This window comes from Haliotis cracherodii, unplaced genomic scaffold (genome assembly GCF_022045235.1).
Source record: "Haliotis cracherodii isolate W230 unplaced genomic scaffold, xgHalCrac1.p SCAF_5, whole genome shotgun sequence".
NCBI lineage: Eukaryota > Metazoa > Mollusca > Gastropoda > Lepetellida > Haliotidae > Haliotis > Haliotis cracherodii.
Window position 1 is genome coordinate 24,147,867 of NW_027266308.1, and position 144,179 is coordinate 24,292,045.

The window sequence follows — 144,179 nt, forward strand, 5'->3', positions numbered from 1 at the left end:
CTCCGTATCTGCGCAGGTGTGTCTTGGAGATCTGTTGTGCGAGAACCAAGGGTCCGAATTGGTGAAGTCCTTGAACTCCCGTTACTGTGATGTCTCGGAGGTAATGGGATGCGAACACGGTATCGGATTTCCAAAAACATCCCTCCATAACTACGGTCAAGGAGCAATTACTATGAAGTGCCATGGTGGAAGCGACAGCACGGGTTTCATGAGGATCAGATGCGACTTGAGCAGGTAGGACAGCGAAGGTGTAGGCTCAAAGGATCACTGAGCGTATCCAAAACGAGATTGTACTTCCATTGTTGGTTGGTTGGTTGGTTGGTTGTTTGTTGTTTAACGCCGCACTCAGCAATATTACAGCTATATGAAGGCGGTCTGTAAATAATCGAGTCTGGACCAGACAATCCAGTGATTGATATCATGAGCATCGATCCACGCAATTGGGATCGATGACATGCATCAACCAAGTCAGCGAGCCTGTCCACCCGATCCCGTTAGTCGCCTTTAACGACAAGCATAGTCACCTTACTTTTAACGTTACTTTTAACGAGTCAAACTATGACATTTAATATACGCAGTATATGTATTCATTCTCTGTCAACTAAAGTTTGTTTCAAGGCGTCAATAGCAGTAATTTTACTGTGTTTTTGCTGTAAATATCGGTCACTTAACACGATTTCGCAGAAAATAATGTAAACAAATATACTCAAGAAAATACGATACTTTTTAAAGAAGATGCTGCCTGGAATCGAATATCATTTTGAGAAATACGTCTATAAATTAATCTTAGACCGTACATTTATACTGTGATGCGCATCTTATACGTTTTCTAAATTATTCCCCACCGTATCGTGTATATTTTCATCCGTACATACACCGATATAGCCTATAACTAGAGCCCTGCGAACGTCTATGCATTTATTGTTTGCAATATCAATACACAGGGACTTAAGTCTCCATCCCATTGCACACATAGTTTCAGAACTGAATCAACTTTAACATGAGAAAGTACCACACTGATCTTTCCTGCACCGTGAGTATATATTAGCAATGAAATAATGTCTACTATATGTTAGAGAATCTATAAGTGTAATGAAAGTGTGTTTGCTCGGGAAATGTACAATTGTAATAAAATCATATACGAGTGACGAGAACAAATGTAAGCCGAAATAAAATTACCTATATTTTACGTGAAGGAATACGTTCCGAAATATGTAGCCTTAGATTTTTTGTTTGTTTGTTGTTTAAAACCGCACTCAGCAATATTCAAGCTATATGACGGCGGTCTGTAAAATAATCGTGTCTGGACCAGACAACCCAGTGATTGACATCATGAGCATCGATCAAAGCAATTGGTTGGTTTGTTTGTTTGTTTGTTTGATTGTTTAACGCCGCACTCAGCAATATTACAGTTATATGACGGCGGTCTGTAAATAATCGAGTCTGGACCAGACAACCCAGTGATTGACATCATGAGCATCGATCAGGCAATTGGTTGGTTTGTTTGTTTGTTTGATTGTTTAACGCCGCACTCAGCAATATTACAGTTATATGACGGCGGTCTGTAAATAATCGAGTCTGGACCAGACAATCCAGTGATCAATATCATGTGCATCGATCCACGCAATTGGGATCGATGACATGCATCAACCAAGTCAGCGAGCCTGACCACCCGATCCCGTTGGTCGCCTTTTACGACAAGCACGGTCGCCTTTTACGGCAAACATGGGTTGCTGAAGACCTATTCTACCCCGGAATCTTCACGGGTCCTAAGCAATTGGGATCGATGACATGTATCAACCAAGCCAACGAGCCTGACCACTCGATCCCGTCAGTCGCCTTTTACAACAAGCATAGTCGCCTTTTGCGGCAAGTATGGGTTGCTGAAAACCTATTCTACCCGGAATCTTCACGGGTCTGTAGCGTTAGAAAACTGAAAGAAACTCCACAAATATATAAGTATTCTAAATGCAAACTGGCAGTTTGTGTCTTCATAGGTATCGTGAACGGTTTAGTATTCTCAAAATAACTTGCAGTACTTACACCCATTGACTTACCTATGGTGTTCAAGGATGACTGAAAACTGTTGCATTTGTAGAAAATAGAAGGTGTGATAATTTCTGTAAATTATTTCTTTTATTTTTGTGAATTTCTAAATGTATTCATAGTTTTCGGCCATGGGTTCCGTGTTAATTTACACTTATCTGAGGGGTTCACAAAGTACGTGATCTGGACTACCAGTTGTCTTGACTTCCATTTTTGTGGTGACGAGTGGGTTAGATAGCTTTGTGTGCTGGCGATGAGGTGCCTCACTCTTGGTGCCTTCTATCTTTTAAAAGGCAGTAAGACCGGTGATGAGGTTTTACTTTTCCTTAGTAAGACCTCATTGGGATACGATGACATGCATCAACCAAGTTAGCAAACTTGACCATCGGATCCTGTTTGTTGCCTCCTACGACAGGCATGTCCACCATGTAGTATCTGCGTTGTGGTCCAGTGGATAGAATTTCTACCTTGACAATTGTCAGGAGAGTGGAAGCTGGTGGGTCGATACACGGCCGCATCATAACAAAGGCCGTTAAAAGATGGTACTTGCTTTTAAGATCATAAAACAAAGACTGGTCGGCCTGGAGTCACTTTACAGGGTCTGAGTGGGGTATCCATGCTCATCTTAGACCGGCAGCCCAGAGCTCTTTGGTCAAACGAACAAGGTACCAATATCCGAACACAGGAACATTTACTGTGTAACCCAACATATTCATATATGGATGTCTGCCGGGGAGCCCCTGCTGCGTCTGGCCCCTGGCCCCCCTAAAGAAGGGGCCATTTAAGGGCTGGATCAAACATTGGAGGTACCACATGAAAGTAAGTGTAAATGAACTGGTACATCTCGCAGAGTACAGAATGGGCCACGCCAGACAAATCTTCCTCTGCAAAAGGCCTGCCAGACACCCCCAAAGAGGGTCCCAAAATTTGGGCTGGGTTAAACATTGGAGGTACCACATGAAATCAACATAAAATGAACTATTTCACTCTACTAAGAATAAAAACCCCATTGCCAGACAAATCGTCCTCTGCATAAGGCCCGACAGACACCCCCAAATGTTGACCCTTAATGCACTCAGTGAACACTCTGGTAAAATTTGACTAGAGTATACATTCAAAGTACCAGATGAAAGTAAGTTTAGATGAACAGGTACATATTACTGAGTATAACACGGCCCATACCTGACAAATTGTCCTCTGCATAAGGTCCGCCAGACCCCCAGAGAGGGTCCAAAAATTTGGGCTGGGTTAAACGTTGGAGGTACCACATGAAACCAACATAAAATGAACAATTGCACTCTACTTATTGCACAATACCCATTGCCAGACAAATCATCTTCTGCATAAGGCCCGCCAGACACCCACAAAAAGTTGACCCTTCAGGTATACACGGGTAAAATTGGTGTGGAATATATATCGATTGTACCACATTAAGGTACGTTTGAATGAACAGGTTCATATCACAGAGTACAGAATGGGCCACACCAGACAAATCTTCCTCTGCATAAGGCTTAAACATTGGAGGTATCACATGGAACCAACATAAAATGAACTATTACACTCTACTTATTACAAAATACCCATTGCCAGACAAATCCTCTTGTGCATAAGGCCGGCTAAACAGACAAATGTTGACTATTATGCAAGCCCAATGCATTTCGTATGCGTTAATGGGATTCCATATGCATTGTTTAGCATCGTGCTGACAACAACCATTCAGAAAAACAACAAAATTACGCAATTATTCAACATTATGAAATGCCACGCTTGCCCGAAAACGGGCGTCTGTGAGCCATTGGTGTGCTTGAAGAAGGATCGAGTTAACGTGATGTTGCAAGACAATTTAACGTCCACAGAAACACCATTTGGTGTTTATGGCAACGTTGGCAACAGACGAATGCAGTCAGAGACCATCCTCGGAGTGGCAGGCCACTCGTAACCAATAATCGACAAGACAACTGGATTCGAACAACACACCTACGAAATCGATTCTATCCAGCAACAGTGACTGCAAGAAGCATCCCTGCCCTTCGACGATTATCTTCACAAACCGTACGTCTCCGCCTCAGATGTGCAGGGATTGTCTTCATTGTGTCATGGAAGAAGATCGGTTCTGGGGCGGCAGCGTTTTGGTATCGGGTGGGATTTCAGCAAGACAGAGGACCCGTTTGATAGTGGTAGAGGTAAATCTCAATGGACAGCGCTACCGCGACGAGATCATCGGACCAGTTGTTCTACCGTTTTTGAGTCGTCATGGCCCAGGCATTACCTTTCAACATGACAAAGCCCGGCCTCATATTGCTCGACTTGTTCTGGATCTCTTCAACAAAAACAACGTGAATGTCATCCCCTGGCCGGCTCGCTACCCTGATCTATCAGCAATCGAGCACATGTGGGATGAGATGGATCGGCGCCTTCGACGTCAACCACGTGTTCCACAGACACTCCAGGAACTTCGAAACATGCTCCAGCAGATATGAACAGGTATCCCACAGAACTTTGGGCGACGCCTGGTCCATTCCATGAGACGAAGATGTGTTGCTTGCATCGCAACCAGAGGTGGACACACACGCTATTGATTTGTAAATTGACATTTTGGCATGTTCATGTTTTTTTAATGAAATCACGCATTTTCCGAAGTCAGTATGACAAATTAAAACCATTTGAACACTTACAGGAGTCTTTTATCTGTTGCAAGCCGAAATTGTTTCAGATTTGGTAAAAACATAACTTTGCATTATTCAATGTCACAGGAACTTTTGTTGTTCAGTATATAAAAATCATGGCACATAGCATCATATGCCTATCTGGCTTGTAGGAATCCATAGCCAAGCTATCAGGCTGTAGCAGGCTTTGAGGACTTCATAGCTGATCAGATATATATTCACAAGATTCAGATTCATGCCATTAACATTACATTTCAACGATAGGCCTAATCTATGATAGCAATACTTGTATTCAGGGACCTGATTTTATAAATACGTGATTTTAATCTCAATAAAATCCTTCCATCTTTAAGAACAAAACATAAATTTGACCATCTGTTGACTCTCAGAGCTGATGTCCAATGTTTCATTATGCACACTGGGATTACAGAGGGTCAACTGTGTGGTGGGGTGGGGTGGGGTGGGGTGGGGTGGGGTGGGGGTCTGTTTAGCGGGCCTTATGCACAAGAGGATTTGTCTGGCAATGGGTATTTTGTAATAAGTAGAGTGTAATAGTTCATTTTATGTTGGTTCCATGTGATACCTCCAATGTTTAAGCCTTATGCAGAGGAAGATTTGTCTGGTGTGGCCCATTCTGTACTCTGTGATATGAACCTGTTCATTCAAACGTACCTTAATGTGGTACAATCGATATATATTCCACACCAATTTTACCCGTGTATACCTGAAGGGTCAACTTTTTGTGGGTGTCTGGCGGGCCTTATGCAGAAGATGATTTGTCTGGCAATGGGTATTGTGCAATAAGTAGAGTGCAATTGTTCATTTTATGTTGGTTTCATGTGGTACCTCCAATGTTTAACCCAGCCCAAATTTTTGGACCCTCTCTGGGGGTCTGGCGGACCTTATGCAGAGGACAATTTGTCAGGTATGGGCCGTGTTATACTCAGTAACATGTACCTGTTCATCTAAACTTACTTTCATCTGGTACTTTGAATGTATACTCTAGTCAAATTTTACCAGAGTGTTCACTGAGTGCATTAAGGGTCAACATTTGGGGGTGTCTGGCGGGCCTTATGCAGCAGACGATTTGTCTGGCAATGGGGTTTTTATTCTTAGTAGAGTGAAATAGTTCATTTTATGTTGATTTCATGTGGTACCTCCAATGTTTAACCCAGCCCAAATTTTGGGACCCTCTTTGGGGGTGTCTGGCAGGCCTTTTGCAGAGGAAGATTTGTCTGGCGTGGCCCATTCTGTACTCTGCGAGATGTACCAGTTCATTTACACTTACTTTCATGTGGTACCTCCAATGTTTGATCCAGCCCTTAAATGGCCCCTTCTTTTGGGGGGCCAGGGGCCACACGCAGCAGGGGCTCCCCGGCAGACATCCATATATGAATATGTTGGGTTACACAGTAAATGTTCCTGTGTTCGGATATTGGTACCTTGTTCGTTTGACCAAAGTGCTCTGGGCTGCTGGTCTATCTGCGTCATGTTATCTTGGTAGGCCTGCGCGGAAGTTCCCAGGAAGGACGACGGCACAAAGAAAGTTGCTAATATCTCGTACAGGTTGAAGGATATGTAATCGTGTCACAAACATAGAATACAATTGTGCATGGAAAGATAAGTATCTCAGTAAGCCCATTCGCATGTACGTACAGTGTCTCTTTAGCAGTATATTTTCGTTGTTCTCCAGTATTAGGAGACTCTTTAAAAGCTGATTGTTCATCCTAATGAACTCATTCTAATATGGCAAATAGCTTTCTTAAAGAATGGCGTCTGCTTCTCTCACAAATATATTAACTGAAGGCTAAATTAATGCTATCACATAAGCGATGATACATATCATAGAGAACAATATAGAGAGGCGGCAATACAGTTACTGTTACAAATGTGGTATTTGTATTTACACCAACGTTAAAAGGAATACAATAAACAATGAAGTCAACACTGCATCATGTTCACCGTTTAATATACAATGAATGCATATATATGACTGTCTTAGGCAACGATGCATAACATGTTTTTATTTATGCTTAAAAAAATTAACATTTAGAAAAATAGAAGAATATGCTGAGAGAGAGAGAGAGAGAGAGAGAGAGAGAGAGAGAGAGACGTCATTCAATACGTTTAATCGCGTCAGTGAAAACCTGACATATATACATTTGTATGTGATCAAAAAGATCCATGACAGGTTCAAAGTACTATTTCCTGCTGATAGTGAGCACTATAACCACATGGGTCAATTGCGGCCACGGCTGCAAATAGAGATTCTGGTTGCGAGTGGGACGAGATCAAGGTCAGCGCAATTTCAGAGTTTCTTGTGAGAACCTCCCCCAAAATATCTGCTCCTCCAACCACTGTTCCAATGTGAAGCTCATATTGGAGATCCTCCCAAGGAGAGACGAACAGCCTGTCCCAGTTCAGAAAGATTTGGTTTCCTTTCAGAGACACAGCTATCTCAGCAGATCCTACAAATATTGACTAGGTGTCATACTTTAGGATGAATGAATGAGTAAATGCGATGGGTTTACGTTGCATTTAACAATAGTACAGCTATACCATCGTGGGGAACACCACAAATTATCTCTCTACCAATGTGGGGAATGCGACTGGGTTCCATCTAAGCGAAAACGTGCATCGCTAAAAGAATTGTCAACTCGGTTGTGTAATGATTCACCTATATTTCCCCTATATATAATGTATATTCCTGATGTTACCGGAAACACATTGGGACTTACATTATAGTGGAATACATTTAACTGTATCTTGGGTATATTTTTAAATGCAAGACATATCTAAAATCAAAAATTATTCCTGATTGGTTTGTCGTATTTTCGCACTTAACATTCATCGATAGGGGCACGAGTGGTGACGAATGGGGGAATGATGAGTCTCAAAATATGAATACATCACGGTCAGTATGCTATCCTATGGGCCAGAAATACACATACATATATAGCTGATATGCCAGGTTGGATATTCGTTATCATTACTATAATGTATATCTTTCCACACAATAAGATTGTCATTGGATGTCAAATAAGCTGCCAAGTTTAGGATAAAACAATGTTACCTGTTATCATCGGTGGATTGCCTTGGGTGGTAAGGTTAAGAAGAGTTGTTTCCCCTTGTATCCCAATGATGCTGTCTTGAGAAACTGCAACTTGGTAGGGGGCCAGGTTCTTGAAGTGCAGCCCACACAATGTGGCAAACTCAAAACTGGAATCTACTCTGTTCAGATGTGTGCTAGACTCGTCTGTAACCTCAATCTAAGTATGAAATCAACAAGGACATGTCACTACTGACAACAATGGTTTGTCATTTAATCTATTTATATACAGGTCAGATACAGGTAATACACAAATAGATATACCACAAATAGACTTACCAAAGTTGTCTGGAGAAGATTCTTTGCCCAGTGCATCCGCACCCTGTTGTTTTTAAGGCATTGACCACGTTGACGGTAGTACCTGACATTGTCCTCCAGGAGGACTGCCGCTGCAGGCTTCAGCTGACCACGTGTCAGAGTTACGCCATCAGAGACGAGTGACGACATCAAACCCACCGTGTTGATACAGCGAACTGTTGAGAATATCTTCAGAGGAAGGCTAATATTGACGCTTGAGATGTCAAAGTTAGCTGTTGTTTGACTTGGGGGAGCCAATTCAAACATCTTGATGTCACCTTTGCCTGGAGTCGTGCCTAGAGAGAAAAGTTACTTGTCTTAAAAACAAGTTAAAAAATATATTTATTTTTCAATCCACAATCAAAATTATTGGCAGGAAAAACTCATTGTAGCATTCCAAGCTTTCCAACATCAACATAATCAAACAATAATTTGTAAAGTAATGAATGAAATAACCAATAAGGTAAAAGTCTGTTTTCAAGAAAGTCCGCAAACGTGGTTATTCTTTATCTAGATAAGCCACAAGCATGTTTGACTTGTAAAACATGAACACAAAGTTGTACTGTGAAGCATAGTGGTGTTGTGTGAGGTTATCAGTATCATATCACGCTCAGTGAATAACTGAACATGTTCTTATACTTTCACTGGTAAGAAAGCGACCCCGTGAAGATCTGTGTTAGGTTTCCATCTCATCTGTTTTAGAATTTGTCTCCATCAACCAATACTTGTAAGAGGTGACTATATGGTAGGCAGGCTCGATGACTTGGTTGACGCATGTCATCGTATCCCAATTGTGTAGATCAATGATTTGGTGTCAATCACTGAATTGTCCTGTCGAGACTCCATTGTTTACAGACCACCATCTTATAGTTCGAATATTGCACATGTTCTGTTTTGAATATATTGCATACCTATTGCCCAGCTACAGTGCAGAATACTCGACTCTGGGTCCTCGACTGCCCAGTTTAAGTATACATCGCCCATAGCCTGGTAGTCAATGTCCATTCCTGCAGGAATAATGAAACATTCTTAATGTGACATGTACATAATCAATGGATATAACTATTTAAATGCAAATATACGACTGTTGACTCGTTTTGTAAATCTGATATATTAAATCTAAATATGTGATTTGACAGAAACCACAAGTATTTCACTTTACCATCTCCATCATTGACGTGAAAGAACATTGGTGGAGTCATGTCGACAGTGATGGGTTCAGGGTGGGATACAGTGGTGAGGCCAGCAGCATTCCTGGCTGTGATGGTCAGGTATAGTTTCTGTTTGTGAGTCAGCCTCAGACCAGACACAGTTCCATGTGCATGTCTGCCAACACTCTTATACCTCAGCACCTGAGTTCCTCCGGGGACGGTACCTTTACAAGACAATAATTGTATTGGCATCACAGTGATTTGATCAATGTTTCTCTCATTATGTCTAAATTATGACACCAAAGGTATCTGGGTACCAATACGTCACATCAAAAATAGACGTGTTACTTGTGAATCTGACTGTATACTTGACTGATGCTAATGGTACAATGACGAACATGTCCTGCACATGAAATTACAAGTAACAGCACAGTAAAAAGTCAAAGTCATATTGAAAAGAGCAATTGCTATTGCAGCTGAACTCTCGAATGTTACAATGGAAGACATACAAATTAGATTTGTCACCCTGTAGCTGCCTCCACGCATTAAGAAATGTGACGTGAGTCATCTTCAAATACAGGTGATCAAAGGTGATCAAAGAACTTGCCTTTGCATGTGTTTGCGACGGGTGTCGCCGGTGGGGCAGGACACTACAGACATGAACGCTCTCTCACGCACAAGCACGCACAAGCACACACACACTCACACACTTTTCCACTCCCAAAAGATTAAGCGAACAAGATATAGGTTGATGAGACATAATCTTATCACACGTACCTGCAGCCATTGTATATTCTACAATTGGAGATTCTCGATCATCATAGTGCCATGATGCATGGACTGATGACCATTGCTTCCGGAAGACAGATTGAAACAGGGTGTTATTTTCTGTCACCATATTATCTGCATTCCCCACATAATCCACTCTCTGCAACAACACGTGATCCAGGGCCATTTCCATGTTGTTAGAGGACGTCCCGATCTTCAACAATGTTGTGGTGTTCTGTGCCAAGAGGGTGAAGCTATACTGGCTCCACAAGATAATCCGCCCTCCAGTATCATGACACGTATCTACACAAAGGTGAGGATCGAGGCTGAAAGTAAAGGTGTCATTTCCAAACGAGATGAAACCTTCTACTGCTTTGTGATTGACAGTTATGTCCAAAGGATACCCAACATGGATGGTTACTTTGTATTTGCCACCAACTTCAAGGTCCATGACATTCTGTTGTATGCTGCCTCGTACAGAAACTAGAGTCTTCCCGTGTTTTGCATGGGGAGCACCAGATGTCATGAGCTTGATGCAAGAGTGCCTCCCAGTCTCCCATGAGGGTGGTTCAGGATGACAGTCACTGGATGCTGATTCTCGGCTAATGCTTTCCTCAAAGGAAGGATTGGACAACAAATTGTTTCCCAGATACGCAATGTTCTGAACAACAGGTGGAGATGAATCAATGATGACGCCATCTGATACAACCACTTTAGATGTGTGGCCAACAATGTCTACTGCATACACTTTGGTCCATATTTGTATTCCTGTAAATAATATTCATAAAGCCTTTAAGGACTCTTATAATCAACAGTGATAGTGTCCTGAATTGATAATACCATTACCATAGTCAATATGTATCTGGCAACAAAAGAAACCAGAGAGACTGACATGTCTGTTTCATATTTAGATCTATTCATAACAATTCAGTGACAAGAAACTCTCCACAAGACCGCATGACAAGAGGGATGACTTCAACTTTCCAATAGTCAATTTTCCCTCCATGTTGAGAAATATTAATATTCCTGCAGCTCAAGCCCTTGCTGTCTACATTTCACAACTTTCGAGGTACAATCGAGCATGCTCTGTCCACAAATATTTCAAAGACCGCCAAACGACTCTTGCTCAAAAGTTGTTTGATCAATATAACAACATTCAAGGCCTCAGTCAAGCTTTCAAAAAGTTTTATGGTGGGCATACGGAGGACATTTCCAAATTTGACACATCAGTGACCAAAATCATGTCCCGAAGCAATTCTCTTGTTTGATTTATATTATGTGCTTTCTTTGAAGAACATGTTCATGTATGTTCGTCCATGTTTAAGAAAGTTATGGCCCTTCCTCCATGCTTTACAACTTAATTACTTCTAAGCATACTGCCTGAAATGGGGACAAGTTTTCTCAGAAACTACTGAAGTAACATGAGTGAAACTTTGCAAGCTGATCTAAGAAATACTTACAAGATGTTGAAAATTGGTGCACATTTTGTTACAGAGTTAAGACCATTGCTCCATGCTTTTTAACTTATTGCATAGTGTCTGCAATGGTGACACGTTTTCAAAGAAACTACTGAAGTTAGGTTATCTAAGAGATACAAGACTGAATTGGTGCCATAAATTATTGTTTCCATAGAAGGGTCTTTTTGTGCATATTAATTTCACATTTAATCAATTTTACTGATGAGATAAAGCTACCCCAGTGCCTTCTTAAGACTTTATAGGACTTTTTTACAGTTTCTATTCACTATACCATATGAACAAACAAAACTCTGTATTTATTTATTTTATAACTGCGAACCGTTATGTCTGACAAACAATCAATAATTAGGTATTAAGTTAGTCACATCTATCTGTTGGATGAATAAATTATGGTAATTGCTTTAAGTTATCCTTTATGGTGTAATTTCACTTCGTGGCTATGCATTAATGTGACAGTAATTGATACAAGGGCCTGGAACATTTTTGTCAGATAACCCTGACAAGTATATATTTTTGGTTCAGTCCCTTGATTTGCCACTTAATGCAAATGGTCCAAGGACCATCTCTGTGGGCATGGTGGTCTAATGTCACCACGTCGTTTGTCTCGAAGTATAATTATGTTCCAATAGTAACACTGTGTTTTCTTTTTAAAACAACTAGACGAATGATTGATGTTAATACCATTATCAAGTGGTGAATCCAGGCGTGTCTTGGCTGAGGTATGTAGCCCCACATCCTGCCAATCCAAGATGTCGCATCCAGATGTATCATTGGTTGTACCAACACACCAGACATATTTGCTGATTGTGGAATCTTTGTCAGCAAACCCAAACCAGGAGGCAGTTACACGTGTCTGGGAGGGTTGGTAGTCAATATCACCGAGCCCTGGAGAGTGAAAGTAATGATGAAACAATGTCACGCTCACCGAACTACTTAAATATATGTGACCCCACAGACAGTATACATAATACACCCTCTAATGATTGAATATTTAATGGTATTGAATTCTTGTTCATAACTTTGGTGAAATCCTATGCCTACCGTCGCCATCTTCTAATATCCCCGCTACTGGTGGCGTGACATCGATCTGTACCCCATCTGAGAACGCCCAAGCAACCAGTCCTGCTTTGTTATACGCTAATATGTTGGAGTAGTAGATTGTGTCTGATTCTAGAGACAACCCAGGCAGTGTGCAGTTAGTTGTAGTCATGCCAGACGACTCATGTGTGCTGTAACCTGAAACATACCGGCACAGGCAAAGTTTCCATTTAGTTCTAAGCATTCCGATTAATGCACACGCATAGTTGCAAATGTTTTTGTTGTCCAAAGGTTACATGTTGTGGGAACCTACCGCCGGGTGAAGTACTTGTATATGCCCCGTATTTCAGGAGTCCTGTCTGTGTGTCCATGAACACGTTGTTCCAGCTTAGGTATATCCTATCTACACGGCTCTGATAGTCAGTGTCTTTCCTGTCTCCAGATTCCAGGAGTTCCTTCACCTATCAAGAAAAACATTGAATTGTGACTTTGAAGTGAAAACGACTTTATCAAAAAGGCTCATTGTGATTATATTTGGACATTTGTAATACAAGTCCAATCATATCTTATGAAATATGTGATCATTATGTATTTGATACGCTTTGTAAGATTCAAAACTGATGGAATGAATTAACATCTATTCTGATAGTATATTATGCAAGTTTCCTACCGCTACTCCTTGTTGTGACGCTGTTCTTGGTCTTGTAATATCAATAAGGATACCATCAGATTTGTAGATTTTGTAGGTCTCCTCGTCATACCAAGCTCGCACAAATACACTGTAACTGACCCCTGATGTCAGCTCATGCCCTGGAATAAAAATATATACAGGCTCATGTGCGTTTAGAAATAGAGTCAACATAGCATTTAGGCAAATACAGAACAGAACAGAACAGAACACACTTATCCCTCCACCCCCTTACCTTTCGGAAGTGCTATGACTGTAGACATAAGACGTCCTGCATCAAACCACACTCGTTCCTTACTTTCCTCATAAATCCCAGTCGGATATGGCAGACTTGAATACCCAGCACTGAACTCATACCTGCAAATAACATCGTTAAAGGCCTGTATCTATCTCAGACATAAGTAAATGGAAGTAGTATAATTGAAATGGAAGTGGAAATGGTACCAATTACCTCACAGGGTGGGCAGTTTGCATGTTGGTTACCGTCCATGTTGCTGCAAGGAATGAGTCATAGGGGGAGAAGTCCATGTCATCGCCCAATACCGCAGATTTCAGGTCAACGATGTCAATGACAGTCAGTGAAGAATTTCCTACATCAAAAACTGTCACATACATTTGGGCATAACATGGAGACAGCAGGCAGTACGATGTTTAGCATAAAATGAAAATCGTTTATCTCTATAAACCATGTTCAGAATTGTAAATATTTTGACTATATTTTAACAAGGTCTTCAGTTACTTTATCATGACATTGTATTGGCCCCTCCGGGGTTCGATGTCCCACTTGGGTACAATGTGTGACGCCCATTTCTGGTGCCCCCCACCGTGATATCGCGCGAGTATTGATGAAAGCGGCGTTAAACAATACTCAATCATACCATTTGCAAACACTGTGCATCCTTGACTGGTGCCACACGTCTTGTCCTGGATGGCACAGACGCAGTGTCCCTCACAGCTGTAGGAGCTGCACCGTCTCACCAATTCCAGCTCCCCTCCCCCTCCCAAAACCAGCTCGGAATGGAGGGGGCGGCTCTGTAGTCCAACCTGCATCACGAAACGAAGTGAACAACAAAGAAAGGAAGAAAAACGAGAAAATGTACACAACAGCAACTTACAAGGAAAGTCAACTTTGACAAAGTACTTACACCATTTACTGCCCACATGGTGATGAAAACAGAGGATGTTGATGACATGTCAGTGGTGCTGATGTTGAATGTCTGCACTACTCCCTCATCTTCCAGGTCGACGCCACTGATGTTGTGGTATACCTTCACCAGCTGGTCCTGGACATACACGATGCATACATTCAGAACAGTATTACTTGTTGGTTGGTTTGTTGTTTAACGCCGCACTCAGCAATATTCCAGCTATATGGCTCCGGTCTGTAAATAATCGAGTCTGGACCAGACAATCCAGTGATTGACTTCATGAACATCGATCCACGCATTTAAGATCGATGACAGGCATCAACCAAGTCAGTGAGCCTGACCACCCGATCCAGCCAGTCGCCTTTTAGGGCAAGGATGGGTTGCTGAAGACCAATTATACACAGGATCTTCACGGGTCTATAACTTGTCAATGCAACAGACTAGCCAGAGTAAGTCATGTGCCAAAACAGATTCCATTTGGCTCAAGGGGCAAAATAGCCGCGCAAATTATATGAATGGAGCCCTGAAAATCAGTGATAAACCACACTACTTTTGTTCCTCTGAAACTTAACATTGCATGCAGATGTTACCTTAAATGCCTAAAATATAGCTTTTGACATAGGAATCGAAATCAGTTCAATTAACCTCTAGACTTGTGTTAATACAATGTCAATTATAAAGTGTTGTAACCTGTGCCAAGTCGTTGGCAAATGGTCGAGAGCCAACTGTAGTCATATAATGATCTATGCCAGAGTGTAGATCTGCAAAACCCAGCCATGCAAGACTCAGGCTGTTTGTTGTCCAAGTCATCCAGCCAGACTGATTCCTTGACAGTTTGGTAGCATGGTCCGTTTGCACAGCAAGTACCCCTGCAAAGATGAGATTGAATTAGATCTTCTTGTGCACATAATTTCATTATAAACACACTACAGTTCAATACTAGTAGATAAGATATTTTATATCAAACTCTGTATTTATGGTTGATATTGACCTACCTGTTGTTGGTTCAGAGCTGTCAACCAAAACGTCTCCAGTCTGAGTTTGTGTACAGAGACCAGCCATGTTGCATGCTACAACCTTCACCCTGTAGTGACTTCCGTCATGAAGGTTCAGCTGTGTGAAGGTAAATTCTCTCAACAGTCCTGGAATCTGAAGGGAAAACGTGTCTCCTGGTTAAGGTTGTTATATACAGTAGACGGATTGTATTACTTAATTACATACGTTTATCATGTTTGTTGAACAGATATTAATGCAAATCAAATCGAAGATTGGGAAGGTGAGCTAATTCTTTAGGACTTGTCCTGTTTCAGTAATTGGTATTGGAAAGTCCCTGTCAACAGCTGATTGTTTGCTCTTACCTCCATCAAGGAAGAATCAAACTCCCCCAACTGATGAGTGGAGATGGAGATGTACTGTCTCTCTATGAAAGACTCCTCGTCCTTCAGCTCCCAGCTGACACTCACAGTAGACCGACTTATCAGCGTCATGGCTACCAGCGATCCCTGCCCTCCGGCAATATATGGAGCCTTAACCACCTCAGGTGTGCTGTCGTCAATGATGAAACCATTCGATGTTGATGTGGTGAACATTCCTAGAGTCATTTCCAACTGGAGTCATTATCACATAAAATACCAAAGCCCCGAGTATTTGAATATTCATAGCTTAGAGAAACGAAAATGATTTGAACCTAACTGTGAAATGGTATAAATTAATATATACTTATAAATGCTTTCCGCATCACTTGACGCTTAACATAAGTAGAATTATGTCAAACTGTCATTCCTAAAGAATGTTCATTATCTAAAACGATCAACCTAATGTTTTCGAAAACATTTCTGACAGATATTCTGGATATTCATCACTGTGGTGATATGAAAGAAAGCTTGATTTCAAAGCAGAGCACGAGGTGTTTGTATCTTGAAATGACTATTACTTTATCCTGAATCTTTCAATTTCTCATACCTGCTTTGTTGAACGCTCTAACTGTTATATACATCCTTTTTCCGACTGGAAGCAGCTGGCTTTCATTCAGTGTATGGAATGCCACCTCTTCAAGGGCAGCATGTTGGGATGAGAGAATATCATTGCCTCCTGGTGTTGTCCCCACCTGCCATTCATAGAAGTCCAGACCTGACTCTGTGTCCTGGAACCCATGCCACTTGCAGCCCAGGAACGTTCTAGTGACAAGACATGTACATATGAAGTTTATTATATTAATCCATAAGTGCATACAATCGCATATAGTATAGTAATGATAACTGGGTGATACAAATGAGTATATATTGCGATGTATAGTGATTTTTGTATACATAATATAACCACGATGTATAGTGATTTTTGTATACATAATATAAGACCCGTGGAGATCCTGGGTAGAATAGGTCTAATGCGACCCATGCTTGCCATAAAAGGCGACTATGCTTGTCTTGAGAGGCGACCTATGGCATCGGATGGTCAGGCTCGCTGACTTGGTTGATGCATGTCATCCATCCCAATTGAGTGGATCGATGCTCATGATATTAATCACTGAATTGTCTGGTCCAGTCTCGATTATTTACAGAACGTCATGATATAGCTGGAATATTGCTGTGGCGTTCAACAACAAACCAACCGACATAATATAAAGTTAATATGAAAATAACTTAGCATAAATATGAGCAAACCTGGATGCCTGGTACTGGGAGTCTCGGTCGTGTGTGCCGTCCATGACGCTGCCAGGGACAGGTGGACTTTGATCCAGGATGACACCGTCAGATGTGGCGCTGCTGCACAGTCCCGCCTTGTTACACGCTGTCACTGTCACGTAGTACCTGACACCCTCAGCGAATATAATGTGATGGAACACAACATCTGGAAATAAGCACAAGGCTAGTTCAGTTTGCTGTCTCAATGTTGCATTCAGTATAACATTCAGTAATAAGTGGTAAATGCTAAAATCTATTTCAGACTATTGATGGACATGGGGACTAAACAGGGCAAAATGCAGAACAAAGCATTATAATGCTGTTTGAAAAGGAACGAAATCAAGACACATTGCCTAAATGGACTTCAGCTACGATCTTGGAGTGCCTATAATACGCAAATGCACAGGATATCGGTAAAGAAACTCAATGTACTTGAAGCTGGCCTCCAAAAATTCGAAAGATTATACAAGGGTGCTAAAGGTGAACAGTGTACATGTTGTATGGTGCCCATGTTGTGTAATGAGGATAGAGAATTAAGTCTAAGATTGATTTAAGTGATATACAAAAATATGCCTTTATACTTTCAGACCATTAGTTCTGTCGATGCCATTTGAAGTCATGAACAGGAAAACATCATGTAGGTTCATTGTTTTGCAGACCTGACCAGTTTGTATACCTCACATCTGGTACCTAATGAAACCCACCTGTTCTTGCACCAGCATCAAATTCTGCAACTGTGTCCTCACAACCAGGGCAAGTCCCAACCTTGACCAAAAAGTGTGAAATTGCAGAATGGAAATCGGAAAACCCGTCCCAGTGGGCTCCCATGTCCTCTGTTCTGGTAATATGATCTCTATCCTTCACCCCTTCAGCTAATGATCTCCCATCAAACACATGACCGACACTAGGGGCTGTTGTATCCACTTCCAGTGGATGTGACGTGATGAATGTGGTGAGACTCACTCTGTTGTAGGCCTGCAGAGCGGAGGGAAACAGATACATTAACTGTTCATTCACTGATAAATGAAGGACTTACATTGGCTTGAAATACATGTATGCTTTCATACTTTGACTACCGTATTTTCTTGAGTATAGTGCACACATTTTTTTCCAAAAAGACCCAGGTGTGTAGAAGGGGGTGTGCATTATACACGAATTAATGAGTTTTGATGTTTTTCCCCCCATGGAAAGACGTTACTGTGAGCACATCACACTGGAAATACCATGTCAACAAATCCATACTGAAGTACACAAATTAGTCATGTAATTACACGAAATACATGAAATTTTTTTTTCAAAAATAATGAATCCGCTAGAGGGGGGTGCGCATTATACATGGGTGCTCACTATACTCAAGAAAATACGGTATGTCGTCTTTGACGCTTAATGACTTATGGTAAATCATGGAATTGAGGACTTGTGCGATCATTTTATCACAACCACTCAGCCTCTTCAACTTCTATAATATTGTAAAAGTGTCGAGGTGCATTCTGCCGCAAGATTCAACATAATTGTTTCTGGACCTTAACTAAAAGCATGTTGGATATCCAAAGTTATATAACACTGACAAAATCACCTTTACTGTAACAAACAAACTGTGACCATCTTTCATAGTTTGGGAAATGTCAAGTTCTGCACAATGGTTCTCTACTCGTCTCAATCCCAAGATGTCCTGGTGACCTGGTCTACTTCCAACATAAACATCGAATTGTTTGATACCACTCTCATCGTCCATAAACACTCCCTCCCAGCTGAAATACAAAATAACAAGAAATACACTGCTTGTTATCGAACTATCATTGAGCCCTATCAATATCCAGAGTAGGAGTACACATAGCATGTGCAACTGTTTGATTGGCTGTTTGATTACGCTGTGGTCAGAAATATAGAACATGGTAATACAGAGCAAACCTACTTCATCAATGACTTTCATGGAGCAAACAAACTGTGAATGATGAAATCAATACATTTTAGTCCACTGTGCCTAACACAAGATATACAAGCACAGAATGTTAAGGTGTGTGAATAATAGTCAAACTTATGTTTCTGTGATTTAAACCTAATGAAGAACACAAATTTGTAAATTTTCTAATAAATTGTATATTTACATACTTATCTTATCTCACACTATGCATTTCTTCTTATTCTTCGATCTTGGTGTGGAAACGTCCTAGAACAAAGTTTCCAGCTTCAAAAAACACCACTGACCCAAACACATCCCTTACATCACCAATCACCACTGTGATAATGGTTCACGCACCACAAAAATCCAGTGCGACACAACCCCAGCGTCCTGATGACCTGACATATCCAGCACCCTCATTCTCAGTCTAGAGCGTACAGGCTGGTGTAACTGTGATGCTGGGATGGTTGGGTGGGCATTTAGCGTGTGAGAAAGGATAAGTATATAAATATACAATTTATCAGAAAATTTACAAATTTTTAAACTTATCCTATCTCACACTATGCAATAATCCCACGGTTGGAAGGTGGGGGCACAGAAACCCTAGCCTGTAAGGACCTCAAACGTGAGACGTACACGAGGAAGCTGGAACTAATCAGGAAAATTCAAGGATTTTACAAGGATTAGTGATAAACTCGTGTAAGGGTTGCTTAAAAAAACCCTCTTTGTGCTACCAAGAGATATACATCATGACATCGGGGAATCATGTGTTCCTTGGTTTCACACAGGACGCTATTCTAAGAAACGACTGCGTAACCATGAGTCAGGCGACACCCACTCGGTCACGACTTAACCTCACCCCGGATAGCAGGAGGTCCCCGGCGCAGGTTCTACAAGACAGACCTCACACATATGCACCCAATGACGTAAGGCGGACCAGCTTGGCGTCTCTTTTATCGCTTCGTCAACCTATCAAACTCACGTAGAGATTGAATAAGGTAAGAACAAGAAGAGGAACGATTGAGGACAACCGTTTATCACACAGGTTGTCAATCAACTACTGAGACATCACATGCTCAAAGGCAGAGGTGAGCAGGTAGAAGATCGGGACACCATTTAAACAAATGGCCGCACCAGATGGTGACTTCTGTTGGTGTTGACCCGTTTATCACACAGGTCTCCAATCAACTAGTGAGACATCACATGCTCAAGGACAGAGGTGAGCAGGTAGAAGATTGGGACACCATTTAACACATGGCCACACCAAATGGTGACTTCTATTGACGTAGACTGAAGTCCCAACAGACAGGCATATATACCCTCCCAATGGGAGCTTGTCTGTGAAACCCGATTAACATGAGCAATAAATGAAATTATCGCAGTATATACAGAAAACCAGACATAGGACTTGTAGTCCGCTCGGCTTCCTCATCTGCGCTGTGTGGCTTCTGTGACCTGGGAGTAGGAGGTAAAGACCATATCAGAACGCCATAATATCCCTCAATGATGGCTGAAAGTGTGCAATACTATGCAACGCCAAAGTGGAAGTCACTGCCCTCATCTCATGAGGATTGGAAGCAGCTGGGGTGGTAGTCCCTCAAAGGCGTAGACCCTGAGAATGATAGAACACAGCCAGTGGAGATGGTGGTTCAAGATACATCCAAAGTTGCAGCCGTCGACAAGTGAATGAAAACATGCTTGCGACAGCGACGGATGGTCTGAGATGCCTTCAAGTAGATCTTGTAGGCTCAGGCTGGACAAAGTGAGACGTCTTCCATGACATCAGCTCTCAATCAAAGAGAGTGGTGGAGGCTAAAAAGACGATCCGGTTCTCTTTGAATGCTATCTTATTAAAGACACTGGAACCGGACTCAACCGACGTCTAAGGCACGAGGCCTTCTAACATGAGCTGCAGGAGTCAACGCAAGCAGGAAAATCGTCATGAACGTAAAGTTCAAGGTTTTATGGTTTATAGTCAGCCAAGAGAAGTGACAGAGGAATACAGGGAGATCCCATGCTGGAGGGCCTATTCTGGAAGATTGGTCCATAAGGTGGTACGAGCGAATCAATGTCCGAAGGTCAGTGACAGCAGAAACCTTGGAACCTGAAGTCATGGTAACGCCTGATTTACTCGCAGTCTGAAAGATCTGTGTAGATCTATCGGTTCGGGAACTGTAGTAAGTTTTATCCCATTAGTGAGTTAGTTGGAACAAAACTGATCGCTGTCCAGTAAGTGCCCAGTGTCAAATCATAAGATGCCTTTTACTTCTTAAGTGACATAGGTAGTCTGCTACTGGTGGTATAGTAGCTTGGCTGCAGAAAATCCTGGATCTTGAAAACTGGTGAAACTTTCCCATTTATCATCACCTAGATTCTCGTTGATTGACAAAGTGCTAAGGAGGCTGCCTTAGCTGCTCTAATGGAAATCATCTTACGAGACTGCTCTTGATATACTCCATACGTGAAGTTCGTATAATTCTGGTCTTGGATGGACCTGATTGGAGTGAGGATGTAGCAGTGGATGTGACCAGTTTGTAAGTCTTAGTAGTGGAATCTCTGACAGTTTGACGATCTCTGGAACCCAAGTTCTTGTCGGTCAGAAGTGCTACCAACAGCAGTTGTAGGTAGCTCGTGTGTAGAATCTTGTAGAATCCTTGGTATCAAGGCTGGTGGGTGAAACGCATACGGGTTTAGGTCCTCCCATGATAATGTCAGAGCATCGATTGACCAGGCTAGTGGGCCTGGTGCTGGTGACACCATGTTATCTCATGCAAATAGGGTTATTAGTAGACAACCTTTTCTTTTATTGCCAGTTGGAATGCTTCGGCTGTAGCTTCTGGACAAGGTGTCTGCTAATCCACTTGCCGCTCCCGGTATATGTCTTGCCTTTATCGCTAAGTTGAGCTTGTCTACCAAAGGTGAAAAGTCAACTGCAGGAGTGTCTCTGATTTCATCGTGCCTTGAAGGCGCATGCCATAGTTGAAATGAGTGTCCTGATCCTCAGACATTGGTTTCTTGTCTGTGGGGTCCAAAGAAATATTGCCTGGATTACAGCCTCGTATTCCATATAATTGATGTGGTAGAGCTGTCTGCTTCTGACCATAGGCCTGATGTTACTTCAAAGTTGAAGTGAGCTCTCCGACCTTGAAGTGAGGCATCCATGAACAGGTGGTTGTTGTATTCCGGCTTGTGTAAACAAGTTCCTGCGTACATAATTGATTCCACTGTCCTTCACAAGAGGTGTTTCCTCAATGGTGCTCTGGTACTAGGATGTTAGTCTGGCTCATTAGACTTGATCCCAAGGAATGGAGATCCTGGAATGGTTGTCAGTCGGACATCTGAAAATTTATTAACCAACGAAGTTATGTTGATAATTTCCGGTTAATTGTTGTGGTCTGAGTAATTGTTGATATCCAGGCTTGAATCCCTTCATCCAGGTAAAATGTATTACGGATTCCTGTGTGATGAACAGCAATTGGTTTAGTCATAGTCATGGGTCGAAACAATTCCAAAGGGTAGTGTACTGCCAGTGACAAGAAGGGTGGTTCTCCTTCTGTTGTGTCAGTCCAAGCTGTCGTCTGTTGACTGGTGGCGGTTGGAATGGGGTAGCGGAGAGGTCATCTGAAGTGTAATAGCTATTACCATACGTAGGACGTTGAACTTCCGAGTTGTTGATGTGGAGATGAGTTTGTCTGCAGATCGACGTTCAAGCACACATAACACAAAAATTGTGTTCTAAAGCGATGGTAAAATCTTGACGGTCGTGTGTGTGATCTAGTTTCTAGTAGAAAAATGAGGCTGAAGATGCAGATCACCTCTTCTCACCAGGTGAGTAGTTGCTCTAAGCCAATCAACACTCACCTCTTGGATGTTTGGGAAGGCATATGTATATATGACTGTCATTCATTGGACTATTTGTGTTGTGCTAACAAAGTGACTGTCATGGCTACTGAAGATGTAGTTTACCGGTTGGCTGTTTGTACGAAGCAAGGTAATCTGGATCACGTTGAAGAGCAGAAACCGTGCCTTGAATAGACGTGGAGAACATAAGGATCATATACCGAAAATGAAATGTTGATATTCACCAGCTCTCGTCTTGAATAAGTGAGGAATGACTTGTCCTGCCAGGTTGATCGGCGACGCAGAGAACTAGTCAAGAGACGATGGATTCCATCGCCTAAGCACCAGAAAAAAGCGCTGTGCATTCTGGTATCGATGCGACGACAACAGACGTTGTGAAGATGTGACAGACCGTACATATAGTCATTGACTACTACTGTAAATTCTTCGCACGGCTTGCATGAGATCAGTCTGTACCAAAGTCAGCATGGTAGTTCTTGTTTACAAACAGCCATCTCGGCGTGATGTGTAATTCAGCCATGCGCAGAAAAAGGGAAATACAGATCTTTCCGATCACGTGGTCAGAAAATCTGCCATTTGTATTGATGAAATACTGATGAACCATGATAAAGCATGCCAACTAATATGAAATATCAGTCTGAATTCGAGGTCGTCGATGAGAAAGGTCGGCTGCGATGATATCGAGCCTCAGGATGATGTCGTCTGTCTGACGATTCAAATCTGAATAGGTGGAGCGCGTTGTCTCGAGTGTCATAACCTGTAATGGAATATCAGGCTGAAACGAGGGCGTCGATGATAAAGATCTGCTGCGATGATATCGAGCCTCAGGATGATGTTGATTGTGTGATGATTCAAGTCTGTCATAACCTTGTAATTGTGATTTCTCATAGCAGAGTATCGTAAGACGATTCATGACTGGCAGGCAAATGGACCGGATCCATGATCCGGTAGAGAAGAGACGTCAGTATCTCAAACTCGCCATACGCGGTGACTGTGCCTGTAAGATATCAACGAGACCGGTTGGTCAAGTTCGCTGATATGGTTGGTGCAGGTCATCGTATCCCAAGACATAGACGGATGCTCGTAATGACAATCACTGGATTGTCTGATCTAGACAACGGAATGCAGTGAAGGCGTATAGAAGTCTGATGCACGATGAGAGAGAGGTCTATTGATTCCGTGGAAGAATGACGATCTTAAGACTGAGGACGATCCGTCGTTCGTCTGTATTATATAACAAAGTTATATCAAGGATAACATCTTCTCAGTAAAGTACATGTTCGTACTTATGGGGTTGAGTCTCGTCCGGGATTCGCACCCACACTGCCAGAGTAAGGTACCTAATCGCCAGCACACAAAGTCATCACTCAGCCACCGAGGCTTCCTGCAGGGGGTAAAGTCGTACCAGCGGACGAGTTCTTAATCGGACGATGTGTCGATGTAACGATTTATCCATTTGCCGACGTATCGATGTGTCTATTTATCAATGTGTCGACGTATTGATGTATCCATGTGTCGATGTATCTATGTGTCGAGGTATCGATGTATCCATGTGTCGCCGTATCGATGTATCCATGTATCAATGAATCGATTTATCCATGTGTCGACGTATCGATGTATCGATTTATCCATGTATCGACGTGTCGATGTATCGATTTATCCATGTGTCGACGTATTGATGCGTTGTATCATAGAATGGGGATCCCTCGGTATCGATCTGTAGAAGAGGCGAAACTATCGATCCTCCGAGGTACGATCTGACGGACTGTCCATCCAACATCAGCATCTTGTCGATAATGGTGAAGTCCGGTGATCTGTCAATCTGTCGATCCCTTGGTCGTCTATGATCCCTTGATCACTCGGTCGTTACGATCCAGCGAAGGATGACGGTCCTGTAAGTGAAGATCCGTCGTCAGGTGGCTATCACTTCCTCGCCGACTATTGTAGTGTTTTCGGTATAAGGGTTGTCGCCATTAGAAAGCCGGAGAGGTGTAGCTGTATCCTCAGAGCGCTGTAGAAGTGATGACCCGAGTAAAACAAGCGTGTTGGGGGAAGAGGCAACCCTCAGTTTACGGCTTGACTTCCCAGGCTGAGTCAAGGGCCATAGTCCAACACGATGAACTGGCCATTTAAATGCGGGACCACTGTGGAAGCAAGGGAGCGGGCACGTGCACAGGGGCGTGGTCCGCACAGAGATCCGGGAATCTCAGCAGTCAAATGGGACGGAAAGCGATCCTCCTCTACGGATAGCGATGAAATCATCGCCAAATTAACTATAATATTTTGTTAAGCAAGAATACGAAGTTACAGCCACAGGGGATAACACAATCATTTGGGTTTCAAAGCGGAAGAAAAACAACATGCACGAAAACCGTAAACAACGCCTTGAACCGACAAACAGTCGCCTTTATTGAACACTAAGCTAAGTAAGTTGAGATCCAATGGCAAGATGGAACACAGTGGACATCGTTATTAATACCACTCTCTCTTTGTGGTAATGGTAAACTTTAGTAGTGATGTCGTGTATTTAAATTTTATATATATATAAAAAACAAAACAAAAAAAAACCAAACAAACAAAATTTCTCTGTTCAAGAATAATGTCTTAACACCATAGCAATAGAATTGAGAATGAGGGTGCTGGATATGTCAGGTCATCAGGACGCTGGGGTCGTGTTGCACAGGATTTTACTGGTGCGTGAACCATGATCACAGTGGTGATTGGTGATGTAAGGGATGTGTTTGGGTGAGTGGTGTTTTTTGAAGCTGGAAATTTTGTTCTAGTAAGTTTCCACACTCAGATCGAAGAATAAGAAGAAATGCATAGTGTGAGATAGGATAAGTTTAAAAATTCGTAAATTTACTAATATGTACCACACTGAAAGGATTGGCGCTGTGATGTATCTTTCTTCAAGTTGTATGTTTATGCCTGTGTGGTAGGGTGGAGTAGAGTCGATGACAAAACCTGCTGACGATATAGCTGTGTGGCTGTTGACAAAGTCGGTAGCTGTAAACACCAAAATCAAAATCATCTCAGGATAATATAGATTCATGTACAATTTACTACTTAGTTTCAATCTGCTGGAATCCACAAATACATATGAATACATGTCATGCTGTAAATGGTAGTATTATGAGGTCAATGACAACAGTGGTACATATAGTTTCTGTAAATGGTAGTATTATGAGGTCAATGACAACGGTGGTACATATAGTTTCTGTAAATGGTAGTATTATGAGGTCAATGACAACGGTGGTACATATAGTTTCTGTAAATGGTAGTATTATGAGGTCAATGACAACAGTGGTACATATAGTTTCTGTAAATGGTAGTATTATGAGGTCAATGACAACGGTGGTACATATAGTTTCTGTAAATGGTAGTATTATGAGGTCAATGACAACGGTGGTACATATAGTTTCTGTAAATGGTAGTATTATGAGGTCAATGACAACAGTGGTACATATAGTTTCTGTAAATGGTAGTATTATGAGGTCAATGACAACGGTGGTACATATAGTTTCTGTAAATGGTAGTATTATGAGGTCAATGACAACGGTGGTACATATAGTTTCTGTAAATGGTAGTATTATGAGGTCAATGACAACGGTGGTACATATAGTTTCTGTAAATGGTAGTATTATGAGGTCAATGACAACGGTGGTACATATAGTTTCTGTAAATGGTAGTATTATGAGGTCAATGACAACAGTGGTACATATAGTTTCTGTAAATAACATTACTGAATCATTATTAGAAGGCCTGTTTCATACACAGATATATACATGTACCTCTGACAGTAGCATAGATGACGTGTCCGTCTTGTAGTTGAAGACCTGATAGTATGGTGTGGTGGGCGTGTCCAACATTTGCGAACACCCTGATGTCTTCCTCTCCTGGCATTGACCCTGTTACATGAACACGTTTGTCATTTCAGCAATGTACATTACATTCTAATCTACTAATAGATTATTCAATACTCTTACAAAGTCCATGTTCCAAAACTTCCATAAACTCTTTTCGTTAGAAGAAAGAAACAGAAGAAAAAACCCTATACAAATTATGTACTTGACATACATCTCAACGTACAATATTGTCCTACCTAATGCAACATGATAGAAGGCAATGCCGCTCGCATGTGAACTTGTTCCTTCCTCCTCCACATCAGTAAAGCCAGACCAGTTAACACTCACTTCAGATGTGCTCATCTGTGAGAGATATACTTCGTTAATGGATTATTCATAATCATCTCTTGTTTCAGTAAAAGAAGATAATTACTGCATTTGAACTTTTGAACAGAATGTTTCATGTTTCTAACTCAGTGTGTAACAAAGCTATCACAACTTCCAGTTTGGATTATGTAAAAATTTCCGGGAAAAATGCTTACAACATAAGAGCGGAACGTCCAATATATCCCGATTAGTTGCAATGAACCGCCAATAGTCAACCCTCTCTGTTTGACTAACCCCATTCCGGTCTTACAGCTAGGTTAGTCAAATAAATAAAGTGAGGAAGTGTATTTAAATAATCAATGCGAGAGAACAACCAGTCTACATCATCCGCCGATACAGATTCCATTGGCGTAAAAGGGTGAAATAGGATTATATGAATGAACAACTGAAAATCAGTGATGACACCAGGTGTTTGTGGAAACACTTTCCATAATCATAAGAAATCTTGTCTGACCATTGTACTATTCCAACTATATCATAAGCATATGTTTTTGAATCACTATCAAATTGTGATGATACCAGGTATAAGTGAAAAGGTGAGCGTATCCAGTCTCGTCGGTATCACAAACACATGCAAAGGTAAGTCAACTGATCACTTGAAAAAAGACCATGGAAACATATGTCACTTTTGTCGCTGATGCCAAGAAATGAAATGTCACATACCTGATATATGTTTTCCTTTAGCCCCTGGATACTGACCGAGCCAGGAGATGGTGGAGTGAGGTCAACAGTGATACCGTCACTACAAGCATTCACCTCTTTCAGGACAGTCCCCCATTTCTCATTTGTCACCTCCGCCTCCTCGGCTTGAATACAGATGTGAAACCTCTGTCCATGGGAAAGTTCTTCCTTGTGGTCAAAGTGTATGTTGACAAATTCTTTTCCTGGAAGATGAACAAAACACACAATGCCATTCATATTAAAGTGTCAATTTTGATCAGTAAAGATAAAGTTCAATATACTCAGCAAATCGTCTTGTTCAAAGTACCTGAAATTCGTTCAGAAATTATTATAATGTTTTGTTAAATCTACGAGCAAACAGTTGTATTAACATGAAACATTTCAAAATATCAACAGTGAGCCACATACAACAGACTTAGAAGTTCGCGGAGAAATAGTATATCCTCAAAAGAATCACCCGTTTCTCCACATTTGACAACATCGGCCAATGCACATGGGTCAGTGAAAGTCATCAGACTCTCCCGCTTGTAGTGAGATGTGGGGTCCAACTTGTCACCGGCTACCACCGCCCACTTGTACTTCCTGTGACGTAAACTTGGCCACACAGCAGACAGGACGTTTTTGTAGGGAGTATAATCAACATCCAGCATAGGCCACAGGGCATTCTGTTCTAAGGTGATGCTGTTCCCAATGTCCTTTCCAATCATTATACCTGCCAGGAATATATGACATACAGGTATGCAACTGATATATGAGTGAGTGAGTAACTGAAGTGAGTGAATATGGTTTTACACCGGTTTTAGCACTATTCCAGCAATTTCGCGGCGGGGGACACCAGATATGGGCATCGCACATTGTAGACATATGTGTAATCAAACTCCGGTCTTCGACCTGACGAGCGAACGATTTAACCACTAGGCTTTCCCACCGCCCCCACTGAAGGAACTAAACAAAACGATGAACCGCACGTGGGGATAACTCCCCTTCATATTCAATTGTTTAAACGGTCAATTACTTGTTTTTCAATTTTTCATGATATTGACCAAACATTTCAGTGATTTCAAAATCTGTTAGAAAACCTCTGTCGCCAGCAGGGCCCAGACCTTCATTATGTGATTTAAAGTAATAACTGACCTCGGCTAGGCTACGGCGACATATGATAGAATGGTGTGAAATTATTTTTCAAATATTTCTATAAACCTTCAAGGCTCAAGAAATCATACAATGAAATCACGTGAAAAACTAAAAAAACCTGATAAAATAAAATAGGCCCACCGAAATAATATACATGCACAGTAAAGAGCAACTCGCGACCGAGCGAAAGCCGAGAACACATTCCGCATGCATCATATAAGGGTGACTCATACAGTATACAGACCCGTATACAGACCCGTGAAGATCCAGGGTAAAATAGGTCTTCAGCAACCCATGCTTGCCGTAAAAGGCGACTTATCCTTGTCATTAAAGGCGACTAACGGGATTGGGTGTTCAGGCTTGCTGACTTAGTTGATGCATGTCATCGATCCCAATTGTGTGGAACGATGCTCATGATATCAATCACTGAATTGTCTGGTCCAGACTCGATTATTTTGTAGAATTTTCCTATTCGGAATATTCTATAAGAAATATGTTACCACTGTTATACCGAGGCTGTTGTCTCCAACAACTTCTCTTATAGCAAAATCTTCCACAGAGATCTCAATCACCTCATGCAGCATGTGTGTAGCCACCTAGCTGCCATGTGACACCCTTCACTCTTGTCTCTTGCGAGAGCAAGTGCTTGGGGGACGGACGGGCGGGCAGCAGTGGTAACGTATTACTTATAGAATATTCCGAATAGGAAAATTCTACAAATTACATTAAATAATAGGTTACCACTGTTATACCGAGGCTGACTACCACAGTAGGTGGTGGGGAGCACCTACAACCCGAAACCTTGGACTTCCCGGCCGCAGCATCCTGAGGGGTAACGGGAGTCCCTGACCGGAGGCGGCCGCTAGGGCTTTCTCCAAAGACGGCTTGATCCCGTGCAACAAAGTTGACGCGGGAAAAGCCTTGTCGGCAGACTCGGCAAAAACCTCGGAGGAACCCACAGAGCTGTGGATTCCCCGGGTTCCCGCTGAGGCCGTGGCATGTCCTCAAAGAGGTCATACACCATGGCCACACAGTCCTTAGTCGATAATGGGAGTATCGGCTCGGGGGAAGGACTGGTGACTATGGTAGCCACCGCCGTACCTGTGGACCCCGCGTCCGAACCCGCAGCCATCGAAGGGGCTGGGGACGGAAAAACCAGGGCCTTATCCTGAGATAAGGCCACCAGTTTGGAGTCCACCAGTTGAGACAACAAAGCTGCGACGGAAACCCCGAACAACCCAAGGGCCGCCAAGGGATGCGCCGCCGTGGAGGTAGTGCCCGCAATGGGCGCCCGACCGGATGAACCGGCCACCTCAGGGGTGATAGCAGAGCGCATGTAGCGCCTGTATCTTGCAAAGTCCTCCGGCCCCAGACCCTCACACAGGGTGCACCGGTTGTCCTCGCAAAGGACCCTGCACCATGGGCAACGATCATGAGGATCCCAAGAAGACAAAAACTTCTGACAGGCGCCGCAGCGCATGTTAACAGGAGTAGCCAGGGTGCTGGACAAAAGATCCATTTCCATGTCAGACATTGTTCTTTGAACAAAAACAAAACATGGTTACAACACACACACCAAACATATTCACAAACGTAGATTTTCCGAAGAAAAACAAACAATAATAGCGAATACATAAAATACATATAATAGATATATATAAATATTAATAGGTGATGCAAAAAAAAACCACGATATACCACTAAAGGTGGACGGAAGACACAAAGTGCCGACGCCACACCCCGTTAGTAGCAAAAACAAAGGCGCGAAAATTTAGGCAGGAAAATTTTCTAAGCGCAGTATAACGAACGCCCCATAATTTACAGTTTACTTAGGACGAAGAAACAGTAATAAATATCACAAAAGATAGGCAGGAGGCGGAAAACCGTAGAACGCAAGTAGAGCAGTCGATACACGTCTTGCTATGGCAAGCGAAGAGACAAGAGTAAAGGGTGTCACATGGCAGCTAGGTGGCTACGCATGTGCTGCATGAGGTGATTGAGATCTCTGTGGAAGATTTCGCTATAAGAGCAGTTGTGGGGGACAACAGCTTCGGTATAACAGTGGTAACATATTACTTAATGTAATTACAGACCACCATCATATAGCTGGAATCTTGCTAAGTACAGCGTTAAACAACAAACCAACCAACCAACCATACAGTATAAATACTGAAAAAAACATTTCTGGCAAATTTCAACAATGTTACTCAACTTTTGTTAAGGACCTAACCTTTGACTATTTTGATCCTTGGCAAATGTTATTAGTGTATTTTTCACAATTAAGTGTTTTGTAAACATATTCTGGAAAGGGTTATGAAACGTCAAAGGAAATGAAAAATACTTTTGAAAAAAACTTATTACTTTTCATGTACCCTCATGTATGTAGGAAGTAAATATAATATATTATGATATTTTAATAGGACATCATACTGAGGCATACATACAGTTGTGCATCGATTTTGTGAACATTATACTATTATTTTACATTTCTTACCAACAGCATCAATGATGAGCGAAGGCTTCACCAGGAGTAGATCAAAGGCAGAGCAGTTTCTGACATCAGCAGACACTACAGTAGAGTGACCCACTTTGTTGTATCCTCTGACGGCTAGGCGGCGACACTTACTAAAGTCCAGAGGTCTGGAGAGGATGATCGTGAATAAAACCTGCCACTCAAAAATGAAATTCACGTTATCAACATCACTCGTGTTTGGCTGATATCAAGAATGTGTTTTGAATGGAATCGTTAGTTTAAGATGAAATGTATTTTATCATTTAGGTTACCTGAGTTTCCTGATTAGTAAGATTGTTCACAGGTGTCCAATGTGTCAGAAGGTTGCTGAAATGTCCACTATCTGTCAGACTCCACTCAAACCTGTCCATCACAGCATACGAGTTGGATGTAACAGGTATGTCGCCATCGCGGAAACGATCCAGGGCAACCTCGAGCTGTGCAAAGGTAAAGAAAACTTGCTATTTGTGTTTTTTAAGTGTTTGACTGAGTTCAACACAACATGTATTAGTCGTTCAATCATAGGACAACGATGGAAGATTATGTTGGCATTAAATGTTCAACACTGTGTATGGATATAGTGTTGTCAAATCTTGTATTCCGAACCTATCACACGCCAATTGCATTCTAAGTGCCACCATAAATACTGATGTCCAAAGGTGGCACCTTAGACCAGTATGTCATCTGTATATGGAATATATTGAACAGCCATCTTCTTTCAGAAAGTTATACGTCCAAGTATATTTCTGGATATTCTATGTTGATAATATGATTGGCTACCGTAGTGCTCACTTGTGACATCAACTCTGTCTCCGTGTATGTAATGTTGATGCTCCCTGCTACAGGAGGATGGGGTATTACTGTCACACCGTCACTATGCACGGGCCTGGTGCAGACTCTCACAGCACAGAACATGACAGCAGCCCTGTAGGTGTGTCCTGGGGCCAGGGAAAGTCCACTTAACACTGCATAGTCCGTGACTCCCAGGCTTGTGAACCCATCCACGGTGTGCCACAGATCATCTGGAAATGCATTATCGCTCTCTCAGGCATTTGTTGCTATGTGTATACAAAATATGGATATGTACGCACATTATACTTTATATCTCATCTTTGAACACTTTACTTGGCTATGTATGTTACAGCATTTTACAAATGATATCTTAATATTGAGTGCACACACATAGTTATCTTTGGTCGTTTGTATTACATTGTCCGATTCTGTCCAACTTGTGTGTATGTTGACTGATGCGTACCAGATACACCATTCACAAGGCTAATGATCACTTGACTAAGGGCAGAATGTACAATAATATCATTAACCCTATTGTTCCACTACTGCTAAGACAATTAGTTTTGATGCTTCAACCACGTAAGATGCTTTTCATTCCACATTCTTCAAATATGGACATTGGTGCCATGGTATGGAAGCCATGTTGGACTGAATGTTCTTGTAATGCAATTTATCCATTTCTTCAAAAAATATTTGACCATATGGTTTGCATTTCTACTATAGTAAGCCTATTTTTCTGAAACTTACCATGGGAGTGACTGTCTAACTCCAGATGTTTTATAGCCTTTGCTATTAGTAAGCCTTAAATATTTTGTTTTAGTGTTCTAGGCTTCTCTTTAACTAAACTTTTGACCATATGATTCGGAGAAGCCTTTTTAATACTTGCTGTTAAAAGTCATCTCTTCTTGCATTAATAAGTTTCATTAATAATGTCAGAAACAACATCTCAATTAGAGACTATGCCCCATCAGACGGTGCATATCAAAGTGAAAGATTGAGTATATTGTGGTACAAGAAACCACACGTCAGTGTATTGTGTTCTGATATATAAAACCGGTGATAATAAGATGATATACCTGACCCATGGAACTTTGTTTCAAGACGTATCTGGACATCAGTGTAGGGAATGTTGACACCAGTCGCTTCCCAGTTGGCGGTATACACGGACGTGGACACTTGGTAGATCAGATCAGGAACACACTGATGCCATAGTGTAAGTGCAAAATCAGTAAGTAAACATATACGAGAAATGTAAAAGTTGGACCAATATTTCATCGAGGTCTAACAACTTCATATTCATTGCTATTGTGGTGTTTACAAATGTTTGATGAATGAGTGTTCAGTGAGTTATCATGACGAGGTTTTGGTGTACTTACAGGTACATCTCGAATGTTAGTCTTGCTTGTGGTCCGATTGTGAGTCCCTGGATGGAAAGAAGTATTACACCTATATTCTCACTTATAACATTTAAGCTGCTTAGAAAAACATTTGTTTTAGTCATGCCCAAATAATGTCCACATCACACACTAATATATCCTATCAAGTCATACCATTGGGACATCTGTCTCCATCTCTAACTGTGACACGTCCACCTACATCTTCATTATGTTTGATGACCATGACCCCATCTGATGACTGACTGATTTCTCCAGCAGATGTCCTGGCCTGCACTGTCACATAGTACACCTGTGAGAGAAGAGGCCAACAACTGAAAGATTGTGCTCGACTACATACTTGATCGCTGTAGGAAAGGCAGATTAAAGGACAGGTCCTTTCTTCATATCAAACATATAATATATCATTATTGATTTTGTAACCTGAACTAACCCTATATTAAATCTGGTAACTCTGAACATATCTCACATATGTGTTGTTGTTTTTTTGTTTTGTTTTGTTTTATTCAATTCTGTATATGATATTACAGAGTAATACATTGAATAGCACGTCATGTGGAATACTTATTAGGTGGAGGTTACTTACCTATGCAGCAGACAGCAAAATCTAAGTTGGCTACAGGTGTACAACAATGTTTACAAATGGTGAAATGGGCAGGCTACATTTGCCATGTTTACTATCTCACATATGTGTTTGTGATATAGCTATAATGACAAAATGGCAGGTATGTACATGTTCACTTACAGTGTGCAAACTTAGTATCAAGTTGTTAAACTTGTGTGACATGGACTTTTCAACATCTTCATAGGCTCTGACGTTTTGCAGTCCAGGCAATGTACCAATACAGACACTATACTTGACCCCAATCAGGTCATCGTCAAACCCAGACCATTTTGTATGAAGCGTGGTGGTAGAGAGCTGGAGATCTGAGTCCACAAAGTCCTGAAATGAAACAAGAACCAAAACATTAAATGCAACTATGTGTGCACTATTGAATGTTCAATGTAGTGGTGTCTAAATGAACGATATCATGTGTTTTCTCTGTTAGCGTGAAATCTATTCTGTTGACATACAGATAGTTAACCTTATAGACACAGGTTGTTTTACCGTGATGTCAAAAAGTTCTTGTTCTTCCTGTGGACAGATATCAAGTACCACTCCCGGGGAAGGTAGTCTGACATCGTGGACGTATGGTTCTGATACACCAACAGTCCACAGTCCGACAATGTTGGTCACTTTGAGTGAAACATAGTACGTGTGGCCGTGATGCAGATCCCAGTGGAGGTTGCGGGTGGCTACAGCTGTGCATGATGGTGGCTTGGAGACAGAGCATCCTCCTCCTGACTGGAGAGGGAGGAAGGGGAGGATCCTAGATCCACCAGGAGACGAACCTGAATATGGTTAAAAATATGTGAAACCAGGAAAATGAGTTTCAATTTCATCTAAAATCCTGTATGTGTTGAAGGATCAATTATCAATGTAGAGTTTTAACGTTTACAGAGTATACAAGTGGATTCTACCTGAAATATTAATGTCAGATTACAGTCGTTACCTGAACTGTCATTCTTGTGTCATATAAAAAAATGTTTTTTTCAGATTAAAAACGATGTTTTATTTGTCTGTTTTCAGTCGTACAAATTCATACAAACCTGTAGAGGTTATGGATTCTCGGATGAAATCCTCCTTGGGAGCACTTATTGCATTTTCCTTGCTCAAGAAAATCTACATGACATACCGTATTCGACGTAATAAGCGCCCCGCTCTAATAAGCACCCATGGCGATATTTGCTAATACATTGTCACGTGAACAATCCCAATTAGCACCCCTTCCGATTGATCAATGTAAACAAGACTTATTCATTTGCGTATAATACGCACTCCTGTGTTATACGCACCATTAATTATGGGCAATTAAATTCTGGAAAAATATATCTGACGTACATAAACATTTCAGGCTGTCAGCATAAACACCAAAATAATATTTTAATAAGAGCCCCCTATTTTTATTTTTGAGAGCGCCCTGGGCGCTTATTACGTCGAATTAGGTAGTTGTAACCATTTTCCTTAATAAAAAATGTTACCACACAAAAAACAATGTTTTTGTATGATATATGACCACCCCAACGGGGCCTCACCCTTTACAGGCGACACATGCCAAGGGGAGCGACTCTCACCCATATCTTTTTTCCAATGTCTTATAGCAGACGGAATGTGGGGGGGGCGGGCGGCCGTTTCATCAGAGAATCCATAACCTCTACAGGTTTGTATGATTCTCTTTCAGATTAAATCCTCCTTGGGGCACTTATTGCATCAAGATATACTCCTAAAGATAATAAAGGAAGTGGCATCCGTCTGCAACAAGCGAAAATAAACACATCGTTTTACAAGACTATAGAGAATTAATAAAATGGAACCCACCTTATCGTGAGGCACCACCTTATCATGAGGCTTGAGACAGGGCTAGTCTGACCATACGCTATGTAAAAAGCCGCAGTTGTAAAGCGAGTGAAAACTCAAGAACTGATGAACTTACCCGGCTGGCTCTAAATTGCCGCGGAGCAGATCTCCTCAATGGGCAGAGCTGCGGCTTACACTTCTGACGCAGCCACTGCCCTAAACGAATGAGCCTTCAACCCCTCAGGGGGTCCCTCCCTTTGTTCGTATAGGCCGAACAGATAGCAGAATCAATCCACCGTGAAATAGATTGTTTGCTCGCAGGGGAGCCAGCCTTCCCACCGCCGTAACAGCAGCATAATTGGTTATCCTTACGGATATCCTTAGTCTTGCTGATATAGACCTTGAGAATCTTGCGGACATCAAAGACATGAGCATGTCTTGCAGAGGTCCCCAACGAGGAAGGCTGTGAAAGAGCAGGGAGCTCGATAGGAGCAGTCACGTGGAAAGCGTGTGTGACCTTGGGACGGTAAGAGTCCGGTAGGCAAATACTGACTCTGTCCCGGTGAAAGACGGTCAGCTCGGGATCGGTGGACATTGCGTGAATGTCGCCTACCTGTCTACCTGACGTCACCGCCACGAGGAACGCCGCCTTCCAGCTCAACAGCTGAAGGGAGAGAGACGACAGATCCCGAAAGGAAGGACCGGACAGCCAATCAAGAACGATTGACAAGTCCCAAGGAGGACTGATCCGCCGAACAGGCGGTCAGATCCTGTCCACGCCTGCCAAAAAGCGCTGCACTTAAGGGTGCGCACCCAGAAGTGCCCCGTCGATAGGGACGTGAAAGGCCACAATGGCTGGTGAGTACACCCTGACTGTCGATGCCGCCAGGCCAGCATCAAGTCGTGATTGGAGGAACTCTAACACCGCGACTAGATCTGCAGAAAAGGGATCTGCATGCCCTCTATCGACACACCAGCGCGCATAGCAGGCCCATCTATCCTCATACTGAACGTTTGTCGAATCCCTCCGCGAAGCCAGTATTGTGTCTGCAACCCGTGCAGGAATACCGCTCTTCTGGGGGCGATTCCTGACAGTGGCCAAGCCACCCATTGAATCCTGGGATTCGGGTGGAGGGCCCTGTTCTGGGATAGGAGGTCCGGTCATAAAGGTAATAGAACAGGAGGCTGAGCCAGAAACCTGAGAATTACTGGAAACCAACTCTGCGCCAACTAAAGAGGTGCCAGGAGCACAAGAAGCCTCGCAGGCTGAGTGGCTAGCTGAGACAGGACCCTGGGAATCAGAGGAACTCGTGGGAAGGCCCACAGAACTCTGTCCGTCCAATCTAGCTGGAAGGCGTCTGGTGCCACCGACCTCGGGTCAGGGACTCGGGAGCAGAACGTTGGTGTCTGGTGATTCACCCCAGACGCTAAATGATCCACCTGTAACGACCTGTATAACAGGGAGAAAATTCCGAATATCCTCAGATCGAGCCTCCACTCATGAGGAGCGAGGATCCGGTGAGACAGAGCGTTCGCACGGACGTTGTCCACCCCCGGGAGATAAACAGGTAGCACCCTGATATCGTGAGAGTCGCACCATAGTAGGAACTGCCACGTCTTATTTAGGTGAAACCCAGAAAGCACGGGTATGGTGCTGACAAACCTTGAAACATAATCGGGGCAAACCGGGATTCGAACCCGCAATCATAGGTTTCTGGCATGCTTAAGGGACGCAACTCTGTACAGCGAATCGCGGCGTGACCGCTCTCAATTCTAACACATTGATATGCAGTTTGTTCTCCTGCTGAGACCATAGTCCCAGGGCAGTGTGATCGTTCAGAACGCCTCCCCAGCCGGAGAGTCTGTTTGAACTGTGAGAGATGGAACAGGTGTGTCAAGAGGGATTCCCCAGGACAGATTCTCGACCTCGGTCCACCACTGAAGGTGTGTAATGAGCCACTGCGGAGTCTCGAGCACTGTCTCGAGATCTTCCGAGTTCGCCCAATGTCGACGGAGTGCTTTTTGAATGGGTCACATTTTCAAGCGCGCCCGCCAGACCACCCACTGTTGCCGCCATGTTGCCCAGTAACTGGAGCCATGTACGAGCAGTGTGACTTGCGGACAGAAGGAACTGGGAAGTAACCCTTCTGACCTTGGCAATGCGATCTTGTGACAGAGATACAAGTCCGCTCACCGGGTTGAAATTCGCCCCTAGGAAGACTAGATTCTGAGTAGGGCTCAGCTCTGACTTCTTGAGATTGACTATCCACCCTAGAGTGATCAGAATGTCTATCAATTCTTGTGTAGCTATCTGACTCAGGTATTGCGATAGAGCTCTTAGTAACCAGTCGGCGAGGTACGGATGGCAGAACCGACCTTTCGACCTGGCAGGAATCAACATCAACTTGGTGAACACCCTCTGGGCCGTGGCGATCCCGAATGGTAGTACCCTGAACTGATAACACCTCCCGTCGAAAGAAAACCTCAGGTATTTCTTGAACTCGGGGTGTATGGGTACGTGGAGATCTTTTAGGTCTATTGACGTTAGCCATTCTCCTGTCTCGACAGCTGAGATCACTGAACGCAGTGTCTCCCTCCTGAAGGACGGTACCTCTATAACTTTGTTCAGCCTTCTCAGATTGAGAATAGGCCTGAACCCTCTTTTTTAGTGACTAGGAAATATGTTGAGTAGAAGCCCTCAATTTCCTGTCCCTCGGGAAACCGGTTCGAACGCAGCTTTCATAAGAAGTGTGTTGACCTCGGCACGGAGGAATTCCGCCTTCTCTCGGGTAGTAGGCACCGGAGTGTGCTTTATCCCGGAGAAGGGGTGCAGATGATGTTTCCACCAAGGCAAATGGCCATCCCTTAGAGTGGACAGGGTCCAGGGATTGGATGTAACTGTCTCCCATTCCTTCAGGAATAGAGCCAGTCGGCCGCCTATGGGGACATCCGGCTTGAGGCAGTGGACCCCGGCTGTCGGCAGTTCGATAACTTGCAACTCTGGGTCCAACCGGGGGCCTTTGGGCGCTAATGGGAACCCAATGGATCCCCGGCCCCGCGAAAAACCTGCTGGCCTAGACCAGCTGCCTTGCCCCAGGCCCTGCCTCTCTTGCTCTTGTATTGGAAGCATACAATTGAGCGGCCTCTCGGACCACCTGTTGAGCCCCAGGGAAGAGGGTGGCACCCATCTTATACGGCAAAGCAAGGAGGTCTTGGCGTGTTGAAGTCGAGTATTTAGATACCGACATCCACAGCCTGCGCATGCCCATAACAGCGCACATCATCTGCGAGGCACAGCTACGAATAGCGTCCCGCGCAAGATGACTGTGAACTTCCGTTAGTTGCATGGCCAACTCCACAGAGTCGGCTGGCCCCTCCCCCGCTAACTCCCTCTGTACAGCCGACACATATGTGCAGTGTACAGACAGAAAGAGCTGTTGGTATGCATTACGATATTGCTCCTCGAAGCATATGTAAGCAGCCTTCAACTCAGCACCGCCTGCGGGAAAGGGGGGCAACCAAGTTGGGGGTCGAAGACCCACCCCCCACCCCCCCAAGGGTAACGGATTATTTTTTCCGAGTCGAAGTTAATCGACTCTTCCCCGAGAGATGAAGCAGACGAAGTTGGAAGGGGACGCCCGAAGGCCTGGGCCCTCGCATCCCCGGGCTGCACCCGGCCGGAAGCTGAGTCCCTGTCCCGAGGTGCCGGGGGTTCAAGGGAACCCTACTGGCTCTGGGCTAGGTATCCAGTAGTGGAAGCCTCGGCCTCGGAAGAGGCGTCTGTCTCTGCTAGGAAAAATTGTGCGTCGGTAGTGCACGGGCTGGCGCCCGCCACACCTCCACTGGAGAGCGACCTCGAGCTGGAGCTGAAGCCCGGTCTCGGCCAACACCGGGCATAACACAAGGTCTTAAAGCAGCATCTGGGGGTTGGTAGCAGAACAACCCGTACACAGTTTGAAGGTCTGTAAAAATGACCGTAATTTCTGAGGTTGGCGGGAAGGGTATTAAAGTGTATCAGTGCGATATAAAAATCAGAAAGATACATGCATAAATTGTGAAACTAGAAGCAAAGGCGTAATGTAGAATGCGATTTGTAACACCATACTAATGGCCAATGTCGTAGTATAATTATAACACCAAAGGGGGCGTGTTACTCGCGAAGGTTTAAAAACCCGTAAAAAAAAAAAAAGGTAAGTGTAGTTTATAACTTAACACACCAACTCAGCTTTATGTAAAGTAAAAAATTGTAGACCAATGCTGTATGATATAACAAAACCCCAAGCCGTTTCTAATGGCCTTGGTGTTGCATGTATCAGCCCGTGGAACTACAATATAGACTATTGAATTCAAAGGTACCGTACACATGGCTTATAATTACAACTCTATAACTTTACAATGCGAGGTATTACGCCTTTTCAATGAAAAAAATGTACCATACATACAGTTTGGTCAGCCATGGTTCTTGTCGAACGATAGATTCACTTATTTTGTCTTGTGTGAAAAATCAGTACGTCTGTCTCTTACAGATGACATAAGGAAAGTGATTTGGGTGAGAGTTGCTCCCCCTGGCATGACGTGCCGTGGGGGATGAGGCCCGGTAAGGGTGGTCGTATATCATACAAAAACGAAGTTTTTTGTGTGGTAACATTTTTTATTATGGAAAATGGTTACAACTATGTCATGTAGATTTTCTTGAGCAAGGAAAATGCAAAAGGTGCCTGTAGGAGGATTTAATCTGAAAGCTCTAGAGTCTTGACGTACGTCTGCACTGTCAGATGACATAAGGAAAAGTGATTTGGGTGAGAGTTGCTCCCCTTGGTGTGTGTCGCCTGTAGAGCGTGAGGCCCCGTTGGGGTGGTCATATATCATACGAAAACGTTGTTTTTTGTGTGGTAACATTTTTTATTAAGGATTTAATCTGAAAGAGAAGGGTATCTCTCATACCCTCACGTCTAGTCGCACGTTTAAAAGGAAGCCAGAAACTGGAATGTAAACATTAAACTTGTTTCCGTCCGGTTGTGCACGCACCTCCCTATGACATGTCACAAATCTTGAAGAATAAGATATCAAGCAGGACTGGACTGGATTACTTCCCTGTGGGGATGGCTGGGTGGGAACGTACAACTGAAAACAGACCAATAAAACATCGTTTTTAATCTACAGGCCCGTAGGCCTGACTAGACAGGTTGCGCAGAACGACATCGAGGTCCCAGGCCGGCAGTCGGAATTTACGTGACTGATCTTCAACCATGAAGGCACATAGAATCTTCTGCAACTACTGTACTTTAGTGAGCTTGTCGCCCGTAGGAGACGGCAGCACTGAAGCCAAAGCTGCCAGATTAGTCGAGATCGTAGACGCTTTCAGACGCCGAGATGACCGGAGATTAACTAGAAACTCCGCCACCTGTTGTGGGGTTGCTACCGCCGGGTTGAAGCCATGAGACCTGGCGAAAATGGAGAAAGTGGTCCACTTGTCATCGTACAGCTTACGAGTCGTAACTCGATGTGCCGACGAGACAAGCGCTGCTGCTTTAGCCGGTGGCTGATCGATGATCTGAAGAAGTTCTGGGAACCACGTTCTGGCCGGCCAATAAGGCGCGACCAAAAAGGGAGGCGGTTGTTGTACCGGGTTGCGAAGAGATCTACATGGGGCAACCAGAGTCGTTCTGTCAGCAGATGAAAGAGTGTTGGATGGATCATTCACTCCGCAGGAGACGGCCTCGATGGTCTCGACAGGGCGTCGGCTATCACATTCTTGGGATGTGACGGGCGTGTACGCCCATGTCCAAGTCGTCGACGAGGGCGAAGAACCTGAATGTCGAGTCGTTCCCTGTTTGTCGATGCAGTGGACGACTGTGGAGTTGTCCGACTGTATCATCAGACGTTTCCGACGAAGTCGAAGTTTCGAGAACTCGACCGCCTGAATCACTGCTTCCATCTCGAGGCAGTTGATTTGGAGGACCTTTTCTACTGGTGACCACAGCCTGGCCGCTTGGTCGTCCCCGAAGTGTGCTCCCCAGCCTTCCAATGACGCGTCTATGAATAGGTGTAGTATGAACGGAGGCTCGCTCATAAAGACGCCTTCGCAAACATTCGACAGCTGGAGCCACCACTCCAGATGACAACGTAGCTGCGCCGGAAGTGGAACCAGGAGATTGGGAAACTCCAGGTGGGGGTACAGCAATCTCTGCAGCGGATGAGGTTGAAGACGACCTCGGCGAGTCAGGTCTTGGGCCGATGTCAACAGACCGAGGACTTCCTGCCACGTGTGCACCGACGCCAGGGCATGTAGAAGTCTCGGAACACTGATGACTATCTTGTCCCAACGGTCTTGAAGTACCGTGACCAGATTGACCCCTGTCTGGAAGCGTATCCCGATGTACTGTAGATCCCGAGTTGGTACCAAGTCCGACTTTAGAAGGTTGACGATCCACCCGAGGTACCGTAGTAGACTCAGGGAGATGGAGACATTCTACAACCGGCTTCATGATCCGTGTGAAAATGCACGGGGCCGCCCACAGGACGAGGAAGTCGTTCGGTAATATCATCTGACGCAGAGAGCTGAGGGATATCATGGTGAATGTGTCGGGTTGTTGGGAGGTATGTTGCGTGGAACATTTTGAGATTGAAAATAAGCCGCATCTTTGTGGAGTCTTTCTTGGGTACTAGAAAGATGGGCGAGTAGTACGATGGTGCCTATGTCCCTAGGCGAAGTACAGCTGCCTTTTCCACCAACGAATTGACGCCCTCCATCAGCCTATCCGTTGGTGGAGTGTGGAATGTCGGGGATGACGTCAGTGGTGGCGTCGATCTCAGGCGTAGGGCGTAGCCTGTTGTCAAAATGTTCTGAACGTAAGGGTCGTTGAGGAAAGCCCACTTGTGGGCATAGTGATGAAGTCTCCCCCCTACCGGTTGTTTGTCTCCGACGGTGACGGCAGGGGAAGGGAACTCACTTCCTCCCCCGCTGGCTCTTTCCCCCTCTGAGGTACTTGGAAAAGGAGACCTGGCAACCTTTCCTGTACGAATCACTCTTGTGGGACAGCTGTCGAGGCATGTCCCTACGAAAGGCCAAAATGATGATGTCACGCTCGGCTTCCCTGGAGTACTTGTCCAGAACTTCGTTGGTACGACCGTCAAACAACTGTTGCGATGACCACCGGGCCAGTAAGAGTGACCTGACGATAAGGTAGTTCAGTGCAGTCGATGTAACCATGGCGACATGCCGTGGTAATCTGGCCCGATACATATGGTGGGGACCGATGGCACCGTCCTGTCGTCCTCGTCCTGGGGTTCTTTCTCCTCAAAGTACACTGAGAGGGCCTCAATCGCTGTCGACAGCATAGCAGGTGGTTGTAGCTGGTGATGAACAGCAGTGTCCATGGATTCCAAATGCCTGTCTTCTACTAGAATCTTGGAGGGCGCTGGTTTCTTGAAGAGTAGCCCCCAATCCAAATCCCTACTCATGGGTGACGAAAACGGTATGCCATAAATCGGGTAACGAGATTGACCAGGCGGCTTGCAGAAACTCTGCCCAGGCAGAGCAGAGGCAAAGTTCTGGTCCATATCTTGAGCCATGACTCTGAAGGCATCGGGAGGAGAAAACTGAAGAGACTGCAGTGTATCTCCGACCTTAAAGCCTGCACGCCTCGGTTTGTCATCATCTTGTGATAACTCAGGCAGAAAGTTAGATAGCCAAGCAAACAACTCAATGTCTTTGGGAGGCCTAGAAGGGCTGTCCTCACAATCCATTGTCGACGTCGATTGTGGAGGCTTAGATAAAGGAGCTGGTGTACTGGTTGACAGTCCATGGACCCTAAACGCAGTCGAATCCTTCTTGGTCGACGCTGTCGAGGCGAGGACCGCCGCCGTGATCTGGGCTATCAAAGCCGGGTCGATATGAAAGTGGGACGAAGATCAGTCTTGCGGGTAGTATCATCAGCAGGTGAACGGTCACGTGTCTTGTCGAAAACAGAAGTTGACTGAGGCGGGTCTTTATCAACTGATTTCTTGGGTATGGCCGACTCGCCACCCCCAGGGCCGGATGTGGAGGGTGCTGAGTCCAAGGATCCACCCGATGACCTTCTCTGCTTGTAGCGCTGGTCAGCAGCCCGCTTCGCCAACGCACGAAGATACAAGTTAAAGTTTATAGAAGACAAGTGCTCACACTCTTTACAACGTTTATCCCACGAACACATTGAAAACCCGTCCTTAATGATGCAGGAAGGACAATACTTGTGAGGGTCTACTTAAGACAGTTTTCTTTGACACGAGGCACAAATGCCCGACATGTTGCCACGTGTATAATCAAGTCGAACGGTGAAACACGTGTTGAACACAAACAATGGATTACCAAGGATTCCATTCCAGGAGTCTACAGGTAAGACATATTTATTATTATTATTACTTTATTAGAACAAAAACTGTAGACAAGCGATTAGTACTAGCAGAATAAAAACTAGCAGTCTACCGCGAAAGACTTTCTCAAGCTGAGAGATTTGTGACATGTCATAGGGAGGTTCGTGCACAACTGGACGGAAACAAGTTTTATGTTTACATTCCAGCTTCTGGCTTCTTTTTAAACGTGCGACTAGACGTGAGGGTATGAGAGATACCCATTTGTACGACTGAAAACAGACTGAAACATAGATATATCAATATGATAGCTCACTCGACAGATACGCACCAACAGCAAATGTGTAGGTCAGATAGTCTTGTTTGGCATCAAGGAAAGAACCATTTGTCCAGGTGGTGACAAGATGGTTCTGTTGTAGGCCAACAGTGATTGGTGGTGTGAACGCTGGTGCCTGGGTGTACACTGTTATAGGCCCCAAGACCTGCCATAATACAGAGCGTGTTGACTGGCGGCCGTTTCGTATCAAATTAAATGAACTTTCGTCCTTAAACTTAAAGCAAAGTCATGCAAAGCCTCCATTTCGTTTATATGGGCAAACCAATGTTGATATTTCTCAGACGTAGACTTGAAATGTGTGTCTATTTGAGAATGTCGTTATTTGGGACTTTCTTTCTTCCTGTTTAGTGTAATATCATTTTGTAGACATTTCATATTTATGCGTGTGTCTGACGTACCTCAGTGACAGATAATGCAGCTTTATTGATAGCTTTTACTGCTATATAGAACTGTTGCCCTTCACTCAGATGCGGATGGAAGCCTTCATAATGAGGGTGGTGGTGCGTGGATGTGTAAGGCAGAATATCTGGAGCTGCTTCACGAGATGAATCAGACATCAGTCCTAGCTCATAGTCATAAATACCACTCTCAGCATCACTGCTAGTCCAGTTGACATAGAGCTGGAAAAGAACATTTGCAATGTGATATGCACCAATTGTAATTATCATAAAATGTATGATTGAAAAGAACATTTGCAATGTGATATGCACCAATTGTAATTATCATAAAATGTATGATTGAAAATACTTGATGTCACAATGAAACTGTCATTTCAGACTAGGACTCACGTGATGTTTCTGGGACATGTAAAACTGATTGATAGAGCGGAGTCGGAAGGGTTGATGATGACTGCAGGAGGAAGCTTGGTGGATCACAGTTGAACCATTGAGGTGTTTGTGAAGGGGTAGGAGAGACAAGCTTTGATTGCTTGTTACTGCTGCTTGCATTCTGCAAATATAGACTGTCAAGATACACGAGTGCAGAAGCATTTGTTTGTGAGTACTAACATATTCATAAGCTAGTATATTATTAATACATTTCCTGACAAGTATTTTCTTCGATCACTGTGTTTTGGGTTTCAAGAGTGGTAATACTATACCTGCAATGAGTATCTGGTTCTTCAATCTGACTCCTCCTCCTGTCTGCAGTGACGAGCCACACTTCCTCGCCATTCGTCACCAGACCTTCAGTAGTGCGGGAGTTAAGGACAGCAATCTGTCTCAGTGACGGTTCTGTCTGGTCCACAGTAACTCCATCAGAGCAAACAGGAAGAGATGGCTCCAGAGCGCGGTTGAAGGCGACGACTGTGATATAGAACCTGCCTTCAGAAGGGGCTGTCCAAGAGCCGTGAGTGGAGGATGTTTCGGTCACCTGTGTGTAATCAGTGAACAGTCAGATTTTACACAATAGCCAGCAACCAGTAGACGGATGGTAATGATTTCATGAAAATAATAGTAATTACTCAGTTATATTTCATGGTTATCATAAATGTACTCCTATTTAGCATGGGACAAACAATTAGTTCCATACTTACATTGGGTGATGGCAAATCAAGCCCAAAATTCCTTATCTCAAGACAATGACCAGCGTATCCATACTGGTAAAACTTGACGCCACTTTCCCTATCAAAGAATCCCTCCCAGTGGGCATGGAGCTGCATACTGTCTTGGTAGTCAATTTCGGGATGGCCCCTTTGCCCATCTTCAACAGAACCAGGGTGAGGTGGACTGGAGTCAATGGTCACCTAGTCAAATATAACAGTTTAATAGCATAACACAACTTACCAAAATGCGTGCAATTGTCACTTCCATGTGTTAACAAACATACTTGTTTAATCTGAAAATGTTTACAAACCTTAAAATCTAGGGTTGTTCTGAGTTTTGCACGATTCATCACCGTGACTTCAAGATAGTAATCCCAGTCATGAACCCCCTTGTCCTTGTCATGAAAGATCCCTCCGTGTGTCAGGTTGGCTGATACAATCTTGGGCTTGACCTGGAAGTGCCTGTGGTAGCATCCAACTCCAGGAGTGCAGTAACAATTCGGACCTCTGGCTGCAGTTTGGTATTTAGTTTCACATTCCACCAAGTCCTGTATATAATTCGTTGGACATTATATTTTGGTGCTGTTAACATTTCACATTTATCATATCAATCAATTAATGTGCAAACCAAGAGTGCAAACCAACTATTTACCTGTGCCTCACCCTGCGCAGAAATGTGCTCCACACCATGGACCAAATCCTCACCTGTGTAGTTATCAAATAGTCGCCAGGTAACTGTCTCCAAACCACTGTGATCATCATAACTCACCCATTCGATACTGCAAGTTAAACAGAGGAATATATAATTCGTTGAATGGTGTTATGGATAACAGTGATTATCATATTTGAGGTAAACTCACAAATTGACAAAATTAACTTACAAAACATGTATGAAATGAATTGATAACATTAGTTTCAATGAACAAGAAACATGTTTCTTAATAAAATGTCAATTTCCTGGCACAACAAACACAACAAACACAACAAACATAAAGTCACCACCGTCTAAACGGACATATTGCATGGATACTACGGCTTCTCAAATGTAACTTAATGGTTCTCTTTGGTATTTGTGATGAATACGTTCTGAAAAGATGCTTCTAGAAGACTTCATATGTAAGGCATCAACTGTGACATCGATGATAGCCACTGTGTGTCAGTGCAAATAATTCAAGACAGGAAAATGCTTTCTGGAAAAGGCTCAAGGATCAGCTAAGTATCCTGATTCTGATATCCTGTTCCCACTGAACTTATCAATGTATCCCACTTTTCACTGTGAATATTACTTACACCATTTGATTAAATTCATCTATGTTGTGTACACTGACATTCAGCCTGTCGCCTCGTGTCAGCCACAGGTTCTCAATGATAGGAGGCGATGTGTCAATGTGGACCGTTACCGTCTCCTCCAGATACTCCCCCCGGACGTCATAAGCTCGGATCCAGTAGCGAAAAGTGTCCCCGTCAACCAGAGTGGGTGAGATTGTATGGGACTGGTTCAGGTAGAGGCTGCTGAAGTCTGGGTCATCTGGAACTGTTTCTATTAAAGTACCTCCCTTGTGATCAACTTTGTAAGCAGTTTTTATGGCAACAATTCCTGTAACAGATAAGTGTTAAAATAAATATTGTCAGCTTCGCTCCTTGAATTTGAAACCAGATTACTGATTTAACATTAAAAAACATATGTCAATTCTACATTGCAACGGGCATGGATATTCTCGAAAAAAGACGTAAATGAGACAATGTCTCGATATTAGCACCTTGTAAGCTGGGGATTTTATCCACACCTCTGCTGTACCCTTGGTCATCATACTCCTCGTCAACATTAGAAACTGGCAATACCCTTTCCAGCCACCTGTTTTGGTAGTGTAGCGTGTTGATGTAGCGGTGGTTCCAGTCGATGTTAACTGAGTCTGATGTCCACTGCCAGTCCCATGAAGATATCTCAGCAGCTGACGTCACACGTAAGACAGTGTTGGGAGTCGTCTCTACCTTGGATTCTCCATCATAGATGATGATTCTTCTGCCACTTTTGAAGTTTCCAGCTTTGTCAATAGTTGTAATTTCTATTGAGAATATCCCCTTTTCTTTGAGATGTATCCTGCCTGTGTTCTGACACCAGAAGTAACATAAGTCATGTTTAATCATATAAAGATTTTTTTTTTTAAACTATGGCAACTTACTACTAACTTCTATGTTATCCAGATGTTGGTAAAGGCTTGTTAAATATTAAAGATAATGTTAATTTAATAATTTTTAACATGCATCTTACCTGTGAGGAATTAAACGTTTGTATTTGTTCTATAGTTTTCATGCGAATTCCGTCTTCACTGACAATAAACTCCATTTCAAATACTTGTAATTCGAACTGTCGTATGCCAGATGTAGCGTCTCTCCATCCATTCCAGGAAACATTAAATGATGGCTGTAAAACATTAAGAAAACACATTTATACAGTTGAACTAATCATACCCCCAGTGCCAGGTACACTTAGCCCTGACATTAAGTTCAAACTACAATATGCATTGTGTCTCAGCAACGAATGTACTTGGGTATCGTACGTTTCCAACTTTGTGTTTTCAACTGCAAATGGTGTCTATGCTAAAAGCAGCTGTACAGCATGTAAATATTCAAAATGCCGTGATATTGTATTCAAAAGTGTGCAATGGGATATCTGACCTGCTTACTTGTCTTGGCAGCAATGAGCATATCAGCAGAACATTCCCGTGTTGCAATGCAGTGATATGGATTTATGTAGTCGATACCTATTCTCACTGCTGCTGTCTTTGTCTGGCCAGCGTAGAAGTGTGTCTGCACAGTGTTGTTTTCCATGTCCTTTACTTTCACAAACCCACCGTTTGAGGCCTCAAATTGAAATTGCAGCCTGCAATAAATCACAATCATTTAATACAGTGATTTTCAAAGTCAATTTTCTTGGGATTAAAAATGTAAGAACAACTGACATATAATCACACAGCAGATGTGAAATAAAGAACTGTCTGTCTGTCTGTCTGTCTGTCTATCTATCTATAAGTAAATCTACTTACATGGGCATTCTAAGCGATTTATTCGTAATAGGCAAGTTTGTCTTACACATTCCCTGTTGTTAGCTCTGATGACTTGAAGACATTACTGATTTTGACATCTCCATTGCATTTGAAGAGACCTTTATGGGGAGCTAGCTCAGAAACGTTCTCACAGTTGATGGACGTTGAGAACTTAGTCATCTGTGTGATATCTGTAATAATCAAATGCATTTCTAAGTAGCTACCCATTCAGTCTTATCGGTTGTATTCCTCCACATAGCACATAGCTAACATGACAAACAATATATGTTACATATGGTAAGGTTACATCATTATTAATTATGATGAGGCTATCTTACCTTTCTCCATAACAGGTAGCAGCACTTAAAAACAGTGACGAATACAATTTTTTCGCGAACACCTGGTGTCATCACTGATTTTCAGTGATCCACTCATATAATTTCCACTGCTTTTTTTCCTCTTTCGGTAGATAATCTATATTGAATAATCTTTCGCGATGACGATTTAATGTCAAAGGGGAAATTGGGTTTAACGTTTATTGTCAAGACATATGAATTATTAAATAAATTTTGAAGCATTGACGTTTCTGCTGAAAATCGGAAGTTGTTCTTGAACTTTATATCACAGTTTATTATATACCTTTGAAAAGGTTTAATGCAAGTTTGCCTTGCACAATTCCAACACTGTAACCATCTATGAACTTATGTCTGGTTGGCAGTAGTCCAGAAGGGATAAAGTTGGTGTGAAAATCATAGTTAATGTTGTGAATGTTCTTCAGGTTTGTCCATGAGTCCTCCTGACCCTCAGAGTTGTTAGGGTCGACTGGAGCTTCGGCTGTTTCATTTCCCTGGCCGTGCACAACTATCCTGTTCCATGGTATCAGGGGTGGTGTGGCAACTAAAGGGTTGAATAGTAAAATATCATAGTCAAATATATGGTACAAACGATGATGGTGTTCAATCAAAGGTATGGGTTAATGTTGGAGTGTTATAACAATCAATAAGTATTTGTGTATATTTATTGGATTTGGAAATTTTAGTATAAATTGTATATTTATATACTTATCCTATCTCACACTTTGCATTTCTCCCTTCTTCTTCGATCCTATGAGGGAACGTGCTTGAATCATGTTTCCAGCTTCTAAAACTAAAAATAGCCACCCAAGCCCCCCTGCATCTCCATGGTTACGTCCAAAGGTAGGTCAATTACATGCCTCTCATGCATGCTGTGCCTGCTTGAACTGACCACGTGTGCGCCTCTACCAATTCATTCTCTTTCGCAGAGCTTATTAGGCTAGAGTAAATGAGATGCGGGGATGGTCAGGTGGGCCTATCGCGTGTGAGATAGGATAAGTATATAAATATACAATTTATACTAAAATTTCAAAATTTTTAAACTTATGCTATCTCACACTTTGCATTTTATCCCACAGTTGGATGGTGGGCCGCAGATAACCTAGCCTGTATAGACTACAACTGTGAGATATGCATGAGGAAGCTGGTTCTAGACAGTGTAATTTTGAATTTGTTTCAGAACTTTGAAAAACTGTCTAGCGTCTAAAGACATGAACTCGTGAGCGGGAAAAAATACACACGATCAATCGGTGTTAATGATCCCGATAGGTTACTTAAACGAAACAGCATGAGATCGGGTGTACATGCCAAACGTTTTTTCCCGTATGTCATTGTACATATAGAATGACCGCGTAGCTATAAATCCATAAGTGATATGGCAGACGACTTGAAATCGATCCTGGAAGGGCATCGATTCTTCAAACAAAACACAGCAACTATCTCCCACGGACCATAGAGTGCGTTAGGTTTGGTAACTCTTTTAACGCTTTGTCATGGTTATCAAACACGTCCGAGTGTATGAAGCGAACCAAAAACTAAAAAGAGGAACAATCGACAATATTCCATAGCAATGGACCTTCGTACCAAAATCCTACATCACAGATACCTTAGGCACACGTGAGCGGAATAAAAGTTCGGGACACCGATCTTTTTAGTTGTTGTGTTTGTTTTGTTTTGTTTTGATCGGCCGCACCGAATGGTGACTTCGTAAATTAAGACTAAAAAGTCTCTACAGATGTGCTTATCCACCCTCCAAAAGGGACTCAATCTGGGAAACCCGAACAATCAAAAAACATGTACCGTATATGACCGCGGATAAGCCGACCCCGTAGATAAGCCGAGGTGCTAACTTGACCATTGAAATACGAGAGAAAATGATATGACCCGCAGATAAGTCGAACCAGGAATTGAAAGGCAAAAACCACTGCGAAGTCGGATTGCAAGACATGTGCCGGTACTCGCAGATATTCAAAAATATAAGTTGAAAAACGTAAATGTTTATTGATTTATTCTGTATATACAATTGTAACCTGCAAGGATTACGCAGTATAACAGTTTATGTTCTGCGTGAACTGGGGTGAGACAGTTGTTGTGCCAACATCAACGAACCGAACTTGTTGAGCCCTTGTACGATTGTGACAACTGAATGTACACGATTGGCTGCACCAACGGGTCACTTCGTAAATTTGAGCCAATACCAAAGGACCAAACTTGTGGAGCCCTTGTACGTCTGTGACTGAAATGTCATGCAGGTAGTGGGAAGCAAACACAGTATCCGACTTCCAAAAGCACCCTTCCATGATGGTTGAAAGGGTGCAGTTACTGTTGAGGGCCATGGTGGAAGCAACCGCACGAGTCTCGTTAGGATTGGACGTTGTAGGTGGAGGCAGCCCGGAGAAAGTATACGCTCACAGAATGATGGAGCGAAGCCAGAAGGATAGTGTCGTTCGAGAAATTTCCGATGTAGACGTGGTTGACAATCAGTCTCTTCCGGGAATGTCTGTGGAGGCACGACGCATCGAGATATATTCGAAGCGCCCAAACAGGGCACAGAGAGAGGTCTTCATGGTCCAGTTGTCAGGGAAGTTGGTTCTTGGCCACAAAATCCCAACCAAGCCCCAGGAACGCTTTGCCACTTCCGGATATGTCAAACTGGACCCTAGTGACATCCAAAGCATGAATTTCACTAACCCGTGCGGCAGTGGCCAAAGCCACCAAAAAAACGGTCTTCGGCGTAACTGTGTCGAAATCCTTCTCCGTCAGTGATTCGTAATCACCGGAAACCAGTTGTTGAAGAATAACGTTTAGGTCCCATGAAGGAGGCCGAAAACAAGCAGCTTGGTCAGGTAATTTGTAGGAACGGATGAACGATTGTAGTTCTGTAACCGTAGAAACCTTTGCACCGGAAGTGGTGGCAATGATGGAGTTAATAGCTGCGAGGTAGGTTGCCAATCTTTTGTTGGCGAGCCTAAGCAACATGGGGAACCAGTTGCAGGTTGGCCAATAGGACGGGACCAAAATCAGAGACAGGTGATTGGTGGCTGCTACCTTCTGTAGGGCCTGGGGAAGGAGCCCTGTCGGGGGAAAGGCAGAGACATTGAGACCTTTCCACAAGATCGCCAACGCGTCGTGCTCCCAAGCCCGAGGGTCGGGAATGGGAGATACGAATCAGGATAGTTGAGCGTTGAATCGGGTGGCAAAGAGGTCTACTTCCGGGGCCCGATAAAGTTGACATATCCATTGGAACAATTGTGGATGAAGAGACAACTCGGTTGGTGATGGTCTGTCCGGTCGGGACAGGGAGTCTGCTATGACGTTGGATATCCCCGGAATGTGCCGAGCGCGGACATGTATGTTGAGGGAGTCGATGAGACAAAAGAACTCGAGAGCAAGCGAGAGTAGGGACATCAACCTCGTGGATCCCATCCTGTTGATGAACCACACCACCGCCATGTTGTCGGACTGGATCATGAGGGATGAGGACCGGAGGAGGTCCGGCCAATGCGAAATCGCCAGAATTTTTGCCTTGAACTCTGCCCTGCTAGTTGCACATCTTGAAAATGTGCTCCCCAACCGACAGTTGAAGCGTCAACAAACAGATGGAGGGACGGGACGAATCGCATCAAGGAGACCCCATCACAAACGTTTGACGCGACCAGCCACCATTGAAGATGAGGGTGGAGATTGAGCGGTAGAGAAATCTGCGTGTGACAATTGTTGATCCTGATAAAGGGCGCGAGAAAACATTGGAGAGGTAGCAAATGAAGTCTACCTCGTACAGTGAGCGCCTGCGCCGATGTTAGGAGGCCCAGGAGTTGCTATTGACGCAGCTGAAGCGGCTGTTTGAGTGCTGACGGTACGAGGCGTTGAATCTTCACCCATCGGTCAAGGGGAATGAACATCCGACCTTGCCGAGTGTCAAACAGGGCTTGGAGTCGAGTGGGAATGAGTTCCCACTTTTGTACGTTGATTACCCAGCCGAGTTGTCGGAGAAGAAGCACTGTGAAGGCGAGTTGTAGATGGAGGAAAACGGCATCTGCATTAACGTGAATGCAGTCGTCTAGATAAGAATCGAACACGATCCCGCGAAAATGTAGGAACTTTGTGATGGGTCGGGTCAGGCGGGTAAAAAGCCAAGGGGCCGAAGAAATTCCAAACAGGAGCACCGTGGTCTTGAAAAATGAACCAGAGGAAGTGACGGTGCTCCCGATGGATGGGAATGTGCAGATAAGCGTCTTGTAGATCGAGACTGATCATATAATCGCCGGGATGAATGAGCGTATGAAGGAGCGCGATCGACGTCATGCGATGTGGTGGGGTTTCAAGGTACGTAGCGTTGAAAGTCTTCATGTTGAAAATTAGCAGTAGTTTTAAACTGTCCTTTTTGGAGACAAGAAAAATGGGGGAATAAAAAACCTGGGGGTCGCGGGAAGTGTGCCGAGACATTAGATGGCGTTTTTTGCTAGTAACGTACCTACTGTTTCGATCATTGTTGGTAGCTGCCTGGATGGATACGTTTTCTGATGGGGATGGAGTGTCGTAGGTGGTGGTGCGATCATCGGTAATCGTTACCCTTGTTGAAGCAGCTGTGTCACAAAGGGGTCTGCAAGCATGGTCCAAAAGTCTTCTGCCTACAGACGTTGCTATAACAGGAACAGCTGGGGGCGGAAGTTCCTAGTCGAGTTGATTTGCAAAGGAGTCAAGTTCCTGCTGACCCTCCCTCTTGGGAAGGTTCGCCGGCGCCTTTGGGTCCAGTAAAGGCGACCGATAGAGCCGAGGAGGGCTTCAAGCCCCGTTGACCTCTTCGACCTCTGCCGCGCCCTCGAAAGGGATTAGGCTGAGACGAAATAAGGTCACGTAATACGCCATCAGTCTCGGTTCAAAATTTTGGCCATCAGTATCCATTTAGGGGAATAATGCTCATAGCGATTTTTGGCAAGGTATGGACCCCTAGAGTTGGAAAATGTGTGATAGCATTGCAGCGGTGGCAGCTTTTTGGGTGTTATCACCTTTGTTTCAAAATGGCCGCCAAAATACGCGTTACCACATATAAGTGGCCATATATAAGTTCATAGAGCAGTTAGGACAGTCATTCTTGTGTCTATGACTAGGTTTGAGGGGTCAAAGATTTCATTTCTACCTTTCGGAGCATGTTTTTATATGAAAACCAAAATGGCCGCCAAAATGTTTATTACCACATACACTACTGCCTAGAAGTTCATTCCCCTTACACGCATGGGCAACGCGTTACGCAACCAGTGTGCATCGGGTTGGTCACTCGTGTGGAACCCGTCCTCCACGCGTGTGATACCCGTGTGCACCCCGTTCGCCACTCGTTTGCAACGCGTGACACACTCATTAGAGGGGGAACAAACTTTTGACCAAAGGAGGACCCATGTAAAGCTGAACTTGGAGGTGGTAACAAGGAGAGCAAATTTTGTTATCCTGACGAAAAATGATAATACACATGTATTTGCTAATGTCTCCTTTCTTTATGTGATTTTGTAGGAATAACATGAATACTGTTGTGATTAAATAGATCTGTCTTGTTTTATACGACCATTCCTTCTAAATCCGATGGTGTTAAGAGAATACATGGTCATGGAACATGTTATTGCCATTGAAATGCTTTTATTGTGATTTGACATTAACCGTCTGTAGTACGACTTTTCAGTGATAATATGTATGAGGTTTGGCGGCGCATTGTTTTTATTGGACTCTAATTACTTTATGATGACTTGGACTCTTTACGTCAGCTCCATAGCCGTGAGGCTGGAAAAGAACAGCATGTAATTAATGAGGGTGGGTTATATCATTGAGGATACACTTGAGGGAGAGAATACTAATTACCGTACTACAGGAAGAGACCTGTAGACGTAAGCGCGGGGTTGTGTTTTAGCTGGCCGTTCGATAATGGCCGCCAGGAGAAGTGAGCTTTGACTGCGTCATCTAAAATAAATAATAAGATACAGCAGTGTTATTTTCACGGGTCTGTTGAATAAACTCCCAGCGTTACTGTCAATGTATCCTCTACTTGATCCTTAATACATCATTTTGGCATTCACAATATATAATATTTCAACGTACAAAGGAGCACTGATCTAAAGCAATTCCGCGGGAGTAGTTGTTGCCTGTGCATTACTGTATTTTCCCAGTGAGTACCCGGATGATATAGCAGAAATCTAAACTTGTTCGCGACCTGTGCTCGCCATTCGTAAGCGCATTTTTATTGATAGTAGGACGTATGGTCACATTGATCAACAAAAATTAAATACACTTTTGGAAATGTAGGTATATTTGTGGGGAGCATCGGTTATGGTGATGAAGTTTTCATAAGTCACTTGCTTCGTAATTGTGCGATCTTCGTGTACATTATTTTGACTTGCAACACAAAGTAAATATTTCATCTGAACATTGCTTATTTTACCGTGTGTATATGTTAACACTCAAAATGTAAACAGATTTCACTAAGGAAATTTATTAAACGCCTAGATATTCAGTTATTTTACAAATTAACTGAAAAATATGTCCATCTTTATTAATATGATAACGAATTCCAAATATTTGCATATGTTTAATATCGTCACCAAGTACAGTTCTGTATTGTATGGCTTCTTTTCTTAGCATAATTAATATATTGTGATGTGTTTAAGCTCTTCTGATCGTCTTTATCATTTTTAGTCAGTCTGTTAAATAAATGGACAGATTATTCAGTCAATTTGTAAAATGATTGAAATATTTAGATACTTAATAAATTTCCTGAGTGAATCATATTTTACACATAGACTGTAACATATACACCCTTACAAAAGAAAACAACGTCTATCGCGCTTCAAAAAACTTCCCAACCAAACGGAAAGGAACAAGAATGATTCTGTTCAAAGCTGAAGCGAATGAATGAAAACAAAATGCAAATATCATTATTACAACCTACAAAAGTTATAATGTATCTGGGAATATCAACATAAAGGAACAATATCCATTGCGTATGCAGCTGTACAAAAATACTTATTCGATGTCAAATGTCTCTGTGAGAATCAAATACTTTAATAATGATTATTTGGAAACAATATTTGGAATATATATGAAATATATTAAAATATTTAAATATATCGTTTTTAAACGTTGTTTAAATGTATTGGATATTATAACCCGTGTTCGTTTCTTAACTGATCACTTAGTTTGTTTCAATTGTTTCACATAGGTGCCAAGTCAGCTGAGAAAGCCCACGTGCCAACTATATTTATAATGTCCACGGTTCTTAAAAACATCCATTGAGTTTGATAACAATGAAACAACCAGTCAGTGTATTATCGGTTACCCTTTGAACAAAGTATGTTTGTTTTTACATCTGTACTTCACGCCATGATATGAGTGTGTTCCCTAGGTTTAGTAAACCTACCGTCACATGTAAACACTTACTTTTGACATATCCACTGTGCAAGATAACAGTAATTAATCAATCAACATATTTCCTGTTGATCCTTTGATGTCTGGGAATGATCCGTTGATTTACAAAAAAAAGTAAAGCAACTGATCCTACATCTCTTGCTGTATGCCACGTGCATATTACATAACTCACATTTCACCTCACTTCAAACCTGGATTTAGATTGAATAATTACCCCAGGTACAAGAAAGACCAAATTGGAACCTTCATCGGGTAATCTGAGTGGTGCTACAACTAAGTATACATGATATAAATTCATTAACTGAGCAGCAAGTGAATTACGACAAATACACAAGTTTAGGGTTATACCAGAAAATGTGGATGACAACAAGGGAGTAGTAATTGTATCATTCACGCAATCCGAAATCTGCAAATGCTTTCACTCAGGGATACTTTTTCTATTATTAAACTGTAACCATCAGGGGTATTTCCAAATAACGACATCGGATGAGCTTTCGCCGTTATTTGTCTGTTTGTATAGGCTGAAGAAATTAATTACCATGCTCCCTTTGTCGAAATCTTCATAGATCACGGGTAACCAATCAGTTTTCAAAAATGCGTAAGTTTATTTAGCTGTCCTTGCAGACTGGTAGCCCAGTCTCTTGTCACGCTCGGTTGCGTTAGCGAGCAAATTGACTCACAGCAGCTAGTAAGCCCAAGCGGAAATCCAAAGGTCGTATTACCTGAAGATTCTCCCATAACAAGGCTTGATCTTCAATCGCCAGCAGTGGTTTATTCGCAGTGGTTTATTTTTTTTCACCTAATCTGATTGGCTGCCTGAGAGTGGAGAGTTGTGTCATCGTGTTTTGATTGGCTGGCTAAAAATAATTGACGGCACTATTTTCGGATCGGGGATACCCGAGGTCGTCTAGTACAGGAAATCCCCAGCAGGCAAAACATTACCGTAGTGACAATGTTTCCATTGCCGAAAGTTGATGACCGAAGGAAAGTTTGTGGGGGAAGAAGGGGTATGATATATGGAGATATATCAGAGAATTTTGGCTTCCCAATGTACCAGGTTCAGTTGCAGAATGAGAAGACAGTAACCGAAGCGAGATACCGCATCGATAGAACAGGAACAAAAAAAATTGTAAAAAAGATGACATGAAATATTCATCATTTTACACATTAAATTATTCACTGTAAAACTAGTTTTAAAGAGGTAAATTCGTCCAAAAAATGTACAATCCATTGAAGGATTTGAGAAGACGTAATCAGCTGATCAGTTGCCTGAGTTGGTAATATTATAAAATCTTGCCTGATCAATCCTGCTGACAGTTCCTTTGGGCACTTGTTTTTCGTTAACAATAGTTAACAATATATAAGACAATATTTAATTTCCTCTTAATTGGGTTTATAACATTTGTTTCTAGCGAACAAATAAACGAATAACGTATTTACATACACTAAAAAGGTGGGCCTATTTAGTGTTGCGCATTGAGAATGATAGTCACGGCGAGAGGAATGCAAATAAAGTTATGGGCCGAGAAATCCAAAACCATTAACAAATATCAAATCACATTACTAATTCTCAAAACGTTACCCCCATCAGCTTTTAATAGTTAACAAAAAACATAACACGAATGCTAACAAGTGACTTGCCTGTCACAGAAACTTCGTGTGAGTTGTCTTTGCTAGAACCTTTTAACCTGTACACCACTTTCGCCCCTTTCGGAAACACATTAAATGGCCTGGCCGGGCCCGTGTGCGAAATACGCATCAGTCGGAAAGCGCACGTTAAATCTCCAAAGTAAGTAAGTAAGTAAGTTATCCTAACGTAGTACTCCAACTTCTAAATGCCTCTCAAAGAAGGATTAAAATCCTAAAGATATCCTATCTACGTGGTATAGCTACTCACAACCTCTAATCATAAACAGTTACGTTTGGTATCCCCAGCAATACTCACTATGGTCATTGGGCAAATGTAAAAATCACAAACCCTAACGAGATTCTGTCTACATGGTCACATCCGGTGATTGTGAAGATCTCAAATTCTATCAACAGTCAGAAAGCATGGCTGTTCATAATCATTTCATACATCCTCTTATAATTAGTATAAAAGTGTCCCACACAAAACTTTCTTTTATTTATTCTTTCAAAATACAAAACAGAAAGTGGGGTGTGGGGAAATGGGACATATTCCTACGTGAAATAATGAGACATTAGTAGTGGTGACGGCTATATCATAATTGTACTGTCTAAAGCATAAATTTGGCGAACGAAAAACGTTATATTTGCAATCAAGTGGAATGACTCGTGGGCAAAATGAATATGTTCGCAATCCACAAACAATCATTTTATTAATGGCGAACATCTACCAACCCGCGACAATCGTGTCAACACTGGGGTTCCCCTAGCAATAAACTCGCATCTAAATTCACTACTGTTCTACTGTCGGCTAGCCACAATGGCTAAACTGGACCCTAGTGGAATGGTTCATGCCATAAAAGTCTAGCAACCGAACACTAATTAAGATGGGCCGACCTTGTATTTATGGTCTGGTGAACACAGCTCAATGGCCGCTCATTAACTCAAATTTAACATCTCACTGTCTTGTTTTATCTCACTATTCAATTTGTCAACTTCAACTGGAACCCGGGCCCGAGTTACAGGCGTGTACAACGAGTGACCCACGTGTGCAACCCGTTGAGCACCCGTGTCACATGCGTGTTACACACGTTCTCAACGCGTGTTAGGGGAATGAACATCTAGGCAGTAGTGTACAAGTGGCCATATCTAAGGTCATAGAGCAGTTAAGACAGTCATTTTGGTGTCTATGATTAGGTTTGAGGGATCAAAGATTGCATTTCTGTCTTTACCTAAAACATCGCAGCCTTGCTTTATATTGAAATCGAAGATGGCTGTCAAAATGTCAAGATGTCAGAGATAAGTTCATTGCCTTTAAGCTGTTTTGCAATGTCTAGAATAGGGGCATGGTTTCTCACTTTAGCTGCTTCAAGTAAAGTTAGCCAAGAGTTGTAGTTTTGAGGACTGGCTAAATGTTCATCTTCATTAGACACTCTTTGGTGTATGATACACTGGTCTTCAGAGGGTTTCTTTTCTATCTTGAAGGAAGGGTATTCTACTTATCTTCTTCTACTTCTAACTGCAATCTACTTCTACTTCTTTCTATAGTCTTGGTCTATATGCAGAAAATAAATTACATAAATAGTAATATTGAAATCATACCAAACGTCCCTTGAGTCATCTGTTCCATATGAGGAGAATAAAGCTCATAGTGATTTACGGCGAGGTATCCCCCTAGAGTTGGAAAGTATGGTAGTTTGGAGTAAAGGAAACTAAATACTTTATATTAGGAGTTGGGGCCCACAATGTTTTTCAAGGTGAAGGGGTCAAACTGTCTAAAATTTAATTGGTCAAATAAGAATGTAAATCTAAACTTTCGGATTTTTGTTCGGAACAAAAAAAAAAAAACAAAACAAAACAAAAAACAAACAAACAAAAAAACCAACCCAAAACAATACCACCTTTTTAAGGCAATTGCGTTTTCTATGCAAGAAGCCAAGGTCCATGTTTGATGGGTATTGCTATTTAGTTTTAGATTTGTTTTATTATCGGATTTATTCCTCATGATATACATCATCGGTTGTTAAACAGTTAAACATGGCTACTTAATGTATGCGGTGGCAGCCAGTTTGACTGCCATTTTGGATTCCAATATAATGCAAGGCTGCGAAATGCAATCTTTGACCCGCCGAACCTAGTTAAAGACACCAAAATGACTGTCCTAACTGCTCTATGAACTTAGATATGGCCACTTGTATGTGGTAATAAACATTTTGGCGGCCATTTTGGTTTTGATATAAAAACATGCTCTGATGTTTTTGGTAAAGGCAGAAATGAAATCTTTGACTTCTCAAACCTAGTCATAGACACAAGGATGACTGTCCTAACTGCTCTTTGAGCTTAGATATGGCAACTTATATGTGGTAATGCATATTTTGGCGGCCATTTTGAAACAAAGGTGGTAAAACCCTAAAAGCTGCCACCGCTGCAATGCTATCACACATTTTCCAACTCTAGGGGTTCATACCTTGCCAAAAATCGCTATGAGCATTATTCCTCTAACTTGATACCGGTGACCCTCTGGACCCATTGGACTATAAATCGCGCTGGGCAGGAACAAATTTGGGATATTGGCGACCTTTTTCTGTTGAACCTCCAACTGTCTTTTCTGGAGGCGTAGAAGGTCCACCGTGACCTGAAGGCTATAATATCTCTGCACGTCCTGTGCGACCTGTTGTATCACGTCAACAAACAAGGAGCGGGAAGACCAGGGTTGCTGATACAGTTTGGCCTTAAACTGCGACGAAGAGCCTTCATTGTGCCGGCGTGGTGAGTGAGGTCCAAAATCTGCGTAAGCTTGTCTTGTGTAAGGTTGAATAATCCCCGAGTAAAGGCATCTTCTTGGGAATGAGTGGAGAGAGAGACAGAGAGTGCGTCCATGGCTGACAAAATAGTAGACACAAGTGGGAGGGTACGTCCGACTGTTGTATCCAAGTGCGTTATGTCCCGATCTTCAACCACGTAGTAGACATGCCATGAGTGTCTGTGTCTTCAAGGATGAAGCGGGGGATATGGAGACGATCCGTTAGCCTCGATATTGGGATCGCCCAAAGTAGAAGCCGCACCACCCGAGCCGGGTAGGGTCAAACGGGAGGCAACCGGAAATGGAACAGGATCAGTAGGTTGAGGAGTCGATGAAGGATCTGAATGGTGAAGTGAGTACAGTGGATATTGCTTTCACAGGAGAATTAAACGATGATCCCTGTGATCCCAACTCGTGGGTAGGTTAGGTGGACAAAGGTCAGGAGGAGCCAACCTAGAAGGATTACACTCTGGCGATCTGTGCGCCGAATAAGAATGGCTCCGAGAATGACTTATCGTTCTTTATACGACGACGAACACCAATCCTGTGAACTGTGAGGTGGGCAGGCGTAGCTGGCAGAAGAGCGGTATCGCGGACGCTGGTAATAAGCGTCTTGGTAGATCGGGTAGGTATCCCATCTTCTATGGGCCGCGTAGGTATCCACCGCCACAGGGTCCCGTGAGGGTAGCCGCTATGCTGGTAGTCGACGATGGATGACCGGTCTCTATCGTTAGTCGAAGACAATCGGAAGCGTGATCGATGACGCTCATGGAAACTCAATCAAGAATGCCGATCCTGTGAGCGAGAATGCTGATCCTGTGAGCGAGAGCGCTTATCTCGGGAGCATGAACGCCGATCCTTGGAGCGGGAGCGCTGATCCTGTGAGCGAGAGCACCGATCGTGGGAAGGGGAATGCCGATCAGTCATCTTGGAGGGTGAATGTTGTACCGAAGTGTGACGATTTCAAACGACCCAAGATGAAGTCGTATCGACGACCGTATCTCTAGCCCCCAGGGGGGCTGCAGAGCTAGCCGAATCCAAGAGCGGGACTTTAAAAGGACTGGAGCAATCTGTCGCTGGTATAATGAGAGCCAGACCTGGGTTGATCAGACAGACAGAGCGCACCTGTATATCTTGCTTTGGAGTTGTAGACAGGTCGCGAGAGGACAAGTCGTCTGTAAGGAAGCTGTCTGAGAAGGTGTCGTCTGTGACAGAAATTACAGGTTCGACAGGATTGTCTTTAAGGCGTATTGAGCTGGTACTAGCTTTGGAATACCCTGCTTTGGAACGGCGATCGGCAATACGACAACAACATTGCAGGTAAACTTTAAAAGCCAAGTTAGTTAGAGAATGACATTCCGCACATCGCGAACCCAGGGTGCACTGTCCCCGACAGTCGCAACATAATGAGTGGGGGTCGGACGTGGAATAGGTATGTCTGCATTCTTTACAAGCAGGACGTGAATTGTCCTTCTTTTCCATATTTTTCTATTTAAGATACTCGAACAAACTGGCGAAGGACAATAATTCTGTGATGTTTTCAAACACGTCGCCACACGGTTGTGATGAGAAAGAGAATGAATTGGTAGAGGCGCACACATGGTCAGTTCAAGCAGGCACAGCGTGCACGAAAGGCACGTAATTGACCTAGCTTTTGGACGTAACCATGGAGATGCAGGGGGGCTTGGGGGGCTATATTTAGTTTTAGAAGCTGGAAACATGATTCAAGCATATTCCCACATAGGATCGAAGAAAAAGGGAGAAATGCAAAATGTGAGATAGGATAAGTTTAAAAATCAAACATTGTCTTTGGCTACATTTCGCAAATGAAGCTACTTTATATGTAAACACACACATACACACACGCGCGTGCGTGCGTGCGTGTGTGTGTATATATCTTTTAATAATTCATACAAACCAGTTGTGCCAATCATTATTGTGACTGAATATAGAATATTGATGGAAGCAGAGAAGTAAGTGTTGGATGTAACAGTAAATTAAACTTACTATTCTGACAGTTTGGACCACTGAATCCAGCAGCGCAGATGCAATTACTGGCCAGTTCATCTCCACACGTTCCCGGGTAACACCAGGTGCTGTCTTGTCGCCATGAACATGCCTCTAAAGTTGATAAACAGAAAATCATATATTCGACGTGCGTTGAAAAATATTTTTCGGGAGGTGGGGTAGCCTTTCCGTTAAAAAAATTGTTCAATACCCTGAAGGGTCAGGATCAATTGCCCACGTGGATACAATGGGTGAATCCCATTTCCGGAATCCTCCACTGTGATATTGCTGGAACATTTGAAAAAAAGTGGCCCAAAACCATACTCACTTACAAGTACAATAGCTCCTAACTACAAATATAGCAATTCCAAAGACTTGTAGAATTTTCCTATTCGGAATATTCTATAAGTAATACGTTACCACTGTTATACCGAGGCTGTTGTCTCCAACAACTGCTGCTATAGCAAAATCTACCACAGAGATCTCAATTACCTCATGCAGCCACCTAGCTGCCATGTGACACCCTTCACTCTTGTCTCTTGCGAGAGCAAGTGCTCTGGGGACGGACGGGCGGGCAGCAGCCCAGTGGTAACGTATTACTTATAGAATATTCCTAATAGGAAAATTCTACAAATTACATTAAGTAATACGTTACCACTGTTATACCAAGGCTGACTACCACAGTAGGTGGTGGGGAGCACCTACAACCCGACTGCTAACTGCTAGCGTTCCTTCCGACCAGCGGAAGTAAACACCAAGGCGGAAGCACTTGATGCGCATGCACCTAGCTAGGCGTTACCCTATAGGAATACCAAAACACTGTCAAGCGCATACCGTAAGGCTCAATCGTCATTGCCAAAACGATTGGTGACTCCATACGGCCCCACTGGATAGGTATTTCATCGCCGCAGCGGATGAGAACACTGTATCCGCGTGAGCTAAATCCTAGATCAGGTTAAACAGTCGAAAGAGGGAAATTAATTTCATTCAGACCGTATATCCCAGAGCAAGCCTACTAAATGTATGCATAAGGCGCGTGACCTAATTCCAGTATTCGTAAGCATGTATCACAAGGTTGGAAAACACGACAGACAATTAAATGCATAATTGTCAAAATACAAATAAGGACAAAACACACAAAAAGCCGCCTCACCTGTGGTGTGTGTGCGCTGGTTTGCAGGACCCCCACTCCTGTACCCACGGCGTGGGAACATTGGAGACAACCCAGATTGACCACCGTGCAAGGACTGACGACTGCGGAGTTTGGAATCGCGCTGGACACACCCCCTAGATGACCGCTTGTGCCGCGATCAACAGCCCAAGACGGTGCACCCCCTCCACGTCTTCATCAGAAACCTTCCTGAGGTAATGATTGGCAAAAACCGAGTCAGAACGCCAGTAACAACCTCGTCATATTCTGTGAACAGAGATATTTGTAGACCCCCGAGACCGGTACGCCAGATTGATGACAGAACGAAGCCACAACGCAATCGAGTTATGTCAACCGTGCGATTAGGGTTACACGATATGAACAGACGGTCACGCCCTTGTCTACGTTCATTCGAAGCCTTAAGATAATACTTAAGGGCCCTAACCGGACACAGCGCCCTGTCCTCAGTATCAGCAGGATGTAAGATTTCTTTGAGTGATCTTCCAGTGAATTCTCTCTCCGTTTGCCCGATCCTCTTATTCTTGGCGACGAAGCCCATGAGCAGGCCCAGGCGGACTGCTCCTTCGTCACCCCTATCGAATCGTACCTTGGCGACATCGAGTGCATGAATTTCGGATACACGTGCCGCCGTGGCAAAGGAATAATGCTGTTTTCAAAGTCACATGCCGGAACGAAGCACTGGGCAAGTGTTCATACGGAGCTTCCGTAAGTGATTGCAACACTAGGGAAAGATCCCAGGCCGGTGCCCGAAGGCGGCCCTTCTTAAGATCGTGCTGTTTGAAACCCTTGATAATACCCCGTATCACCAGCTCTTTGGAAAGACTGGTACCCCCGGAGAGTTTCCTGGTCTCTCGCAACTGAGACATGAAACGAGCAATATCCTGCACAGATACCTTATCTGGCGAATGAATGTGATGTTTACAACACCTCTTCGTGAAAATAACCCAACGTGCATTATACACCTTCTGGGTAGAATCACAATGCATACTAACGTATGCCCAAGATGCCCGGCGAGAAAAACCTTTACTCCTCAGACGCTCGGTGACAACATCCACGCGTGCAGATTGAACTGCCCTGCGTTTGGATGAAGCTGACGGGTGTGAGGGTGGATCAAGAGACTGCGTGACTTGGGTCAGCAAGTCGGGGTACCACGATCTGTTCGGCCACATGGGCCCGATCAGTAAGATTCGACAGCGAACTCCTCGGAGCCGGCTTAGAATGTGTGGTATGAACGCTGTCGGCGGGTAAGCATAAGCGTCCAAGCCCGTCCGGTCTAACGCGAGAGCATCGTGATCGATGGCCCTCGGGTCCGGGACTGGTGATACAAACAACGGGAGTTGATTGTTGAACCGCGGTGCGAACAGGTCGACCATCAGACGACCCAAACGTTCGCACAGCCACTGAAACACTGCTGGGTTCAGCATCCACTCTGTGGGGCTCGGATCCTGAGGCCTTGATAGAGCATCGGCCAGTACATTCCGCACACCTGGGATGTGACGGGCGCGTATCTGGCACGGGACACTGTCCACAAGAGCGTAAAACTCGAACGTGAGATCGAGTAGCGAGTGACTGTGGGTTCCCCCCAGTTTGTTCACATAGGACACTACCGTCGTGTTGTCGGTCGCCAGCATGAGCCGGGCGTCGACGAGACGATGCTTCCAGTGATTGTCTGCGTTGATCACTGCCTTGAACTCGAGACAATTGATGTGAAGACCTAGTTCGTCTACGCACCACAGCCCCGAGCTCACCTCTAGCTCTAAATGGGCGCCCCAGCCCACTATAGAGGCGTCTGTATACAGGTTCAACGTGGCCAGGTGGGGCCGCATAGAGACTCCTGATAAGACATTGTAAGGGACCGTCCATCACTCCAGATGCGGTCGGAGCCGATCCGGGAGGGCGACGGTCGCACTGTTCACCTCCGTTGCTAACAACTGGATTAAAAACCGTTGCAGCAGGCTGAGTTGGAGATGACCCGTTCGGTGCAGTCCTGGGCTGATACAAGTAGCCCTAACAGCTGTTCCCAAAAGTGAACAGTCTGTTGCACCACTAAGACTTTGGCAATCATCGCCTGAATCTTGTGCCACCGGTCTGGGGGGACAAAGAGGCGATGGGTCACCATGTTGAACGGACCTCCGATGAACTGCAAGTTCTGAGAAGGGGTTAACTCGCTCTTTGGGAGATTGATAATCCACCCCAATTGCTCCAAGAGCCGACGTGTGAAAACAAGATGGCGTGACAGGGTGTCCGTCATTCGATTTGCTACTAGCGAGTCGTCCAGGTACGCGAAGTACCGGACACCACTCCGGTGGAGGAACCCCACTATGGGGGTGGTTAACCGGGTGAACAGCCAGGGAGCGGATGAAAGACCGAATGGGAGTACAACCCATTCGTAGTGCCTGCCTTGAAAGACAAACCTGAGATACTTGTGATGATCCGGGTGAATCGGAACATGCAGATAAGCATCCTTCAGGTCGATCGAAGCGAGCCAGTCGGCCGGCATGATCAGTGTTTTCAGGTCCGCCAAACTCAACATTCTGAACTTGGGCGGCTTGCGCAGGTAGAACTCGTTGAACGATTTCAAGTTGTGAATCATTCTGAGTTCGGCACTGTCCTTGGGAACGAGAAATATCCTGGAGTAAAACCCCGGTGTTATTTCTGGTAGAGCTAACTCCCGAACTGCCCTCTTCTCCACCAACCTGCCGATGGCATCGGCGAGGAAGGGAAGATTGGTTTCCGAATAGAAACCTGCCAACGGGGCAACGGTGAGGGGCGGATTCGCTTTGAGATCGAGCCGATAGCCGTACCGAATCGTGTTGACCACCCACTGGCAACATACTCCAGGGAAGCATTTAAACCGAGCAAGCAGTTGTAAATGCGCTGGTCTCGGTCCGTAGAAGAACCTTCGACCAGACTGGCCGCTGCAGCCAGGTATGTGTCTCCGTGAGACATTGCCAGCATGGAGCGTCGAGCGAGGGTGTCCAGCTGTTGCAAGGTACCTTGTGGTACCGTGGCAACCAGTGGGGCATGGACCCCCAAACCCTCCACATGGGCTTCCGCGGAAGGACCAGCCTCGGGAACGGCAAGGTCATGTACCGGGAAAGACCCTTTTCTCCACGACGGTGGAGGTAACGGGAGACCCCGACCGGAGGCAGCTGTGAAGGCCTTCTCCAAAGAAGGCTTATTCCCGTGCATCAAGGTTGATGCCGGGAAAGCCTTGTCGGACGTCTCGTCGTACACCTCGAAGAAACCCACGGAACCGTGAAATCCCCGCGGTATCGGCAGGGGCTTTGGCATGTCCTCGAAGAGGTCATAAACCATGGCCACGTGGTCCTTAACCGATAGCGGAAGCAACGGTTCGGGGGAAGGACCAGTAACCACGGCAGCTGCCGCCACCGAAGAGACCAGGGACGGAACAGCCAGTGGCCTATCTTGTGATAAGGCCGCCAGCTTGGAGTCCACAAGTTTCGACAACAATGCGGCGATGGAATCCCCAGACAGCCCAAGGGCCGCAAAGGGATCCGCCGCAGCCGAGGAGGTGGTACCCGCACGGGACTGGACGTACAGTCGGTAATGCTCAAACTCCGCAGGCCCCAGACCTTCGCACAGGGTGCACCGGGTGTCCCCGCAAGGAACCCTGCACCGCGGGCAACGATCGTGGGGATCCCTGGACGACAAAAAATTTCAGCACACCGCGCAACTCCGAGGAGCAGGGGTAGAGGGGGTGGAGACTGGGGACAATTCCATGTCAGACATTGTTTGTATTCTATAAACAAAGAACAAAACATGGTTACAACGCACGCACCACAATGATTCACAAACGAGCATTTTCACAAGAAAATAAATGAGCAATGTGAACATATAACATACACATATAACTTTTATATAAAGAAATAAGTGATGTTAGCCCCCAAAACATACGCCCCATAAAAGCACAGTTTATTAGAGAATAAACTATAATAAATATCACCAAATATTAAAGGAACGCTTCAGCAGTAGATATACACGTCTTGCTACGCAGACGAAGAAGACAAGAGTGAAGGGTGTCACATGGCAGCTAGGTGGCTACGCACGTGCTGCATGAGGTAATTGAGATCTCTGTGGTAGATTTCGCTATAGCAGCAGTTGTGGGAGACAACAGCCTTGGTATAACAGTGGTAACGTATTACTTAATGTAATATGACATGTAACAAAATAGCAACAACTCAAACTAATTGTTTCAACCCAACTTAATCAGACCAATACTCGGGGAATAACCTTCGCATTGCCACTTATCTTTTTCTAAGCATCCTTACTTTTGCAGTTTTTTCTGTCCTTTGAAATAACATAAGCTCTCTGCCCCGGCCCTTCTGTCACAACTCCTTCACATCGTGAGCACACTTGGCAGTCAGTACAAGGACACTCCTCGGCTTTACAGTTGGCAATATGCTGGCATCCTGGATAAATAGAGCACTTGACAAGTCACTGGAAGTGGAACTTCGGAAAGATGATATATGGGCAATAAACCTTACTACAAGAACATAACTTTCTGGGGACTGAGCGAAGCTCATCACTACTTCAACCATGGCTCCTTTGTCTTTGACTGGGTATTAACCGAGTGAATTGTCAGTTAAACTACAATCGGCAATAAGTGAACTTCTTTTTTCTCTTATCATAGCCCTTGATGATGAAACAATTTCACGATAAGCGTGTGTTGCCAGCAGGATTGGAATCCGCGAAGTGTAAATGTTAGCAACGGTTTAACAAGGGTCAGATCTGATGTTTAACTGTCCATTTCAATGATAAAACATTGGATCCATGTGATCTATTATATACATATTCCTCAGAAGACAGTACTGAGACTGAACTTATAAAAGGTATAACACTTTAATTACTTACTTGAAAAGAAAATTGATGGTGGACCTATCATTAAAACTACTATAACCGGTCATTGAATTCTGATTCCAGGTGCGCCTTATTTTAGTAACATGAATTTGCTTGTCTAAGGATGTAACCGTCAGCACTATCCCTACACTAACCCTTGCACCATCTCCCGTACTAGTCATACACTAGCCCTACATTACTCCCTGAAGTATCCATGCACTACCCCAACATTAACACCGCCCCCCCCCCCCCCCCCTCAACACACATTGCATTACCGCCTGCAACCCCCCATCACCCTTCACTATTTGTCGCAGTCAAACAAACATGTTTGTTTACGCATTATTACCAAATTGAATATAGGAACAAACACTGTGATAACTACAGAGATATAAATTGATCACAAATATACTTACCATGAAGACACAGGCACAGAACCCATCAGCAAAATTAATGTAGAACGTTACATTTTGATAGACAGTAGTCGTACTCTACCATTGATAACAAAGGCTATTGATCCGAGCTGATCCATCCCCATGAAAGAATATTTGCTGACAAAAGCGACAAAACCCTTACCATAATCATGAGAAATCTCTGTTCAAAGCAGAGTCCATCATGGGAATCCCCCTTTATCACATGCATGCATTTATGGATCCCTATCAATCTATGATGATGAAGAGTGTTTGGAAAAGGTGAGCGTGTTGTGCCCAACCGGTGGCACTCGTCACAAACACATACAAAGACAAGGCAATTTATCACCTGTACAAACACAGGAACGCATAGTACAGGTCAAAATCGGGAATTACATGTTTGACAGTTTTACTAGGGTCTTGAATGTTGTAATCGCAATGAAACAACGTTTGGTCAAGAGTCGTTTGACGATGTTTGAAATGCTCGATTATCCATAAGTTGTGGCATGTTGACACCAAAGGCAATCTTGTGGATATTTTATTCTCACCTGAATCTTTGTACATAGATCTAAATATTAAACAAATGATGCGGTCTCTTTGGTCTTTTTTATTTCTAATTGAGTTGAAGAAAAATCCCTATTTGACAATTATTGAACACTATCATATCATCAATATACCTAAAGTTGGAAGTTAAACTTCTTGGTTAAATTCCTGTTTTTGATATTGCTTATCAGCAATACAGACTCATATACACAAAGAAACATACCACGAAGGTGGGGGGCTTACTTTTTACCTATCTATCCCAAAACATTACATTGATGGCATCTATGAGGAGGTCCAGCATTTATCATAAAAATGTACATATATACAATACTCAATGTACTTCAAAAATTGCTTTTCCTAGGCGCACTCTTTTCCATGAATACTACACACACAAAAACAGATGTTTGCATATACCTGTCTGTTGGTTGTAGTACTTACGGTAACATTGTTTTTCAGTTGTGATCAGCCTATAAAAGTATCTTGAGTCTGAGGGTAGACATTTAGCACAGGTAGTGCACCGCTGGCTGCGACAGTACTCAATACTTGAACATTCTGTGACATAGTCAGAAAGGGTATTAATGTAAGAAGATAATAGTATCTTGGACACATAATTACACAAAACATTTATGATTTAATACAACTTAAATAAAGTTTGTTTCACAAAAAAATAATATTGTACACTTACCACTTTGGACCGAGACAGTTCTCTCGTTTGTATATGACCCCCCAATCCAACACCCACAATGGAATACAAGCGTTCTTGAATCTTCATATATTTCAACCTAAAATCCAGGAATAAAACCTGCATGTTCACATATTTGTTGTTTTCCATTATTGTATCATTATTAGGTGTATACATTTACTGAACATCGAACCATATACAGTCGACCACCGTTGTGTCGAAGTTGAAGGGACCTACGCAAATACTTCGAGGTATCTGAGGTTCGATACAACCGAAAATGATAAATGAATAAGGAATACGCAGGGGCCAAGCTTTTACTTGGAAACAACTTCAAAGTTCGAAAACAACTGTGTTTGACTGTACGTTTATCTGTCACATGAAGACGCAAAACAAACTGGAAGAAACACATTGTAAACCTGCACTTAAGCAGACAGAAACATTCCATATCTATAAAGTGTCTCTCTTAAGGGTGATGTTAAAGAACAGAGCATATGTTAGTTATATGTAGACTGGTACAAATTCACTTTCTTTTTCGACAATGTCAGCGAAACATCGTTTACCTGAAATGATTAATAAAAACTATCAATAAAAAAAACTACACTCAGGTTGAACATCGGTTTTCACTTAGGTTGGGTTTTATGTGTTCACCAGTGTATCAGTGACATGTTCTAATGTTCTTATTTGTAGCAGAAATGCAGAATTGTTTCAGCCTGAGGTTTCCTACTTTTATTTGACTCATACACTGTGGGATAGCCTAATGATAAGAACATTAGGACATCACACCCCAGACCCGTTTCGAAGCATTACATGGGTATCTAGTCACTGATACTTAGTGATTGCATCTTTACATTATACCTTATTCAGATGCCAGCCGGCGAAAGAGCCTTTGCTATCTGAGCGAATTCTGTGAAAAGAGAAATTGAACTTTAATCAAAACAACATTCAGGATATGCCCGAGAAACATAAAACACAATTACTAGCTCAATTAATTCGAGTCTGTTAGTTAATTCTTAACATTTTCTGCTATATATCACATAATTCACCCCAACAGTTGGAATACTAATCGGGTATTTTTATTTGTTGTTTAATATGGAATATCGAATTCTTTGAGTTTGTGTTGACAAACCTGATTTGATACAGTCGTCCTATATCTCCAACATTCATATAAGTCGTATCGACATCATTCTTTTCAAAGCTCCCAGAGAGTTTTTTTTCACTGCTACTGCTAGTCCGGCCATACACCAGCAAATACAAACCAGAGTCTGTGCCAGCAAGAAATTTGTCACTTGTATAAACTTTTACTTGGAGTCCTGTAAAACGATTTTGTGGAACTGGATTATGTAGAATAAGTGAACATCCATCAATACTCCTCCAACCCCTACGAACACGCACACACTTAGTTATATGGACGTTTACTACGTTTACAGCTGTAAAACTGGGAGATGCAAAATAGTACAACTCATTCATCCATCCATCATCCCACCCTCGTGCACTTAACCAACATCCAGTTACGCACATAAACCATTACTTATATCAACTGATATTACGTTATGATTGCAAAGTATAAATGCTCGACATACCTCGATTGAGAGCTGCTCGAACCCTCCTGATGGCCGGTCCAAATACCTGAACCGACTGAGTGCAGGTGAAATATTGACTTTGTGACGAGAGGGTGTTTGTCACTGTCACTCCATCTGGTCGCCAGGTACAGCCTATGTCTGGATCATGCTAATGGAAAACTGAATTCCGTCACTCAAAAAAGGGGAGATGCATGGTCAAAAGATATAACTGCAGCACGAGAAAATAATGTTGATCCACTTGATATAATAATTTGGGCGGTGGGGTAGCCTAGAATTTAAAACGTTCGCTCGTCACGCCAAAGGCCCGGGTTCGATCCCCCATATGGGTACAATGTGTGAAGCCTATTTTTTGTGTCCCCCGCTGGTATTACCGGAATATTGCTAATAGCAGCGTAAAATGATATTCACTCACTGACATAATATTTGAAATTGCCAGATGGAAGTTGTTATGTCTTCTCAATATACCACAGTATATATAGTTTGAAGATAGTAGGTTTATTGTGCTGAGTGTTGAGTATACAGCCTCCACATGGTCAATGATCTCAGGGAGCTCACTCTCACCTCTCTTCAGTCATGCAGAACAGAGCTAGTAATGTGTAGGCGGTAGAGCACCTAACCATAGTCATATATAATATAGATAACCCTACATCCCCCTTTCTAGGAAAGATAATTGGAAACTTTAAGTAACTGAAATAAAGTAAACATTAATGGATTCTACATGTTCTAGTTACAGAAAGATATATGCCTAACACATTTAAATGCATTTAAACACAAATATGCAATAACAATTGCAAATAAATGATCATACTTTCTTAACTGAAATTAACATTTGACACTTCAAAGCATATGTATTATGCATAACATTATATTGAAAATAAAGCCTTAACACTTAGTCAATGTTACTAGATCATTCTAGTTAAACAGTACTCTTTTTAAGTGTTTTCTAAAATAGAACATTATAACGATCATTGCTATAACTTCGAAATTACTGATAAAACATCGCTGTTGAATGCTATTCCAATACAATGAAATATGCATTTCAAAGATCAAGTCTTTTTGGTGGTTTTGAATGTCTACCACTTTTGAATTGCACACATGATGGACTGAGAGGATTAACTTTAACTGGAGACTTAGAGTTAGTATTGTCTTGTGACCACAGACTTGCACTTCTAGGACTGCTGTTGACAGTTGGTGGGATCACTTTGCCACTTGTATCCTCTTTTCCAGGAATTAACTTGAGATCACATCTATTGCGCCTCACCTCCCCCTTTGGGGTTGACACAATATATGACCGCGGGGTGTCGGCTTTACCGACCACTTTTGACTCCGACTGATTTACCCAAACACAATCACCAGGTTTGAGCTCAGACATTGGTCGCACATTATGATGATGATCATACTGATCTTTCATTATTAGTTTTTTCACAGATTCAGTTTGCTTGAATCTTTTCACATCCACATGTTTGGATTGTAGTTGTGTAGGATGACATGGCAAGCTTGTTCTCAGCTTTCTTCCCATTAGCTCACTTGGAGATAATCCACCAGATACAGGTGTTGACCTGTATTCCAACATTGCAAGATATGGATCATCAGCTTTACGCAACATATTCTTGCATGACTGAACAGCTCGCTCAGCCTCTCCATTGCTTCTTGGATACAAGGGGCTGAATGTGATGTGAGTAAAGTTGTACTGTTGAGCAAACTCACGGAAGTCCTGTGAAGAATACTGAGGTCCATTATCTGAGATAACTACCTCTGGTATCCCATGTCTAGAGAATACAGATTTCAAACTGTTAATGATACTCTAGACAGCTTGATGACTTCTATGTAACTTGAGAAGTAGTCAATGACCACTATGTACATTGATTTGTTGAGTTCAAACAGGTCTGTACCTACTCTCTGCCAAGGTCGACCAGGAATTGGTGTTGGTAGGAGAGGTTCAGTTGGATTTCTCCTGTACTTTTAACAGATTTTGCAGTGTTCTACAACAGATCTGATTTCTGCACTCAGTCCTGGCCACCATACCGCTGTCATTGCCCTCTCTCGACATTTACGGATTCCTTGATGTCCCGCATGAATCTTCTCGAGCATTTGAGATCGAAGAGTAGGAGGTATCACCAGTCTTTTGCCTTTTAACAACAGATCATTCACCATAGACAAATCATGTCTCACTATGTACAGCTGCTTCTCCTCTGTTGACAGGGAATGGTATGCTGGCCACTTGTTCTGTAGGAATGTGGATATTCTGCCATACACTTTCTCTTGTTCTGAGGCTATTTCTGTGAACTTCGCATCGAAGCTGGTAGTTGTGACACTACTAGATCAACATAGAGATCAGTCTCTTGTTCAAAGTGTTTGTCTTCAGCTAGGAGGATTTCATCCACCGGTGATCATGACAGATTTTTGCCAGGTGTGTGGAACACAGAATAACTATATCGCATTAACCTCATTCTGAATCGTTGCAATCTTGGAGACAGATCACTAAGACATTTGGATCCAAGTATGGAAACAAGAGGTTTATGGTCAGTCTCTATTTGGAAGTGTTTTCCAAGCACATAATCGTTGAACTGTTCTGTTGCCCAGGTAATCGCCAGAGCTTCTTTTTCGATCTGTGCGTATCTTTGCTCTGTATCACTTAGAGACCTGGATGCCAAGATTACTGGTTTCCAGGATCCATCAGATTGTTTCTGTTTCAGCTCAGCTCCGATACCATATGATAATGCATCTGCTGATACAATCGTTTCTCTTGCTGAGTCATACAACGCCAGAGTTGGTGCGTCACCTTTTTGATGTTTGACTTCATCAAATGAGGCTTGTTATACATCACTCAATAGGATTGTAATGTCTTTATGTAGCAACTCTCTCAGGGGTTTGGTACCTTCAGCAAGTTTGTCAGAGAACTTTGACATCTGGTTCACCATACTGAGAAATCTTCTCAGCTCAGTTTTGTCTGTAGGAGGTTTCATGTAGACAAGGGCTTTGACTTTATCCGGGTCAGGTTGAACACCATTCTCACTGATGACATGTCCAACAAACCTCAGTTTAGTCTTGTTGAACTTGCACTTGTCCCTGTTGAGTGTGACACCATTATCTGCTAGACGTTTGAGTACTCTCATGAGACGCTTATCATGCTCCTCCTGAGTCGAGCCATAGATGAGTATGTCGTCCACCAGGCAGATTACACCAGGAAGATCTTTCAGGATTTGAGACATTGTTCGTTGAAATATCTCGGGTGCATTCGAGATTCCAAATGGCATCCTTTTGAACCGATGTCGGCCAAATGGAGTTATGAAAGTTGTTAACTTGGATGCTTTGTCTGACAACTTCAGCTGGTAAAAGCCTGAATTAGCATCTAAGCGAGTAAAGTACTTAGCACCTTTAATCTGACTGAGAATATGATCAACTGCAGGCATAGTGTAAATTTCTCTCTTCACACTATTGTTGAGCTGTGTTAGATCAACACAGATTCTCACTCCTGTCTTCCCCTTCGGAACGACGACAATACCTGAACACCAGTCAGTTGGATGTGTAACTGGTTCAATGACTTGCAGATCCTGCATTTTCTCAAGCTCTTTCTTGACCTTTTCAAGGAGTGGTATGGGTACATGTCTTGGTGTGTTTAGAGAACAGGGAACAGCATCATCAGTTAGTTCTATGTCATGTTCACCCGGAATTTCACCCAGACCTTTGAACAATGATGGAAAGTCTCTCTCCACATCATCGATTGTGATTGAGTCAACAAACTTGATCAACTCAAGGGCTGTTAAGGCTGGTCTCCCCAGTAGACTTCTGTCAAGGTTTCTCACAACATAGATGTCTTGTGATGTTACCTTGCTGCCTTTGGTTAGCTTCGGAGTAAACACCCCTATGACATCGAGTTTTACTTTAGCTGGGCCAAGTAATTTCTTCTTGGTCTTTACAAGTTTGACATTGCCAAGTTTCTTGAAACAGGTATCGGATATGGCAGTGACATCCGCACCACAATCGATCTTGAACTTCATCAAGGTGTCATTCACTTGAATGTTTGTCACCCATGGGCCTTCATCAATATTTCTTGATGTATCACTCAGCTGTCCAATGAAAAATTTGTCTTTATCAGAGTCAAAGTCTAGCACACATTCATCTACTTTTCTGCCTCTAAGACAAACAGAACTATAATGTCCCTTTTTGTTACATTTGTGACAAATAGACTCGCGTGCAGGACAATCTTGCCATTTGTGTGCAGGTTTTGCTCCGCATCGTTGACAATATGGTCTTCTTGACTTTGCTGAACTGTGTTTTCCATTCTTGGAAGCATGACTGGCCTTTGAAGAATTATTCTTTGATGATTGTCTGTGTGGTTTTGTCGGTCTTCTAGACTTGACTGCATCCATTGCTGCCACACTTGTGGCAGTCTTACGAAGTTGAGATTGTTGATTCTTAATCATTTCTCGTTGTCTTGCCATCTGTACAGCTTTGACTAGTGTCAGTTCATTATCTGCTTGCATTTTAGCACTTAATGCACTGTCGCTAATTCCTACGACAATTTTGTCCCTTATTAGATCATCGTGTAGTGTACCGTAGTCACAATGACGAGCTAAAACGTACAATGCATTGATGAACGAGTCCACAGTCTCACCATCTTCTTGTATACGGCTGTTAAATACAGCTCTCTCATATATCACATTATGAGAAATTACAGAGTGTCTCTGAAACTTATCAATCACTGTTTGATATGACTTCATTTCTTCATCTGTCAAATTCAGAGATGACAGGATATCCTCTGCTTCATCTCCCATATGGTAAATGAGTGAATTGATTTGAACTTCATCTTCTGCTTTAGTCAAAAGAGATGACTGTCTGAATCGGTCAAAACGACGTGACTATTTTGGCCAAGATTCTGGTTTTGTGAAGTCAAACTGTTCAGGTGGGTTCACCCTGTATGCTGACTGTGGTAATAACTGAGGTAACTGTGGTTGCTCTTCGTTATTTGCCATTTTATCACACCAGATGAAAATTTCCAACACTTCACAAAAAGCACATGGACTTCAATAAGACCTTCAGTTTTAACAAGTTCATCAAGTAAAATCTTCTTTTTGACTATTGTAGTTGCTAACCTGGTTAATAATATCCTGATCCCACTTAAATTCTGACACCATGTTATGTCTTCTCAATATACCACAGTATATATAGTTTGAAGATAGTAGGTTTATTGTGCTGAGTGTTGAGTATACAGCCTCCACATGGTCAATGATCTCAGGGGAGCTCACTCTCACCTCTCTTCAGTCATGCAGAACAGAGCTAGTAATGTTTAGGCGATAGAGCACCTAACCATAGTCATATATAATATAGATAACCCTACAGAAGTAACATATAGTACTTTTGCCGATCTTCACACAATTTTCACACAATTTTCACTACTATTACGTCATTTACGCCCAATGGAATCTGTCTCTGTGGATGACCGAGACTGGTTACACTCTGGCATTGGCGTTTTATGGTATACAGATGACAACAAAGAGACAGATGCCAAAGTCAGGACTACTAATATATTAGGTTGGTTACAATTACCTCAAACCAAATTAATTTGATTCTTCCTATGTGTGTTGAAATGTCCTCCCCAGTTTTCCCTTTCTCCCACAAGGCTGGCCGGTCAGGATAAAGGCACGTCCGAGATACAGTCCCTCTCTCTCCCTCAATGTACATACGCAGCTGTTGGGGTAAAGAGAATTGTCATTAAACAAGTGCAATATGGATACACTAGGTCCGCGCTTCATTAACCCATACCCTTTATGTCATGTCTTCATTCGCTGATAACAGCCCATACGTCAATTGACTCAACATTTATACACGAACAGACAACACTCACACAACAGCTTGGGTTATCATGACGTCCCACCAGGGCAGAAAATCTGAATCCTTTAAATCCTCCTGGCAACAGCTCTAGTTGCCGTTGGTACTGATTCTGCAATAAAGTTTATTAAGTCTTCAACAGTGCATGACACTGTTATATATAGAAAATTATACCGGTGTGACATTCACCTTGATTACCACAACAACTATATTTTGTGCTCAGTAACCGCCTGGAGCAGGGGTTGTAAAATGGAAACACTGATAGCAGATTTAGATTTACAACAGGGTGTCCTAGCCAGCTTTGAGTCAGTTATAGACATAATCTGAGGAAAAAATAACGCCAACTTTAAATACTTACACTGTAATCCGTGAGTGCCACGGCGGGCGTTTCTTCACACTTGTATCTACCAGCGTCTGTAGCTTAATCAACATAAACAATCAGTCAGACATTACTAATTCCACACACACACACACACACACACACACAGACACAGACACAGACACACACGATCGTCAAAGGGACATGGACTACACGTGACGCCACCCCAACTGGGATGTGGTATATAGACAAAATAGCTACCCGATTCAACGTTCAAATACCGATACCAAATTGCAGTGAATACTTGTGTATATGTGCCCTAACCAATAACAGATAACTTCGTTTGTGCCCATGTGGTAGAGGGCACAGGTTCCAATACATATTGTACGTTTGCCACACACCACTTCGACCCTTATTTCACCTAAATGGCCCAATTATATTAGTCGGTTGCTCACGCCAAGCTTGGACATTTCTTCATGAAATCATGTCAAAATAATAAACTATTTCGTCATGGAATTTACTATTTAAAATTTTGTTTCACATCACATCATTAATTAGGGATACAAAAGTGCAGTTGGTATGTTGCGAATGTCAAGCCACCATTTCGGCAATTCGAGCGGGGAACATAAGAAATGTACCTCAATTGTCAGCGGGATGCATTAAAAATAATAGAATCAGTCTCAGCCAATCAGAATCAGACATTCATGTGTTAAGTAAGATCTGATAAAATGGGTTATTGACGTAGTATATGTAAACAAGTATACTGGGGCAGTAGTGTTCTGAAACATGGTAGACAATAGCTGCAAATATTTGTTGAAGTTTTGACCGAACTATTGTGAACCAATGTTCTAATATATGCTAATTGTTTACATTCTTTTTAGTGACTTTTAGTAATTCCAGTGAGGCAACACAAACAACTTCAAATAGTATACGATATATGTAACTGTTGGTGAGTTGGCCCTGTGGAGAATGCAATCACTTGCCAATGCAGAGGTAGACACTGGCTGACCAGCACATGTAGATCTGTATGTGCTTGTTGACCCGACCAGGTCATACCAAAAGACGTTACCCTGCCTGGGGCTCGGCATTAAGAGGACTGGTAAGCTCCAAATCAGTATACTGTGTCTGAGTGGGGTATTCATGTTACACTGTGGCATGGTATCTTAGTGGGCTGGCACTATAAAATCGGCATTGGTCCGGACTAGTACTAGCAGCAACACACACACACATAGATAAAATAGATAAAATACTAAAGTCCAAAGAGGAGCTGTATAATTATATATGTTTATACATGCATGCACCTCCCTATATTAAGTTCCATAATCTTGGACGTGATGTTAATCCCCATTTCACCTGACCTCAGCTCCTTGTTGAGACTAACCTACTACGAGACAGTCATAACGCAATCTGAAATCGAATAATTAGTGCTTCTTATCGCGTCTTACTGAGTATATCATGTGTAAAAATACCCTATTGCTTATTGAGCTTTGTCAAATGTCGTCTTATCAGCGACCATGCACCGATATTTGCACAATATGTTACCGTTGTTGCTTGGTAAAAGCAATACTACCAAAAGGAGCCCAATAAATCTATGCTTCAAAACTCGCATATAGCTGTGGTTTCCTTCCACTAAGTTTTAAGACTGTAAGAGGGTCAAATGTGTGTCTGTTTAATGGTTAATTTATGACATTAGTAATGTTTAAGCACTACTATTTACCTAAGGAGTTTGGTAAACGAACGTTAAAAAACAAAGATATTTCATGAAAGACAATTGAAATAACAACAGAGGAAGAGAGCTTGAATAAACTTTGGATTCAAAATACATATTTTATTAAGTCCGAATGATTTTACGCCGCTTTTAGCAATATTCAAGCAATACGGTGAGGGTAACCAATAATGGTCTTCACACATTGTACTCCAATGTTCGGCATGACGAACGAAGGATTTAATCACTATAGGCTACCCCACCGCCCCATGTTTTATATAGAAATCGACCATTTTAGTTTCGTATGAGTTAAATAATGCATGGGTAGACTGCAGTATTTGGGCCCCCACCTCGGAACGAACGTTTTTACGTGTATTACGGAAGTTGTCGAATGAATCACGTTCCACGCATGCGCAGTTCGTTATTTACGCTCGAAGCGCACTTCGGAACGAACGTTTTTACGTGTTTACGGAAGTTGTCGAATAAATCACGTTCCACGCATGCGCAGTTCGTTAATTACGGTCGAAGCGAGAGGATTTGTTGGCCGCCATTTTTCTACCGAACGCTGTCTGCGGTTCAGTATTTTCTTACACAGACAACACACGGGGGATTTAAAGTTAAAAAAACCCTTTTTTTCAAATAAATCGCACGACGGTAATTTCATTGAACAATATATTATGTTGGGCGAACAACACAGCGGGGTTCAAGGCAGGTACAACCCCACCTTTATGACATTTTAAAGTAATATACGGGGAGGGGGGGGGGTAAAGGGGGGATCGTCCCCCCTTTTTCAAATAAATCGCAACATGGTATTACTTCATTCATGAAAGCATGTGAATTTTCATAGGAAAATGATCATCGATGGATACTTTCTCATTCAAAGAAATCATGCATTTGAAACGTTGATTTCGTTTTGACTGCCATATAGATTCTAGGACCTAAGTCTGTGGATCCATCTGGACCTAGTTCAAATTCTTTTTCTGCTTACTTTTTCATCTTTTTCTAACGATCATTTTGCTTCCTAAGTTTAATAAATGTAAACACGGCTGGTGAAATAAGAAACTGATCAATTGAACAACTGAAATATTTCTTTTCTGATAAAATGTGAACAAAATAATTGTAATACATTCCCGCATTCGTCCCATACCTATGCAAAGATGTCTTCACTGTACTCCAAGTCGACTCTGTTTTCTTTGTACAAGCCACAGTTTATGAATTTACAAGTTATGAGCGAAGTTGCTTTCGTAGTAACGAGTCCATATAAGGAAAGTCACATGATCAGACACGTGACGTCTTACGTCATTTATGTCCCGCCCACAAACAACAATAAGTCGACAGTACGATAATTCGGCTTCACTTTCTATCGTAAAACTCTCGGCCCCCACCGGTGCGGAGTTTTAGTCCATACTTTTCACGTCCAGCTCATGTTTTTGGTCCTTTTTGCTAAAACATGTCTCCTAACGGAATCAAAGCTGCCTTCAGCCGAAGGCAGCGGTTTCCTTTCGGAAACCCCCGAAGTGGGGACCCAAATACTGCAGTATTTGGGTCCCCACTTCAGAACGAACGTTTTTACGTGTTTACGGAAGTTGTCGAATGAAAAACATTCCACGCATGCGCAGTTCGTTAGTTACGGTCAATAATGCAAAGAAAACATAACTTCTTTATATTTGAGTTGCACAATCAACATTGGGTTAAGGGGGCGGTGGGGTAACCTAGTGGTTATAGCGTTCGCTCGTCACGGCGAAGACCTGGGTTCGATGCCCCACATTGGTACAACGTGTGAAACCCATTTATGGTGTCCGCTGCCGTGATATTGCTGGAATATTGCTAGAAGCGGCGTATGACCACACTCGCTCGGTCGCACAAGCTTAAGGTGTCTTACCAAGCTGGCAACACTTGCCATGCCAGCCACTTTGGCATTCACACTGTCCTGTCCGGAATTCTCCTCCGTTGTAACAGTTCCTGTTACAGCCTTGCTGCTCCATTGGACGCCTCTCTAGGCCACACCTGCGTTGACAGTCTTCCCTTTGTTCCCCAGGCTGACAGCAGAGGGCAATGTCCCTCTTCTGGTATCCTCCCCCACATGGCGCTGTGCACACATCCCATTCTCCTACTTCCCAGGTACAGTCAGAACAACCTTGTACATAGACGATGGTATACCAGAGCCAACACCACACCCCAGCACGCAACATCATTGCGGCGCAATGACTGAGGAGTTTTGAGGATCTGCTTATACTTCCGGTGACAAACATCCGGTCTCGTGTCAATGGCGACAGCAGTGATGCGTCGGACTCTGGTGTAGCTTTGAAATACACGACATTGTCACAGGCATTAAAACACTCTAGTTATGTGGCACGAATAGCAAGTGAAGTGTTGATAAGTCAATACTGATCGGATAATCATCACACGGAACAGTGATGATGACGTTGAAATACGAGCATAAACAGTCGTGCTGTGACTCGTTTGATTGAATTTGTTGTTATATATTGTCAAAAAAGAAAGACGGTATTTGCAATTGCAATATGCTCCCAATTTATGCATCATACAATGTTATTGAAAATTTCCATTACATCTATCCTGAGCCTTTTTCCAATATTAAATGATCAGGATTCAGCTCTGACAAGGAACGTCACAGAATTATATTTATGAGTCCAGGGTAGATGATACAAACTATAGTCATAAGAAGACCTATTATGTGCATGTTGGCAATGTAAATTGTTATGATTTTTTTGTCAACACTTGTACTATATCAGAGTAATAATGTTTTTTTCAAAGAGACTTATAGGGGTGCCTGTGTTAATAGAGACCATACATTTTTAGATGATAATGTTATGTGCACTGAAAAATCAGGGTGTTTTTTTTCACAAACAAACTATTAATCTAATTCGTAAATAATGATGATTAAATCCTTGCAGTTATTGTATTTAAGATCTCTGAAAGGTGACCTCACTTTAATACTTAAATGCATTCTGTATGATGTGAATAGACTTGATCATTACAACCCCATTTAGCATTTGTTTAGCATATTCAGTTGAAAATACAATGTACATGCTTAATTTATTTGTTATATCTTGATGTAGGCATTGTAAGAAATTGTTGGTATTTTAGAAGTATATGTTATATGTTCTCAAAAGAGTTATTTTTCTTTTGCAGTTGGACCAGCTTAACTGCTTTCCATGTTTGAGGGGAGAAAGCATCTCGGACTGTAACAGATCTTCAGATTTCTTTGAATATTTTGTGGTCAAGCAATACATTGCCAATGAAAAAACAACTCTTGTTGTGTATACTGTTGTAAAAGTCCTATCTGAAGTACTGGTTCTGTAAATGATTTATGTGACCATCAGAATACACCATGTACACTGGACACTTGCTGGAATAGGACCTACTTGTCATCAACATGGTGTTGCAGAACATCTTGGGACTCGCATATAAAGTCCAGTGTGAATCTAGATACTGACACTAGTGACAGTGCATACTGTTGAAAATACTCCAATTCACACTGGCACAGCAATTTGTTCAGACTTGGCTTTTGGGAATATTTGCCAAGAATGTTTAATATTTTGAGAGTAATCATGACCTGGTAAAAAAAAGTACTGAATAAATCTAAAGCTTATTTATTGTTTTTTTTAAGTGTGGATAATGCCATACAAAAGAGAGTTGTTTTAATATTTATGGTATCAGCCATGATACTGAATTGATATTGAATATAATATCACAACAAAGCAATGTATGATAATAGTTTTTCAGTTTATGGGTCAAAATCTTCCTAGAAAATACATCAGATGCTCACCAATGAAAATTAAATATCACCAATGGATTAGCAGTTGTTCCTATAGGAAATTAATTCTTTGTTGAAATATCAACATGTCTTGATTTTGCATCGGCTGTATAAGGGTTCAGCCTGCAAATACACTGATTCATTGGACAATAGCCAATACTCATTATTCTTGACCAGTAATCTTAAAACAGATTGGTCCATATGAATACTGGAAAATGAGAATGTCAGTCACTCCATTTGTTAAGCTTGGCTTTATTGGCAGAATATTTGAAACACAAAAATAAATGAAAAATAGGTACAATTGTTTCTATCTCTGCCTCAAGTCAATGTTTTTGTACCAAATTGTGTTCATCAGTGTTCACTGAGTGATAAGTTGGATGTAGTAATGTTTTGGACTTCTGGCAATTGGGCCGGTTTATTTTTTACTATTTGCATATCTACGAACGCTTGACTATTATTGCTGAATTTCAAGTAATAATTGATTCTGAATTATGTGTACGTGCGTATGTATGTATCTCGGAACTAACTTAAATCACTGTCGTACATGTAAACATAATTCAGAACCACCAGGGGGTATTTAAAAGTATCAAAAATATTCTCTTGAGAGCCACTCTTAAATCATACCAGGTGATTCACATAACATTCTAGTGACAGATCCCGTTATAACCTGGGATAGAATGCGTCCCCAGCACCTTATTGCTCGTAGAGGCGACTTAATTTGGATCAAATAAATATTAGCATGGTAATCATAACAACACAGGCTCCGTTATGCTGCTCTCCGTACTCGACGACACCTCGTCATGACAAACTCCTTTGCCTTGGTACCGGCGCCATCAACGTCTTTTCTCTCCATATCTGTTACATAATTGCTGATTCATTGGACCAAGACGTTAAAACTGCCCCCACTGTGTTGCAAAACGAACATATTGCTTCAACGTTTTACTTTACTTTTAGGCAGCAGAATTCCTGCACGTGAACACAACAAATCCAATTACAGTCGTGTGACTGGATTGTCTTGTCAAGACTCCATTGTTTACATGCTGCCGTCCCAAAGCATGAACACTGCTGCGTTGCTTCCGGCAAAAAACCAAACACTTATTTGTTTCTGCAAATAGTACAGTGTAAGTGGCAGGATCTATCAGCAGGGTAAGGCATGCTGGCTCTTTTCGCGAACACTTGGTGTCATCACCAGTTTTCAGTGATACATTCATATATACTACAGTACTCAAAACAAAGTGAAGGGCCAAACGTATATCCCTGCGCGATCGTTAATTTGACATAAAAAAGACAGGAATTAGACATTTCTAATCGCAAATCCGATTGAATGTGTCCTAAAGCTTACCATTGTGGCAAATCATATGCACTATGCAACCACAACGTCTGTGAGAATCATTTGAAAAATCACCAATTCAAGCTGAGAAACAAGGGTCATCGAAACTGTTTTCATCACCCGAACACAGTGTTCCCCGATCATCGTGCGTTTGTTTTGTCAATGCATCTGCAATCTGTGTTCTCCGTGAACAGTTGGGACATACAAATAGCAGAGTTTGCGTCTACCGATTGCCTGGACACAGATTTGCTGACGTCAACGTCAGGCTGCGTCATCGATTTGATGGTGATACAGTGATGGTGTGGGGTTGAATTTCTATGTACCACAGGCCTCCTTTGTACGTCGTCCAAGGAAATTTGACCGGTTTCAGATACAGAGACGATATTTTACACCCTTTTCTTGTTCCCACTCTTCGCCAAATTGGAGCTGGCTCGATTCATCATGATAACAATGCAAGACCGCATCGTGCTAGGCTAGTGAATAATTTTCTCAACCAAAATGGTATTTTGTACACCAATGACTGAATTAATCTTAATTGTTTTAGTGTTAAATTTGCATATGACGCTGCACTTTTCAGAAATACAGAACAAAAATGAAATCTCTCTTAAGGACATAGGCAGTATTTATGTGCAGCAAGTAGAAGCAGCAAATAGAATATTAAGCGATATCTCGCATGTTTTACTTTCGAAGTATCGACTTCTATCTCCGGCCACCGAGAACAGGACCAGGAATTCATATACACCAGCTAGTACCAAGTCCTGAAATGCGTTTTATGATAAATATAAATAGTTGAGCATTTAATATAGTGCCAAATTTACATTTGTGGTGTTCTTATTTATTTGTATATGTGTTTATCAACACGCCAAGACTTTGTGCTGATAAGCCAAATTTCTTTTGGGATAATAACGTGTTATCTTATCGTATCTAATGTTCTACCCTTTGTTTAAATGCAGTGACGTAATGTCACGTTGCAGCAGGATAATGCCCGCCAACATGTTGCACGTGTTGTAACAGAGGCAGCATGACATCGCTGTACTGCCATGGGCGGCTGTTTCTCCAGACCTCTACTCGTACAACACGTCAGGGATGAGATTGAAGGATGCCAGGACTAAAACCAGCCGTTAAAGCTAGCTCACTGGACCTATCTTTGGTTGACATTTGGAATAGCATCCCCCATGCTGTTTTCAGTCATCTGATGTCTCAATGCACCGCCGCTGTATCAACACAGATGGTGGTGACACCCGATACTGACAATGTGAATTGAGTTGTTACACCACCACTCTTTTAGAGCGTGATGCTCTATCTCCTATGACCGTTGGGTTTTTTTGTCAATGAATGTGTGTCGATAAAACAGCGTACAGACGAATGACCAAATGTGTTGTTGTTATTTTCAATAACATAACATTTACACATCTTAATATGAGGCACAGTTACGTTTTACTGCCCGCTAGTATATTTATACAAGCAAGTTGTGCCACATGATTTTTCGACCCATATTCAGACTGTGATTATGAGCTTGGTGACAAGTATGATGTCAAGATGCACCCGTGAGATCCAAAATGGATGGTTGCACAGTCATTATCTAAAAGACCGTGTCTGGCAGCAATAGGTGTGAACAAGCTGTTACAGGGTACCAAGTGTACTGCCTCAAAACCTGGCCTCCTGTTAACTGTGAGACCTTTTATTTGGTAATTAAGTTTTAACTGCAACACACAATATATTCATTTGCAGCAATTAGCTGTATTATGTTTGGAACTTGGTTTTCAGTCCCATATTATATAGGTAACGTTGTATTTGCGAGGATATATTATTGATGCAGTCGAAGTTTGCTCCTTGTCCTTATAACCCAAATCACATGAACAATCTTCATTTTGGGGGCATTTCTAAGTCATTTTCAGTGCTTACAGTTAAATAGAATGTATTTCATCGTTTGACATTGGTAAAATATGACATTATATGGTTTAAATAGTTTTTCATTAATTTGAGTGAGTGAGTTAATATTTAACGTCACATCGGCAATATTGCATCCATATCGTGACGAGACGAAATTTGACTTTGATAATATATATGTAAACTGTATAAAATTCTGTCGACGAAGGACAGTAAAACAACTAGATTATCACAGATATATGTTTAAAACTAGTACATAACCATAATATATGACAATTCATAACATTACAATAGATCAAATTTGGCTATATAAAACTAACGTGGGGTCACCATACTGAGGACCATGGGAACTTACAGCACCTTTGCTACCTGCATGGACCCCAGCAGGATTTACACCATCCCTTTAGTCACTGGCGACCATTGACAGGGTTTAGCCGGAGATTCATCAATTTGAGCCTGGATACATATTCCAAAATGTAGAGTGAGGTTTCTGGTCATATTGATCAAAGAATGATTAAAGTTAATTGATATTAGATTTGAATGCAAAAACATACAACCTCAAGCGACTTTTAGTTAGCTTATAATATACTGAGTCAAATTAAAAATTTCACATTTTTAAAAGTAATCCCATATATGATAAACAACGGACAAATGTATCAGAGAAGGTAATTTTTAATCATTAATATCCAAAGAAGGACTTTAATTAACGGTGGTAACCATAATTTGTTCGAAGCACCTACGGTATTCGGTAATAACATCAACAGTTTAAATCAAGTCCCAAGCACGAGAATCTGATGGCACACAAGTTCAGTAGCTGTATGGCCACCATGAGCGTGTACAACTGCCACACAACGCCTCCGCATGGACCTTGTGATGCTTGTGAACACATGGTTGGGAAGAAGACGCCATTGTTGCTGAAAAATGGTGCCAAGATCTTGCAAATTCTGTGGTTGGTTCTGGAGAGTGCGCAGACTTCTGCCAAGAGCATCCCAGACGTGTTCGATGGGATTGAGGTCGGGAGACCTTGACGGCCAGTCCATGACGTTGACTCCCGCATTCTGAAGGAAATTCCTTGTCAAAATTGCTGTATGGGGTCTGGCAGTGTCGTTTTGGAAGATCAAACCAGGTCCGTGTGCTGCCATAAAAGGCAGAAGTTCTGGTGCCAGTAGCTGGTCGCGGTAAGCAGCAGTGTTGAGGTTGCCACGGATGACAAGAAGCCTGGAACCTGCATTGCCACAGAAAGCAACCCACACCGTGACACTTCCGCCTCGAAATCTGTCAACTTCCTGTACACAACACTGGGCGTAACGTTCATGACGGCGCCCCCACACCCTCGCCCTAACATCAGCAAATCGAAGATTAAATCGGGATTCAGGAGTCCATCGTAAGTGTCGCTGTGCCCACAACTGGCGTTGACGTCTGTGTAATTGAGTCAGAATCGGCCCGCAGTGCTTGAAGGTGAGCAGTTCTCAGACGGTTTCGAACAGTTTGCGCACTCAGTCTACACCTAAACAGTTATATTCTGGTTGATGTAGTCGTCAGAAATCGGTTACGGAGATGACGTAAGACAATCTGACGATCCTCTGCATGTGACGTTACACGTGGTCGACCTGGCCGAGGGCGATCAGCGGTGGTACCCGTTTGCTGTAGACGCGTCTGTAAATCATAAATAGTCCGTCGACTACAACCCATCGTCCTTGCGACTTCAGCTATGGACGTTCCCGTCTGCAACATGCCGATGGCACGTTCACGTTGCACATTTGAAAGGCGTGGCATGACAAATGGCCGTAAAGACTTTTGTTTTCTTGTGTTTTTCTTTTTTTGTTAATGACTGCTAACAAGTATGGCTGAAAACACATGCGGTATTATGGCCACGTGACCAGTTGCACATGAAAAAACACTTTTGCCACTATAGTGCTGTGCACATGATTTTGATCGATTCACCTGCACAAAAAACGGGTGTTATCTGAAGACAATACGTGGCCAATACTGTTTAAATACACAATAAGGGCCAAACATGATAACTGGTCACAATTTTAGGATTGTGAAGTTTTTAATTTGGTTCAGTATATATATCTACTTGCATAAAGTAAAACGTGTATGCATTGTAAGCTGCGACTTCACTACCGACGAGAAGAGAACATCGACCCATGCAGGAATAAGCAAGTAATAATATCAACGTTACCAGAATGTGTAACGCACGCACGTTGGTGCTTTTTAAACCGTTTAAGGATCAAAGTCTGAATGATTAATAGGACAAAGTCTACCTAAAGTTTCAACTATTTACATTGCATTGTCAAAACTAGTGTTTCACAGATGCTGACTTCTCCTCAATGTGATCATTAACTATTGACCCCATTAGATAGGATAAACGAATCCGTCGAAACTGGTGAATGGCGCTATTTGCTTTTTCAATATTGAGGTTCTGAATGTTTGTGTCAAGATTTGGTGACCCGTTTGAACTCCATGTTAACACCTACACACAATGACATGTCAAGGGTACTGATAGCTCACCTCAAACATAGGAGTTGAAGGGGGGAAGACAATAACAATTTGAAATGTCTAATAAATGCCAATTATGTCGTCATTGATACTACAGCTTCGAAATGCCACTTAAAGATGCAATGATCTTGCAATATATGCTTCACTTTCAGGCTATAAGATCTTACAAAAAACATAATAATCCAGTTCGGTTAGTTCTCAGAGTGTTTTAAATTCAAATCAGGCGACCTAACTAAAATATTCAACACCAGAATGCTTCAACTGATGGGCAACTTCAATTCTTCATCACAGAATGACATAATGGTATAACTTGATTTTTTACTGATCTTGCATGGCTAGTTACTGATTTGATCATTCATTTCTTTACTTAACAATTTCAAAATAAATCTTCGAATATCAATTCGGAAATCAACTCGTAACAGTAAATGGGATCTCAGCTGCGACCTGAATGAAATTTGCTGTAAACTCTAAATATGTAAATAAACATTTTTCAAGGCTATATGAACATGCTTATTGGGAAATCGGTTTGCTAGGGACAGGAGATTTGTTTGATAGGAGGGGTTTGTCGAAGTATGTTGGTCAGGACTTTGATAAGTTTAGGCAGCTGATTTTGTTTGAAGATTTCAAGTAGTGTTACTGAGATTAAGACTGATTTGGATGAACAGAAGGTAGATCATTTACACCAGGCAGCGACCTTTGCAGATGATTACTTGGTTTCTCACAACTGTTCAAACCCCAGGCCGCCGAAAACAAAAATGGTTATGTCAAAGTGTTATTACGACTGTTTCTCCTGTTGATAGCAGTTTTGAGTTTACAAGTAAGTATGTGAAGTTTGTCGATTTGGTTTGGAAGGTTAGCTCTAAGCAATCTAACAATGTTAGCTCACCTTCTTTGAACAATCATCACAGGCAAAATTGTCTGTAAATCTGGCCAAGTGCAAATTTACTCAGCCTCATGTTAAATTCTTAGGTATAAGGGGGTCAAAGGTCAGTTACAACAAGTTAATGTAAACGTAAAGAGAACTACAAGTTTGAAACATTGATTGTACCAATGTACACGTGCAGTTTTGCTGAATATGCATGTTTTATTAAAACATGTATTGTATGTTCAATACATGTTCAATACTTTAGACATGTTTAATGGAATTTGATATGTGAACCCTTTTATCATTGAATCAGAGCATTTAAAAGAAAGTTTTCCCTATGTTCAAACATAAGAGGTGAGTGTTATATGGCACTGCAAATTATAATTGATATGTTTATGATGAATGTGACCCTGTCTCAAACAAACGCTGATGCAACGTTACATTTAACTCACACTTAGAATGAAAGAACATTGGCATTACCGTTCCTTTACATTTGATGCATAACATCTAAACTATGCATCGACACAAACACAATGAGTGGATAACTTGCTCTGATGTCACAAGCATAAGGATGAGTCCACTTCAGACATGATCTCAACCTCCGTGCTTGTCCTCCCGAGAGGCACATCCTGCTCGCGGCCATGTCCACTCAAGCAGTCGTAAAATACCAGAACACATACAGATCTTCAGGATGTTGGACATTTTATACAGTTCACAACGTTTACCCATAGATATAAATATGACTTATGATTAACTAAGTGCGCATTAAGAAGAATTTGGATTTGGATTATAATTATGGACATAACAATGACGAGGGGCCATGTTGAATTAAGCTATTATGCAGTAAGGGTTTGGTGCCAATGGGCTAACTGAGAATGAAGCGCAGTCATTTAACAGATTAAAAGTTGACACGACTTTAACAACAGTACACTATTCAAGGTCATCAATTAATGACGCCAAGGAACACTTATGTATGTTGCAGTACCTCTCTTTTACCTTCTGGTTACAGTCAATTCGAAAAGAACTGGTAAAGCTCGTCCTCGCCACTCTATCTTGTAACGTGACCTTCTGTATCTCTGGTCTTGTAGCGTCTTGAGCTGTACAGGATTTCAGCAAGAAGCAGGCATCCGGCTAGGACGACACCCGCCCCAGACACATAGAAGAGGCTCTGTAAGGCCATGAGATTAACTCTGTATGGCTGTTGTCTCCACTGCATCTGACATTGGCTCTTGGGCAACCACCGGTCGTACCAGTATCGTGGTAGACCGCTTTCATATATATGCAGCACCCTGGAAGTAGATACAAAGAGGATATTTCAGGTGAAGAGTGAAATATCAAGTTTCTCTCGTCGAGTGACGCAAATGGGGGACCAAAGGAGATATTTTCACAAGTGACGTTTCACTTCTTATATACTTATCATATACCTTTTGTGATGTTGTCTACCGGAAGATTACATTATTTCATTACAAATGTAAAACCTTGCTACGTAATTCTCACCACCTAACACACAGGGACAGTTTACCACCCCTTGTATTTGCGACTTAAAAAGCAGTTTCGTGTTTGTAAAACTTAAAACAATATACAACAAAAGTACCAAGAAATATTTAGGGTAACAAAAATTCTTCATCATACATTTAGATACATGATTATATACAAAATCAACTTCAACAGAACATATTCTTGAAAACTACAAGGACGCTGTTGGTAGCGAGAATACTAGCTGGTCAAGTAACCCAAATTGCTCTTTGCGCAACGAACAGTCTCAAGTGATAAGTTAAATTTATAATTTACAGTATATAAAGAAGCATTTTCGACAACAAAGGCCAAGAAGTGAAAGAAGGCCACAAATGAAAATCTGTCATTATTTTGCCTTGTCAATATGGAACTAACATAAAATGGACGTCAACAGTTTGTGTACGGGCTATACACTTACGATAAAGGGAGACCATTTAAGGGCAGGTAACGCTTGTATGACAATAGTTCCGTCAACGTGTTATGTTCACTGCAGTGAAATATCAAGTGTTATGTTCACTGCAATGAAAATATCACTTTTCTCAACTTCAGAAAAGTCTTTCTCACTCAAATATATAATAACAGAATTCAGGCATAAATGTGGACTTAATTTGGAAATCTGGCGTGACGAGGCAAAGCTTTAGGAGAAACGATGGGCATGTTGAAGTGAACAGTGGGTGCGTGAGTGAATGGGTATGTTTTTTTGTTATTTACTGTAATGTCACAGCGGGGAAAAGGAACACGATATGTTACTGTAATTTCAGAAAAGATATTATTTGACTAAATGTAGGAAATGCATACATGTAGTAGAAACTCTGGCTACCCTGCAAATATCTACAAAAGGGTATATGTCGTTCTTTTCCAAGATAAACCGACTGACTTACACCATTTTATGCAAAACAAAATATTCTGATAATACATTCTTTGACAGTGGCATAACTACATATAGGCAAAATAACAATTGCCTTCATGTATTGTTACTTGTCTTTCGCGGCAAGCCACCGGTTTGGCTACTAGATTACCTGCCCTTTATCAAAGGGAAGCTACTCTAATCCTGGTATTTGAGACGTCACGTTTGTTTTGAGTCTGGCTGTCATGTCATAACGTTATGAGTGAGTGAGTTGGTTTAATGCCGCTTGTAACAATATTCCAGTTATATCGCAGAGCGTCAGCGTAATGTGGGAGGAAAGCCCGAAGGTCTCAGACGTTTACCACTTCGGTGAAACCCATGAGTATGGGTATGGCGCTGACAAACCTAGAAACATGACTGAGGCGAACCGGGATTCGAACCCACAATCACAGGTTTCCGGCGTGCCAAAGGGACGCAAGTCTACACAGCGAATCGCGGCGCATTAGACGACCGGGCCATCCGTGTCCCCAATAACGTTATGAAGTGCAATCAGATGTACACACAGCGACAAAACGAAACAAGGTGACAATTTGGGACATACTTCGGCCAAATCCAACTTTTAACATTGGGGAAAAGTCCCCACGCCCCAGAGGTCTACAGATACGGAAACGCATTCCGCTAGGCTTGTGTCACCGCTTGTTTTGAAATTTATATCTCCAAAGTTGCCCAAACTTGTAAAAGGCCTCAGTTACGTCCCAGTTACACACTGCTTTTCAGTATCTTAGACTTTTTTTTTGATAATGATAACAAATATCCCAGCAGTTTCTCCAGATTCCCGATCTGACTCGATCGCCGATCGCCATGTTTGTTTGAAACGCTGAAAATAGTACCTACAGTACCTGACTTGCATATTTGCATGATATTACCCAAATTGATACCGTTTTTAATCAAGAAAACAAGAATAGATTAATTTGTTGTAATCTTACTTACTCATTTGAGAAGATCTTGGTGTTAACACTGTCATTAGGAAGACCCACTGCAAATTGCACTGGGGAGAACTGTTCTTTCATAAACTGTAAATCGCAAAACTTAGATTGCATTAGTTCAAAGTCATTTTCGTCTCCAATGAAAGCATATCGACCTTTTAGAACTCTGCGCAAGTGTATGTCAGTATTGATACTATCTGCATCCGTGTCTCCGTCACTGTTGATCTCCATCCCCTGCAGTATTGCCTGATAGTCGCTCCGGTTAGAGTTCTGGAAATAAATGCTACGATATGAATCACCGCCAAAACCTACGAATTTTAATATTATTTTTGTGGGTGGTTATTTCGCTAACAATATTTTTCCAGCAGTGCTTCTCTGTACTATTTTCCATTTGTTTCTTAAACCTGCATATCAAGTTTCAGTTTTCTATGCATCATAATAAATTCTTTTTCAGAAATTGATTTGAGCTTTAGGGCCGATTCAAAGAAGCCACTCTCGATAAAAATACAGAATATTTTAAATCACCTTTGAAAAAAGCAGAGCATTGTGTCGGGGCACTTCAAACACTTAATACCAAGAATAGATGAGTTGTCATGTCAATAAACATTTATATTTAGCATTTCTCTATCCATAAGTAACCCATCGAACAAAACAACAATTGATGAAAATTAACGGTTTATATATTTGTATCTATAACAAACGACAGGTCCTTAAAACTGTGGACATTGCCTTAGGTCAATGAAACGAATGCCAGCAGTTTATTATATAGGGTACACTCAATATTACTGTCAATATATGAATCAGTAAACTATGTCAGTGATATCACTGTGTTTTGGACGAAGACCAAAAGTGAGCAGGTCTTCGTCGTTTACCAAGTATGTGAAACCCACGAGCAACGACCAAGAATCCTAATCAAGGAGACTTTAGTGATTTGAACTCACAATCGGCCCCGGTATGGTTTTCGAACCCACGAGCATATGTCTCTGGCGCGCCTAAGGGACGCAACTCTGCACAGAAGATTGCGGCGTCATAGACGACTTGGCCTCAAAGAAGGTATTTCCTTCTCACAGTCTTTTGCTATCTGTATGGTTGGTTGGTTTGTTGTTGAACGCCGCACTCAGCAATATTCCAGCTATATGACGGCGTTCTGTAAATAATCGAGTCTAGACCAGATAATCCAGTGATTAATATCATGAGCATCCTCCTAGGATCTGCTTAGGCGGTAATTAGCTGATCTCATACATATCACTGCTACCCAAAGGTCTTGATGTTTTGCACGGAAAGTATCGCGATGTTTGATGAAGCTATTAACAGTAGTCTCATGGGATAAAAGGTTGGCAGTGTAATGTGACTCGAAAACATAAAAGATGCATTGCGTAGCTTTTAACACGAACATAGATGACAGATCATGGATAAGGGTAAAACTGGGATTCGAACCCACATGCACTGATATCAGTGATGGATCTAACCTTGAAGAGAGTCACAAAGCTCGTTCCTCCGAGGAGTCCCCATTGATAGGTGTCCTGCTGGGCCAACTCTGCCAGGGTGGAGAAAGGTACTTTCTGTCTCCCGTCAGTCATGGATGCTATCAGGTTCCCACCGTAGGCTGCTGCCAGGATTACCGTGAACAGCAGCCAGGCGCTCAGTAGGATACGCGACGAAGACATTGGTGGTGAGTTGCATCCTTAAGAATGGTAACAAGTAATTGAAAATACGAAATACACGCACGTACTCAAGCACAGGCGTATGAACGCAAAACGACATGTGCAAAACAATTTGAGTGGAATGTTTCTCGACTACTTAGACCTAAAACAATGTGTGATTGCTGAGGCTGATAGTCTGGTATATACTCTAGTCTCATACAAGCAATAAAACAATATTTCAAGTGAAAGAATATATAACTTCTTAATTACGTCAGCCCCTAATATCACATTTCCTTGACTATTTGCATAAGAGAGCAGTTGAGGATGTAGAATAGCTTATGATATATCAAAAAAGGTACCCAACCATGTAATAACTCAAAAATGTATCATTCATAGAATTATAACTACAAAATTCCATATAAAGAATCCTTTTTATGTAGGTTCTTAAAATAAAAACAAAACGCTGTTCACATGATCTTTAATTGTTGAATGGTTAAAGATATCCGGAACAACCTTGCAAAATTGATTAAAGAAAAACCTGAAATAGAACTCGAATTTTCAAAACTGGTAGTTTATTTAGTTGACAAAGAAAAGTATGTTTTCAATCACATTTTAACTGTTACTAAACTAAAAACATTTCCGAATCTCTAACAAATGTCGAAAAAGAAATAACCAGATCATATTTCATCGACAGCAATAGATCACATTCCCTATTAAGATTTGGTCACAAAGTCACTATCAAGAGCCAACACAATTCCAACAAATTCATGCCATCCTGACTCTGGAAAATGTTTGTCATTATCCATAGACATACTTGTAACTTGTATGTTTTTAAGATTGTTTGTGAACAATATTCTTTAAACCTGTTACTTTTGTACTCCAAAAAGAGTAAAAGAAAATTATAGAAAAAATATATATATTATCATAACAAATGCATAAACATTTCTGTGCGTCATACACAAGTTCAATTTATTCTGAAATTAATGATTCACCTTTCAATATATATTCATGAAGACATCACGACTTTGAGGTCGTGATTCATAATTTTCTCAGTGCACAATTCGTATGTTTGCTAGGAGTATTATAATCATACACGTGAACAGCACAAATTGATTGTTCAGCTGTCAGGTGCTCATAAAATCACTCTTGTGTAACCGTGAATAGTGTTTACGCATCAGAGGTTCAGAAGAAAATACTGGGACAGTATACTGTTCAAGGTGACTCCAGGATTCATCTCGACAGCTTTGATGCTCGTGCAAGGGTCTACAGGCGTCCTGGTGCACGTTGTTACGACACTTGCAGTACTCGAAATAATCAGTTTGGGAGTGGAATTGCATGGGTGCCATCACAACCTCATCATTGTTAATGGCAATTTGAAGGGATACAATGACGATCCATTCGAGATAATGTTAAACCCCTTTGGGCAAATGCAGGGATTTAACATCCTGTTGCAGCAGCATATTGTCTGCTTAAACGTTGCACGTGTAACAGACGTTTTGTATGTCATCGTTGTATTCATCGTTGGGATGAAATATTTATTGAGTTGTCTCACCAGGCTGCTTTAGAGTTATCAGGTATTGGTTTTGTCAATGCATTTGTTATGATGAAACATTGACCAGATGGATGACCAAAGATTATGTTGTTATTTTCAATAGCATTACATTTACACCACTTTATATGAAGCAAAGTTCCACAGTCATCTTTAAACCAAGTTAAACAGGCAATGTTGTCATTTCCGAAAACGAAGATGGATAAAAGAATCTGTCCTTCCTATCCTCACTTCGTACGCAAAACAAGTGAAGAACGTGTATGCTTCTGCTCTGCATAATGACAAAATATGCAGGTGGACGAAGAATACCCCACACAAATACTTTTTAGCACTTTTAGTAAGTCATTGAAACATAACCTTACAGACATATTCAAACTAAATCAGAGTGTTAATAACAAGACTGATCACGAATGAGATATACTACAGAAATACACACCTTGATACATGAGGGCGCCAAAGATGTTAAAGGCTGTATCTCCGTAGTGCTTCAACTTGTCAACTGGCTGGAATGGAGAGTGGTCTGAACTCACCTTCTCCATGAGTAGCAGTAAAGCTGTTGTCAAGAAGAGTGATATAGCTATACATATGTGGACCTTGTACCGGAAGGGGGAGATAAGCGTCAATAATGTTCCTGCTGACGGCGTCCGTACAATGATTCCCGAGTCGACGTAGAAATAGGGGACGGTGAAATCTATAACTTCCTCTCTGGATCTACTGACTGAAATGGGTGCAATGACCAATTCTGCTTTCTGCAAGAAACAAATGCAACAAATCGAAAATGTTTCCATGTACTAGAAATCAGTTTAGGGCGACTGGTTATATATGTATCATGTGCCACGATGTGTATTTTGGATGCGATTAACTTCCATATATTTGGTAAACAGAATAAAGGTAGAGATTCACATATTACACGTACGCTTTGTGTATCGTGAGGCAATAAATAAATCTGTAAACACTGATGAACTTGACTACTTTGTTATCCTAATAAATGAAAAGGATCATTGGACATTGCATTGTACATCATAACGAATCGAACATTGGTGTCAAATATCGTGATGAGATCTTTATTTCGATTTTAAAAGATACTAATAGAGGTTAATAACCCGACAACAAGGCCAACACATCGTGAATAATTTTCAGAGGGAAACAATATAGGGATTTGCCAGGGTATTGTTTTTCGGACCGTATGAAGTTTTATTATCTTTTAGCTAATAACTTTTCAACAAGCTGCCCAATTAGACCCGTCCATTTGCCATCGACTGGAACCCCCCATTCGCCATCTTCTGGCTCAACAATGGTGTAACTGGAGTGACAATACCTTTTGTATTTATGTGATTGTGTGGAGTACCTGATACTTAGTGGTAATGTTTCTGACTTCAATACAGGAAACAAAAATGTCAATACCACAAATCAGCACAAGGAAATTTATTGAAAGAACAGTGCAAATATTACCGTGTATTGACTAATGCTAAATTGAATCTGTTGGTCAGTCATGTATGATATAATACATACCTAAAATTGAGCTTCTGTGCCAGTTCGTTGAGTAGATCTATAGAAACTCCACTGAAGATGATAGAATCATTCATCTCTCTTCGGAACACAAACGGCGGACTCTTAAAATATTATTGAAATAATGATTCATTAATCTTATTAAAGGTCAGATCTTTTTTCTCTGTTACGAATTTTCGCTGCAGTCCTCCTCCATAGAAAGAGGAGATTAACCCTGAGCGAACTTTGACTGTGATCAATGCATACGTTTTTGAGCCAATCAGTCTTCATTTTTTACTGCCTCGATTACCAAAAACAAACCCACAGGGAACACAACTATACCATAGATGGTACACCTGTTTAGGTGTAGTTGCCATGGTGAATAGAAACGACAGGATGTAAAAATTATCTTATGAGTAAGTTCACTAGAAGCGAAATGAATACGACAGATCTTAACACAGGGAAATATCCTGTAATAAAAGATTTTTAATGAGCAATATAATCACATGCAGTGAAATCTCGTTAGTTTGTACTCAAATATTACTCAACCACACCTTCAATGGAATCTACGTTTATTTATACCACAGAAACTCTGTATCCGTGATTCGGTAATCCAAACATTTGATGATGTAGGCAATGACAGTTGCAATGGTACCTTTATTTTCAACGAAGTTTCCCTGTATTTTCATAGTTATTATGGAGTTGAAAACTGATATCTCTTTTAAACACCCATTGACACTTCCTTGGTAGCACCAAAACATTATGACTAATGAAAGTATTCATTTTGAGAGTGTGAATAGTTTTTAAGGCCTTGGCTAGAGAGCCTTGAGATTGAAAACGATTGTACAAACACATCCGACATCATCTGACATCAAAACGTCCGCACAGTTTGATCAAAATCATTTGTCGAACATTTGGTATAAAACTGGACGTTTATGAGAAGAAAATAAGCCGGTGAAAATAAGGTGACAAAAATGACAACGTTATGAACAGATCAAATACAGACTGTGTGGCCACACTGTGACGTGTTTTATGTTTTGTTTTGTCCTTGAAAGACTTATAACTTTACCAACAACACGTCCAATGTTCCAATGCATCTTCACTTCCCTGAGCTCATAACATAAGGCAAGAGTTACTTCCCTAATTTCGTATATAACAGTTATGTGCGCTTAATATAATTACGCCACATCTTTCCTCTCAAAGATATATCTCTCACACCAGATTCATTTTAAACACAAAAATTGTTTAAACCAAAAGATACATTTTATTATGCAAACTTGCAAAATTAAAGTCTTTTGCTAGCACTGTTATTGTCCTTGTGAAGACACTTCATAGCACTTTCACACAAATTATCAAATTAAAGTCTTTGATAAACATAACTTAACATAGTTATTAGATTAACACTTTAACATGTATAGTCTTTGAACTTTGCAGGCATCTTAACCAGTCCGCCACTTGAAGTTCTCACTTCACTTTGAACTGTCACTGGTTCACTTGGTTTAGTCTCTGGTGGTTTAAGTTCTGGTGACATTGTCTTTGGCACTGCCTCTGTTTTACCATTTTGGTTTCTGTTTCTTGCAGATTGTCTTGTCTGACCGATTGGTGGATTATCTGGAACAGATGGATTAACGACAGTCACTGTATCATATCTGAGAGGTGGCAGTTCATTTGTAAATCTGAGATGTTTTCTATTTCTTCTCAGAATTCTACCATCTTGCATTTTCACTTCATATGATATATTTCCTACTTGTCTCTCAATAGAAGCGTTCTGCCATTGCCGATCTCTGTTGTTTGGCTTTACTCTCACCGTTTCAGCCTTTCTAAAAACAGGTTATGTATGAGCAGTTCTGTTGTGATATTTAGAGTGTTTAGATTTTCTTTTCAGCAATTTCATTTCCTTATTTTCTCCTTTTCTTGATTTCAGTAATGTTAGAGATGTTGGAAGAAGTGTCTTTATTCTCCTCCCATACAAACGATACCTTCGGTAGGCACATTTATCTAATCTAGTAGAGATAGAAATGGATCAGTTTTAGCAAGCTTGGATTTAGTCACGAGTCTCTCCACTCTTTTTACTGCATTTTCATTTGACTGAGGATGTCGTGGTGATGACGTGAAGTGCTCAAACTTAGTTAACAGCAAATGTTGCAAACGATTATGAATTGAAAGGCGGTCCATTGTCAAACATTAGCTGGTCATGTATTCCATAATGAGCTAACTGGTACTTGAGTTAGGCTATCACTTACTAAGCATCCTTCCCCTGAAGAGGGGCGGTCGGGTAGCCTAGTGGTTAAAGTGTTCGCTCATCACGCCGAAGACCCGGGTTCGATACCCGACATGGGTACAATATGTGGTGTCCCCAGCCGTGATATTGCTGGAATATTGCTAAAAGCAGCGTAAAACCATACTCACTCACTCACTGACTCACTCTTTCCCCTGAAGAGGATTGACTTCAAAGAAGTCAGAGAAGCAATCTACTTGATCAGGTAATTATGGTTGTCAAATTCAAGCAAAACACATGTAATCTTCTCCCATGGAATTCCCTGACTCATGAGTGGTTCTCTCCCTTGATGTTGTTCTGCACTATTGCATATCTCACATTTACTTATGTGTTCAGTTAGGTCTTTCACCATGTTTGGCCAATAGAGCAATTCTCGAGCCATATTTGAATACCATTATGAGTTGCATGTTAAACCCAACTCACTCACTCACTCAGAATCTTCATGTCAACATCTGACCAAGAAGCAGTCTGTATCAGTGACAAGGTTTTGTCCGAGATATTAACATAGTCCTTCATTTGTATTGTTTCAGGTTCAAGCTCTGTTGTGGATCTGAAATCAACATTGAAGATGCCACCTGAGTCACTGGATTCCTTCGATGCAGAATGAGGTACGTATGCATGACTCAAGGTGTCTGCTACCTACATTTAAGATCCTTTCTTGTATTTCACTTTCAGGTCAAACTTCTGGATTCGTAGAAGCATTTGGGTGTGCTCAGATGACTTTTCTGCATGTTGGACTCAAAAGGTTTATGATCTGTTTCTACGTAGATCTTCCTACCATAGGAGTACATCACAAATCTCTCTCACCCGACCACTATCCCATAGGCTACTGGGTGACTTTCTTGCATTGGGCAGGCTCCTAAACCATTTTGAGACGCATCACATTGCAGGTAAGTCTCTTTTGAGTCATCAAATACTTCAATACTGGCGGTTCGGAGAGAACATTCTTGATCTCTTCAAAACTTCTGCCAGGAACATTTGGATCCCATCTGAAGTGTGTCTCATCAAGAAGCAATGATCTCAATGATAAAGTTATAGCTGAGATATTTGGTGCAAACATGTGGACGAAGTTCACCATTCCTAGAATTCTCTGTACCCCTTGCTTGTCAACAGGATCAGACATGTGTGTGATCCCTTTACCTTGATTAGATCAATCTTCAGACCAGATTTAGTCAACACATGTCCGAGATAAAGAACTTCTGGTAATTCCAGCTTGAACTTTTCTTAATTTAGCTTGATATGTTTCTCTTTACAGGGTTCCAAGAAAGCTCCGAGATTTCGATCATGGTCAGCTTTTTCCTCTTCATCACTCTTGCCACAGCCATAGATTAGGAAATCATCATGACTTGCTTTCACAACTGGGAGTCCTATTAGTGTTTCATCCGTTCTCCCTTGTAACTTCTCTGGGGCAGGAGAGATCCCGAAAGGCATTCGAAGTCATCTGTATCTTCCCCAAGGCATTTCGAACATTTTGCGTAAGCTACTCTCTTTGTCCAACGCAATGTCCCATACACAATTTTTAGCACCTGCGAGAGTGAAGTATTTTGCATTTGCTAGTACAGGTTTGATATCATCTAATGGTCGGAATCAAATGGTGACTTCTTTTCAACGACGTACAGCCATCCTGTAGATCTGCTAACTTTGGATCTTCATAGATTGTGGAGTACAGATTTTCAGGTAAAAGGTTGACCGTTGCTCCACAGTCTAGTCGAAACTTAACTTCTGTGTTTCTCAGCTTCATAGTTGCAAAGAGTTTCTTTGGATACTGCTTTTCTTCTTTAACACTTTCTTCATTTATTGTGTCCATTGTCATTATATACACAAAGAAAAAAGTTAAGCTCACCCTAATATACTTGATTATTGTTTGGTCCCAATATTTGTAACATTCATGAAAGATATAATTACAGGAAGAATTATGTTTTCTCGAGATGATGTTATCAGTCATGCGTGACAAAGCTTACGTGCCATGCATGGTATGCCCGTGCAGCATGCTACTCTCAATTATCTCTAAAAGCAGTATATCAAAACATTAAAATTGCTTTCTTAAGCTCGTTTTAAACAGTTATTCCATGACATTGTGTGACCATGGCACGAAGGCGATAATCTTATGCCACAATATGGCAAATAATCGGCATGCAAAACGCAGGAATGTCTTGTAATGCCATTGGTCAGAATTTGGGGTATCATCATACTATCGTAAACCGTTTTGTTGCGAAACACAGGACAGGACCATCCTAGATCCGGAAGACCTCCTGTGACAACACATCGCGAAGACAGGGACCTGCTTTGTCTCATACGCCAAGAACCCTTTTTATCAAGTACTCGTCTAAAACAGCTGTGGTTGCCCAATCGTCGTTTCAGCACCAGAACCGTCAGGAACCGACTGAAAGCAGCAGGCCTGAGGGCTAGATGAGTCATAAAGCGTCCATTTAGCATGGTGGCCTTGTCATCGGCAAATCAGTGCTGCAGGACATAGGGCCTACAGACCCTAACATGGAACATCGTCATAATAGACGTCAGAGTGTGCGAACCATGCGACGTTGGCGCTGACGTTTTTTATCAATGGTTCTGTTCATTGACAACAGCAGGTTCAACTTGTGCCAACATGATGGTCAAATGCAGGTGTACAACAGTGTACAGTATCCTCGAGGTTCATCCTTTTGGAGGTGGTGGCAACATGGTGTGGGGATTGGATTTGTGGTGAAAGGAAGGCACATGTTGTCATAATTCCTGGAAAAGTGCCAAGAGTTACAGTGATGTGCTTCTGCAGCCAGCTGTCCTTCCCGCTCTCTGAAGCCAAAAGGGATACTTTCTAACCGGCCAATTCAAGGACCCACACTGCTCGATTAACTCAAGACTTTCTCAGCATCAATAACACACTTTCGTTGCCCAGCCTGTAATGCTCATCCGAGTTCTCATCGATAAAACATATCTGGGGTCATCTTGGGCGACTGATAAGACAACATGACGAACACCGTACATCAGCTGGAACTGGAGGAGTGGGACAGCGTACCCGTTTTCAGATGCACAGCATCCAAGTCTGTGTGGACGCCCGGGGAGGTCAAACAAGGTATTGATCCATGAGCTGTGTTATCAGATTTTCATTAAATCATACTTTTTGTGACAGTTATGACCCCACATTTGTTAGTTTAATTATTTCATCCAAAATACCATAAAAATTGCCTTTGAGCTGGTTGTACAGTAAATGATTGAGCATTTGCAGTGGTCCAGATTTATGTTATGTATTTTTTATCAAAAGTTTTTAATGTTTTCAAGGCTTTGAGGAGTAATGAGACAAACGATCAAACGAGAAATATCTGTTATTGAGTTTAGCTCTGAAACACGGTAAACATTGCTATCATTTATATCAAGAACTTACAGCAATTATTTTCAATTTTATTACCTCCAACACAGCAACGGTTAGCGATTTATTATGGAATCCATATTTCTGCCTAGGGAATATAGTTTCCTTTCTGATCAATTCTTCATTGCTTCTTAAGGCACCAACTTCATGTACTTCCCTTGCGCCACTGGTTCCACTCACTGAATACAGCTTGGCTAAAGAGAATGTATCCTCCATGGCGATATTCTGCAAGAACAATGTCAGCTATTTTCAAGCAATACACAGAAGAGTAGCTCATGGCCAATGAAAGATGTCAGGTGTTTTAAGAACCTTAACAGGAGCCCCAAAGAAGAACAGTTATTTTATAAACATAATTATGACACATGAATCACTGATTTGCTATACGTGACTTTTCCATATGATGAGGAATCAACTCCGCAGCCAAGTCAGCTTCTCTCCGGTATACAAACCAACCTAATTGGAGTTTGGACTTGCCCCATAGGGAGGCACAGAACCCACTCAAGAATGCCTTGGAGGCACCAGCTGAAGTCCTCCCTTCTTGAGTGTGCAAAAGCAACAGGGTGGCCAGACAGTCCCCGAAACAATGTTAAATTACCGAAGCAGCATTGAGACAAAGCCATGCCAATGTATGCATATCTGACAGACCAGCTCCGGCGACTAAAGCTGTACATGCACAGTGAACCTGGTGAGATAACAGCCAACAACATTGCATTGCAGTTGCAGACCCGAAATTGCAAATGAACTTTCACATTTTTCTTCCTAAATTTACTGATGCAGTTGCCATTCACACATCGGCTCACAAAATGAAATCCCTGACGTCGCCCTCCCTATTCCGACCCTTCTTCTGTCAATGATGTTTCTGATGATCTCTTGTAAATATTGTTTATGTCATTTTATGTGATTTACCGATTGAGAAACGGAGGCCAAATAAACAATTTAATCAATCATTCAACTTAGATCCCAGATTCAACTTGATAAATTAACATTATTTCTATCACTCTCAATGCATATGCTGACTGTTTTTTTGCATGACATTAACAGTTACATGTATGCTGCTGCTCGAACACTGGAGGAACTCCAAACAGTTGAACCAAAAAAGAGGAATAAACAAAATCACCAAAAGAAAACCCGGTTCCAAATAAAACTAGGTGAAACAAGGAAAGATATAAACTTTGCTTAAAAGTACGTTCCTCTGGGAAAAACAATATCAAAACGTCAAAAATCAATTTGGAAAAATCTGAAAACAAAGTATGAGACAACAAAACTGAAAATTCTTAATCAAATTTTTTATTCCTTTAAGGCAAAGTTACATGAAAATAGTGTATTGACCTCCCTGAGCAACTATTTGTTTTACTCAAGTCTATTAAACTGGCAGACTCAATTTGAGATGTATTTGCAGGGGCAGGTGATGACTTTGGAAACCCATTTCTATTACAAGAGGAATATTTCAGGGCTATTTTATGTTCTTTGTCGCTCTGTTTGTCACTTAATCCGTTCAGCATTTTGCTTAGCAAAGAGGTTGGTTATGCACCTGGACCTCCATAGGACAGATCCCCAACACTCCTTACCCACTTCCGTTACTCGACAAATGCAACTTTCTTCATCTCAAAAGTCGCAAGGTAGAAGGTGGGAGAATCAGTCTTGGGGGAGTTATTGACCATCTCGTGAAAGGTCAGGCCCATACATACTGCAGAATGTCCATGTCAAGGGAAAACTTCAGGCAGAGTACTAGGCTAAAGAAAATCGGGAGTTCAGAGCCACAAATACTTATGTTGGACGAAACAAGAAATTCAGGGTATTGAGACCCTCACACGACGAATCATGACGAATTAGACAATGGATCAACACATTTATTTGTCTGATGATCCTCCTGTGAATCATGTCAAGACTCAGCAGGTCTTTTTTAACGAGCCAAGGATCTGGGACAAAATCTGAATGTCAATGTTGATTTTGATTATGGTTCTTTACTGCTGGATGGCGCAGAAATGACTGTCGACCAAGCGAGGTGCCATGTCAAATCGGCCCAGACTCAATGAGAGGCTATCAGAACAAACTGTGCATAAAGTGTATGTGCAGTATGTTGATAAATTCCGCAACCCTGCGGAGTACTTCGCTTGGATGAATTCGGTTGGCCTGATGAGTGAAACGGAAGGCTTTCCGTTTGCTTCCTACCTGACACCGTCAATGTGTGATTTTGCATCAAAATGTAAATATGAAATGTATATTATGCAACGTATTTCATGAGACTGCCCAACACATTGTCATTGGATGCCCAGCTTTGGCACAAACACAGTATCTTAAACAACATGTTGGAGTGGCTTGATAATTTTCTTACCACCTGCGCCATCGCTGTGGTTTTGACTCAAGAGGTCCATCCATGGAAAGACCCAGAGTATGCAGAGGGATAAATACAAAATTCTTTGGAATAGCCTCAGACCTATCCACGCCAACAAACCTGATCTTGTCCTTTATGATAAATCCAATGAAATCATTTATATCATTAAATTTTCTGTCACTTTTGACTCTTATGTGATTGACAAGAATCAGGAAAATATGCGGACGTTGCTTTCCAAATGTCACGCTTGCATCCCAAGTACCAAGTTGTCCGACTCCCCATTGTTCTTGTACCTTAGGTTTGGTACCTCCCAACCTGTTGACTGACATTGGGAGAACACCCGGGTTTTACTGCCAGGAATACAGTCCCTCTGACAATGCGGGTGATGCAGAAGGCTGCAGTGTTGGGGAGCCTTCTCATTCTCCAAAATGTTCTGGATGGGTCCGACAAGGCAGTGCTTCCTGGTCCCATTTGCTGTCTGGGCTGCGTGTAGAGAGGGCAATTGCCCAAAGCTGATGATGAGCCTAACCAATATGATTGTGCCAGGATCATCCATCCCTCTTTGCTGCATTTTTAATTTTAATCTATGAATTATTATAACTACAGTAACAATAAACATTATCATTATAAGTACTGCATAATTACAGGCATAATGACGTTTGCTCACTCATATGACAAAGTCCTGTTTTTGTCATTGTTTACAATTATTAAAGAGTGTAGCTTACAATGTGTTTGATTTCTCTTGATGTGGCAGAGACAACAGTATGGACTCACCTAAGGTTTGACATTTTACTGCAATTGGATGAAGGAGAAGTTTTATTTACTTAACTTAACTTGATATCTTTTTCGAACGCCTGCGCAGCCATTCCTCTCTTTCTCTCATTCTCTCACTCATTCTCTCACTCGCTCACTCTCTATCTCACATGGCAAGGAGGATGGTAGCAATGAGTAGTCTCCAAGATGATCATTTGAGTTGTCTTGATGACCCAAAGAGTATTAGCGATGTCCTCCAAAGCCCCTGAAGTGGGTATGACCAGCCATCTAGACATGACCTGCTTAGCTTGTTCCACCTGGTCAGTCTCCAAACAATGGGCCTGGGACAAACGAAATCAGTAAATGATGAACACATACATAATAGGACACATACATAATAGGACCAGGGACCATCGAAAATATATGAAATTAGTTCGAGTCGATAAAAGACGTCCATTATTGAAAAGCCTTGAACGAAATCGCACATTTATTTTAGAATTGACTTTCACTTTGTGAGTTCATTTGAGTACGAGGGTGAACACAGTGTCTGTGATATTGTTCTTTAGTACTACTTTCTGTCTTGTAGGAATTTTTCACTGATTCACTCAGAACGAGTGACCTGATTTCATGTGCCAACTGTATCCTCAAAGAAGCGATAGCATGAATATGTTCAAAATACCCTTGGGTAACATTTTGTATAGTTTGGTTGCAACACATAGATTTAAATAATGTTAACATCAGATGAACATCTTTTGTTATGAATTACCTCTGCAAGTCAGCCACATTGACACTTGGCCATACGTGCCACAATCGAAATGGAGTGCCATACACAGAAGGATATACCACTTGCGAACTGCTCTGCAGTCAAGATGTTATCACAACAGATAAAACATGTTTTAGAGAGCTAATGGTGGCACAGTCGTGTAAGGCGCTATGTACGACCATGGGTTCAAATCCCATAATTATGTTTCTTGGTTTCTTAGCTCAAAACATCCTTTGTAATTTGTTTGCAACTCATAGATTTGAACAATGGTATCATTGGGTAACACCTTTTGTTAGAAATAATCTCCGTAAATATTGATTGTCAATGTAATAGAATAACTAGCCTAGATTTTCTGCCGAAACTCATTCCACTTGGCATGAAAGGCTAATAGCTTAGGAAATTATATGTATAGTGCGAAATTGATACTGGGGCACACGTATCACATTCAAAAAGGAAGACTTTGCACCAGGAGGTCATACCATTTCCGAATTGCTCCGCAGCTTATATGCTATCACAACAGATAAGACATTTTTGAGAGAGTTTAAGGTGGCACAGTCGTCTAAGTCACTGTGCAGAGACGCGTCCGTTAAGCCAGCCAGAAACTTAAGACCATAGGTTCAAATCCAAGATTTGTCATGGTTACATTTCTAGTTTTCTCAGCACCAAGACAGTGCTCGTAGGTTACATCAAAGTGGTAAATGTCTGAGACCTGCATCACCTCAGTTTTACCCCAACATCAAGTTGGCGCCTTGAAATAGCTGGAAAAAAACTGTGGCAAAGCGACGGATAATCAAGCCTGGTTATACTCTTGCTTTGACATTTCCTATTTATAACTTAAGATTCAGAAAACGTATAATGTGGCCGTACCTGACGGAGGAGTTCAATGATACAGTTAGCGGAACACATCACAATGACGTTGAGGTCTTTCTCTGATCGTAAATTATAGATGCTAGCCAGGTCCAAGCTTTGCGTTCCATTCTCACTGTTGTGGATTGTGAGCATCGTGGCTGTTGAGGGTGAAGACGCAATGTCGCAAGGGAAATGGCTATACTCTGAAATATCATATCACATCATACCATTCTTCTTAAACATGCCACATGTCTTCCCTTGTTTGTTTTGTTGTTTTTTCAATATGATTTTCCTTTAATTTAATACAAATAAGACTCGCTCTCAAAGAGAATAAATAACTTAAAGTTCCTATCATGAACTGTACCTTATGCACCACAACCCTTGATATCAGCCATAATATGTATGTGTTAAGAAAGTTCCACACAACTGACGTGAACACCTACTTATGGACACATTATCTAGATCTGAAGAAAGGTGAAAAGACATACAGTAACGTTAGAACGTAAAACAAGGCGGGGAAACGAAGAAACTCACCTCACATATTGTACCAGCATGCCTGTAGAATCATACTTCTAACTCAAGAGTGAGGAACTAACACATTAACTACTTGGCCTTATTGCCCTTCATGAAGTTTCAGCTCTGTGGGATTTTTAGAGGTTTATATTTTCTTACATTTATGTAAGTGACATAACCAAATTTGAATCCCATTTTGTATTTTCATAATATTTCAATGATTCAGGTATCTAGAGATTGTGGTTCAAAAGAAGGAGATTCTTAAAGTGTTTTGAGAATTTGACATTGTTTTCCATTTTTACACAAAAACCTTTGGACGCCTTTAACAATTCCTATATGGGGAACTTAGTAACTAACCGGCTGGTATTCACTTTACCTTGTGTACCACAACGCTTGATATCGGTCATAATATATATATATGACCTACCTGTAGCCGTTATCACAGTGTATGAGTCCCATGCTTCTGTTGATAGAATGGTGCAAACTGCCTGAATATTAGCAGCTGTTCCGAAACGTCCCACTGGAAGAAAAAAAACGTAGAAATCCATAAGTTATTTCTGTCTTCATCTTAAGGATAAAACACGACTCCGAGGTTTGGGCTGAAAAAAAACGCGAGGGAGGGAAATGCCCTCGCCCCCTCGTGGTCCGTTTATCCAATTTATGAACCATCTACATGCAAGAAATACCAGAAAAAGATAAGAAAATATCGGGATACCTTATTGTGAAACAATACAGTGTGTCGCGGTATAGAAGGAATAAAAGGTGAGGGGGAAGGACCACGTACAACATGAACACAACTGAAGTCACAATATGTAAACTTACACAACCTTTAATCATCTGGCTGGTTGGGAAAACAGTGGATAACAAAACTTTACACAATATGTCATGTTGCAGGTTCCATTCACGTCATGGAATTTTCATGTGAAAAAAAGAATTGTGACTTTTAGCCAATCAAAATCAACATTATATTCATATCAAAAGGCCTCTTTATTAAACTTCAATTGCAAAACCTAGGGTCTTACTTTTCAAATGTATAACCTCTGAGCAGGTCTCACTTGAAAGTAGTACTTCTCACAAGGTTACTTTCAGATGGGAAGATACCTACAATACAATAGGCAAAAGTGGCAGTAGGTTTATAATGATACTTCTATATACCTCTTTGATATATCATATATTAGTCCGTTATCAAGTCCATGACACACACTCGCTCTGATAGTATTTGGAGCTACAGTGCCTCAGAATTCACATAGGATATTTGGAAATGAACATGTTGCTTTTATTAGTTTTTATCAATTCTATTTTATTATACAATTCATTTTTCAGTTGTAGAATTCGTTTCTTCCAAATGCTTAAGAATGTTTACTTATGACATTATGATGCATCCCATGTAAACTTTTATAGTTCCAACTTCCAACAAGCATGAAATACTCATATCCCCCACCAATATGGAGTTCCTTTTTGTAAATGGCCTAATTGCAGCACTAACAAGTCCAACTTGTTGCAATGGAAACGTAAAAAATAAAAATTTCTTAAATTCCTAAATAGCAAAAGGCAGTTCAGTATGTGTCTGGTAAACCTGCATAGTTTTGTTAGGAAGTATTGAATGGGTTTTGAGTTATGCTCCGGAAACAAACACTACCCAATAGAACCTAAGTCCAACTTGTTGCAATGGAAACGTAAAAATTTTTTTTTATAAAACTCCTCAATAGCAAAAGGCACCAGTTCAGTATGTGTCTGGTAATCATGCAAAGTTTAGTAAGAAATTACTCAAAGGTTTTTGAGTTACGCTCCGGAAACGAACAGCACCCTTATAGAACCTAAGTCCAACTTGTTCCCATGGAAACGTAAAAATAAAAATTTATAAAATTCCTAAATAGCAAAAGGCACCAGTTCAGCATGAGTCTGATAGACATGCAAAGTTTCGTAGAGAAATATTTAACGGTTTCTGAGTTAAGCTCCGGAAACGATTTCGGGACGCACACACGCACGCACGCCCACACGCACACACGGACGGAACCCATTTTTATATCCCCCGCCAACTTCGTTGGGGCTGGGGTTAAAAAGTAAAAGAATTACTTCATTGCCCATAGCAATACATAGATGGGCACAAGCAGAATATGTGCAGCAATGAAGGGGCCAGAAGTAAAGGTCCGATGACGTTCGCCAGATGGCAGTGTCTACTGTGCACCTTACGTCGATCATTGCACAGTAAGAGATGGAAGGTGGTTGTGGTAAACCTTAGAAGAACAGCTGATAAAATTAAATTTTACATTTATATCATTCCGGTAGGTGTTAAATGAAAACAAATGACATCTTAAGTTTACTGAGAAAAAAATATGTAAAATGCTGGATTTCCTCGTTGATAACATTTCTGTAGAATTTGGAGGTAAGACATTTCGGCAAGAAGTTGGCATCGCCATGGGCGCAAATTCGCCTTCCTGATAATCTGGTTTTTTTTGCAAATGAATCGGAATTTGTGCTCGGATTGGCAAAGTCAAATCAAGGTAATTTGGCCAAGACGTTTAACTAAGCTTTAGGTACATCGATGATCTGATATCGTTTAATTACCATCAAATAACAAAGACCTTTCCAATGACTTACCCACCTGAACTAGAAATGCATGAGACCAGTGAGACCGCCTCATCTGTTTCATATTACGATTTATGCATACGGATTCAGACTGACAACACATTATCCACAAGGCTGTATGAAAAGCTCCTCTCCTTGCTGATCGGTTTTATTATGCATACGAGTGAGTCCTCTCGGATTGAGAAAGAGGGGAATGAGACATGATGTTTAAACTCCAGGTATATATATATATATATAAATATCTGATATTCAATAATGAAGAAATAACCAATCCCCTCCATATTTTTCGTCACGTGGGCTAGAAATAAGAGACGAGTGAGATACCTTCATCTGTTTCAAATTGAGATCTTTGTATACACATTTAGAGTGACATTTACCTATCTGTAAGACTGCATGACAAGAGGGATTACTTCTGATGTCAAATTATCAACTTTTCCTTTATGCAATATTACAACACATCCAGTTTTTGGTGTGTCCATTTCACAACTTGTTTCATACTCTTTCTGCCATACAACACTTACTCAGAGGTTGTTTGAGCAAGGCCTCATTAAAGCTTTCAAAGAGTTTTATGAAAGACCTGTGGATGCCATTTCCAAATTTGATGCATCAGTAACACAAAGAATGTCCAATACCCTAATTCGACTTGTACCATATGTTCCCGTGTGGGTTTTTCAGGTGAACAATTGACTCTCCTTTGCATGTATTTGTGATGTGTGGCATCCCAGGGGCAGGATACTCTAATCGTTTTGCAGATTACTGGTATCATCACTATTTATAAGTGAATCATAAAGAAATACTGATGAATCGTGTATTCGAATGTGCTTTTGGCAGAGATTTCTTATGAATATGGAAAGGGTTTCGTCACATTTATATTCATTAACAATGGTCAGAAAAATTATACAAGTCACTAAAGATGATTAGATAAGAACTGAAATTCATTTTCCAAGATTCCATCGAAGTGTACACAAAACTTAGACATGACAAGAAAATTAGAGATTCTGTTTATTTGTAACTTTGAACTTGTTACTTACTTGATCGTGTATGGGATTAAAAATGTGTCTCAAAATACACAATGCTGAATTAATGACACAATTCAAAATTTGGTTGGAGGTACGCAGAATAATAGCTTATAACCACTAATGCAGATTATCCAATTAATCTGCTTCTATATTATCATTTTTTTCAGTTATGTGTTGTTCAGTTCTTCAACCGACAATTTCGTGCACTTCAGCATTGTAAATATGTAATTCGCGCGTAACCTCCGCGTCTCCCCCTGTAGAAAACAAACATATTCTGTAAAAAAGATGTCGGGTGATATAGCGCATTATAGACAGGCGGTGGGGTAATTTGCTTCTAGTCTTTATAGCAAAGCATCTTGCAAATTTACAAAGTACTTACTGTTTCTCTCTTCCTGTTTTATCTATAAGCTAAGAACGTCTATTATAGTGGTGATACTTCTCTTATGTTGTGGGGATGTTCACCCAAACCCTGGGCCAGTAAAATATTATAATTTAAAGATTGTTCATCTGAATGTAAGGTTTAAAGGACAATGTAGATCTACTCTGCACTGAATTTCATTCATACGATATTATTAGCTTAACCGAAACTTAAAAATTGGCTCCATGACGGCATACCTACTGTTGATATTTCAATTCCAGGTTTTCATTTGCCAGTTAGAAAAGATCGACTAAATCGAGGCGGGGGTGTAGCTATATATGTAAAAAAAAACAATTTATATGTTAAAAACATGGATCATCTATGCGTAAAGGGACTCGAAGCATTATGGGTACAGGTTTGATGCAAGACCAGTAAATACGTAGTAGGGACATTCTGTAGGACAAATAAAAGCGAGGCTTGCTGGGAGTTGTTGGATCAGTCAATGTGTAACGCAATAGATTTGAATATACCAACTATTATAGCTGGGGACTTTAATCTAAATATTCTTAGAGAAAGTAAGAACTAAAGAGATCACTTACAAGCACTATATGGGTTGACCCAAATTATAACTGAGCCCACCAGGATAACACCTACCTCCAGAACTTTGAATGATTAATTGTTCGTACCTAATGTTGACAGTGTGTGGAGTTCGGGTGTATCCGATCCAATATGCAGTGATCATTGTCCTATATTCGTTAAAATTAAGGAAAACATACCTAGCAATGTAAATTTTAAAAGAAAAATTTACAATTACAACATGGCTGATAATGAAGAAATTATTGATAGCTTAACTGAGACAAAGTGGGACCATTTGTTATCATCCAGAAATGTTGACGTTATGGCAGAATGTTTTACCCGGACAATTATTGACGTATGTAATAATCATATTCCTAACAAATGCGTAACAATTAGACCTAATCATCCACTATGAATCACTAGTGAGATACGTCGACTGATCAGGAAACGTAACAGAATTCATAAGGTTGCTAAAAAGCGTAACTTAGATTCTAACTGGACTAATTTTCGTCAAATAAGAAACCGTGTTACCTCCTATGTTCGCATTGCAAAGAGAAAATATGTATTCAATATTGACAGTAAAATTACTTATGCGTACGGTGAAAAAGTATGGAGGCGGCTGGTTAAAACTATATAAGGGGCTCCAGTAATACAAAATTTCCTCCCATTAATTACCACGATATACTATATGATGATACAAGAGATATTGCAAAAGTGATGAACAATTATTTCTCTGACCAGGCATCTGTTAAATATCCTGATAAAATGTCCCCTTATATTAAGCTTAAAACAGAGGAATCGCTCTCTACTATCATTCTAACAGAAAGGAAGTTCAAGATGTTCTCCTGTCTGTTGATGTAACTAAAGCAACAGGGCCCGACGGTATCGGCAATAGTTCATTGAAATTAAGTGCATCAGCTATATCATATCCACTGGCTAAATTGTTTAATGTATCCCTGGACAAGTCTACTTTTCGGGTAAATTGGAAAGAAGCTTCCGTAGTGTCTATTTATAAAAAAGGTAATATTAATGAATGTAGTAATTATAGACATATAGCTCTCATGTGTTGTGTGGCTAAAATGTTCGAAAAATGCGTTTTTTAAATATGATTTTAATTACTTAAGAGATAATAATTTGCTTTTTCAAATCTTCAATCAGGTTTCATGCCAGGAGATTCTACCGCTATCCAACTGACGTACTTGTTTGATGTTATTGCTAGAGAATTGGATAAAGGCAAAGAAATCAGAGCAGTCTCTTGTGTCATTAGTAAGGCTTTTGATAAAGTTTGGCATAAAGGTATTATCCATAAACTCAAATCCTATGGTATTGAAGGGAAAGTATTGAGATGGTTTGAAAGCTACCTAAAACATAGATGTCAACGGGTTGTTATCAATGGGTATAGTTCAGACTTACGACCAGTTACGGCCGGAGTTCCACAAGGGTCAGTTTTAGGACCGCTACTGTTTCGTATTTTCATAAACGACATTAAAGACGATATTGATTATGATATTAGATTGTTTGCCGATGACATATCCCTATAGTTCGTGGTAAATGATCCGAATGCAGCAGCACATTGTCTGAATAACGATCTCAGTAGAATATCCTCTTGGACAGAAAACTGACAGGTCGATTTCAACCATAATAAAACAGTATCTATTCAATTTTCCCGGAATATTCTTTCAAATGTAAAACCAGTTTGAAAATGAGTAACACTACTTGAAAAACTGAATCTACATGCACTCAGAACTATTTGTGGGGCTGTTCGTGGCACTAGTCATGGTAAACTTTATAAAGAAACAAATCCTACGTCATTAGAAGAAAGAAGGCATTTTCAAAAGTAAAATATTTTTTTATAAAATGGTTAACAATCTAGTACCGGACTATCTCTCATCCTTTTGCAAATAGTGTGTCGGATGCAAGTGATTATAATTTGAGAAACTGCTCACAGCTGCAAAACATGAATTGTAAAACAAATTATGCCATATCATTTATTCCAGATACAGTTAATATTTGGAACTCACCACCTATTGAATACATCAATGCCAGTATCTTAGGAAGTTTTAAAAGTTTCACAAAAAGTAATGATAGGAATGGTATATACTTTGATGTATATTATGGATCAAGATTATGTGAGGTTATACACTCCCGTCTCAGGCTTGGCTGCAGTGATCCTAATGCCGACAAATTTACCACATTTATATCCGACAGCCCGAGATGGCGTTGTGGCTATCATACGGAAGATGCACTTAATTTCTTTCTTACGAGTCCCTTAAACAGTACAGTAGGGCAAAATATGTATTATTTCGTAAAAGGCTACGATTTAAATTCAATTCCAAATGGTAACTCACATTTGACGACTGTAACAAATCTTGACATTTTGAAATCAGTGCACAGTTATATTCTATCTTCTTGCCGATTTAGAGATTTTGTCTGAGATGTTAGCTTTGCTATATGATACTGCGATGTTGTTGTGCTGGATGTAAATAATAACGTAACTGTAGTTATGAAAGATAATCCAGTAATTTAACACTTACAGAACAATACTTATCTTTAATGTCAAGTATACAATGTACGCTATTTCTCATGTCACTTTCAATACATTGTAATTTCAATCATGTTTGGGAGAGGCTTTCAGATGAGCAAAATTTGCTTGTTTGCCAATCCCTCCACTTCATATGTGAATGCGCCATCCTTTTAATAAAAGCTGGTAAATGTGCAGTTCTTTGTCTGACGCTTGGATGTATTGATCTCTTTCTCATGAACGCTTTTATGGATTTTGGCCGTCTAATCACCAGTATAAATGCGCCCCAAGTAAACATGTCTAACAAAACTATTATATGGATTCGGACTGAACGGCTTTCTAAACTGTAATATAAAACTACGGGCACGACTGTTGATTGTGCAACAAACAACTAAGTGCTTGAAGCTTACCAAATACACGCAGATGAGGGAATTAAATGGGGTTTAATGTTGAATAACGATGTGCAAACACGTGTGTGCCGAAGTTTATTGATCAGTGGAATGATCAATAAATGCTAACATTTCTATTTCCCGTTATGATATCCTACAATTACATATATTTCAGCCAAGACCGTAAAATTGTTGTTTTGTTGTTTTACGCCGCATTCATCAATATTCCAGCCACATGACGGCGGTCTGTAAATAATCGAGTCTGGACCAGACAATCCAGTGATTGACATCCTGAGCATCGATCCACGCTATTGGGATCGATGACATGCTTCAGCGAGCCTGACCACCCGATCCCGTTAGTCGCCTTTTACTGCAAGCATGGGTTGCTGACGACTACAATTGAAGTCAAGACGTTTCATAAAAATAATAGTATAACTTCAACGAAACTAAGTCGAATTTGACAGAATGTTTTTCTTTAGTGTAACTTCCTAAATTACACACGATGTCAAGGCGACCATGCCAAACATCCTATGTCTCATGCCAATTGCTAAAGTCTGTCCAACATAATGGTTTAAACTAGATTCCTCAAAAGACAGCCAACATGAATATTTCTAAAATTCATCAGTTGCTTTTGATTATAAGATTCTAATACCAATCTTTAATCGTCATCACCACTGTGACAAAGTCCAGATTGAGGAACAACCCCCATGTATTTTAGGTGTATTGCTCATGTATTTTGAATGTTAAATTCCCTCGGAGTTTTACTTACCTTTTCGGCCACTTTGGCCTTTATTGTATAAAAAATATGGGTGCAAATGCTGCACCTCAGCATGGGGGTCTTTTTACCGGAGTAAAGTTTATGGAATACACACTCAATAGCCTAAGCTAGCCGATTGGGGTGAAAGAATACCCAAAACGGAGGTTACCTTCTCCGACGTCCGCGCTTTCTTGTCACTCGTGTATGTAAACTCAATGCTTGTACATAATCTGGGAGGAGATCATCCCAACCTTCTCACTCGTTTGTTCGTCTGTTCAAAGATCCAACTGTGCATGCAAAAACTGGTTACGTAACAGGTAGTTTGATCCGATTGATATTCTAGTTTGTCTGACTTCATGTGTAATACCCGTGTTAGATTGGGTAAGCTGTATATGTGAACTGGCTAGTTACCATGGTAACCTCCCAAAACCCCTACATCCCAATTCCCCTACAGCTTAAGACAACAAAGTTCACGGTCCATGGCACTGCTAATCCCTAGTCTGTTACCTATTTCATAGAATGGAACAACCCAAGAAACACGAACAGATTGAGATAAATATTTAATTACGATTACAATATTATTCAAAATTCATAATACATTATAATCAAATGTTCATTTTTCAAAATTCATAATACATTATAATCAAATGTTCATTTTTCAAAATTCACAATACATTATAACAAAATGTTCATTTTTCAAAATTCATAATACATTATAATAAATTTCATCTCAAATGTTCAATTCACTCAATTCATTCAATCGGAAGATGTCGGTGAGGGAGACCTCGGTTGAGTCGGGTTTTGAAAGTCTGTCTGGATGCATGACGGGGCAAGTGGTCTGTTTAGTCTCTGTTGAACTTCATCCTTGAGTAGCCTTAAGAGTCTTGAGTAGGTGTCTGTTTGGCGGTCGGGGAGTAAGGCGAAGATGAGGGGATAGGTCGTGGCTCCGAGTCTTGCATGGATGATGTACACTTGATTCCACAGTCCAGGGCAGGCAGTGAACGTTCCATTCATGTATAGAATCTCAGATGACCACAAGGCCCCGAGACTCTCTAGACTGCCAAATGCCAGAATCTTGTCATCATCACCGTCAGCAAACAGGAGGAAGGGTCGTCCATCTGCTGTCTGCGTCCAGGAATCCTGAAGATCCACCTCCGATCTTGTCTGTGGCAAAACAGGAATCGTCTTCTGTCTGTGCCGGAACAACGCGCTGCTCATGGTGGGGAAGGGTGGCTTCATTCCTGTCCCGTCGTTGTTCAAGTTGGAGAGTTCGTCGTTGTAGAGGGTGTGCATCGGGGTTGACTCTTCTCTCGCTCTCTTCCTCAGGGCGCTCATAAACCAGACCTTCTGGCTATCCTCAGGGACATGGTTATGCTCTGTAACATTCCTAATCACGGTCCCTACTGTCGTGAGTCTTCCGCTACATGTGGACTTGACACACTTCCAGTGTACGCAAGTCAGTCTCTCGACGTTCTTAGTGTGAAGATAACCATCAAATAGGACTTGGGGCTTTCCTCTCTGTGACATAACAAACTCAACATTGCGAAGACCAGCCATGTTGATGTCATGTTAGTTGTTGCATTAGGTGTTTAAGAGGTCGCCTTCTGCCTTGGCAATTTCGGCTGACCAGTCCCTCTTTGGGACTCCTGTGTGTGAGAAGGGTTCACATATCTATTGTGAGTTCGGTGTTCACATAATTTCTGTTTTTGCATTGATATGATTTCTATTTTCTTATATTGATATGATTTCATTTTTATCCTTGGCTGCACTGCTTATATACGTTCGAGCAGCTGTCCATCTCTCAGAAATAGAGTTAGTTTGGCCTTCGCTATTGCATCTCTTGGCTTTAGGAGATGTTGTTGTTGTTGCATTAGGTGTTTAAGAGGTCGCCTTCTGCCTAGGCAATTTCGGCTGACCTGTCCCTCTTTGGGACTCCTGTGTGTGAGAAGGGTTCACATATCTATTGTGAGTTCGGTGTTCACATAATTTCTGTTTTTGCATTGATATGATTTCTTTTTTCTTATATTGATATGATTTCATTTTTATCCTTGGCTGCTCTGTTTATATACGTTCGAGCAGCTGTCCATCTCTCAGAAATAGAGTTAGTTTGGCCTTCGCTATTGCATCTCTTGGCTTTAGGAGATCTATGACAGATAGCGGATCTAACTGCAATTCTTGTTTTAACCTAGCCCGGGCTGGGGCATGGTCTTGACATTCTAGTAACAGGTGGTCAATGGTTTCAGCCTGATTGCAAGATGAACAAACCTTGTCATAGTGCTTTTTGTGACCAAGTCTGAGGCGTGAGATAGCAGTTTCAATTTTCCTTTCATTTGAGTATGAGTTTGGCTTTTGTTGGACCTTGGGTTGAATTTTGTATAGCCATCTGCCGATCTTACTTGCGTCCCATTGGGCTTGCCATCTTTTTGCTATGGAGGCTTTGATTTTGCTTTTTATCTCTAGTTTACTAAAGGGAATAGGCTCTAAATCCGCTTTGTCTAGAGCTAGCTTCGCCAGTGAGTCTGCTTTTTCATTTCCATGAATATCTATGTGAGAGGGGATCCAACACAGCTCCACCTGTTGCCCTTGGTCCGATAGTTTTGTATATTCGTATAGAATATTGTTGACTGTGTTTGGCCTGGAGTTTGAGTTTCTCCCACTGATGGCCTGAAGTGCACTTAGCGAGTCTGATAGGACGACTGCCTTTGCTTCCGGGAGTTCCGGTATGAGTTTGAGTGCATGATGAATTGCCTCCAATTCAGCCGTGAATACTGACTGACCATCAGGCAAGCGAACTGAATGTGCTTGGGGTTTGGAGCTGTGGATATGGATCCCGTAACCAGCACTGTTGTTGATAGGATTCTTGGATCCATCAGTGTATATATGGGCCCAGCTGTCCCAGGTAGTTTGAATTTTAGTGATAGCTACTGATCGTAGTAGGGTTGGGTTTTCTCTTTTAGTTACTTCTGATGTTAAGGCAGTGTCAACTTTGGGAGTTTGTAAAGTCCAGGGAGGGTGTAACCCTTTGTAATGACTTTCTGGAGGCTGAATGGCATCGCAATTGTGACTTCGAATGAGTTCACGCACTAATATCCCAGATGGCTTTAGTGAGGGATTTTTTCGAGCTAGGGCTTCATCTCGAGCGTTTTTGTCTTGCCATATCTTTTTAACCAAAGGGTTTGATGTTCGTCCCCAGAACGATAATATTGCCTGCTCTCTTCTTAGTTTCAATGGGAGTTCTCCCGTTTCTACTTGTAGTGCTTCTAGTGAGGTGCCTGTCGCTGCGCCTGTGGCCAGCATTAGGGCTTTGTATTGTATTCTGTCTAGGCGCCTCAAGACAGTATTTGATGCTGAGTGAAAAGCCTCACAACCATAGTCAATTTTTGATCTGATAAGAGCTTTGTAGAGGTCCAGCTGAGTGTCCCTCGATGTGCCCCAAGATGTGCCTGAAATTGCCCGTAATACGTTCAGGTCTTTTTGACATCTGTTTTCCACATATTCTATATGCTTGCGCCAAGTGAGGTGTTGATCAAGGATAACTCCAAGAAATATTGCAGATTTTTCGAATTTGATAGGTTTGCCTTTTATGGAGACACGGGGTATCATAGCATCTTTCCCCCGGCGTTTGAATAGAACTCCAACCGTTTTTTCACTTGAAATGGTGAATCCCCATTTATTGCACCATTGATCTACTCCGTCCAGGGCTGACTGGAGTTTTTTTCTGATTTGTGAGATATCTCTGTGCTTTACCCATATTGCTCCGTCATCAGCGAACTTAGAAGTTTGGGTAGGAGAGTTGACATGGTGAAAAAGATCATTGATCATGATGTTAAACAGGGTTGGGCTTATGATGCTGCCTTGTGGCGTGCCATTGTCCAGTGCCATAGGATCCGATCGATTGTTCCCTATTTTAACTGATAGCGACCTGTCTTGCAGGAAGCTGTCTATGAAGTTTGCCATGTTCCCTTCAACTCCATTTTGTGATAGTTTTGAGAGGAGTCCGTCATGCCATACCATATCAAAGGCTTTGCTGAAGTCCAGAAATACTGCGGCTAGGTATTGTCTGTTTCATTTTCCAGTCTTAGAATATGATCTAGACACGAGTGTCCCTTCCTGAAGCCACTTTGGTCAGGTTTTATGTGATTGCCAGTTTCAAGATGATGCATGAGCCTTTTTGTAACCATGGCTTCCATGGCTTTGCACATGTTTGAGGTGAGTGAGATCGGTCGATAGGAGTTGGGTAGGGCTTCTTCTTTCCCTTGCTTTAGCAGCGGGATAACCGCAGCATGTTTCCATGCTTTTGGGACTTCTCCTTTGGACCATATCGTGTTATACAACTCAGTGAGTAAGCCTTTGGTTTGATCAGGTAGGTTTTTCAATATCTCGTAGCTGGTTGTGTCAAGACCAGGTGCTGTGCCTTTTCTATGTTGTATCGCATCATCAAACTCTGTCACCGTAAATGGTATATTGTATACCAGATGCTTGCTTTGCGGCCGTTTTGAGATCTTAGGCATAAGCATTTTTTCCTGTTTGAATTCTTCGCTGCAATTTGTGTTGCTGCTGACAGATGAGAAGTGCTCAGCTAGAATGTTGGCCTTTTCTTTGACTGTATGGGCGTTGGCTAACTTGGGAATTTTTGTGGGTTTCCGCTTACCCCTGATTGCGTGTATTTTGCTCTAGACTGTTTTAGCATTTGTTTTCTCATTAAGGGATTTGCAGAAGGTCTGCCATGACTCTTTCTTAGAATCGTCTATGAGTTGTCTTACTTTCGTCCTGGCTGCTCGGACTTGGGCAAAGGCTGATTTATCCCTTTTTGACCTATTTAGGGCTTTCTTTCTCACTCTCCTAGCTTTTGCTATTTCCCTGTTCCACCATGGTACCGGCGTTTTGCCAGTTTTGTGGTCTTTTTTTGGAATTGATTTTTCAGCTGCGACAATAATTGCTGAGGTGAGATTTTGGCAAAAATGATCAGGATCATTTCTGAGGACTTGAATGATATACATTCCTTCCTGAATTTAGGCCAGTCAGCCTTTGCATAGTCCCATGTGGGCTGAGGATCGGGCTGTTCCTCTAATTGTGGTGGGCTACCTATGTAGGTGAGTATAGGAAGGTGATCGCTTCCCCAAGTGTCGTCATGGACTTGCCATTGGCAATGTGAGGCGAGGTGTTTGGTGGCAATTGTAAGATCAATTGAACTCCATGTGTTGTGGACTTGGTCATAACGTGTGTGACTGCCGTTGTTCAGAGTTATGAGATTGTCGTCCTCAACCCATTTCTCTACCATTTTGCCGTATTTGCATGAATCATTCCTGTCTTCCCAAAGAGGGCTGTGGGCATTAAAGTCACCAAGGATTATCCCATTTTTGCCTACTATTTGAGCTAGTCTTGTTAACTCTTCCATGTTCGTTTCATGGGTAACCCTGTGAAGGAGATGTTAGTCAGTTTCATGTATCTATATACTAAACCTAGCCATCTCAACTGTAAATCGTCTCATCTCAGTTTCTCAGTGTAATAATTGTTTCTTTCTATTGTTAATTTTGTAATTTCTAAAAATTGTCTTATCTCATCATACAGGCATTTTTCATTACACTTACATTAATTCTTTTTTTTTAAACTTTCTTTTAAGTCCCTTAATCCCCTAAAGCTCTACCCCTTTAATTTCTACTCCAGACCTTAATCTCACCTTTAGGTGAGTTCATAATGCCACACAGGTAAACGCCGCGTGTAGTTTTAACTAATTGTAGGGGAACTGGGTTGTAAGGGAAATGGGATGTAGGGGTTTGGGGAGATAACCGTTACCATCAGTGCTGCTAACTTATAACTGTATATTCGCCTGTTTGAAACACTAACGGTGTGTGAGTCCAGCAGTTCATTGCTTACTTAAAGCCTTAATGCCTCAGCTTTGTTGTTTTCGCAATATGTTAATAAATCCTTAAACTATCAGTTGGTTTATCTTTGGCAATGCGGCTTAATGCAATCTGCCTTCCTAGTTATTCATTTTTCGAATTCACGTGTGTTTTCGCCGTTTATTTTACTCACTTACGAGTCGCGTTATCGGATTATTCGTTAATAAAGCACCGTGTCACCCACTGTATTGTATATAGACAATCTCACCCGAGTGTCTTTTGATATCAATTATATCAACACGAGTTGATAAAAGTGGAAAAATTCCGAGGCTTGCTGAGGATTTTTGCCCTTTTTATCAACGAGTGTTGATATATTTAATATCAGAAGACACGGGGTGAGATTTTATTTGTCATCCAACATCATTCTTCCAACTTTTTTCAATTTGTAGAAAGTAATTGGCAGTTTTTTCAGTGTAAAAAGTACTGCTAACAGCTTCAGTAGCAGAGCCGTTAGTGATGTCATTTGATTGTGACGTCATGTAACCGGTGACGTCACAATGGTCTGCAAAGCATTGTGATGTAATTTCATTACGGCGATATCTACAGTGTAGATATCGCTTGATCTCACCCAAGCGATATCTCCTGTGGGAGCCAGTTTTGGATGATAAATATACTGTCAACCACCCTAAACAAGCTGTGCAACTGTCATCTCCTCAGTTACTACTGTTGTTTTACTCCTTTTCGCGAACACCTGGTATCAGCACTATGATATGGAATACTACAGGGGACATTGTCGCGTTGTCGCATTGCTGCATTGTCGCCCTTGCAAAAACAAGCAAAAAGTGTCAAAATTAGCCAATGCGCGAAATTGCGACATTGCGACAATGTGACAACAAGACTTGATGTCCATTTGTCGCATTGTCGCATTGTCATATAAAATGGTACATTTGACGGGTGAGGGCACCAGTGGGGTTACAAATTGAAATTATCTCCAAATATTATAGGATTTAAACAGTATTTTATTTCGATTAATGTTCAGATTTTACATTACATAGCATTACCAAATGGAAAAAGGATTAGCAAACAGGCCAAAAAGGCCTATATTAATTCTTCTCCTAATATTGTACATCATACATGTAGACTGTAATGAAGTCTATAGAGCAGACATTAATGAGTAACACAACATGATATAAAATAGAAAGCAAGATACCAAATGCATTTTATATTCTTAAGTTGACACATAACTTACGTAAAGCGGTTTGTTTCAATGATGTAATTGTGAACTGATTTTAAAATGTGTTCATTGTCTGAGGAAGATGAACCTTCATTGCCGTGGAGTATAGTATGTATGCTGAGCTGGTTAACAAAAAAATATTTATTTATAAATTCTAAACTTGGCATAGCGTGGACAAGATAGAAAAAAAGCGGAAAGCATCTTCTCTATTTAGGCTACATGGACAGATGGGATTAGCAATCAGAAATCTGTCAAATAAATGTGATTTTAAATCACTACAACCTAGCCTAAATCTAGATAAAATCACCTGACATTGCCGCTGGCCATAACTAGCAAAAGATGTAAAATTTAAAGTAAGCTTAGTTTCTCTAGAAATTAATTGCTTAAACCGAGATAAGGAATCTACATTTCTAATATTAATATCAAGTGCATTCCAAGCTTGTATAACAGATGGCAAAAAAGATCGATTATACTGGGATAAGCGTCCTGCACTGGTCTGGAAGTCATTAGAAGTACGAAGGTTATATCCAGTTATGCTGGATATATTAGGTGGGACCCATAAAGATAGATATTTAGGAGTTAGCCCATTGACCATTTTGTAAAATATACATAATTTATGGTAATGTCGTCTGTCGGACAGTGAGCATAAACCCGTTTCCCTATAAAGTTTTTTTTTGACTGGTTCCTCGTACTGCTCCACATATTTTCGGAGAGCATCCACGTGTAAATTTTCTAATAGTTTTACTTGTTCATTATTACAATTATCCCAAATATTATCACAATAATCAAAAATAGGTAAAATAAAAGATTTGTACATGGTTTCGAGCGTTCTTCGATTTAGACGGTATTTCAGGCTACGCAAACAATTAATTAATGGGCTCACTTTACGTACAATATATTCAATGTGTTTGTGCCATTTTCCATCTTCCTGATATACAAGTCCTAGATGTTTATGATCACTTACTTCAGGTATAAGAATATCATTCATTCGCAGAGGTAATTTAGGACTAGAATTAATTTCAGTAGAAAATAACATGGCTTCCGTTTCGGAAGGACTAAATTTCACCTGCCATTTACTTGCCCAGTTTGATATACATTCTAAATCACTATTCAATATAGCGGCTGTGGATTCTGGATCTTCAATAATTAGAAATAAAGAGCAAAAAGTTTAATATTACTCGTTATCCCATGTGTCAGATCATTAATATAAATAAGGAATAGCAGAGGTCCTAAAACTGAGCCCTGTGGTTTATAATTTGACATATAGCCATTAATTACTACAGACTGTTGTCTATTACAAAGATAACTTCCAAACCAGTCCAGAAGATTACCCCCTATCCCTGTTGACTTTAATTTAACTAATAAGCCTTCTTGCCAGACACCATCAAACGCCTTACTTATATCACAAAATATGGCGCGAACTTCCTTTCCATCATCCAAGGCTCTGGAGATCACGTGATATAATTCAGTTAACTGATAAACAGTTGAATCTCCAGGTTTGAATTCACGATTGTGGAGTGGTTATGATATCATTATCCAAGTTAAAAATTGTAGACATGCTTAAATACACATTTTTCAAATACCTTAGAAAGAGAAGTTGTCAGGGCAACTGGTCTATAATTATTACAATCACGAACACTACCTTTTTATGGATTGGAACAATAAGAGATTTTTTCCATTGACAAGGAAAGGAGGAAAGTCGTAGCGATAAATTGAACAGTAAAGTAATGGGAGCACATAGAGGTATAGCTAATTTGTTTAAAAGCTTATTACCAATATTATATGGACCTTTAGCTTTGGTAGTATTTAGACTTAATAAAATATCATGGACTTCTTTTTCAGACAAGAGCATGTCGTTAAGTTTATTTACCGGCTCATGTAAGTTATTAGTTTTCTTCTCGGGTTCTTTAACTTGGGCTTGTTGAATAAAGAAGTCATTAAAAGCCTCAGCAATATCACTGGGATGATCAACAACGATCCCATTAATCATAATAGGAGGGGATTGTGTATTTGAATTTCTGCTATGCTGTATAATTTTTTTAATTAAGCGCCACCATGATTTAGTACCACATTCTGAATTAATAGTATCATCTAATTTCAAATCATAAGCGCGCTTAGCTTTCCTAACTTCAGTAATAACTTTCCGTGCTAATCTGAAGCGCTCTCAATCAATCTGTAACTTTCTTCTATTAGCAGTTCTATGCAATCGATTTCTATTCCTCATCAGCTTACGCAAGTAGCCATTCATCCAAGAACAATCCCCTGATCGTACAACCACTTCTTTTTGGGGTATGTACAGATCTATCAACTGTAATAATTTTGAAGTAAATAGTGAAATAGAAATAGGTTCAGCAGCAAGTTGTATTAGGTTGTAAAATAATTGTAAATATTCAATTTTGTCGTTACGTCTGTTGAGTATATTAGCATTAAAGTCACCTACTACAATCATTTTAATGTTTTTATCAGCAGCTTTCGCTTTCATCAATTAAGTCCCAGTAGTAGTTCCTGGGGTCCCCTCTATAGAATGTACCAATCAACAATTTATTATTATTTACAATGACCTCAATCCATACAGCTTCTAAGTTTGGGAGATCAAGATCGGGGACATGCGTAAAATACAGGTGATCTTTTACATACACTGCGACCCTTCCACCCCTTGTAGGTCTGTCTTTGCGAATCGGTGGATGGTAACCAGATATCATAATTACATCATTTGGAATGCCAGGATGTAACCAGGTTTCGCAAAGGCAGATAATGTCAAAATTACCGTATTCTGCTGTTAATAGATCAACCTTATCCTTCAAGCTCCTTATGTTCAGATGTACAATAGTAAGAGGTCCCGGATGTGGGTGAATATTCCCCGAGCATAGCAGCAATATTGATATCATTAAGAAGGGACGAACCCCTAAACATAGGTATAAAACTATACAAAAACACAAAAACTTGTCAAAACGGCGCCTATTTCTAGCATAAAGAATAGTTGCAAAGCGATACTGGCATATATCAGTATGGTAAATAATGACATCCATGAATGAATGAAACAGAAACGAGACTATCCCACGTGACAAGAAAGGTAATCCAATCAGAGCTTACTACACTTCTGTCGTGTTACTATTACCGCCCTCAATAGATCAGATCAAAACAAAACACCATCAATGGTTTAGGCTGGAGCAACTTTGCAAGGCGATAAGTAGCAGTCATTTTGAACGAGCTTACTCTGATAAATGATCCTCATTATCGAAACAGTTACATCTTATCATCTTCACTCATTTTCACGGGTATCCTCGGAAATCTGTGACAACTTGACCGCCACCTTTAATCTCAGTGATTCTTCAAATTGAGAGAAACTGATGATTTTGGATAAACGAAGTAAGTGGTTGTCCTTCATCTTGACAAAAATCACACCACCCCTGGTCCAAGTACCGTTGATCTTGCCATCTTTTAGGAGAGTCCTGCATCTGGCAGAAAGTTTGGATCGAGCTTTGGTCAGGTCGTCATTGAGGAATATCTTATTTGAGAAGCTAGTTCCCTTCAGTTTATGGCGGTTGTTTACTGGCTAGACTCTCACGGATCACACCAGGGCTAGGTAAACCAGGAAAGTCAGTATCTGAACTCGTGTCGCACGAAAACCCCGAGCTGCCGTCAGAGACGTTTCGTGATCTTTTGGGTAAGTTTTCACTGTGACTGTTAGCAGACGAACTTGACGAATTAGGGGGATATCTCAATCTTTTCGTTTGAGTCTTATTCGACATTTGGACAGTCCTGTCACGAAAATGTTATGTAGCAGGCAATTTTATTAGTAATAATATTATATTCCAATATTATTAAAAAGGAACATATTCAGGAAAACAAATAATTGCATAAATTGTACTAAATATATACAGGCAAAGAAGGAATTCAGTGATTTGTGTAGAGCAAAAAACAAGTATACCAGGAGAACGTAATAAATGAAATCGTTGAAGCAGCTGAGAATAAAGTATTTAAAAACGCTGTTAGACGCTGATGTCAATATCGACAAAAATGGTAAGAAATTGTTTGCGCTATAAATAATTTGAAAAGTGGTAAATCCCCTGGTGTTGATGGAATACCCGTGGACATATTTAAAGAAATTTAAACATTTTTACGGCCCTTCATTAATAGTTTCTTTAATTGTATTCTGGACAGTGGCAATTTTTCAGATTCATGGAACCTTGGGTTGATTGCACCCCTTCACAAAACAGGTGATAAAGACAACCCGAATAACTACAGAGGGATAGCACGTATACATACACTTAACCAACTATTTTCTATAATCCTTGACAATCGCAAAGAATCTTGAATATCGCCCAAACAATTGTTATCAGAATGAAATGAGGGGTTTGAAGAGAGTTACTCTACCACCGACCACGCATTTACCCTTCACAGCCTTTTACAGTATTTTCGGAAGTAAGGTGGAATGTTTTATTGTTTGTTTGTTTGTTTGTTTGTTTGTTGTTTTTAAAAAAAACTTCGATTCTATAGATAGATCCAAATTACTATATGTTTTATTACAATCTAGCTGATGGTAAATAATGACATCTAAAGCTCTTTCACCTTGCATGGCATGTGTCTCACAGGCTCCAGTGAATATATTTTTTTTCACGAAAATACAAATTTCATTCACAAGTTCTTCAATGTAGAACAGAAAAATGACGGGAGAGAAAACGCAACCCTGTCTTAAACCAGCCTTTGCTTTAAATATGTTCGTCTTATCGTGTGTATTGGCTTTTACAGACGCTCATGCATTTGAATACATGTTTTGTTTTGTTTTAAATTAAAGCATTAAAAAGTTTATATTGGTACATAATAATATATTAATTGCATCTTTATTCAAACTGTTTGGTGCGAAAATCCGGCTTCTCTTCTGTGATAACCACATTCTTTATCAACCACGGCCTGTCGCGTCCATGACGCTGAACAATCATACGCTTTGTAAAATCTGCTGCCTTCAACAAAGCGTCCGTAAATTTACTAATTGCTGCATTTATGTCTGTTTATGCTAACGTAATACAATCATCAAACAAATGCTTAATTTCATCACATGAGACATTTTCTCTTAACCGATCACCAAAGTTATCACGCCAAGTATACTTAATACAAGCTTCCGGCTTCACATTATCACCCGACATAGCATTGTCAGTTTCAGTATCACGTGACTGAAAGGTACAACTGATTGGCGCGTGCGGAGACTCGATCCGAGATCCGATGTTAAAATTCTTACACAATGCAAACAAATCACCTGTTGTGATAGCATAGTCAATAACGCTTGCGCCTGTAGGGGACACAAACGTAAAATCTCCCACACTGGCATCAGATCCACAACGACCATTAAGTATAGACAAGTTTAGAGAAGCACACATATTAAGCAAAATTCGCCCAAATTTGTTCACAGTGTTATCGGATGAAAATCGCTGTGTGCAAATACCCTCACAGAGAAAATGGCACTTGTCAATGTGCAGAGCTCTCATTTTATCGTCCTCAACAAAATCAAAGTTTGTTCCAGTGAGGGCGTTGAAGTCGCCCCCGAGGAGGATAGAGACGTCCCCCACTTGCTGTCGTACATCTATTAACGCATCCTGGAGTATAGATACGCCGCACTTGTTGGCTTTATTGACATACCAATTTGAATTCTCTGGATTGATGTATACACAACCTATAAGAGCGTATTAAATACAGATTTCTTTAGCAAAATGAAAACACAGTTGTCACATATTTTTGACCATAAAATGGATTTTGAAAGTGTGTTTTTTATTAACAATGTAATACCATCGGATGGCCTACCTTGTTTTGAGTGTTGCCCAGTGAAGACCCCGGCGATGTCGTCGTGTCAGAATGGGTCCTAGGTGTGGCCTGTGACAGTGGAGGTCGCCAATCGTCGACGCACGGTGTCCACATTTATGTGTCGCTGGTGTGTCCCCATGGTCTGTCGAGCAGTTTCCTCAGCACTAACAAAGCGATCTTCAAGATGCTGTCGCACAATCTGACGATCCTGACGTCGGGTGGGGACCCTTGGTCACCTGTAGTGTTGTTGGTCTGGTACCGTTGGTGGAGCCTGTATATGGTCCTTACGTGGACTTGAAATGCATTGGCTACTTGCCGGGCGGTTTGTTCAGCTTGCAATCGTCCAAAGGCTTGGTGTCGCTGATATCTTGTCAATCTTGGCATGTCGTAGCTATTCAATAACGAATGAATGTTATCCGATCTGGGTGGATTTTATAGGGCTAGAAATTGGGTAACGCATGTGCATTTCAGTTTGCACGGAACTCACCTGAATCGGGTTATCATGGCCGTTGCTGTGATGCGTTTGGGCGATCGGTTTTATTGTCATCTGCATTTTTTTTTCATCGTCAAATTTCATTTTTCCAGACAAGGTAATGTTAAATTTTAGAAACTTTGACAAAAATTACCCAGATATTTAAATGACAACTTTTCATGCAATGTTACTTGGGGTGACTTTTCTTTTGCGGTTCAGTATATATATATATATATATATTCACCCAGCGGCGACAGTGGTCAAGCTTCCGTGATGGGCTAGGCAGGGAATCAGGGATGATGAGCGATCCTCACAGGAAAGCTGGTTCCACAGTGATGAAATGCATGAGAGACAAAATGTGTGAGAGACATGTAAACACGCTCTTTACCACTATATACGAGTACACAGCCTACTGAAGGTTTCTATACCATGCCCTTACCAATCTAGCAGCACTAGAATATTGCAGGTATGTCTATAACATACTGCCACCGTCCACGGTATACCGAATCGGAAGTTTACACAACACACTAGCATCTAAATAAATTCCTGACGACTGATCACTGTCCAAACACAATGCAACGAGCGTCCACCGAATCTCAACCAAAAACGTGTAACACAGTTATCATTGTTCAACAATAAAATACACGGTCATATAACACATGTGAAAGGCTTATTAGTCAGTTAGCAATTGCCCCCAGTAAATAATACAAATTCAAAATAATTTCCTCTCAACACCGAACTTGGGGATGGCGTACTTGACCTACGCCATGGTTACTAACGACACACAACTGAAAATGGCTGGCAATGTTGTTCTTTAACCTTCTGTGCCTCAGACAAGTTACACAAAGCAAAATGACATTCCCGATTTATGATGTGGTTCATCATTAAGCTGTAGATTTACTGGGGATGGGCCTGATGGTACTATGTAATTGCCAATGGAGCATGACTGAACAACCCTTGTTTTACGCTTTAGACAAGCTGGCTATTCTGACATAAGGAATCTGATTTGACCTGTCAAATTTAAGATTCCATGGATTCAACACCAGCGTGGGAACGAAACGTTGAAAGTTTATGCCAAGAAGCAATGATTCGTGTATGATTTGCATAATTGTGCGTGTTCTGATGCGAATTTCATCAAAGTAGTTAATTATGATCAAGTTCTTGCCCTGTTGACTGCAGCTTCAGTGATGTTAGGACATTGTTTCAGCTAGACTTTCAAATCCCCTCCTGCTAAATCACTATGGTGGTGGTTGACGGAAATGGCATTGTCCAGGTAGTTTAAACTGACATCATTTCGACACGCTAAACCTTTTACGTTAAATCAAATTGAAAGTCGCGAAAGTGGTCGGGTGCGATACTTTCATAGGGACCCTTGATCTATCGGAAGTCGTATATTTGAATTGCATATGGATAAGGTCTGTAGTAGCCCTATGCATAACTAATTTAGAATGCAAAGTGAATTTGATGCGTGTGATGATCTTATAAATTGTGCGCAAATGTCTCTCGCTTTCATGATATTCCTTTAGTGCTCCCTCATAGTTGTAAAAGTGAATGACGTTTCGTGATTTTTTTATGAATGAAAAAATAGTTTCAGTGTGACAGGGGTCACGGTTATCCAATCAAAACGAATAAAACGACACACGTGTGACCACACTCCGACGCAGTGCTGGCTCAGCATAACACCACTGCCACAGGGTAATCTGCATACCACATGACCGGACTTTTCTCTTGTTTGTAAACAAATGCGCTTTTTCAGACATCAGAATTGAACGGACTAATGCAAGTATCTGGCGGGGCTTTACATATTGTTTTGTATAATTATAGAAATATGCTACTACAAATGCGATGGCGAGTTGCATGACAATGCATATTTACACATCAAAGTGACCGTATCGCTAGCTCATGGAGCCGTAAACCAATGTAAACAAAGGATAACTACGAAAATGGAAATAGTTTTTCAGGATATAGGATATTTTCTCAACGATATATGTATACTTGTCAAAAATGAAAGATATAAAAACATATGCAATATCTTAAATGAAAGATGTGTAAGATGTGACGAATTGTCACATGGCGCTGACCTGTGGCAGCGGTACTATGCTTGTCGCATGGAACTCTGGGTAGGAAAGTGACGCGTGACGTTCGGATTTAGTATCTTACCGACCGTATCTTCACCACGTGGGTAATAAATTATAATACGACTCTTTGTAAAATCTATGTATAGATCAAGCTTTTACTGGAAGGTTCAAAATCATTGCCAAAGTATCAATTTGAAATAAGTTTCTTCTCTGTGGGAATTGATACTCCTATATACCACTTAAAGACATTATATAACAGTCGGTTAACAACTGAATGGCACACACTGCATGGCTCTTAAAATAGTTAGAATGACCCGGAATTCACATAGTATATTTGAAAATTAATTTTTTTATTACTTTTCATCAATTTTGTCTCATCTGCTTTTGTCTTTGCAACTGCTTAAGAATGTTTAGTTATGACATCATTACTCATCCATTGTAAACGTTTACAACCCCGAAAAGACTAAATCTGTTCTATTTTCTCACAAACACAACAATGGAGGTCTAAAACTATATTTCAACGGAAAAGAAACCAGCTCTGTAAATGGTCATAACCACTTGCGTGTTATACTTGAACCCCTGGCAAATGGTCTTGTTATATAGATACGTACCATGATTAATACAACTACCAGGATGATTCACTCAATAAGAAAACTCAAACATCTACTTCACAGAAATACTATTAACAATTTATATAAAATGTTCATACGACCACACTTTGAATATGCATGTTTTTTTGTATGGGATGGTTGCACCGAAGGACAAAGTGCGAAATTAGAACAATTACAATAAGAAGCTGCACGCATTGTAACTGGTCTACCTAAATATGCCCCAGGCATTCATTATATTACGAAACCGGTTGGGAACCCTTAGTTGAGCGTAGAAAGAAACGTTAACTTTGTCTTTTCTTCACAATTAAATCATAACATGGCCCATTCCTATCTAACAGATATTCTACCCAAAACCGTTGCTGCAAACAACTCATACAGTCTCAGAAACTCTGAAAACATCGGTGTTCCTCTCACAAGACTAAGACACTCGTGTAAATCCTTTTACCCATCGTCTATCCGATTGTGGAACTCTATTCCGTTATCAGATCAAGATTCTAGGATTTCTTTTCTAAAAGTTCTTTACAAAAGCACCACTCCACGTCACCTGCGTACTTTGCATATGGAAAAAGAAAATATAATATCTTACACACAAAACTGAGATACTCTCTCTCTCTCTCTCTCTCTCTCTCTCTCTCTCTCTCTCTCTCTCTCTCTCTCTCTCTCTCTCTCTCTCTCTCTCTCATTTATGTCTCCTCAATAGTGCTGTGTGCATATATATTGAATTTGAAATTGTGAAATCTTATAAAGACCAGGGAGGGGGCATTCTAAGTTGGAAGAACCCCCAATCTTGTGAATATATATGTTTAAACCAAACGTTTACAGTTCTACCTTCTATATTATATATAAGTTAAACAATGCACTGAAGGTGATGTCTAAGGCTTTAACTGCCCATAACGATATGTACAAATATACAAGCCACAATGTCTGTGCAGCAATGAAGGCGTCAGAACAAAAATCCGATACATTCGCCTGATGGCAGAGTCTGTTGTGCACCTTATGCCGATCATTGCATACTAAGAGATGTGAGACGGTAGTGTAAACCCTCAGAGAATACCTGAGAAAAATTTATTTTTACATATATATTATTGCTGTATGTGTTCATAAAACATGGTTAACGCTATTTTAAAAACACAAAAGATGATGAAATATTTTATTCCAAGAATTCATTAACGTGAACACGAAAACAGACCTGACATGAAAATGAACAATTCACTTTATTTGACACTTAGAACTTGTAACTTGATTTTGATTTAGGTGTCTAAAAAATTAACAATACCGAATTAACGACTCAAACACAGAAGCATCATTGCTGCCTTCTCATAAACCATGGCCTCAATGAAGCATTACTAAGCTGTATAATGTACAAATATATGTTGGAACCACGGTAAATGTGCAGTTGTTTGTCTGAAGCTATAAAGGCGATTACGGATTTCTTCCTTGTCAACACCAGTACAAATGTGCCCCAAGCAAACACTATCTAACAACACTCATTTATTTATTGGCACTGAAACCCTTCGAAACTGATTTGTAAAGATGTAGGCACGAAAAGACATCTTTGTAACAAATAATGCATCAGTATTTGCTTATATTCAGCGCAGACATGAAAAGGTGAGGATGAAAAAGGGTTTAAGGTTGCATTCAGGATTATAGCACTTATACAGCCACGTGCATGCATATAAGTGTTTGTTTGTGACTAATGCCGGTTTTATGGTTCTTGTCCCCCCAGACACCATGCCACAGTTTGACATGGATACCCCACGCAAAACACAGTATACTGACACCGAGCCGAACACTCCTTTTTTTAGCTTCTGATTGTCGAGAGATAGGGAGGGTAACTGTGACAAGGCTCAGATTGGGGGCTCCATCTGTTATCTGGTGATTCACCACACCAGTACTGGTGTGTACTTCAGCCCCTGTTATATCGCGGCGTGTCAGCTTAATGTGGGAGGAAAGCCTGAAATGATGCAGGTCTCAGACGTTTACCACTTCGGTGAAACCCACGAGCACGGGTATAGTGCTAACAAACCTAGAAACATAATCGGGGCGAACCGGCATTCGAACCTACAATCATAGGTTTCTGGCATGCCCAATGGGGCACAACTCTGCTCAGCATATCGCGGCGCTTTAGACGATTGTGCCACCCTTGATGTCTACAATTCACAATACAGCAAGCTTTTTCTATAAAGATAACCTGAGCGTCATACTACTCTTGCTTAAAAGGTGTTTGACATTCCACATCTAAGTAAAGCTATCAGAGGGTTTAACAGTGGACATATGGAGAGGATTTCTACATTTGACACACTAGTTACCAAAATGATGCCTGTTGGAATTTCCTGCTTTGACTCTTTGCCGTATGTGTATATTCTGCCTGCATTTTCATGTGGATGTGACTGGTCCCTCATGTGAGACAGGACACGCTCACCTTTTAGCGAACCCCTTGTATCACTATTGATGGTGATTCTTAAGCACATGCCAATGATACGGAATCGTTATGCAAAGGGTGTTGTTATCATGTCCGTCCGTCCACCCGTCTGTCTGCCGTCCGTTTTACATGTCCAGAGCAGAACTCCTAAACCTTTGGTGATTTGTCTTTGACATTTACGACACAAATGAGTCGAACGGTGAAGTGCCTTTTGGCAATTGGCATTTTTTGTAATATTACTTTATGTTTCACGATGACAAGTTGGACCTGAAAATGAGGGTAATGCTCGTTTCTTTAGCAGAATTCCCAAACCGTACAATATTGCTTGATGAAACTTGCTATTCAGATCAGTCTAGTGGTGAACTGGTGCCCTTTGATCATTTAGGATATTGAAAAATACTGAGCAGCATCGTTTGTACTTCTCTGAACTGCAGGTATCTAATGACAATTAAGCAAATGTGGGGTATAAGTAGCCAAACGCCATTTCCGATTAGCACCAAAAAGGGGGAAATATTTCATCACCTGATGGCTCTTTAAAGAAACAAATTGTAAGTGATATGAAAATATTAAGTAGTATAAAAGAAGCACTTCAGGTATGTATCCGATCTTTATAATTATCTTGTGGAATATTCAAAAAGATCCTTACCTATTTCCAGGATGGACTGCCAATTAAGAGTAAATCAGCACATCCGTCAAATTTTAGCTCGTGCTCGTACTGACGACGATGAAATGCTATGAATTATTATATTTTAATTGTGCCTATAAAGTAAAGTTTTGTGAGCATTTTTATCAATACCGATACGTAGAAAAATAAAAATCTCCAAATCGAGCATCATTTCAGGAATCTAATTGTTTTGTAAATATGGTCGTATCTGAGCATGTTTTCAAAACTTTTAACGACAAAACTCAATCAACATAAAATTTGGTATCGATTCTGCACGCAATCATTTGACCTAAGTAAGAATCATCGACCAGTGAATATTCTGGTAGAAAATGGGTCTTCAGCAACCCATGCTTGTCGTGAGAGGCGAATATGCTTGTCGCAAGAGGCGACTAACAGGATCGGCCTAACTGACTTGGTTGATGCAAGTCATCGTATCCTAATTGTGTAGATCGATATTCTTGGTGCCATTCACTGTATTGTCTGTTCCAGCTGTAATTATTTACAGAGCACCATCATATGTATCTTTATCATCCCGTGTTTAATATTTCGATAAAATACTATCGACTAGCCCTAGTCAACACGAAAATAGTTCCTAACGCACGTTTCAGTTGATAACAGTTAAACATAATATTTGGCTGTTTCGGAATGCATTCATACAACATTTGCAGAATAATTGCATAATCGATTTCCTTTGCATCAGTTTGTGACTGTTGTCTTTCGAGGACAGCTGATATTGTCCCTATCAGTGGAAATGAAATGTTATTTAACAGCGTATTTACACATACTGACTTAACGTTTGTATAATCGAGACATACATTATGCACTAGACGATTGTATCTTGTAAGGGCATGCAGAAATATGTTTGGGTTCTGATTTGAACAATGCATGTGCAAATATCACTACTGATGGGTAGTGGTTCGGAAGTCAAAGTTGTGGTCGGACATATCCTGTGGTACCTATGAACAATAGAGGCACTGTGACGTGGCTGATTCTATCTTATCATGCCAGATAGTTACTAATGCTTTCACTCACTTCGTTACCATTATTTACAGGCCGCCAAAGTATCACTGGAATATTGGTGACTGTCGCGTTAAATGAAATGTTTCTTTGACAAGCTTTAACATCATAATGAAATCAAGTATAGCTGATTGTGATGCTTGAGGGGTCGTATCCTATTTTGTAGTCTTTCTGGCTGCCAGAGCCGCCATGTTTATTAAAGGGTCTTGTTTCTGTTCCAACAGCAAGTGTTGCTGTGATGTTCCCACTATACACAGCCGAGAATGTGATTGTACATCTCCATGATGTTGTCACCTTAATACGGTCTGAGATTTTAGATGAAAGGTGTTGTGATCCTTCAATATAAAATATAGTTAGATGGTTACGGTCGGTTGTCGCGCCATGTCCGGTGCATTATTGAATTATACCTCTATATCGTTCTAATGCAGGATGAATGTATAGTACATGAGACTTGTCATTACAAACAAAGACAAAAACATAGATGACACAATTTGTTTTCTTGTCTAAGGGTTCACCTTGTTTAAAAGTGGCCCCGTACACTGCAAACAGAAAAGACATGTTAGTCGATGTAACGCAAAGTTGTTGTGTAGTCTCAGTCATTGCATCATGGTGAACAGGTTACGGATAGTTGCAAGATTCATGGAGACACCAAACAATATAACTGCTGTAGATAGGACAGGGTCAAAGAAAGGCAATTACTTCATCCTTGTCAACATCCGACTCCTTCCTGTACAGGGTCATATGTTTGTTCTGCAAAGCTGGTGGCAAGATGTCTTTGAAAGCATATGATATTAAAACCAATGGCGTCGACGTTTTATTTGTGCTTTGATATACGACGACAATGAAATACATTTCATTTTTACAGCGGATAGTTAACTCGTGAAAAAAACTAAATGGACTGGTCTACAGAATGCGCAATGCTTCAGTCTAGTCAAGAGGAGACATGTGCGGTGCAAGTCTTTCCCAAATATACTGAGTTTAATTATACTGAGTCAAATTAAAAACTTCACATTTTTAAAAGTAATCCCATATATGATATACAACGGACAAATGTATCAGAGAAGGTAATTTTTAATCATTACTGTCCAAAGAAGGATTTTAATTAACGGTGGTAACTATAATCTGTTCCAAGCACCTACGGTATTGGGTAATAACATCAACAGTTTAAATCATTAGTCCCAAGCACGAGAATCTGATGGCACAAAAGTTCAGTAGCGTGTATGGCCACCATGTGCGTTCACAACTGCCACACAGCGACCTTGTGATGCTTGTGAACACATGATCGGGAAGACGACGCCATTGTTGCTGAATAATGGTGCCAAGATCTTGCAAATTCTGTGGTTGGTTCTGGAGAGTGCGCAGACTTCTGCCAAGAGCATCCCAGACGTGTTCGATGGGATTGAGGTCGGGAGACCTTGACGGCCAGTCCATGACGTTGACTCCCGCATTCTGAAGGAAATTCCTTGTCAAAATTGCTGTGTAGCCTGGCATTGTCGTGTTGGAAGATCAAACCGGGTCCATGTGCTGCCATAAAAGGCAGAGGTTCTGGTGCCAGGACCTGGTCGCGGTAAGCAGCAGTGTTGAGGTTGCCACGGATGACAAGAAGCCTGGAACGTGCATTGCCACAGAAAGCACCCCACACCATGACACTTCCGGCTCGAAATCTGTCAACTTCCTGTACACAAAGCTGGGCGTAACGGCGCCTTCATGACGGCACCTCCACACCCTCGCACTAACATCAGCAAATCGAAGATTAAATCGGGATTCGTCACTGAAGACGACTTGATTGAATTTCCAATTCCTCTGAGTCCATCGTAAGTGTCGCTGTGCGAACAATTGACGTTGACGTCTGTGTAATTGAGTCAAAATCGGCCCGCAGCATGGCCGTCGTGCTTGAAGGTGAGCAGTTCTCAGACGGTTTCGAACAGTTTGTGCACTCAGTCTATCCCTAAACAGTTCATTTCTGGTTGATGTAGCAGTAATCTGACGATCCTCTGCATGTGACGTTACACGTGGTCGACCTTGGCGAGGGCGATCAGCGGTGGTACCCGTTTGCTGTAGACGCGTCTGTAAATCATAAACAATCTGTCGACTGTAACCCATCGTCCTCGCGACTTCAGCTACGGACGTTCCCGTCTGCAAAATGCCGATGGCACGTTCAAGCTGCACATTTGAAAGGCGTGGCATGACAAATGGCCGTAAAGACTTTTGTTTTCTTGTGGTTTTTTTTGTTTGTTAATGACTGCTAACAAGTATGGCTGAAAACACGTGCGGTATTATGGCCACGTGACCAGTTGCATGTGAAAAAACACTTTTGCCACTTTAGTGCTGTGCACATGATTTTGATCGATTCACCTGCACAAAAACGGGTGTTATCTGAAGACAATACGTGGTCATTACTGTTTAAATACACAATAAGGGCCCACAATGATAACTGGTCAAAATGTTAAAATTTTAGGATTGTGAAGTTTTAATTTGGTTCAGTATACATGTACCCCCATTTAGCCCTCCTACACATGTTATGTAAACTTGTCACAGACATCCACAACCTTCGCGAAAAATTGGAACTCAATCAGCTGTTTCTGGTTGTTGAAAAATCGTCCCCAACACAATTGTCACGAATTTGAATCATGATAAGACAATACGTGGTCATTACTGTTTAAATACACAATAAGGGCCCACAATGATAACTGGTCAAAATGTTAAAATTTTAGGATTGTGAAGTTTTAATTTGGTTCAGTATACATGTACCCCCATTTAGCCCTCCTACACATGGGCACGATATATGATTTGACGTGTGGAAATCACAATCGCATTAAGATTAGATATTTTACTCCAGTAGGATAACTGTCTGTCTGAAGATATGAGGACAGCTCAAAAGGAGATGGAGTCAGCATCGAGGCTCCTAATTCGCGATACGATTGAGCGAAGTATTAAGACCACTATATCTGATTTCTGTATCTCGATTTCCAAATATACAGAATAAACGATGCACAATAGTATAGGAGTAAATTATCTCCATGCGTGGTTCGTTTAGATATGATTTGTTTGTTGAATGAGAATATATATGTAACTGTATTAGTAGATGTTATATGGGATGCGCTAACTATGCACTTTGTTATGAAAACAAAAAATATCCTTACATGATTATCGTGAAATATATCTTTTACTTGCTTGACAAATTCAGAAATCTGATGTCTTATAGCATTCCAAGTACTTTATGAAGTTGATATATGTAACCCAATGGCATCTATGCATAAAGGTCGTATATATTACTTGCCTTATCGGGCAAAGGTTTTCATATCACTACCGTGCAGTATTAATGACGAGAGGCATTATTCTTAAAGATAGTAACGTTGGGCTCCAATCGACATCTTTTAAATTATTTCATGGATTATCCGGGTAATAAAGGGATGTCCACTCGTATGGCTTTAGCTCCCTCATTAGCATTATAGCGTTAGACATCTGGCCTTATGAAGGCACACACTGGACACTTGCATCTGAAGTAGAACTTAAAACCAGAACAATTTATAGCTCTAGGTTTCTTTCTAACAAAGTTGTAAGCACTTCTGGTTTAGATTTTATGTCATTTCAGGTTTCCCACATCACGCATGCACCATTTATATCAACATTTAATCGTCACTTGATCATCCGATGATTTGCAAACAGCATGGTCTTTGGTTAGCCAACGCCAAACATTGCTCGTTTCTCACTTATGGACTATTTGTGGCGTTGACTTTTCGAGAAAGTAATTCACTTTGTCCTTGAAAGAGTTCTGACTTGTTGAATTGAACAACATTTAGGGTTTGAAGAATGTTAACGTTTCGGTGTCTTATTTATTTTTGTGATGTCAAATAGCAATTCATAAACACGTCCTTATGATATAGTCGGAATCGTGCTATGAATTCTGCCGTTAGCAGAGATAATAAAATGGGTTTGTCTCTTATATAATTCGGTTTTCATCTTTTTTTTCTGGAAAACTGTTGCTAATTCTCTCTATTGGCGCTATGCTAAAACCTTCTTATTGACCTTACACTATTGGATACACTATCCATGTAATATCAAATATTGCACCTGAACTGCCTCTGTACCATCCCAAGAATCCCCGGTCCAAGATCCATTGATGTTGCTCCCCGATCGTCCTCTCTTGGTGGGATAACGCTGTAGCTGTAGCTTAGGACTGTATCATAATGCTTGTCGACAATGGCAGACACAGGTTGTTTTTCTTTTCAAATGATCAAACAATCGTGAATAATAGGACTACGCATAATGACGTGACATTTATTCAGTGATTTCTTTTCTATAACATACCATACTGAAAACGCATATTTGAATACTTGATGTGTGCTTGGTTGGGGTCCTTCACAGGTAGGAGTGGACACCGCTTATTTGTTATCTCTTTGTATTTTGCCAAAATATCTTACCTGTCTTCCTGGAAGGTGCAGTATTGCCATGGTCACGCTGAATGTTGTTATCAGCGATTATTTCAAGATAACCATGTGATTCAGCAATTAGCACTCGGTATAGAAAAGTTTCGAATGGTGTCTTAAGTCGTTTCTCATAGTGTCCATATTGACAGAAGAAAAGAATTGTAAATAAATAAAATGGTGTTTCTGTGGACGTTAAATTGTCCTTACAACATCACGTTGACTCGATCCTGTTACAAGCATACCAATGGCTCGCAGACTCTTTTTCGGACAGACGTGGCATTTCGTAATGTTGAATAATTGCGTAATTTTGTTGTTTTTCTGAGTGGTTGTTGTCAGTACGATGCTAAACAATGCACATGGAATCCCGCTTTATACCCATTCTTGGGTAGTGAAATGCATGGGGCTTGCATAAAAGTCAACTTTTGCATGGAATGCATGCTTTTCTGTAGCAGTTGCGTGACTTGATTCCATACATGTACAACAATATTGAAAACCAACTTTATATGTTTGAAAAATACACTAAAATATTGGTGTCACAGGAACTTTTGTTGTTGAGTATATGTATAGTCCTGCTTTGGCCTCTACTATAATTGGATATTTAGTTTCCGCTGGCTGGTGGAAAAGTCCATTTTACAAGCAATTTAGCATTACGTGTAATTCCCGAAGACTGTTTGGTCGAAAGGAATTATAAGAAACCAGTTGTTTTTAAATAATATTTACAATGCATTTCATTTTATTGTCCAAAGAATGAAGTTACGGGTTCATGGCGCTCTCAAAAGTCGAAAAGGTGAATTAAGGTAGTATCTAATCCATCTGTAACATAACTGTGTACATGTATAAATGTGGTCTGCATAATGTACATGCATCTTTATAGTTGTAGTCTGTCAATGCATCAGCAAAAACCGTTTTAATGACCGGCTTTATGGAAAATATGGCTTTCTCACTCTGTAGCTTCCCTCGCTTTCTCGCTTTTTTCTAATGACTAACCATCGTCATATGAAAGAATCGGGTGTTCTTTAACTTCTTTTCAATAGTATGTACTGAAAATCTTGAAATTAACGTTAGAGTTAAAAATAAATGAAAAAGAATGAGAGTAGACTTAAAAAATTAAACTTTGCATTTATGTCTCAAAAATGACTGTTGATGAGACGGCCTCACTGCACACTTTGAATAGTGGAAATACCAACCTGAATATAAAACCAATCAACTATCTATTTCCAAGTAAGGATAAGAATTTATGGATGAACAACTTCTTTATTACAATTAAGAGCGATGTATCGGTGTAGGTTCTAACACCGTTATCAAGCAAGTGGTTACTTACTTACTTATATTGGAGATTTTACGTGCGCTTTCCGACTGCAGCGTATTTCGCACACGGGCCCGGCCAAGCCATTTAATGTGTTTCCGAAAAAGGGGAAAAAGTTGTTTGGCAATCCAGTAGGGGTGTTTTAGTGATTGCTTATATAGAATTTTGGAAATTTTGAGATTTGGAAAAAATGCCAAGAGGCTTTGTGGGCGAACTAAGGGACCTGAGTATGGAAGTTTGTTAGTTTGATTATGTGGTTTGGTTTTGGTAGTTTATTGGGGTTTTAAAT

General features: G+C 41.2%; 3 protein-coding genes across 3 annotated transcripts; all 3 read right to left on the reverse strand.

Annotated features, from left to right (window-relative positions):
* Window positions 1-6,206: 6,206 nt before the first annotated feature.
* On the reverse strand, window positions 6,207-82,752 carry LOC139443253 (uncharacterized). The gene is made up of 58 exons (XM_071224224.1): window positions 82,440-82,752; window positions 78,892-78,953; window positions 78,550-78,645; window positions 78,252-78,392; window positions 72,702-72,849; window positions 72,248-72,431; window positions 71,977-72,025; window positions 71,125-71,221; window positions 70,878-70,991; window positions 68,922-69,062; window positions 63,459-63,572; window positions 49,899-50,156; window positions 49,306-49,450; window positions 48,892-49,096; window positions 48,485-48,637; window positions 47,973-48,324; window positions 47,503-47,809; window positions 46,865-46,991; window positions 46,524-46,760; window positions 46,204-46,413; window positions 45,769-46,040; window positions 45,458-45,617; window positions 45,068-45,289; window positions 44,664-44,814; window positions 34,691-34,974; window positions 34,328-34,525; window positions 33,739-33,874; window positions 33,565-33,611; window positions 33,265-33,388; window positions 32,189-32,418; window positions 31,669-31,833; window positions 31,379-31,550; window positions 28,208-28,462; window positions 27,733-27,953; window positions 26,940-27,045; window positions 26,629-26,745; window positions 25,711-25,843; window positions 18,650-18,824; window positions 17,778-18,048; window positions 17,053-17,239; window positions 16,352-16,566; window positions 15,748-15,980; window positions 15,385-15,538; window positions 15,080-15,258; window positions 14,387-14,524; window positions 14,120-14,285; window positions 13,693-13,831; window positions 13,477-13,598; window positions 13,224-13,363; window positions 12,867-13,014; window positions 12,557-12,751; window positions 12,197-12,400; window positions 10,047-10,805; window positions 9,281-9,493; window positions 9,030-9,125; window positions 8,101-8,414; window positions 7,786-7,981; window positions 6,207-7,180 (listed from the first exon to the last, which is right to left on the reverse strand). Exons 1-58 carry the CDS (start codon window positions 82,750-82,752, stop codon window positions 6,906-6,908), a joined length of 10,965 nt encoding a protein of 3,654 aa, XP_071080325.1. The 3' UTR covers window positions 6,207-6,905.
* Window positions 82,753-91,970: 9,218 nt separating this feature from the next.
* Window positions 91,971-103,035, reverse strand: LOC139443614 (probable glutamate receptor). Its single transcript, XM_071224572.1, has 6 exons — window positions 102,846-103,035; window positions 100,419-100,561; window positions 97,899-98,211; window positions 95,740-95,954; window positions 94,275-94,540; window positions 91,971-92,211 (listed from the first exon to the last, which is right to left on the reverse strand). Exons 1-6 carry the CDS (start codon window positions 103,033-103,035, stop codon window positions 91,971-91,973), a joined length of 1,368 nt encoding a protein of 455 aa, XP_071080673.1.
* Window positions 103,036-118,770: 15,735 nt separating this feature from the next.
* LOC139443615 (uncharacterized) lies at window positions 118,771-119,571 on the reverse strand. The gene has a single exon (XM_071224573.1). The coding sequence runs from the start codon at window positions 119,569-119,571 to the stop codon at window positions 118,771-118,773; it is 801 nt and encodes a 266-aa protein (XP_071080674.1).
* Window positions 119,572-144,179: the final 24,608 nt, after the last annotated feature.

Excerpts from the sequence above, each read along its gene's own strand:
- LOC139443253 (XM_071224224.1), bottom strand. The coding sequence starts at position 82,752 with ATGATGTTGCGTGCTGGGGTGTGGTGTTGGCTCTGGTATACCATCGTC. Across the intron at positions 78,646-78,891 it reads TGGCACTCACGGATTACAGT|AATCAGTACCAACGGCAACT; the intron begins GTAAGTATTTAA and ends ACTTTATTGCAG. Across the intron at positions 9,494-10,046 it reads AGAATATACAATGGCTGCAG|GTACCGTCCCCGGAGGAACT; the intron begins GTACGTGTGATA and ends TGTCTTGTAAAG.
- LOC139443614 (XM_071224572.1), bottom strand. The coding sequence starts at position 103,035 with ATGGACACAATAAATGAAGAAAGTGTTAAAGAAGAAAAGCAGTATCCA. Across the intron at positions 100,562-102,845 it reads AGCAGATCTACAGGATGGCT|ATAATCCACCAATCGGTCAG; the intron begins GTACGTCGTTGA and ends CATCTGTTCCAG. Across the intron at positions 94,541-95,739 it reads GCTTTGTGACTCTCTTCAAG|AACTCTAACCGGAGCGACTA; the intron begins GTTAGATCCATC and ends ATTTATTTCCAG.
- LOC139443615 (XM_071224573.1), bottom strand. The coding sequence starts at position 119,571 with ATGGCTGGTCTTCGCAATGTTGAGTTTGTTATGTCACAGAGAGGAAAG.